Raw genomic sequence first — 144,179 nt, 5'->3', positions numbered from 1 at the left:
ACCGCGTTCCCGTTTCGTTGAGGATTTTTAAAGTCTTTCATTCTTACCCTCCATTCTCGCTTCCTCCCCATACCCCCACCCCCTCTTCAGTATTATTCCTGCTAATTAAGTAGTTTCAGTTACGAGTGCTTTGCCACCGTGAGGACCGAAACGCGAACAATTTAAGGCGGTTCCTCGCTGCTGCAAAACTTTATATTTTCGCCCGTGAAAACCCGCTCTTTTGGTCACCGGAGAAATTCGCCTCTCGCGAGACGTTCGAGCTGCAAAATTCAATGCAATTTTCACCGTTGGGTTCGCCCTCCCTCACAATGCGAAACAAGATTACGAAATTTAAATATTTTTCATATTTTATAAAGTGCTGAGCACTGGATACATGGTTTGTTAAGTTTTCTATTAAATTTACGAGGTCCGGGAAATTGAGGCTTCAGTTGAATTTCATTATGAATGAAATCTAAACGAACGGATAAATGAATGAGTAGCTGTGCAGTAGTTCGCAGAATGAGCTGTAATCGTAAGCTAAATTATAGCATAACAGGATTACATATCAGGTATTATGAATTTATGAATCATAGTTATACCTCATCATATCTATCACTGGAAGTAATTCCACCGTGTCAGGAACCGTTTACGCGATTTTGCTCGTATTCCCTTTCAATTAGCACCCCACTTAATTCGCAATTCTAATTCAATTATGCTGTGCTTTGTGATTGTACATCGGCTACAATTACGAATTGCATGGTCGTTTAATTAATTGAGAGATGTGATTCACGGATTACAATGTAACTGAATCTAACGTAATCGAATTATTCCGCTATCGTAGTTGCTGGAGTAATTCAATTGTAACTCTACGCGACCGTGGTCCCTACTCGTTGTGCTTCATATTATACGCGTTTAAGTCACGGCGCTTAGAATAAACGAATAGCATTGAAAGGGAGAGTGAAAGAACAGGAGAAATTTCGACAGATACACCCAGGCATCTTTCACTCCCCTAATTTATGCGAGAAAGCTTCGTTTCACTACCAGCGGGGTACAATGCTTCGAACGGGTAACGGAAGTGTAAAGGAAAATTCTGCGTGTTACACGGAGGCAGTTCACATTCTCGATCATGCATTCCCTCGGTTCGGTCGGTGTTTACGATGAAAGCAAATATATTCCAACGACGAACCGACGCGACGCATCCACGTTTCGACGCTCCGAAAGGACACGCGGGATTGGCTGTACTCTGTCGTCGTCGGAGAGAACGGGAGTTTCCGATGAGGCTGTTCATCCTCGCGGGGCGATCAGGTCCGGAAAATATTCCGATCGGCCCCGAGTTTATCAAACTTTGCTCGGAATTACTTGGGCAAGACCGTCCGGCGCGGAGGAAGCAACACGAGATTCCGGTGTTCCCCGGGAAACACAATTTACATGGGAATCGTTCGCGAAAAGTTTTGCCCGCTGCATGCCTCCGCTGCTTCTGCTGATTCTCTGGCCGGGGCGATTGTCGGCGGCGTCGAATTCGTCCGGAGACCGGGCCGCCATCAAAATGCACGGCAACGCAGCCCGGACGTTTCGCCGTCGCGTTTTTATTTCGCCTCCCGCGAGGATCCGCAAAATGTACCGTCAGAATTCAGTTTATTAAACTCGTGGCCGGCGAGGCGACGCAACCGACACACGTACAGAGCGGGCCCACGCCCCGCCGAAAGTTAGAATTAATTAAAACCGATTCCCGACCGCGGCGAAAGTTTAAATAATTACGCGTAGCCGAACGCGCACGTGGCACCGGATGGAATTTTTTATCCTCGCTCGGACGGAAAGAACCGGTAATTAACCGGCAACGGGATTACTGCGAGACAGCTTTAGACGTACGAGACGCCTGATTGATGAATTTTTTTCTCGCGATTATTGTAATTGGTGCAATCGGCCGAGAAAGACGCTGTGCACCTGTCGATCTGTATAGATGTATGTACAGAAATTATATATAATACGGTTCCAGGAACTGTTGTATGCGTATCTCGCTACATTGTATCTCGCGGTATCTTTAGGTATCGAATCAAAGACAGAGCCGCGCTTCTTTTGGTCCGCCGACGTGTCCCATTCAGATGTTTATTGTTCTCAAAACGTATCGACGAGCTGCCGAAGTCAGTCAGTCTAAGCCTAGCCTTAGTAGAGGAAACATCGATCAAATATCGTACAAAATCATATTTGTGTTTTATTCTTTCTAAATAAATACCTTGCTTCCCAAAACCAATAATCTGTAAGAATTGGGAATATTTTCCACTCTTCATGGAGCTATTTTATTTGTCTGACCAATGATTTACTTAGTTTACTCGTTGGACTAATGGTAGACCAATTCTACTTGACTGGGAATAATTGAACAAATTTACTTGGTCGAGAATGTTCAATCATGTCCACTTGTTCGATTAGAAAGAGACATAATGTACATTTTTACCAATGGTACGATTCGAATGGCTAACTATGGTTAACATAATTTACTTGAATTATACTTGTCGCTTTAATTTACCTGTTTGTTTATTGGTTGATTCAATCTATTTTTGTCTGGCAAAGCCACCAATTTACTTAGTCGTCAGTGGTACAGTTTCGATGTCTGACCAAAGTCTGATACTATCTACTTGCTCGACTAACTGATACAACCTACATGTCTTACAATGGTAAACACAATCTATTTGGATGATACATGTCGATCTCATATCTTTGTTTCATTAATACTTTATTCAATTAATTTGTTTAGCAATTGTCCACCTAATATATTTATAATAATTTAGTTGATATACCTAATCCTTTGCACTTCAGTGACAACTTTGAGGCGCCAGTCAAAATTGCTACACCATTATTCAAAATATTCGTTACACTATTAAATTTGTATGTATAAATTGCTAAAGATTTAAATAATGTATGTACAAATTCAGTTGCATATGAATAAAGTTAAAATGATTGTACAAAAATGAAATATTCTAGATCGGAAGAAAAATTTTAGAATTGACATGTCTCACAGGGCAAAGGGTAAATACAGGGTGCCCCGCAGTGAACAACCGATTGGAAAATAATTCGACACGTAAAAGTGGGTCGAAAAGAAAGAATCAAATTTTTTTTCTCGATTCTTAAATTTTCAAAGTCGATTTACTCGGAAACGAAGCGTCAAATGAAAACATTTTATTCTTTCATTTCAACTCACTTTTGCGTGTAGAATTACTTCCCAAATGATTGTTCACGGTATGCGGGATACATCTTCTGTTTGGTAAGTAGTTCAAGTCGATTTCTAGTCATACATTACATCTTACCTCGAGTTAACAACACCGAAACAATAAAAAATACTTACAGAATCTTCTTAAATTCTTGCTAATGATCAACGAGCGATTGGGTGAAGCGTAAAACGAAAAATAAAACCGGACAGTTTTCGAGAAGATTGGTCTTCCAAATGGAAATTTTAGTGTCCATTTACATACTCAATGGATAAGGTTGAAACACATTTGTAAAATGAAAGTTTAATGCAATTATGACTTACACATTAAAAATTCCACGATCGGCCAGTTCTCTACAGTGCACCAAGCATTCCATTAGGAAATGAGTAGGCGCTAAAGAGAATATATTAATGAGCAGAGTGGTGGTTTTTTATGCGCAGCAGAACTTTTATCGCTAATCTGTGGTATTAATCCACGCGCAGTGCACCCTGAGTCATCTTGTGTCAGCAGCTACATACGCAATATTTCTACATTTGTCGTCGAATTGGAGCAAAACGTGATACGCTCGATGCTATTGTCGGATGGTAAATATTACTGGTGTGTGTATGGCAAACAAGTAAACGCTTCACGATCAACATTGGTCTTCGTGTTTACGGAGAGAAAAAGAAGTTTCTTGCCAATCAGTGTTCCGCCTAACAGCTTGTTTAAATGTTGCCAAATAATCGTTCCATAACTGAAAAATTGGCGCTCTTGCGGTATGTATTAATTATTTTTAACTATTCCACTTAAGTTAATGTCAAAATACAAAGTTGACAGCTTTTTTCAATAGCATAGTCAATTTTGACCCTCTTTAATTCGTCTGTTAGGAAATCAACAATACAAATTCATTTGTCAATCTGTGTTAAAAATTAATAGAATGTAATCTACTGAAGAAAAAATTTCTATTTCGCACAAGGACCAACAAAATATTTTTGTGAAGAAATGACACGATGTTAAATTAATTATAGCAACGATCCAAGAACTTTGGCCATTTTCTAGGGAAATTCAATTGGAAGAAAGTAGAACGTGCATACTGCACACGGTCTTCCCGAAACAAAGATGCACTGTGGAGGCACCCGGTTGGTCTAATGTCCGCGTCTTTCGCCGAGAAAATTAAGGTTCGCGCAGGAGCCACTGGTTTCCAACTCGCAACACCTCCCTCGGGGTATTCGAGAACTTTGTGGGCGGCTAGATTATTATGAGGTTGATGAGGGAACGAGAGAGGGGGAGAGAGAGAGAAGCTTTGATGCGCGGGTAGCAAGTATCGACTATAATAACACCGCTAGTCAAAATAGCTCGGCCAAGTAGAATTGTTCACGGAATAAAAGGCGGCTTTTACAAATCCAGCATTAGCTTCCTCCCGTTGGATCACGGGTAAGGCAGATAAACGGGGAATAATTTCGAAATGATAGATCCGAGTGGAGTAGCTCGGGGAAAGGCGGTCTTAACTGTTTCCTCGGTTCGGTTTCCCTTAAAGAAATTTTATACGCGAGCAGGGTGAGCATTGCTGTCTGTAATGCAGCCGAATCAGGTGCATCAAGTATGCACTGCTCTGAGCTTCGCTGGAAACGAATATCGTCTTACGTTTCGAGCTCGCCTTTATTTGTACGTGGGATTAGGTTTAACGGGGAGGTTGCCATTTTTTCTTGTGTTCATCTATGCGTCTATCATATGGTGTTTATACGGTAAACCCTCCTATAACGCGGTTTCCATATATCGTGGAGCAAAAATTGCGACTTGATTTGTATGAAATTTGCTTTTCATTTTCGTTTAATTGTGATTTGGAATTTGATCAAGAAATTAAAGTGGATCAAGATTGACTTTCAACTAATTGTTAAGTGCTTTCCAGTTGGTCCCTTTGGAATCAAGTAGAATAGCAAATGATTCACGAGACTCCTCGGAACTTGTTACTAACTGAATGATGTCCTAAGAGACAGAAACTTTCAACCTGTAGAATCGACTATAGAACGACAAAACAATGTGACAGATCGGATCTCACTTTCAATTCTATTGCGTCCTACAATCACTATACTCATCTTTTCGTTTTATTAATTTCTACAAGAAAAAAAAATTACGCTTAACATAAAATCCTTTTCAGGACTTGGATTGGAGACATATAAAGCACACACGAAATATAGATGTAACAAGCAGAGAATGCGCGTTCGTAGACCAGCAACAGCGTAAGTTACAATCAGCCAGGGACGAGGATATTGGTCCAGCACGATCGTATTCGGGCGAGCTTTGGTTGTCGGGCCGTGCCCGGGCCGGCTCCTCACGAGAAACGACTAACCGGCAGCAATTGAAGCGGCAAGAAGAAGTTAGGGTCGAGACGTTGGCCTCGCAGCACCCATAACAGTAACTGTACCGTGGAAATGTACGTCACTGCGAGCCGGAGCAGCGTATACTGTGGCCAGCTACCCGGCCCGTTCGCTATCCGTTTCGTTCGGCGACGTTCAATTTTCCTCGATCGCGTGCCCAACGAAGATCGACGGCTGCTGCCGACCGGAAACGGTCGCCGGCTTTCCGAACGAGCCTTATGAAACGTATCTACCGATAACGATCGACTGTCTCGCTTCTCGATTCACTTCCATTGCCTCGAGTAAACGATTTCGATCGTATCTCCCGAATCCTGTACGAAGTTGACAATAATGGACTGAAAAATTCAAATTCTTTTAACCTTTATACTACTTTGAATTGTGTCTATTTTTGTCTTAAATGCATAAAATCTGCAATCTACTGATCAGGAACTGTCATAATTTATTCGCCTGATCAGGGGTCGTCATAGTTGTCTAGCCAAGTACTGTCTTAATCTACTTCCCCGATCGCCAGCTGACTCAATCTACTTGTTTGATCAGGGACGATTGAATATATTTGTCTGATTAGGGACTGCCTAAATCTATTTGCCTAACAGAGACGTCTGAGTATATTTGTCTGGTTCGGAACAGTCTCAATCTACTAGTTTGGCCACTATTCGATTCTGAAAACTCGCCAGGTTTAGACGTGCATCAGTATTTACAAGAAATGGTATAGACAGGTTATCGAACTGGAACTTTCGAACTCCATTTTGCCGAAAACAAAGTCCCGTATAAAAAAATATAATCCTATATTTTTGACACTTTTTTATGTGGATTTATTACGTTTTGGATTGTGCCACCGTATCGGACACCCCGTACGATATCCATTGTGTTCTATTATCTTGTATCAATCTGTCTGACCAGACCACCCCTATTCTACTTGGTGGACCAAAGACTGTTTTAATATTGAATGTATTTTTTCAAGACGCCGATTTTATTATTTTAACATTGCCAATACCTTGTACGACACTAATAGAACGATATTGATTGTTCATTACGTTGGTTAGAGTCATAAATATTTCCCACAAGAAATAATAGTATCAAATATGTAATTGATTCAAGTGTCTATAACGTTGGTGTATATGTTATCGAGAAGTGGACTAAATATATTACAATAAAACTTATTTACGGCACGGCCTAACATAAATAACACAAACACACATTGAAACCGACCATATCCCAACAAGGAGACCCTGTCAAACAGAAAACCCATAAAACATAAAAATCTCCCAAGCCTCTCAATGGATGAATAAAACCAGGCTGAAATGGGGTTCGATTTCCCCAATTTTTCATCCGAAGTGGCAAAATTGGAGCAGAAACAGGTCCACGTGAAGGGTGAGGGCCACATAAAATAAGAAGATAAAGAAACACCGAACGGAAACGATCACGCCCGTATGCCATAAATTCGCGAGCCATGTTCTCTCCAAGAAGAATGAAGGGCAATCGACGCAGTTACGATCGGGATTTAATTCCGGCAAATGTCCTCGGAGGACAGGTTCGTCTGACCCGACGTTCCCGCGCTTATAAATTCGCATACTCTCTCGCGGAACGAAAGCTTCGTCCATCCCTAGGGCACGGGACGTTCGCCCGCGGCCCCATATCGAAACAGTTCGCCCTTTTACGGGTAATCCCATGAGCTCTTGACGACTGTTTTTCATTTGAAATCCCGCGACAGATAAAATACGTATTTATAGCCGATATCGAAAGATTGCGCGCCCGACTGGTATTTATGGGCCGACCAGCATACGTATCCGGAGCGCGGCGCTCGTAAATCGATAACGCTTAGCCTCGTATCGGTCAAGTTATATGTAAAACGAGCGGGAAAAAAAGGAAAGAAAACCGAATCATCCGCGATGATGAAACGTTTCTTTTTTCTTCTTTTTTTCTTTCTACCGAGCACTCTGGTTGACACAAAGGCGGAGAGAGAACAGCGAGGCTTAAAACGAGTTGGCTATACGTTAACTCTCTGTCTCTCTCTCTCTCTCTCTCTCTCTCTTTCTCTGTCTTTCTCTCTCTCCCTGTATATGTATCTGTGTCTCTAGGAGTGCGAGTGTGTCTTCCATTATTGATTAAGACCGCGCTCGCGTGATGAATGCCCACGATTTTTTCATTTGGCGGGAGCTTTCGATATCGGTGTTTAATTCCTGGATTTTTCGAGATCCGCCGTGCCAATGCTTCCCTGGACGATCGATGTACAATTTTCCGATGGCAAATGTAGAAAAATTTATTATTGGAAACCGACGCTGATTGAAGATGCGCTGAAAGTAGTTCGTGAAAAACTTCCTAGGATCCACCGGCTACCGGCAAGATATCTACTAATAATATATACACCTTCACAACTTCTTTTAATCCTCTCACCGCACCAAATGTCGATTACATATTTTGATCATTTAATCGCTAACTAATTCACGAAATTGTGCCTTCACAAACCTGGACAAATAAGCAGACTTCCACAATCCCGGAGAGTTATCGGATCAAACGGTAGCACAAAACGCATTAGGCATTGTTCCCCGTACAACAGACGCAATCTACGCCAATTCTCTTGGATTCCAGAATCGCGCAAAGCAATGATTGATCTTAATTCAACTCTGGCGAATGCGTGTTCGCGTGGATCGCGAATCACTCCTCACTCCTCTAAAGATGAATTGTATGATCCTCTAAAATCGAAGAGAATTTCAGAACGAACCTGAGAGCATTCCAAGCGCACAATGTTTCGCGCCGCTTCGGCGTGCCACTGATAGGCAGCTGAAAGGATCCGTGGAATTAATGCACGTTCACGGCAAGGCGAGGCTTGGTAGTGGAGGATCGATTGAAACTGCGCTCGCAGGGCTCGGAGGGCCGATGTAAAATTAAGTGCCGGCTTTGTTGATCCGCGACGCGACTACGATTACGTCTGACAAGACGCTTGGAGCCTGAGCAGCGCTGTTGTTTCCGAGCGTTCGCACACGTGGTTGTTTAATGCAAAGCGGTTAAGCGTGTTGCTCGGACTGGCAGCAGCGAGGCAACCGTTGTAAAAACAATACTGTTTTAGAATGTTGCTCGGAACCGTTGAACGGTGGAGAACGGAGCGAACGCCAGCTTCCATTAACAACAAGTGAAACAAGAGGTACGAATACAGGTGAACTCTCCCGGGAGCAGGCAATAGTTGCTGAGCAAACAGCCGGCGCGCATCCGCGGAACTTCTTCACAAATCGCGAACTTTGGATTTTGCGAGCGACCCGCGAGCGCGGACGTGCGAGCATTGTTTGCGCCCGCTTCTGCAACGCTTCCACACGCTTCTCCACGCTTCTCCACGCTTCTGCACGCTTCGGCCCAGCCCTGAGACCAAATTACGCGGTTGCGCGAACTTCGATCCATCCCCCGGGGAAGGAAGATTATCGGCACCCAGCGGAATGTTTCAACAATCTAGCGGCAAAAAGTCCCCGGACGGTCAGAAATCGACAGATGCAAATATTTATTTGTTTGAGAAAACGCCACCGACGTTGGTTTACTACATTGCAAATAAAGATGGGGTATACCCAAATATGGAATCTTTGATTCACAACATTAGCATTATACAAAGATTGTAGGAATCTCGGGAAGTGGGGAGATTAATCTCTTCGAAACACGTTGCTGAATACTAATATATTTAGAAGAAATAAGGATATATAACGCTGACACAATTAACGCTCTCTCTCGCAAGGCAGTCGCAACTCTACTCTCTCCGCTCTTCCCGAACATCCACGCTTTATACTCTTTCACCCCCTTGCATTCATCTCGCTTGCACTCTGTTTCTTGCATCCATCGCTTTCATTCTTAGAAACACACAAACTCTCCTATCACTTAGTCCTAAACACTTTTCATTCACGCCTCCTCAGTCACTCGAGTTTTCCAAACATACCGGCCCCGGACCGTCGCAACATGATCCGGTCGCCCGCACGCACGCACGCGCAATGAACCATTCATCCCACAAGATTAAATAGCTATGTTCGTGTTATTTTCATGAAGTAATAAAGGGTGAGTCCGAAGAAACATAACACCTAAATATCTCCGTTACTCTTCGTTGTACAAAAAAACTCCTTAGGACAAAGTTACACTGTTTGAAGTGCCACATGTAACGGTGTAAGGGAAAAAATTTTCAAGGTCATTTTTTCATGAGATTTCAAGGTCATCGATGTTTTTTTAAATGGAATGATATGTCTTCGTTAACGTAATGTTGTAGCTGACAAAATAACGAATTCATCTATGTAACACAATATGACCTACCAATGACCTTCAACCCAGAAAAATGGTATAAATAAAATTTAACGTGTAAGATTCATTTGCTTTATTTCTGTTCCGCAAAATGTTAAAAAATATTCCTTGGAGCTGCTATACATTCATTTAGCCGTGAAGTCATCACCTTCGTACATTTTGCGTTTTCAACACTACCAGTTTCACGGAATTTATTTATCAAATTGGAGTGAACGGAAACTGATGGACAATTACGATTAGGAAATCGGTCCTTGTACAACCGCACTGCTTCTCTTAAACACTGTCGACTTTCTCCATAAATGAAAATCATATCAATCTTGTCTTCCTTCGAGTAACGCATTGTGATCGTTTATCGATAAACTGATAGATTAGAAATCTTAGAAAGAGTGGAAATCTGATAGCAAGAAGGTCTTCAGAGTAATTAGTAGTTCATAAACACGATTCTGTACGAACGTATAGGTGAAGGTATATCATAAATGTCGGTGTTGACACACCGAATCTGTTATTATGTTGTGTATTGCGATACATTTGAATGTATAGCAGCTCAAGAGAATATTTTTTAACATTTTGCGTAACAGAAATAAAGCAAATGAATCTTACACGTTAAATTTTATTTATTCCATTTTTCTGGGTTGAAGGTCATTTGTAGGTCATATTGTGTTACATGGATGAATTCGTTATTTTGTCAGCTATAACATTATCTTAACGAAGATATATCATTCCATTTAAAAAAACATCGATGACCTTGAAATCTCATTAAAAAATGACCTTGAAAATTTTTCCCTCACACCGTTACATGTGGCCCTTCAAACAGTGTAACTTTGTCCTAAGAAGTTTTTTTGTACAACGAAAAGTAACGGAGATATTTAGGTGTTCTGTTTCTTCGGACTCACCCTGTATACAGGGTGTCCCACGCAACACTTTTCACGATTTTTGATGTACTTGCGATAATCTGACAAACAAATATTTTAAACAAAAATTGATCAGACTTCGATTGGCAATAAAAAAAAGTTCGAAAAATTCTTTTTCTTTAGTATTGTCAAGGTCACCTTCATTTTTTTAAATGGCACTTTGTATTTTTGAGTTAACAGTGTTATAGCCAATATCAAGACGAATTCAACGACCTAGCATACCATGACCTTCGGATGACCTTGAAGGCAGAGAAATGAAAATTTGTGCATTTTTAGAACTTTTTTATTGCAATGGATAGCTAATCGAAAACTGATCATCTTTTGTTTAAAATATTTGTTTGTCAGATTATCACAAGTACACGAAAAATCGTGAAAAGTGTTACGTGGGACACCCTGTATAATAGTAATTTTTAATGCTCCGTAAACCTAGAGTCAAGTAACTCGGTGGTTTAGGAAGAAAATCGCTGTTCCAAATGAACGTTCATTACGTTGCACTCGATTCTTAAGATTCGGCTTTTGAAAGATCGATAAGGTATCGCCGTTAGGTGAATGGGCAGATAATTGGCTTTTTAAACATTGTATCTACTAGTCATAACAATATTCTTTGATGGTTTGTGATCAAACAATTGGAATAAGAACAGTGTGAAAGCACATAGGTAGATCGGTTAGACAAATAGATAGGGTAGATTATTGTAAGGGAAGTAGATTGAATCAACCATTCATCAAATGAGTAAATTATATCGACAAGTGTCGCATAAGAGAATCGTATCGACAGATGTCATTCGAGTAAATTGGATTAGCAAGTTTCATGCGAGGAGATTGTGTCGGTTTCTAGTCAAGCAAGTAGATTAGGTCGATCATTATTCATCAAGTAGATGAAGTCGACGATTGGTCCAATTGAACCAAATCTACAAGCGTCATATAAGTAAACTGTGTTTACCACTGTCTGACATGTACATTGCGCCAACTATTTTTAGGGAAGTAGACTACATTACTTTTTCGATATACAAGTGAATTAGATCGACCATTATAAGTTAACTGACTTAGAATGATCATTAGCAAGCAGATTAGGCCAACCCTCGCTGCAGCAGTAGAATGTATCAACCATTAATCAAACAAGTAAATCAGATTAACAAACATTATACAAGTAGAATGTGCTCAGCATCATCAGGCAAGTAGAATAGACCCTTGCCAGGTCAGTAGAATGTATCAATCATTAATCAAACAAGTGACATAGATCAACATGCATCGTACAAGCAGAACTAGCTCACTGTGGTCGAACATATTGAATGTGTCTATCCTTGCCAGACTAGTAGTATATATCAACCATTAATTGAACTAGTAAATTTGATCTAGTAGAATGAGCTTATACAAGTAGAATGTTCTCATCATCATCAAACATATATATTGTTTCTAACCATTGCCATGCAAGTAGAATGTATCAACCATTGATTAAACAAGTGAATTGGATCGACAAGTAACACAGAAGTAGAACGTATTCATCACTATGAAACATGTTAGTCATATTGACCATTGTCAAGAAAGTAGATAGTTTCGGACCATTGTCAGGCGAAGGGATTAAATTGATCATTAGCAGCTAAGAAGATCGTGCCAACCTTTAATAGACAACTGCATTGTTTCCACAATTGCAAGTAGTGTGGATCGAACAATAATTCTTAACAACCAACAACATTAAGTCGCAGTTAACAACGATAGTTGATTTGATCAAATAAGTTATCGGCAACTTAGTTAAGCTAGGACTCCGTTAAGAATATTGAAAACTAAGTGAAACCTCAATAAACAACCATATTGTGTTGTCAGTTGCCCATACGAGTAGTACTAGCCTGCATCGGTCGGACAACTAAAACCAATGCACAAATTTTCGAAAATAATTCCAATCGTTGTAATTCGACACACACAGATACACTTTTTTGACTGATTGTGCCAACATTTGCAATCTAATTAAAAATCGGAAACTTCTCAATCGAAGTAAGCTGCCCGTTCGTTTCCGATCAGCTCACGGAAAGCGTTGGACAGTTTCCGGCGCAAACAATTTTGCCGCCGTCACAGGGACTTGACCGGCTTTGAATCGAAAGCTGGTGTTCTCCTTTTGACTGGTTCGAAACGGCCTGATCAGTCGGCGAGCATCGAGCCGCGGGTCCACGGAAGAGATGCGTTTAATCCTCTTAGAGCGGGGACGCCGAGCGTAGCTGCGACGCGTTTTAATTGGAAAATTTTTATCGGTCCGCGCAAATACTATCCCCGGCGATCCTATTAGAGGTAATGCGAGCGGGAACGGGTGAGATCAGCATGCTTTTCTATTTGATCGTAATCTTACAAGTATTTGTATTCAGCCCCGGGAACAGCAGAACCAAGGAGCGAACGACGCTCGCAATTTTGCGCAACGCCAGAACCACAATTAATTTATAATCGGCGGAATCGGAATTTGAACCGCAATGCGGCATTACTCGCCGTTGCCTTCCTAGCTACGCGCACACCACGCTGGAATAACCTGCTACACCCTGCGAATCAACATTTACGCTCGTAAACTTCGAATCCCATTTATATTTTCCGCTGCTCCTGATTCTATTCCCGCGCCGCGTTTTTTCCCCGGTTCGTTATGAAAATATGGTGGCCGGGCTCCGTTCAAATGCAAATATGCTAACACGCGGGCAAAATTCGCCACTCCAAAAGGCAAAATTTCGTTAATTTGCACCATTCTTCTCCCTGGAATATTTTTTCGAAGACGTTACAGTCAAGTTTCATTCAAATGTGCTACCGAAATCAGCAAAATGCTTTAATATATTCCCGAGCGAGTTGTTCTACTACATTGAATTAAATATTAAAATTTGAAGTACTGTATTAATACTGTAGAATCTTGTTTGTCTTGTTTATTGTTATTTTCATTGTGATTTTATCTTATTACGGTTTTAAGGGACTAGAATTATAACGAAAAATGTATCAGCAAGTCACTGCAAAAGTATTTTATTCTAATATTAAAGTTTACTGCTACCAATGCCCCAGCATTACTATTTTATAATTATTGTAATTATGCAGATACTTCCACGGGAAATTATTGAATCAATTTCTTCATAAAACTGTATATTATAACTAAAATTACACAAGATCGAAATGAACTCCATTGTGCTGGCTACGGAACCGCAAATATTGGGCCTGTTCTTACTCTAATAAGTAGCTCGAATGTGTTCCTAGTCAGCCGTGTAGATGGAGCTTGTCTCCAGTCAGCTCACTATACAAATTTGAACAGGCCCTGGGAGATAAGTAGAACAAACTGCAGATTTTATGCATTTATAGTAAAAACGGGTAGGAGGAACACGAAATTATTATATTATTATATTAATTTTATTATTGTTATATTATTTTCAACTTTTTGAACATATTGACACAGGAAATCAATTTTTATTTTGACTCAGTTCCTTGCAATCGAGGTGCAGAACTTTTATTTGGCATACAGATCCACAATTTACTGATGAAACAAGTAGAATAAGTCCGTCTTTAATCGGAAAAAGAGGTGCAGCCTATTTCCAGTTGTATTATCCCCGAATCAAAATAAGAAACCAATCAAGCTTCCATCAAAATCATCCACATTTAATCTCGCGTTTTATAGTTCCCATAATACACTGGATATTGGACAAGGGCCGGCTCTTGAAATGTCATTTAAAACCGGTGAAATTGACCTTTCCCGAGTTCGCTGTCAGCCCAATCATTTCTGGCAGCTCGTACTTCCGCAATAGAGATTTCCCATTAAAATTCAACGATCCCGTAAACTGCAGGAATTAGGGAACCGGGCGTACGGTTTTCAATCATTCCCGCGTACCTCGGCGAAAACGTTGGGGAAAGAATTATCCGCTGGTAACTCGGGTTTAGGTTCGGCGTAGCGTCACGTCGGTTTTCGGAGATGGATTAAAGATTCTCGATTCGGGCCCGGCGACGGCGACGCGAACGAGTTTAATGAAAAGACGTTTCAATCTCGCTAAAAGCTTTTCATCGATTGTCAGGAGGCGAAACGGCGACTTGACGGGACGCGACGCGACGGTGCGTTTAACGTCGGCGATCGGTTAAACAGAATGACGTGGGCATAATTTATGCGCGGCATATTGTGTGCAGCAGAGGGTAATGGATACAGCTTCTATTGCTGGATTTGATTTTATCAGAATCATTGGATCGCGGCCGATTATGGAGCGAGATTCCAGAGGAAAATCCGGGATTCGCGCGTTTCCGGTGTTGACATAAACTGCGACAACCGATCGAATTTATATTTGTATTAGATTATCGCGGGTAACATTGTTCGGATTCAGTTACTTCGTCAATATCGTCTGCCTGTGCGTGACGCGAGACAGAGTTTCTAGCGAATCATCGAGCATGGAAATTTATTTTCAATCATTTAACAGTTTGTCAACCGAAGCGCACACAGTTTGATGTTTGGCGGAGTACTTTGGAGTTAATCGCTGAATGTTAATGCTGTTTCTTTGTAGAGGATACTCGTTTCAATTTTCGGTTTATTGAACATTGATCGTCAGAAATACATTTTGCACGCGGGGTGCAACGTACATCATTACTTTCTAATTCACAGAATAAGTTCGCCGGCGCATCAATGGCGAATCAGCCGACGCTTCGTGTCCCATTTTTCTCGGCATTATGATGCAGATTCGATCCGAAAAAAGATTGATTCCCGGAACCCGGCCCCAATCACCGGCCCGGTAAATCGGCGTGGGTCGGCGTTTTCCGGCATAAAACTCCCATTGAAAATCGAAGCCCCATCTGTAACAATCTGCTGGGCTGTTTACGCAGCGGCTGGCCTCTATAAAAACGCGATATCGCCGACAATGCGCAGCTGGAAAGATCGTAGCGGATTTACGGTGCTCCCGGAAGTGCCTTGATTTTTGATTTGCCGGTTCCCCACGCTCGATTCGCAGCTTCCTTCCCCGTCTAGGAAAGTCCGAGGATGCGAACGGGGTCCACGCACATATGCCGCAGCGTTTTCCTCCCTCTTATTTACGAGCTGCGAACGGTACGATTTTATTGCCGAACAGTTTCCTTCAGGTATCCGCAGATATTCCTCGCTTTTACTCGCAAACCGCTCCCTCCTGAGACGCGGCCAGACGCATTTTTATTCCCGGCTCGTATCGCCGCCGCTGTATTTATGATGTCGACGCGAAGACCGTAACTTCCGGTCAGGCTGGCCCCCATATCGCCTCGAATATACTGCGCTGCAAAGTGCCGGTGCCCCTCTGTATTACCCGACAACCAGTGCATCGTGAAATCTCGAAATGAAGCTCGCGACGATACCGCGTCGAATCGATCCGTTTTTGGTCAACTCCTCGTAAACTTGTCTTCCGATTCGTAACTTCTTCCATGAAAGTAGAACGATGCACGAAACTTCGTGTATGAGCCCCGAAAACTGCTCCGAGTAAAAGGAAAATGGAATATTGGGGAGTTTTCTTGACATGCGGTTTTCTTGTATTTTGCGAATGCAAGTTGGACGGATGAGGCAAATGAGTGAACATCTGGATGCCTGTTTTAGTAGAGACAAGCCTCATTTAATTGTCTGGTCAGCTGTGAGCGGAGTAGCTGACTAGATCCTGATTGCATCTGTTTGTCTGACCAAAAGCGGACTCACTCTACTTGGGTGGGTACAATTTGTTCTACGTATCTGCCAAGGGTCTGCTATAATCTATGTACAGTGACTCTTATTAATATTCGGACACTCTTAAAAAGACGATAATTTATACATATGTATAACTGATACAAATATACAGAGTGTATTTTTCACCTTTTTAATACTAGCCCATATTAGCCCTTAACGGTCCGGAAGTATTTCGCATTTACTTCCCACCAGGTCCAAGCTATTTTTCATACGAAGAGAAACTGTGTACTCAACATTTTTATATCAAATATAGAAAGGAAAATATTTATATTTTAGTGAAAATTTATTAATATATATATTCAGAGTAATAGGAAAACAAGATGATTTAAATTTGATTTTTGCCGCCATATACACGGCGCTGGACCCAGTAAGTAAAAGTGCCATGCCGCTTATATGGCGGCACTGGTCCGTTAAGGGTTAGAAAGTTGTAACATACAACTTTTAGATTTTCTCTGTAATTCCGACCAATTTTCAAAATTTTTCACGTCATATAGTAAACTGATTGTTCTAAACGAAAACCAAGTAACATGATCCAATATTTAAAAAGATATCGTAGTTTTAAGAGTGTCCGAATACTAATAAGACTCACTGCATGTGACCGAAAACGAGCAAAGTGTAGTTGTCTGACTATAAACAGACACATTCTCCTTATCTGACTAGGGAAAGATTCGATCTACTTGTTCAGTTTCGGACACGTGTGAATATAGCGATCTAAAAATAATAACTCCACAGAAATGCCTTTCTATAAATTCTTCTAAATCAGGGCTGCTTAACTGGTGGCTCATGAGCCACTCGTTGCTCTTTCCCCTAACTTCCTCTTTCGACAAGAAACCCCCACTGTGTACGATGTCTTCCTCCAAGCTACGCAGTCACAGGGGAAAGGAGAGTCGTAGTTATGTCTCATTCTGCCGCGCTCCGTTTCGCTGACGTTCCTCTCTACGCGATGGACGTTGGTGGAGGAGATTGGACGCAACGAAGAATGCGAACAAACAAAACGCGACAAAATGAGACAACAAGATTTCTCAGCATTTGTTTATAATTTTGTTTTCCATCGATTTTGCTTTCATTCCGAAGAGACTGTAGAGGGGGAATGTATGGAGTGGGTATTGGCGAATGGTGGGTGTGTCGTATGGCTCGCGGCGGAAACGAAGTTAAGCAGTCCAGTCTGACCATGATCTTCTTAAGTGGATCTACGTCTGCCAAACGAACTAGAAGTCTCCAGTGTTCCCAGGGGATTCCGGAGGAGAAACTGGGAAACGTGGAAGATTAGGTGTAGACACAAGGCGTGATGGTGGACCGAGGGGACACCGTGGAAGATGTCGAAAATTCGGGGTGGCGTTGGAGCAAGGCGAAAAGCAATTTGATTCGCACAATACCCAGCCGGCGCACTCGCCGGTGGTCCGCGCAATCGTGTCCGGATAGCGGGTACATCGTTTTGGCGTGTTGGCCGGAGCTCGCGAAATATATTGCACTTTCGGGACGAGGTCAGCTGCGACTGTAATTTTGGTACAACATTTATCTCGCGGTACCACCGCGGCTGAGATCTTTATTGAGTCTGGTCCAAATATATCGAGTTTAAACGATCCCGAGCACAAAAGCAGCCCGCATACAAACCCGTGCGTGTTCGATCTTCCGTCGAACCGTCGAATAATTGGGATCGTTCCGACACAATGCTCGATTGATCCGGGAAACCGGCGGGAAAAACAAACACCGACACCGAGAACAGAGAAGGAAAAAATAACATCCATGAAAAACGAACGAACGCGTCAGCCTGATACGAATTTAGGACCGAACGACTGATAACAGCTTATTAATGTGACACCAGGGTTTACGCTCCTTTTAAATTTCACGCCCGGGAAATTGATACGTCCCGCGCCGGGCATTCTGAGTACCGAGCCCGCGATCCAATCGACAGTTGTTGATCGAATTTTGCGGTCCCAGCGTTAGCTTGGTTTCCACCGTTGCATCTTTATGCGTTTAGATAGAAGCATCAAATACGATTACACTCGGTCTCGGGAATTTAATGTGGCGTTGATTTATTCTGAATTTAGCCGACCTTAGTAAGTTGAAATTGATTTGCTGATACGTCAATTGTCCAAGAAATAGGTCACTATGCTGGATTTTAGACCTTGTTTTGAAATTTTTTAGAAAAAAGCTTTAGGAAAAAATTGCAAGTGTTCAAATTTGTCTCTATCTTCAAAAAAGAATTTTCCATAAAAGGAAGAAAAGAACACTGTTTTCCAAAGAACTAAAACCTCCCTCTTTGAAAAATCGTGTACAATCCAAAATTGTCCACAATAAAGTTGGGGAATAATTTCATGTGTGCTTCTTTTTGCGGTATAAATATTTTTGCGAAACTGGGGACGGTCCGGTGGTAAAGAAGTGCGAAAAAAGGGCGCAGCCAGGGGATCGATTCGCCAGATTTTCAGAGCAAGGTAACAATGAAGAACGCGATCCCGCGGAAGTAGGACACTTTTAATCGGTACATAGGAATCTAGGAAACCGCTTCTTCGTATTACGTCTGTTAAGCTCCATTGTCTATGAAAGACATTTTCGCTTGTCCCTGGGATACATCTCCGAACCCCAGGCAAGATTACTTCCTCTTAAGCCTCCTTAACGCGCTATCGTTCATTGTTCGGATGTTGCTTGCCGTTCTCTTGAGAAAACTCGCGCCGTCACGACCCAGGCTTTATTATCTTGCGCTGATTTCCATCGAGCCCGGTTTTTCTCGCTGGAGAAATCGAATTGGCACAATTACCACAATTGCTACACATTACCGTGTTCAGTATGTATTATTGGAAACTGTTTTCGAGGTCACAGTAATATTTTTATCGATCTGTCGATGACGTTCTTGATCCAATTTTCACTTTTATTTTGCCCGGACGAGGGGCAGATATACTTTTCTGGCTATTTTTATTTTTATTTTACCCGCATGAGGCACAGATATATTTTTCCGGCTATTTTTATTTTTATTTCATCCAGATGCAGCTCAGATAAATCTGTTGCAATTTTTTATCTTATTTATCCAGATGAAACTCGGATATTTTTGTTACTATTTTTATTTTATCCAGATGAAGCTCAGATATTTTTGTTGGAATTTTTATCTTTATTTTACATAGATGAAATTCGGTTATTTTTGTTGCAATTTTTATTTCTATTTTACCCTGATGAAACTTGGATATTCATGTTGCAATTTTTATTTTTATTTTACTCAGACTTAAAGCAGGCATTTTTGTTACAATTTGTATTCCCTTTTTACCCTGACGTTTTTGTTGAAACTTTTATTTATATTTTATCCAGACCTTACAACATTTTTGTTGTAATTTTTATTTGTACTTTACCTTGATTTTTCAAGAGAATTTGTTCCAGTACTAGTGATTAATAATAAAATGGTATTGAACGAATGGTTCAGAACGAGAATTTACTAGTTCTAGCAATTAACGGTGACAAATAATCGAAATGGAAGTGTCATAAAACTAACTCGACGTTAATGGGGCGAATAAAATCTGAAAAAAATAGTTACGTTGATCTTCTGGCGTTCGTGTCACGAATCGCGATAATAAATAACAGTCGAAGCAAAAAATAGGCTTTGTTTTAGCGGCACGAAAAATACGCAACCGCGATTGTCACGGATATATGATGCTGATTGCGAAAACGTGAACTCTCGGTTGGAGTGTAATTTTTTTCAATAAATCATTTGACGAAATCATTAAAGCAGCACGATCGCTCATGTTTGTCAACAGAAACCTCTGAGATTTATTTAATCGCTCAAAATTAGTCCAGTGAATCTTAGCACTCGCTTATTTAATAATTTGATTACGTCTCTAAAAAATTGAACATAAACGACCCACTATGCAGAACGGGACAGATGGTTACATACGAATAAATTTAAAAAGATAAAAAATATTTCGAACAATGATACAGCAACTTTTAGTTGCCACTCGAGTGCGACGGATGAATAATCGATTAAAAAAAGAATGAATCCACTTAACCGGCGTCGCAAAGCAGGCTAAAGAACGCGAGACAGAAGCCAAAGAAACGCGGCCACTGTTCTTTTTGTAATCTCCTTAACGGCCCCGGAGCGGGCATGAGATAGCACGATACGCGGGCAGCCATAAATGAGCGAAACAAAAATCATTGAATAATGCGGCGAACCCGCGAGCATTGTTCCGGCGCAATTCTCCCGGCGATAAGCATTCTGATTTATCCTTTCTAGCGTTTCACGAGCGAAGAACAGGATGCATCAGCTCGGCTGTATATAGCTCGCCGCAATTACTCGAACACGCGCTCGTTGCCAACGCGATTTAATGCAAAGCGTTTCGCGGAGGCAGCGTTAGCATCACGTGTCTGATACAGGTGAGCAACGATGGGTTACGGGCCGCGTTTCACGGGCAAATGGATTCCGGTATATTGCGACTAGCAGGGCAAACATCGTCCACCTCCCCTCCCTTTTCGTCCCCCTTCCCCACTGGAACCCCTCCCTTACGGTCGCGAATTCCAACGATTCGACGTTGCTGAAGATACTCGGCTGAATATCCATCTCTATTTCGACCCCGGTAATCCTGACTTCAACGTTCCCGTCAAAATACGGTAATGGTGCTCGGTGTTCACGGCTCGACTGACAGAGATTTAATACTTTCACTGGAACATGTTGCCAAGACGCTTGCATTAGCAATCTTCTGAGTAAAATATTCTGAAAGGGGATGTTGTGTTTTTAGAAATATTTCCTTTATAATATGCGATTGTATGCTGAGGTCTTAATTCGCGTGGAAGTCTTGAAGATTTTATTTTCATTTTGAAGAGGATATTTGCAAGAGTAGACTATAGATAAGACAGTCAGTGTTCGTACTAGACAGAATGTAAATAAAGTCTGTAACGCTAACCGTGCCGAGTACAAAATGTGAATGTACACTTTGTTTTATAAAAATTACAAGACTGAATTTATTTAAATTTTTCGTAGTTCGTACAACTACGTATGCTTGAACTCCTGTATTATGCTACTAATTGGTTACAAGTTACCTGTTTGTTTTTATTGAGATGCGGGAATATTTTCAAATATAACAAATAATGCTGATATTTTGCAGAGTCAAATGTAACGAAGTGAAACTCCCCTTAAAATTTCCAAACATATACATGGAACATTTATTAATCCAGAGAACACATCAATGTTTGCCAAAATGGTACTCAAAATGATTACATTTGATACAACAATGCTCGTATTGAAACTTCAGTGAAGACAATGAGCACGGGGATTATGCATTCAATATTTTATGCATTTATGACAAAAAATGAGTTGGTGAAATACAAATCTACGAGGCCATTAGTAAAATTTCTAAATGTAATTGAAAAATACATTTTTTATTCAATTGCTGCGTCTGACAATTCACTTACGAAATTTTATTTTGCATAAAGATCCGCAGTCTAGGTGTTAGGAAAATGGGAGAGTATAGTAATGTGTAACTAATGATAGTAATGAGTAAGACGCATAACGGGGACAACAATCAGATAAAAAGAAGTAAAATAAAAGTAATAAAAGAATAGTAATAGTACATAATAAAGAGAATAGTTTGTAAATTCTAACTCTTAACGACTATATAAGTAAATGGAAAATTGATACAACAAGCACCATAAACGTTAGTTAAAATACAAGTTCACTCTTATGATTTCAAAATTTTGTACATAAGCGCATTAACATCCACCGTTTGGTAATAAATTATCAATTTTCCGTGGTTTCCAATTTCCGAGGAACACAAAAGATCAAAACGAACGAAATATTTGTCCAACGGGGTGGATCGAAAGATCCTCACGCTAGATGAACTTTCCCTAACTAAGGTCACACGTGGTCGTCAAAATTCCGAAATTCGTCGACAGGTCTCGTTCACCGGAAACGATTCTTTTCTTCCACGGTATCTAAGAACTGCGCCTAACCGCGCGTGAAATGTCCACCTTTATCGTCAGAACGCGTCATTTCCGCGGAACGTTAGTCTCACCTTTTCTAGTTAGTAGTCACAGATAAGAGGCCGTTCGACGGTTCTTTCCCGAGTCCGTTCTGCAGCGGAGAGACGCGTTTTCTCTAGGAATTCACGGTGGGAAACGGCACACCATAAGCGTTACCGTTCTGACGTTACCCTACGCTGATGTTGTTAAAAGACAGAGTGGAACACTTGTCCGCACCGTTACGGATTTTCCAACTTGTTTCTAGACCATGCTTGTCTGCAAATTAGTTACATCCTACTATGTGGTGAGACTTTGAACAGCACTATGTCCGTCTGAAGACAATTTCAGATTGCATTGTTACAAGCAGACTGCGAATCTTGATGGAAAATAAAAGTTTTCTTAGTCAACTGTAAGGAACAGAAATTAACCCTTAGGCACCACTAAAAATTGCTCTATCATTATTCGAAATATTTTTTACATTATTAAATTTGTTTGTATTTAATAAGTTACTAAACATTTCAGTATTGTACAAGTGAATTGCATCATTCTCGTATGTATAACATGAAAAAAAATATATAGAAAGGAAATATTCTAGGTCGGAAGAAATGTTTTGTTTTTGAGTTAAAATAGCTTCGAGTGCAAAGGGTTAAATGAAATTGTATCTTTTCTTTTAACAAGTCGGGAATAATGTCAAATTCTTCCAGTGTCCCCCAAAGTTTCGAATTTTATCTATTCATCTTTGTCATGAATGCATGGAAAATGCTAGAAAATTTCGATTAGACAGCGGATTTTGCATTTATGCATTCACGCATTTATAACAGAAACGATTAAATGTAATTCAAAACATATGAAAAAAGAAAATAAATTTCTATTTCACTGCAGTTTGATGCAAGTTCGGGTAGAAAATTTTTCTTTTGAAGAAAGAATGTATTTTAAAACAGTGAAAACGAGAAAAATTTAAAAACACTGTTACATTATTGTAAACCTAGTAAGACTGCCAGAAAAGAAAATAAACGTCTATTTCACTCCAGCTTGTTGCAATTCGGGTAGAAAATTTGTATTTTGCATAAAAAGTGATAACAGGGTTCATAGACATGCATTTTTCCTTCCCATTTGCGGTGGCTAAAAGCAGGATTGAATAATGTAGATCGACTGAGAACAAAGTTGTAAACGAGGTGGTAACATTGAATGTGTTACTATAATCCTGATTTTAATTATTCGAGGAACTTTCGAAGCTGGGAGAGCAGAAAATTCCGTTCGATGCCGAGCCAATATCTATTCAACGGAATTAACATTGAGTTTGACTAATTTTATCGGAAAAAATTATTTCAAGCCTCGGTTCCCGATAGTTTGATAACGCTAATATTAACAATGTCTTTGAGATAGGATCTGACCTAAATGAAAATTCCACGGCTGTCCACACGTGACAGAAAAAATATTCCTCTGGTGCGTGAGCGAATGAGGAGAAGAAAAGGTTTTTCTGTATGGAGCGCGATAGATCACCGGATCCCGTTGTTATTCGTTACAGCTTGAAAAAGCTTGTGGATTTCTTTCAGCTATATATTTCTCCTGGGATGAGATCCCATGGAGGAAAAAGTCGTCTGTCGAGCCTATCGCTCGGAGTTATGGTCGCATACAATTTCTCGAAATTTATGACGGCTTCGAAGATGCTGTAGAAAATCGCCGCCGACGGGAACATAACCGGTAGATTTTCCTTTTTCGTTTCGGTAACCAAGCTTAATCGGTGGAGGGCCATGAAGGTCTTGGCGAACGATATGTCCTCGTAGTCACGGCAATTGGCTCCCAAGATGTACGGAGACAGTCATTACGGGAACGACGCCATAAACAGCGATTTAATGGCGGCGCTGTGCTGCCTGTGTTTCCTCTGCCGATGGCCTGATGAAGTCTCGAGTCGGGCGTTTAGCTCCCAAACTGCGTATAACGCTGAGATCCCTTTGTTTTTACGTCCCGGAGAGATTAGAAAGATTGTTTTATGTGTAACCGCCGGGAAAAGCGCGACCCGACCGCGTAAAATGAAACTGGAGGCCAATAGAGTCTGCTCCGTTGGGCTGCTCGAGGAATTTGGGTCAGCAAAATGAATTCTGGGTTTTATAAAGTATCATTGGCTTCTTTATTCTACTATAACATAAACTATTCTTGTCCCTTTTAGTTTAATAGAGTTACAAGATTTACATTTTTGTATTGAGTTCGATACGTTAGAAAATTAAAAAGGGTTCTAAGATTCTCAGATCATACATTTTGTTATTAACTAATTTCTATTACATGTATGTTTATTAGACTCGTTTTCGGAGTTTTACGTGGTTAGAATAATTTTTTAAAAATACCGACGTTTATAAATGAACAGACTTTAGAAACGATCTAATTTCAGAAAATTTTCTTTTCACGTAAATAAATCCTTCCGACAATCAATTATTATTTTTCCAAATTTTTTCTGAAAACATACTCTATATTTTCATACCAGGTCCCATTTTCATAAAAAACATAGTGCTCGTCGAGAACACGACGTGTTAAGAAGAATTTGGTTTCGCGTCTGACCATTGCTCGACTTGTACCACTTACGTCAAAGGACAATTTCCTCAAATCTTGATGTTTAAGGACATCAACAACATTCTGCAAACAATCTGCGCAACACTATTACTGTTTTGAATAAACAATTTAGTAATTTACACTTGAACAATTAATAATGTAAAATCTCAGCTCGAAAGATGCAGCTCGTCTAGCAATTGCACCCGTTCGTTTCAAAAGCGACAAGGACAAAAAACGTGATCTCAAAAAATGAACAAATAAAAAGAGAAAACTGAATCACCATCGCAGAATAGTATTCACAGGCGTCCCAATATATCAGGCACTGCGAAATCAATTTTTATCAACACAGTATATTGCGCAATAGTTTCGCATGTCCTCTGTCCGACAACAGTGTGGTGCAATATCAAATTTCGCGCGGTAGTATTGACCATCTAGTGCCAGACCACATTTAACAATTTCTTTTCCATTCAATATAAGCGGAAGTTACTAATAGAATTATTAGATTCAGAAAAGGTTTAGGCAGAAAAGTACATTGAAAAGTACAATCACGTTTAAAGAGTGATCACAACGTACCACTGAAATAAATCAGTCATGATTTCATAAAAAGAAATAGTACAATGATGAACCTAGTCTCGTTTTAAAGTTAGAAATCTCTACTTTCACATTGTTCATTTTTTCCCAAAATTTTTGTGGATAATAGAATATGTGAAAAAATTGAAGACAGTTTCTCAAACAAATCATTCTAGAAGGAGCTCCAAATTGCATCTATAATAACATTGACAAATTTTTCTGGTTAATGAATCTACCACGTACTTAAAGATTGAAGCTTTCCCTTTACAATGATCCTTTAAAATTTGCTATACGATTTTTTTCAGAAGCTTTATTGTACTTTGAGTAGGTGTATCGTCAAGTTTATAGACGAATGTAGTAACTTGCGGAGCTTTATGCAAAATAAAAATAGTCTGCATCAATTTTAAATTTCTTTCTCTCCCTAATAATCCTAACAAGTTGAATATAGTACGTCAGCATTTTTAAATTGCACTAGCTTGTTTTTTCCTGTTAAAACACGCGGTCTAGTAATACTAACGAATCAATTCCCCTACTTTCACACTAAAGGACCAAAATCTTTTTCCCGGCTGGTTCCACGATTTCCTGGACGTCCTACGTATCCTGCGGCGTTATCCTGCCAGCAGACGTCCCCTAATCATAAATCCACCTCCATCGAGGCTGGCAAGCAACTCTGTCATTAGAACGTCGTTCTGGCGTGAGTTATCGACGAGCGAGGTTTCCGAGTTCTATCTTCCACGGAAGTTCCTCGGACTTTCCGATAGCGGTGGCTCGGCAGTTGCCGAAACTCAGCTGCAATTAGGGTGGAAGCGAGAATCGCCTAAGCCCGATGAAAATGTTTATTAGGCAAGCCGCACGTGGACGGAATCGAGCATCATTAGGACACCGGGCCTCGTCTCGTTGTTATTTCCATGAACGAAGAATAATGGGAAATTCCCGGAAAAAGCTGAGCAAGCAGCCGGGCCAATGAACCACTGGCTTTGCAGAAACCATGAAGACGAATGGACACATGGTCCAGAATCATGTGTCACCGATGCGGTGGTCGCTCGAAGAAATTTCAGGATTTTCCGCGAACGTCTACCACCGACAAATGGACCTTGACGCCGGCTAAGGGAGAACCATTGGTCCCGTACGGGGCACAGACGTTCCACGATGACCACCGACGGCCAGGGTTGCCAACAGCAGAGTCTGCTCCATTGACAGAATGTATAGCTGATGTCCGAGCCATTTGATACCGTGAAATGCTATTTGTATTGAGCCGCCATCGATCCTCGATTTTCCATTGAACGCGGACTAATCGCTGACACTTTGGACTTTGACGGTCCCAGACCTTCGGGGTGTTGCGAAATTGATTCTCGCGGTGGTTGGAAATCGGTATAGCATTGTCAGAAATAAGAGGATTTTTAGCTGATTTTTTTATCCCATTTTTATAGAGCTTGCAATCTGAGGTTTCTGCCATCGCTTTCGCAGTGAATTTATAGTGTGTACCTATCCGTAGCTTCACCAATGTATAGCAATCAATAAATTTAACAAAACTGAATATTTCAATAACAGCTCGATGCCTGAAATTAATAAAATATCAACGAATAATTCTGAATTGTCAAAAAATTCCACGACATGGAACAATAATGAAAGAAGTCGATAAATATGTAAATGCAATACATACATAAATATTTGAAGGGTAGCAATCAGTAAATCTGGCAAAACTAAATATTACGATACCACCTCAACGCTCCAAATTAATGGAATATTCATCAATAATTCTTGACAACCCAAAAATTCCCCGCCGTCGAAAAAATAGGGCAAAGTAGAAAAATATGTAAATACTGTAAATGCATAAGTATTCACAGTCTAGAAATCAGTAAATCTGACAAAATTGGAAATTTCAATCTCCTCTCAACGTCCCAAATTCAAATATCAATGAACAATTCTTGACAATCGAAAAATTCCTTGACCCGAATGAACAAGGGAGAAAGTGGAATAGGTTGATAAGATTGTGGCAAGGAAATTTCAATAATTTTCAACATTTTCGCCAGGCAAACGAGCCGGTCGTCGGTTGTCCAAAGAACAATACGGTCCAACGGGCGAGAAGCCGAGAAGCGAGTTTTACGTTTAATTAAAACACGAAATCTTTCATTTGGTGTCGGACACGACAATTACAGTGATTCCGCCTAGCGATTCGGAACGAATTCGCATTGAATAATTGCGAGCGGCGGGAAAAAATTATTTCGCAAATTGGACACCGGCCGATCGAGCTCCCGATCTATGAAGGCTGTTAATCACAAAGGGTCGGCCCGGGCACCCGTGCTCGATGATTGTTCCTCTTTCGACTTCATTTCTCTATGATCGCGCGTTCCGCTGCGAAAATTCCGGCACGACAAGTGACACGATTCCCGTGACCGACTTTTTTTCGGTGTTAATACAGCCGCACGGAAAAATGGGGAACGCTAGATCAGAAAAAAGAAAAATATTCTTCCTTTTATCTCGCGCTATGGGCTCGTGTATAGTGGAATCTCGCGGAATATCGTGTACAATACTTCCATCCCGTGAATGGACCGTGGAGGAAAAAACATTTGCGGACGCCAACATGAGGCCGAACAAAGTAAATAAATGCATGGTAAATTACCTCATCTCTCTATTTTTGCGCAAGAACATTCGCTGGGATAACTTCATATTTTTTTAATTAATACAGCAGTAAAAAGTTATTGGACTGTAAATGTTTGTACGTTTAGGACAATAATGATTACACTGCAGACTTTATGCAGTTGCGACAAAAATGAGTAAGTGAAATATGAAACAGTTGAAGGATAGAAGAAATTCACAAGTATCAGTAAATTTTCATCAACTTATTAGAATTATTAATGGAGGGAAGAAATTTTTATTTCATCACAGTCCCTTGTAATTGATGCAGAAAAATTTTATTTTGCATAAAGATCCGCAGTCTAATAATGATACTGTTTTATACTACACTACACGATCCCATCATCCCAAACCCCAACCACTCACGTCAACCACAAGCACACGGCACCCACAAACACACAAAGACCACCCCTTCGAACAACTAGTCCAATAAATCTGCCAGACAGTTTCTCAAAACGCAATGTAAAAAGGAGGATCCCATCACGGATCCCCGCGTTCCAAAGGACCGCGAAAAAGATACCTCCTCGAGCCTCCCCGGCAAGCTTACAACACCCACGCAAACCAACGCACATAGGCGCCAGCCCGTGCAAACATCGGCGTTGTCGTCGATTCTCGCGGAGTGCACGCCCTTTCCAGCCGACGAATGGATTTCATTGTCGATTTCAAAGCGAATTCACGCCCGCGCTGAAATCAATAGACCGAGGCCGTGGAGCGCATCGGATCAAGCCGGCGCGGCGCGCGCGTTGCTCTTTGAACTGTCAACAAACGCGGCGACACAACCGTGACACGCGTCGTTGAAAACGCGGCTCGAAGAGGGTGTGTGCACGAGGCTGCTGCTGCTGCTGTTGCTGCTGTTGCTGCTGTACGATTCCGTTCGACTCCGGCGTCGTTTCCAACACACCCACGGCCCACGTAGAATGAATTTCTCTCGGAGAAACTCTTTAATTAACGGGGTGGCGCGAGCGAGAGACGCCTTGGGGCGCGACATTCAGTCTCGGTTTACATAATTAGCGGCACAATAGGCCGAGTTTCTCGCGGGAATTATAAATTCGCCAGGCTTTCGAAGATAGCGCCCCCCTCCGTCCCCACCCCTTTTTCAAGACATCGCCTGGCCCCTCGGACTCGTTTGTTTCGGACTAAACAGTGGACAATAGAATTTTAATTAAGCCGAATGGAGGTGTAGGAAATGGCCAAGAGTCCTCGCCGATTCTTAGAGCGTATTGATAAAAGAACAGTAAGGGAGAAGGGCAAAATGAAAGATGAGGTATAGATTTGTTGGAAGTGCAAGCTTGAAATATTTGGTTTTGTGATTTTTAGTAGGATTGATGAATTTAAGGTGATGATTATTTAAGATTGATGTATTTGATGATGGATGTGAGTGGCAAATGAGAAACTTCTGAATCGATCTACTCGATCGTCTGTTGAATAGTGCCTTTATTTAATTTTGATTTTGGTAGATGAGTCGATAAGTCGATGAGTAGATGAGTGTAAAAAGGAAGGAATCGTTGAGTGGACGAATAGATGAGTAGATCAGTGAATAAATAGATGTGTCGATAAGTCTATGAGCAGATTAGTGTATAATTAAATGAGTGGTTGAGTGGATGAGGAGATGAGTGAATAATTCAAAGAGTGGGCGAGTGGGTGAGTGGATGAGTAGATCAGTGGGTGAGAAGATCAGTGGATGAATAAATTAGTTCATGAGTCGATGAGCCTATGAGTAGATGAGTAAATGAGTGTATAATTAAATGAGTGGTTGACTGGACGAGTAGATGAGTGGATCAGCAGATGAGTGTATAATTCAATAAGTAGGTGAGTGGGTGAGTGGATGAGTATATGAGTGAACGAGTGGATTGGTAGATGAGTGGATAATTAAATGAGTGGCCGAGTGGATCAGTGAATAAGGGGATATTCAAATGAGTAACTGAATGACTAAATCACTGACTAACTTTGTAAACACACGACATACCAATATCCAGAACGTGAAAAAGCAGAGATTTACGACCAAGTATCTTCTAAAGAAATACAAAAGTGCATCCAGGAGAGCGTATAAACAGAGACAGAAAGTCCCCTCGTAAGATCCCGAGAAAAAAGGTACACAACAAGAGACAGAAGAGAGTACATAAACAGAAAGAACGTCGTCGAGAGTCGTCGTCAAGAAATGCCACTCCGTATTCAAACAAACCGTGTCCCGATCCAGTATTCAAGACTCAACGATCAGCGCGAAGCCGAGTAAACACGAAATTGGTCTTTTCCCTTGAAAATACAAGGAACAATCGCAGAACTTACACTTCGTGCTGCGATGCAACAGCAGAGTGGATAAGAGGAGGGATAGAAAAAAGGAAATGTTTCGCCGACGGTCGCCCTGGTAAAACACTGTTAATTTTCTCGGGTAGTACGCGCAACTATTCCGAGTATCGTCGCGTTTGTTTTCTCTCTGCGGATCCGTCGGGTTCCTCGGCTCCGTTCGGATGACTCGGCTCCCGGAAGAGGAATCCAAAAAACGTAGAATGTAACCGTGTATGTGCGTGTGTGTGCATGTGTGTATATGTGTGGCGAGCCGAGCATCGAACTGCTACGATCCTTGGACCGTGTCCAAGGCTGGGCTGTTCGCATAACTTGCACGGTTTCGCAACAAGCGAACCCATCCCGACGCCGACCACACAGATCCCAGAACCGATTCATTGTTCGCCGCCGTCGGCTTAATCGCGCGGTCGACCATCAAAAATATGGGCCACCGAATGATACGCGATATTTTCCTCGATGCTGAACATTCCTTCGATCCTCCTTCTTCGTCAATGCTGGCTGGAGTAGTAAAAGAAATAATCGTGTCAAGGTATCTTGCAGATCATGAGAGCCAAAGTTTTATGCAATTCATTTTCAAATCTGACGTTGTTAACCTATGCCGATCTGACTGGAAAAAATATCAGTCGATTCTTTGAAGCTTCCTCTACAAAATGAGGGGTCTAAAAAGTTGGGGCGAATTTCAGAAAATTATAAAAAAACATTGTAATTTTGAGACATTTTGCAAACCATAGGAGCGAAAGTTTTGTGCAACTCAATTTTTTAAGGCGCAAGAGATAATTTTACATTTGACTTGGTTACGCCTCACCAATCCGATTGAAAGAATAACAGTCGATTTTTCCAAGTTCTACAAAATAACCATAAATTTTATCGTTGTATCTGACACTTTCCCGTCAGATTCTTTTTCGTATTTTCATTCAAGCAGAAGTTTTCCTCAGAACATGATTAATTTCGAACTCAAGGTGCGCCGTCACGGTGAGGAAACGAAACGTTGGAACGATACAAATAGGTTCGCCAGATTTGTTCAAGTATTCCGCCACTTAGGGGATTAAAAGGGACAACTACCCTACGATTGTTTCGCGTCAATCTCGTCGAAGCATTTTCTGGCCTTCGCGGGAACGCAATTATAATTACAAGCAGCAGCCCCGTCGCTATGCGAACGGTAGAGGGAGAGAAAGAGAAAAAAAGGACCAGCAAGTAGATAAAACCCGTTTCTGGTCGGACGCTCCCGATGTCTCGATCAAAGGAAAAAGACGTTGCGCTCTTTCATCAAACACCGGGCAACTTTCCAATTACGCCTCTGTGTTCTCGAGTCGATGGCGAGAGAACGACGGTAGCTTTCGATCTGCAGATATAGGAGGACAGAAAGACGACCAAGCTCTCGCGGTGCAACGTTATGAACGCTCGTCAAAGTGAAAACCCAGTATCAAAGTGACGTTCAATCTCTAATGAAACGTTACCGTCCACGGCTCCACGGAGAAAGTGTCGCGAAGTGAGGATTCCTTCGACTACCCACCCGTGTCATAACGATCCCTTTGGTCATCAAACATGTATTCCTATGGTGTATCTGTTACTTCAATCGTAGACCACCCAGATTTCTAAAGAGGGTTAGTATATTTGCAGTGAAGCGTCAGGATTTGTCAGGAGTACACGAAAATGTACATAAATGTTTAATCTTATGTTTGACTAGCTTGATGTTCTCCAGGCTGATTGAAAAAATATCAGACGATTCTCTGAACCTTCCTCTCCAAACTAAGCGATTTAAGAATTTGGAGCGATTTCAGAAACGTCGGGAAAAAGTTGTTACCTCGAGGCATCTTGCAAACCATACGAGGCCAAGTTTTATACAACTCAATTTTTCAAGATATACGTATTACGTAATTTTGAATGTGGTTACACTGCACCGATCTGATTCCAAAAAATATCAAGCGATTCTTCGAACCTTCCTCTCCTTAATGAGCGGTCTAAAAAGTTGGAGCGATTTCAGAAACGTCGGGAAAAAATGATTACGTCGAGGCATCTAGTACACTACATAAGCCAAAGATTTGTTCTTATATCCTGCTGTATCGTGCTTGTATCGTGTTTGGACTCATTTAAATTAGAAGAAATATCAGAAATGTGTTGGTTGAAGTTCCACAAAATATTTGTGAGGACTATGACTTTCAGTTATATCGAGTGATCGTGTGCTGAAACGTTGATAAACGTTGCATCGAATAACAAGCGATCGAGAGGGAATGAAAAGAATTGAAGAAAAATCGACAGGCGTCGATTTTGGGATTACGTGGAAAACTAAATGGCGATCGTCGGGAGGGCGGTCCATCGACTCGATGGCAGAGGCAGGTGGTCCGATGGGCTCCGCATTCGATTGCATAATAAGCATCATGTGCAGGAAGCAGCGTCCAGTTTCGCGGGTTCCACGAATGCCAGGCGCAAGCACCGTATCGGAAACCTGGAGGAAGCGCGGCCACTCACGGCCGTTGGGATTCATTTCGCATGGAAATGGGATACCGGGTGTCCAGACCGTACCATTGACAGTCAGCTTACGGTGGTCCCTGCCGCCCACACCGACCGCCACCTGCTAACAACGAGGAGGAACCGACTGACCGTATGCGGAGTGTACATAGTGGACGTTCAAATACTGTTACTGACAGCTTCCGGCCCGTCATATCCATAATTAGATATTAATTCCGGCGTTGAATAATCTTTGTAGGGACGGACGTGTTTCGATAGCAGTGGTCACCGACAGCCTGTATCCCACGGTTTACATGGGAATGCGTCCTGTTTACGGAACCCCCGATGTTCATTAAATACTGCTTCAAGGTGAGGGCTTAACATTCGATATTAATTCGAACGGCCCGATACGCTTGCACACACGAGCGGATATTAGATAGCGATTTCCGGCCGCGTCGATCCACGTCAAATCGCACGGAATTTATCGCATTCCCATCGATCCTCTCCTCTGCACACTCATAGAATCTTCCGTAATGACAAATTAAATTTTGCAAAAGCTTTAACGAAGCACCTCAGGAACATCGGTCATGAAACATTTTAACCAAATCGGTATAGTGTGGTCACATCAAATTTAAACTTACCGGATAGACATCTTGAAAAATTGAGTTGTACAGAACTTGGGTTTGTATGGTTTGTAAGATGTCTCGACATAATAATTTTTTTCTACGTTTCTGCAATTCGACCAAACTCTTTTCAGACCACTCATTTTGTAAAGGGAGTTTCAAAGAATCGCCTGACACTTTTTCAACCAGATCGGAACAGTGTAACCACGTTAAATTTGCAATGAGAGTGCACATCTTAAAAGAGTTGCACAAAACTTTGGTTCACAGATACTTTGACATAACAATTTTTTTCGGTGTTCCTGAAATCACTCGAACTTTTTAGACCGCTCATTTTGTAGAGGAAGCTTCAAAGAATCGACCGATATTTTTCGCAATCAGATTATCAGCAATAACTAAGTCTAATTCTATGTGTAAGTCTAATTTTAACACGAGTGACGTTGTATAAAATTTCAGTTCGCATGATTTAGAAAAATAATTTTCCGAGATACTCACCGTCGAGCCCAAAGTATCCAAATCGCGTCCCGGATATCCACAGGATCCAATCACATCAAATGTTCTTCCGGCAACGCGTGTGTACGCACATAGAATGCGTAAAAGAGTGATCGTGGCTGACAATTCGGTTAATCGGCCAACAGTCGTTAACGAAGCCGCTGGGTACGGAAGCAATTTGCTTATTAGCGTGTTCGTTCTCGTTTGCTAAATTTCGTTCGTTGAATTCTAATTACCTCTCTCACTCCCTCTCTCTCTCTCTCTCTCTCTCTCTCTCTCTCTCTCTCTCCCTCTCTCTCTCTCTCTCTCTCTCTCTCTCTCTCTCTCTCTCTCTCTCTCTCTTTCATTCGGCGTCGGGACACTGTTTTCCGGGTGTTTCGCGAGGATAAATTCGATATAGAGGACTCATTTCTGTGTGTTTGGAAACTGTTCGCGCGAATTCGAGAATGCGGTTTTCGAGAAACGCCGGAGAGAAGACGAAGACGGCGTATAGTACAGTCGAAGAAACTACTGCGTTTCGCTGCTTTCCCGCGAACCCGAGGACCCCGGCTGCACAATGCGGTGCACTTACATGGTTAAGTGCACCGTAAGACGCCGACTGGCAGACTTGTCGAGCATCCGTTTCGCGTACTTGTTAGTAACGAGCCGCGACATGTGTATTCATAGAGCATGTTTCAGACATTTCTTCGGGAAATCCACTTCTGACGAGAATTTCTAATTCTCTGGAAATCCGCCACTTTTACCCATTTTCCGAAACGGTCCTCAGAGAAAATCTCTTCCGAAGGACCCTCTAGCATTTTTTAATTTTTATCACGAAAAGGGACAAACTAAAATCAAAAGTGAAATTTCCACCGAGACGTAAACGACCCAGGATTCCCACGGAGGATTAAATTGCACAGCTAATAATTGCACACGAAGATGACGTTCGTTCAAACACAGACAAATCCACAATAGAAACAAACAGGCGAACGCGCGAAACGAGTGTCGAGTATTTTGCGATCCCACTGCTCTCTTCCTTTATCTATAAAATAGAGAATCCCCGAGTCTGGGATCAGCAGTTTTGCGAACGAGCCGTTGAAATTTTCCAATGTGGAACCATTTATCACCGGGCACAATGAATCGACGCAACATTGAAATTGTAGCAGTTCTCTCGTTCTCTCCCTCTCGCTCTCTCTCTCTCTCTCTCTCTCTCTCTCTCTCTCTCTCTCTCTCTCTCTCTCTCTCTCTCTCTCTCGCGTGGATATACGGCGAATCATCATCAATCCACGCTCGTCCAATTATTTCGTTTTCATTGCGCGGTTTCATGATTTATGGCCGACACTTTTAACCGGTCGAACGCCTCGTTCCCTCCAGAAAGCAAGAGAACCGATGTACCAGAACAAATTCACTGTAACAATAGAAACTCACCGACTACTCTCGTCGAATCCTCGCTGGCTGAAAAACAGGATCATTTCGTGCTCGGATCGGTGAAACTATTTAAACAATCCCGGGCTCGCGATGCAAGACGACGGCGCAACAATGGAATCGTTTTACGAAGTTTAAACAGATTCGATGCTAACGGATCCCTCCGCCGGATCAATCGGTCGGAAAACCCTCGTTCTGCCATTCTATCGCCCCCTTTCTTTTAGGAGAAGTTTAGCATTCCGTCCACGATTTTGCTTTATATTTGTACGCAAAGTTTATTGATTTAGGTAGAGATTACTGTGGGTGATCGGGTTCGAGCCAATTGCATAAACCGACAATTTTATAGAATTTTTGGAATGTTCAGAACAATTTTTCTGTGATGCAGGGTGTCCCGAAAATTGAAAATCACAACTGGGTGTTGACTCTACTAAATATTACGTCTACACTTATTTATCAACAAAATAAAAAAAAATGTCTTGTTGCCCATTAACGACTATATTAACATTACATTATTCATGATACTGTTCCATAAAGTGGACAATAACACAATCGCAAATATGCGTTTTCAGATTTTTCAAATTTCCGCCCTCAATTAAATGGCTCAAATTATCTTCGGATAAAAATTGTAGTAGTTTCTTCAGAATAACATTTTGCGCAGTTTCGCGAGTGTCAAAAATGAACCAACGCCAATATCAGTCGAAAAAAAAAGAAACAACATTTCCTGGTTTGACGTTTCGTTTTCCAGTAAATCGAGTTTGAAAATTCAACGAATCGACTAGCGGGTCTGATCACGGCCAACCATTTCTACTTCCTGCATATACTGAAGCACGCGAGTCCAATCGACTTTAAACTCAATTTTTCCGAAAACGGGGTGTCAAACGGAAAAATGTCATTGCTTTTTTTCGACTTGTTTTTCCACGTAGAATCACTACGCGGCAGGTCGCAGATTTTCGGTACTCCCTATACTATTCCAATGATAAAATCATCGTGGTTATTGCTCGAAACGAGCTCTCTCTCGTACAAAGTGGAAGATAACACTGTTTCGAACGAAGCAAGATACGAAATAAAGAACGCACAAAGAGTGTAGCTGTACCGCCGCAGACTCTTCAATTACGAGCTCGAGAGCTCATAAAGCATCGGGCACACCGAGGCGAAAGCATCGCGGTTGGCATTTTCGCGGAAGAGCAGAGTCGTTGATAGGATCAAAAGTTGTTCGGCTACCGTTCGGAATATTTAACGAGTGAATTATTTCGATACACTCGCGTGTCTCTGTCGGCGACAGGGTTCCGTCGTCCGTTCGTATCTTTTCCATATAAATATTCGATAATTCCGTTCGAGCGTGAACGCGCGATTCCGCGAGCGAGCTCGCGGGCAAATGGGGCCTCTCTCCTAGTTCGTGGACACCGTATTATCTTCGTTATATTAATGCAAGCCGATTTCAAACTCGAGTGCGCATCAACTCCTGATCCTCCAGTTGCCTCGACACGATTTAGGTCCTGGCAACTTCGCCGTCTCGCCCGGGCCAGATAAGACTAATGTGAGTTGAGTCACGTACCCTCGCAACACATTGAGATATCTCGACGAGCGACGTCGCGCTCTATAATCGTGCTTTAACCGAACTTCAAGGCCCTCCACCTCGCACGTGTCGATCCCGATACCCCCTGTCAGTCGTTTCGCCACTGATACACGAGATCCCCTCCCTCCAGCTCAATGTTCTTGCGAACTTTCCCGCGGCTCAACTTCTCGAACGGTATCGCGCAGGCTATATTCTTTCCCGACGAAGGTCGCGACACCGCCGAGCACATGCTGATTGAACTTTCGCGATAGTGGCACTCAATGTTGGGTAAAAACAGGAGAAACGCCACGCTTTTGAATTGGGTGCCAATAACAATGTTCCTTTCGTAGTATCTGAAACAATTTATTTTTTCTTGTAATAGTACATCCGTATAGTATAAAAAAAAATAGTTTTAATTTTGCTGCATAAAATTTGTCACAGTAAAACGTTAGGCTTTTTACTGTACTCTGTGGAAAACCCCACATCCTAGGGTTATTGGGAAGTACCTGATTCCCCTTTGTTTTATTGAAGGCCGTCCTCCCTTCAGGTATGAAGGCACGTATCGCCGCCCTCGTGTTTCGGCATCAGTTCTAATTGTGCGACCGTCTCTTGTAGACACCTCCGACAACGTCTTCTTATAATCAAATATATTTCTTCCACCGTTTTCATATACAGTTGCTCATGAAAGTATTCGAACGCGTACGTTTACAAATTTTAATGAATAAAATAAGATGTACTAAATTAATCTGTATGGAACAATTTGGTATCTATAGTAAGAGGGAAGTCTCAAGATTATGTCAGTAAAATTTGAAAAGGATTCAACAACGTAGGCAGAAGTTATGATATATTTATTAGAAACACGCATAATAAGTGACTCACAAAAGTATTCGAACGCTTACATATATTATTACATTATTTAATGTTAATATTTTGTTGGACCACCTTTAGCAGTATAACGATGTGTCTCAATCGACGTTCCATACTATAAACCAATGATTTTGTAAAAGTACACTCAATGGAATTCCATACTTCTATGATTTTTTGTTTCAATACCTCCTGTGAAGTTATTTGATATTTATTTAATCTTTTTACGATTTCAGCCCATAAATTTTCCATTGGATTTATATCTGGACTTTGCGGTGGAGTAGTTAACATATGTGGTGTGTTATATATGATCCATTCTTTCACAATTCCTGCACTATGCTTGGGATTGTTATCTTGTTGGAAGTGGAAGTCTTCCAATAATCCTAATTTGCGGGCACTTTCTTGAAGGTTGTTCCTTAAAATATTTAAATACTTATACTTATCGAGTATTCCATCAATGAATACCAAATTTTCGGTGCCACTTGCTGCCATGCACCCCCACACCATAACCGATCCACCTCCGTGTTTCACTGTTCGGTATAAATTTTTAATTTCCAATGCCGTATTTGGTTTTCTCCAAACATAATTTTGACCATCTGAGGCAAAGATGTTAAATTTAGACTCATCCGAAAAAATGACTTTATCCCAGAAAAAATGATCTTTATTGAGATATGCTTTTGCAAAAGCCAGTCTTTTTTTCGATTTACCGCATTGATATATGGCTTCTTTCATGGTACACTGCCATGAAAATCATTATTTCGTAAGATTCGTCGAAATAATTCGGGATGAACTTCTTTATGAAACATATCAGCTACCATATTTGTGAGTTTAGGAGCGGATATAGTAGGATCTTTTTTTATTTCGCGAACGATAATTTTCTGTTCTCTTTCAGTTAATTTTTTTCGTCGACCTGATCGAGCGTTGTTCGCAATTGTTCCTTCATTTTTTGATTTTTTAATAATGTAATGTATTGTAGACTTACTTCTGTTTACAATTCCCGCAATCTCGTTATATGATTTTCCATCCTTATGCAATCGAAGTATCATTTCTCTTTCACACTTTTGTGTTTCTGACTTTTTAGTCTTCATTTTAACTACTACTGTGCACAGTTCTACGTTGCTGTTACGGAAACGATGCCTTAACATCAACTGAACGTACTAATGTTTTCATTTGGTAGTAATGTGTACATTCCTTTCTAAGAAAGATGAAAGAATGTCAACAGCGTTACAGCGTTCGAATACTTTCGTGAGCCACTGTATAATTATTTTCACATAAGCCCTCAACAAAATTCAATGAAAATATTGAAAAAGGTAAATTGGCGAACAACCATAAAATATTTTTAGAATTGTGTATTGTAAGAACTTAAAGTGCCATAGCCATCTTATAGGAGTAGCACTTAGGGAACGAAAATAATGATTTGCGAACACCGAGCTCAACAGACATTCATTGCGCAGGTCACCCTAATTGAATATAATCAAAACAGAGGAGATAAATTCGACAAAGTGATTTCGCAATAGAATAAACATTCTGATTCCGCACTTTAAGCCGATTTAAAACTGTGCTCAGCGAACTGAATTGTTAGGGGTTAAAGGTTCGATGCACGGAGTCTACATCGAAAATAGTCGATCGCGGGATGCTCAGTCCGCGTTATTTATTTCTGGGTGAACGTTAATGCTCCGCTCTTTAATCCCCAACGAGGTAAACGCTCACTCGAGTATACGGTCCGATGAAATTTACCTTCGGGCCGGTGAAAGCGAACCTGGACGCCGCCGGCACTATTAGCATATCTGTGTTCGACGGTCGACAGGAAGATGAAGGTACGATCGGAGGAAAAACATCAATTTCCTGGATAGAAGAATTTATGCGGCCAGTACCACCGACCACCGTCGCTTATTCTTGCGAGGACGGCGCGCCGCGGACCCTCTGATAATGTCTGTGCTGGGTAAACGAACGATCTCGTTGGAAATCGACTATAAAAATAAATTTGCCGCTCTTCCATTAAATTAAACTACCGTTCGACCCTCTGCGCGAATCGATCATGTCGCATAGCATTTATAAAAATCAAATTCTGCCAACTCGTTGACTGAAATAGCTCGATATTAAATTATTTTTTGTTACACTGAATGAACTAAGGGTCAGATGTATATTGGACAATATGCCTTTCTTTATCACACTTTTCTTTGCATCGAAACAACTGCAAATATTTATAAATTAATCGTATATACAGGGTGGGTCGCCACATTTTGCCATCTTTCAGATGAAGTTGAATGGTTTTGAGAGGGGCACATTCTGATGGTACATTTTTTTTTGTAGGTGGACGTGTAATGGACATATGAAGGTCGTTAATGTTTTTTTTAAATGGAATCATATATTTTTTATTGCATCAGCTGATGCTCCTTCATATTCTTTACAAAAAAGTATTAATCTATTTGTGTAAAAAAATCATTAGTTTAGGAGATATTTTAATTGTAATGTCTTTTTACAGAAAAGGTTCAATGTGGCGACCATTTGCATCAGAACACTTTCTGAATCGAGAAGTTAATGACTCACTAACATTGCGTAGTGTATCCGATGTTATTTTGTTACGCTCATTGATGATACGATCCCTCATATTGGCCATTGTAGTCGGAGACTCAGCGTGCACTTTATTTTTTAAGTAGCCCCACAAGAAAAAGTCGAGCGGCGTTAGATCTGGTGATCTTGTCGGAAAATGAATGGGACCACCTCGCCCTATCCAACGAATTGGGAACATTCGATTTAATGTATCCCTTGCTATTCTTGAATAATGAGCAGGGAAACCATCCTGTTGAATCCACATTATTTGTCGTGTATGCAATGGTAAATCATCTAAAAATGTCCATAGAGTATTTGATAAAAAATGTGCATATTTTAGTCCGGTTAGTGATCCTTCGATAAAGTATGGACCAATAAGTCTAAATTTCACAATAAGTAGGAGACCAAGAATTATCAACACAGAAAATGTAAATATTTACATTGATAATTCTTGCTCTCCTACTACATTATCACATTGAATTCATAATATTGACCAGAAAGTCGAGATTTCCTAACAAATTAGAATTAAACTATCTCCTAAACTAATGATTTTTTTACACAAATAGATTAATACTTTTTTGTAAAGAATATGAAGGAGCGTCAGCTGGTGCAATAAAAAATATATGATTCCATTTAAAAAAACATTAATGACCTTCACATATCCTTTACACGTCCACCTACAAAAAAAAATGTACCATCAGAATATGCAATTCTCAAAACCATTCAATTTCATCTGAAACATTGTTTGCTATGCGTAATAATAATGACGTAAATCTAGATGGCAAAATGTGGCGACCCACCCTGTAGATTCCGGATTTTCTGCATTTATGACAAAAATGAGAAATTTTACACGGTGGGATGATTAAAGGAATTTAAAAATAATGTTGCATTGCTTATTACTAGTTAAAACTGATAAAGAGAAAAATAAATTCCTATTTGGTTCCCGTGGAAAAATTCGCAGTCTAATCTGATAGGAACCCAGAAATTATTGAAATTAACTCTGCATTTATTATGCAATAAAGCAAATTATTTTGTTCATATCCGATGAATTAAAGAGACAATTCATGGTCTGTACCTTTCCTTAAATTAAACATGAGAAAATATTGTTACAAAACATCTGCCATAAAATAACACTGATCGAGTAACCACAAAGTAAAGTATTAAAGCAGAGATCAAACAAGAACACGAGAGTGAAATCCACAAAGATTGACTAACCAGGGGGATTCACAGATTTGAAGCAAGTCCAGAGAATTGATTTGGAGCCCGCGAAAGTAGCAAGGTGGCAATCGAGAGCAATATGTCGGCTGATTCAGTGGAATTCCATCGTCGTCGAAGTCACGATAGACAAACCGAATTAAATTGAACGAGGGTAGATTCTCGCAACTCGCTCGATCCGGAAATGAAAGCCAAGTTTTCTGCGAGGCATTAACACGAGGAGAAGCGAAGAGCGGCTGCAGGAGGGGAACGAGAACCGAGTTCTCGTTTTGTTAATTCCCGATAACGCGAAAAGGTAAGCGACTTTCGTCATCGTGTGGATGGGGGAGGCTCTTCTCTTTGGCCGCGTCCACAGCCCCTTCGGAGACGGTCAATATTTGCGCTCGACTGTTCGCCGAGCAAGAATTCCTCGCCGAATTATTATCGAGAGGCCGCCGGGAGGAAATGAGAATCCCCTCACGCGACAACCGTGATACCTCTCGTTCACTTGGACGACGAGCCGCGAAAACGCCTACTTTTCCGATCCCATTCGAAGACGTAATGGAGTTTCGGGCCCCTCGATAACTATTGCGCGTCGGCTCTCACTCGAATTAATTCTCGAGGCCGACGGAATCAACCGAGGACGACGATCTTGCGGAAACTGGGACGCGTCGTTCTAATTACTTATTGACAGACTTCAGATTTTATGCATTCGCAGTATGATCGATCTTCTCCTGTATTAAGCATTTCGTACTGGAACGCCCATTCGTACCTGGTCAACTTACTGGGTTCGGGTTCTTTATTCTGGAATTAATTAATGGAACAATACAAACGCCTTTACAGAAGATTATATCATAGAAGAATTAGAGTAGAATCTAAATAAATTTAATCATGTGATTTTTAGGGGCTAACATATGCACAGTGTATCCCACGAACTCTGTTCACTTGAATATCTTGGTTATTTCAAACAATACGAGAAAATGTTACTTTCAAAAGTTGTAGATATTTGAGATATTTGACTGTTTTCATTCTATTACTTTCATTATAGAACGTATTCAAAGATGTAATCACTACGTCAAATGTAAAATTGGTACGCTATTCATGAAGAACATTCTTCATGAAAACAGTCAAATATTTCAGCAACAGTAAGTTTTAGGACAAATACACTTTAGTACTTCTATACTCAGAATACGCTAACCTATCGAAACCGACCATAAAAAATTGGACATTCCATTTAAAAAAACAAGGGAGACCTCTGTATCTTCTCTACGCCTCCACTTGCAAGAATATCCTTTATACCATATTATGAAGTTTCTTAAACCCTACAACTTCTGTAAGTAACATTTTCTCGTATTGTTTGAAATAATCAAGATATTCAAGTGAACAGAGTTCGTGGGACACACTGTATAAGTACCATCTATTTGTACTCGTAAGGTTTGCGTTCAGATCCCCTGGCGCTATATCAAGCAAAATTTTTGTAAATAAAAATTACCGATGGACTGTGAAAGTAGAAGCTTCGAGCTTCTAAATGAGCTTCTTATTGTCGTGTGATTTTTTATACAAAATGATTATATTTTAAATATTGGCTATTTTTCAAGGATCAAAAATTCACTGTTCAAACATTTTGCGGAACCCCTGCGACTACAATTGAAATGAAACCATTTCCAATGAAAAATTATACAATCAACACAATGTAGTACTTAATTAACAAATAGAATAATATATTCAATAAACACAACTATATCCATGTCACGATCCAATATTTGCGACGATGCTTAACGAGCATATTAATTTACTGTGTCACATTTAAGAGAAATCACAACACGGAAAAAAATTAATTGCTTTACAGTACGTAGAAAAGGTTAATGAATATCTGAGGGTCGTGTGAGGGTTAAAATGCAATAAAATCACAAGGAAAATTCGTAAATTCAATTTTGAGAGATTCCTCGTTGTAAAGGGTGGGCTTGACAGAAATTGATAGTGACTGTACTAGGACTGTAGGGTTGTAGGACCAGGTTCGAACCGCGAAAATACGGGTACCATCATCGGCTGGGTTACTTCGGCGATTAGAATATGCGACGTTGGGTTCGCTCGCGTGAAACGAGCTTGCAAACACACCCATTCTCCTCGCTCTCGAATGGAGGTCTTTTCTCTTCATTTGCCGGGAACCGAAACATCGCGGAATCACTCTCGCGGCGTACAAAACATTCCCCAGGATTATTTACGCGCGAGCCCACCGGGCATTTTTAATTTCTCACCGTCTGCCATTAGATTTCGCGACTCCCTCCGACATCCAGGCGACCTAACCCCTCGCAACAACCACCCCCTCTGCAGTTTTCAACCCTTTTCTCATTCGAACCAACCCTGTGTACGCTCTTTAGTCTACTTCTTTCCAATTCCGACCGGATCCTCCGCGTCTCCTCTACGACCCCTATTTTCGTCCTTGGAATAATTAACTGATAGTTACAGACGGATAGACTACCGATTTTTACACGGCATTTGCATTTGCCAATCTCGTGAATTCATAAAATTTTAGTGAGAGAAATTATTTGTAAGTGTTAAACTGACTAACGATTTTTATATATTAATATGTACATATTTATATATATTGTATACATGATATACAATAAGAGTTCCATGTGTGACTGTGTCTCACAAATTAAAAAACGTGGCACTTTCTGTTTCGCAATTATCACAGTTAACTAGAAACTTCGTCCATGCCAGACAGAATACTTCAGCACATGTACTGCAGTCCAAATCGGATGAAATACGAAGCATCGATACCTCACGAACGTGAACAGAAGACAGAAAGCTTCTTACACCGTCTCCGGGCGATCACAATGGGAATCGCTGATAACAATTTGGCGCAAAGTTAACAAGCTAGCATCGCGAGTGCATTTTTGCCGTTGCGCACGCAAAATGCATTGTTCAGGAAGCATTACTTCGTAACGGGCAAGGAGAATGAAGCTCCGCCGTAAACGGGGAACGTCGTTTCGAGACTTAACTTCGGATTTACTGTCACGAGAGGAGACGAGACTCGCACGCGTAATTAGTTTATCAAGTATCGTTATCTCGGCGGAGTTCACGAAAGCCGTATGAGAATATATTACTTCGGCGGAATAGTGTAATCGACGAGAGGAGTGGATGCATGCGACATAAACGCCGCGAGATATGTATTTCGACGCACTCGTCGAATCTCGGAGGTCTTTCAAAGGGATCCGATCAGCCCTTGGTGCTTACCGTGGCTTTAGCCTGGTTCCCGATTATTCCCGGTTTAATGGCGAAATTACGATTCGCCGGATGTAACAGGACCGAAGCGAAATTCATACTCAAAGCATACTTGGAATATCACCGGTTCGAATATTCGCCCGGTATTCTTCCCCTTTTGCTTGAGTCTCGTGTTTCTGGTGCACAGTCTGGCTGCCGAGTTTGCTCTCGCGAGCTTCTTCTTTCGAATATCGAGGTACAAAGCGGATGTTGCGATGATAAGAATAACGGGAATGCGGACTGGTTATTTGAAAAGTGTATCCGGAAGGAAACGCTGGTTTCGTGGTTCGTATCGTTCTCGATTCGACGAAACAAAACGTCATGATTCTTATGTGATTGTTACTAAGGCTGGATTACTGTATTTTCTCGTATCTGGTTTCTTCATCGTTGCTAAACGCCACAGAAAAGTTTTCTGAGGTCAGTGACCTCCTGTTACCACGCAGACAATATTAATATTGGTCATTGACCAATGTTACGATCTCACAAACATGTACTTAACTTTATTAATTTTTGTGTTTGATTTGGTAAGTCAAATAGTGGGTAGAGATGAACTTTAGGACCAAACAGGCAGGCCGATTCATCAAATATAATCATAATATCAAAGGCTTCGCCTTGATGAGGATTGTAATTTCATAAATACATTGAGAGTGGGTCACTGACCAACCTATGACTTCACAGGCAAGTCAAAGAACGGTCACTGACCATCTCTATGGTTCCGCAGCCAACTCCTGTGTATGATAATGATGACCCACACGATTTTCATTCGATTTCATTCGATCTCATATTTAATATTTAAGATTCATATACTATTAGTCACTGACCACTCCTGTGGCTCTCAATATTCCAATATTGGTCACTGACTGCGTAGATCTTACCAAAAATTCGTTCCTCGGTCGTCGACGACACCAAAGTAATAAAAGGCAAGTTTTGCGTTTAGGATAGAGCAAGTTACGATTGCTTTCGAAGTAATTTGAGGCAGAGGCGGTGTTTGCCTAGGGAAGCCGTACGGAACGGTGGTCACGGTTCCGTCGAAGGTAGTTTATCCGTCATAAGGTTGTTCGCGGTTATCCTTCTTCGCGGAAACAAGGTAATATTTCGCTTCTCAGCGGTGGCCGGGCTAGCTGCAGCGCAACCAGACCAAAACGCTGCGGGAAAGCCGGTGGCTCAGGTCACGCTCGGGATTTATCGCCGCGTACTTCTTACCAACGAGCCGCACATTTCGAGCGCGTGTGCGCTATCATTTCCCGTGTTCTTATAAAGCCGGCAGAAACTTCTTGGTCGGTATTTATAAGGGCTCGAGATACGTTGTTGGAAGAGACCTGGGAGGGAGAGAGAGAGAGTGGGAGAGAGAATGAGAGGGATCGAGACGGTTGTATGGGTCCACCCGGTGAACTTTATGGGATCCCGAGACGTTATTCAAGCTTATTCAACCTTTTGAGCGCGTTTTGCCCAGTAAACGGTATCCGGCGCGTCCGATCCGATAGCGGAGATAAAATCTCAATGAGCGGTGCATCAATGGCGTGCACGATATCGACCGAAAGTATGGGTCCGGCTCAATTGATTGCACGCTCTGTCCGACGAATATTAATTAGCCCGATGAAATCGAATTCCGCGTTATGCTGAGTCACCTCTAACGATCCGGTATATTTTGCATGGAGGGCTTCGATATGACGTTGCCAGATTAGTTAAGAGAATGTAAAATGGAAAAAAGGAAATCATTGATACTATTAGTTGTGCGAATTAATTCGAAACCCTATCCTCGCGAGTTCATTGATCATTTACAAACAATTAATCACAGACACAACAGATATTCGTTTTACCAAAATAATTTCTATCATTCTCCATGCATTTACTCCATCTTGCAAGTAACAAATGAATCTCCAATACTGTGTTTGAATGATTTGCATGCAAAGTAAAGTTATTTTCATTTGTTTCAATTTAAAAATAATCCTTCTTCTGTTGCAGTATTCTGCACATACGACGTATTGGAAAGTGGTAAAAAATTTTCGACTTCATTTGAAGCTGACAGGGCATCGATTTTATTTAAACGCTGACTTGCATACCCTCTTAAATTGTCGGAACGGGCAACAATGTCCCGACGAATCGACTGCACTTAAAACAGAGACCGTTTTAATTCCAGTGCCAACGAGAGAGCCCGCTTGGTAAATTCAATCTGTTGCCGGTGCTCGTGAGCTGAACGATAGTTAAAACTTTCATAATCATTCCCCACGATGGGAACCTGTTATCATATTACGTGTATCATGTTGGTGTAACTATGTATTACAAAGCAGTTCCCAGCGTACGTATCGCTGCGCTCTCTATTACACCCTCACTCTTACAATCTGCAACTCGATCGTCTCTGTTCACAAGTTCATCGAATGTTATCAGATGATAGTAAAACTTTGTGCCCGATTTGAAAATAATCAATTTTCTCATGCCTTATTCTTCGTGAAAACTGCGTTGTTTTTCTACAAAACAATCATACAATATTATATACAGGGTGTAAATTATAAAGCGTTACAGACGCATATCTCCAAACACTCCAAGGTGAGATGAAGGTTAACTTTCCTTTTATAAGTGGAATGATATGTTTTTTGTCCACCATCAAATAGTGCGTTTTAAGATGAGTTCAATGACCAATGACTCAATGTCATTCAAGGTCAAACTTGCAAGGAAATGCAGAAATGGTATGATCGTTATATTTGTACTTTACTTCGTGCCTTTGAACTTTTACACCAAAACAATAAGATGTGTTCAATATCAGCATTACTCAGGACAAAATCAAACTCATTATCAATGAAGTGAAAACTAAATGTATTTATGTAATTACGGTGCTCTTCGGCAATATAGTAAGTTAACTTTCATTTCTATTCTTGCTAAGGACGATAGTACTGAAATAAGTGCTAAAAATGGAAATGTATCAAAATTGTTTTGATATGCTTATGGCACTCGGAGAATGCAGGAAAAATTACAGAATTATGGATAGGTCGAGGCGATCCTGTAGCCTGATCGCCCCGTTTGCCGAATTTAACATCACTCGACTACTTTCTATGGGGTCACATTAGAAATTGTGTAACGGCCATTAAACCTACGACGCGTGAAAACATGGAAGTCAGAATACGCGAAGCTTGTGCTAAGATAAATGTTGAAATGTTGTGCAAAGTTACATAGAGAACCATTTAAACAAAGAATTGTTAAGTGCATTGAAGTAAGAGGTAATCATTTTGAACACATACGAAACTAAAGTATAAATAAAACGATCATACCTTTTCTGCATTTCCCCGCAAGTTTGACTTTAAATGACCTTGAGTCATAGGTCAACTTGAACTCACCTTAAAACGCACCATTTGATGGTGGATAAAAAAGCATATCATTCATTTTTTTTCATTTAAAAAAAAAGAAAGTTGACCTTCACCGCACCTTGGAGTATCCACCGGGAAAAATAAAAGTCCCACAACATGATGTCCCCCTCGGTACTGAACAACTTTCATCTGAAACATTTTTGCGTATAATCAATATTTTTGGGGATATTCGTCTGTAATGTTTTATAATTTCCACCATGTATAGTTACGGTTTGTACAGTTTCATAAAAATTAGAGTTCTAGCGAGTTGAACCCACAGGTTCAAGTTCTCCGGCGGTGAGCAACAATCGCAACGATCGCATTCAAGAAGTGCATTAAAATGATGCATCGTAATTGCTGTACGAGCTTTCATAAATTCTCTTAAGATGGTTTCCTTCCCGTTCGCATTAATTACACGGTCCCCGGTCGCGGACTCTCGCGGAATAGCATAGTTCATGTCGGATTACAGGACTTCCGTCCTTTAACTTTAAAAAATGAACGCGCATAGTACGGCCCCAGTTTAGAAGTTCGTAAATATTGTAGCGGCGGCTTCAGGGGTCCGCGGTCGCCACGAACTTCCACCAAATTTCCTATGGAATACTAAAGCGCGTTGATGCAAGTTTACCGGCCGTGTGATGCAGAACTAATCGCAGCTTCGTCGCAGACGATCGTTACAGGGTGATTACGTTATTCATGGATCGTCTGGAATTTTTCGACTCTAATGGACCGCTTGGCTTTCAAATACAGCGAACTCAGTCCTTTGCAACGTGATGGGGTTGACCGATACCTAATTTGACCGTCCGGTGGCGCTGCCCGAGTCTATCTTGACCTGGAGTAGACAGAAAATTAATTCTATTCTATTTGGATACATTCGTGTTCAGACTGGAAGATGGAGCGGGTTAATTCATTCAATGTGACCGATTTATAAAATTCATGGCCGGAGTCCGATTTTGCAAGGGGTGCGTCGACCTCCAACGAATGTGCCAGTTATTTCGAACTTTTATCAGAGACTTTATACGTGTTACGTGCCAGAGTCTCACAGACTGGATCAGCGTACGCTTCGTCAGGAATTCCGCAGCTTCGTGACAAATACCAGCGACGACCCGGATTTGAAGGAGGAACCCCGACCCGTTTCGTGCGCCGCATGTAACTCCTGTAACCTGGCGACGATCCGTTACAACGGTGACGCACCGTTCTAGCCAATTTTTTTCGGATATGGTCCAGACACTGCCACGGACAACTCTATTTTCTTTTCAACACAAACTCTCCATCGAATCGTCCCGTGACGTCTAAATTAAACCCGAAACAAGCTACACAGAACAAACTAAACTTTACATTTTTGCGAATACGGTTTGTTTGTGATTACTAAAAGCTGCAACTCGGGTCATTGGTCACTTGTTATAACATAGGCAATTTTAATTGCGGTCGCTGATCACCTGTGCCTACATAAGTAATTTTAATATTGGTCACTGATCGCCCGTAACCACATAGGCAATTTTAACCGTTTGAGTCTAAGGGATCATTGAAAAAACATGGTCGACAAACGCCGAACAGCACGATAGCGCTTGTCTTTATCGATTGCGAAGAGGCCTATGCGTCGCGATAACAATGAAATACAAAATATTTAATTGTATTATTTACATTTAAAAAAGCAGCTATGTGATGTAAGTGTGTCAGTAAAGTTGAGCGCGCTACTTCGACAGTCAGTGACTGCACTGTCAGCGTTCCATTGTCCATAGCGTTCGAAATGTACTGGGACTTTTCGACACAAAATCTCAGCAGCGCGATCGCGCTGCTTGGGACTCAAACGGTTTAAATCGTTCACTGATCACCTGACTACATAGGCAGTTTGAATAGCGGTCACTGATCACCCGTGACCACATGATCAATTTTAGTATTGATCCTTGATCATCTGAGAGCAGAAGAACCGGGATCATCACAACAGTCATCACATATTTTTCAAAACATGCTCAATAAAACATATATAACTCAAGAAATTTTTATTACTCTTACTTAAAAAAGATGACGTATTTACTCAGAGTCCCCGTCATTAGGTGTACCAAATCCTAATGTAGAACGTTTAGTAGATCTTCTGAAGAAGATTCCTAAAAATTGGTGAAACGACTTCGAAGAATACTTCCTCAAAATAAACGATTCACTCCTCAATAATTCTCGACGAGCGCATCTCGTCGGTTCCTATTCGCAGCAAGAAACTGACGGCGAGTCTGGTTTCAGTAGAACAGGCTAAGCGTGAAGACATAAGCTAAACAATATTCGCGATGCCGCGCCACGGGTAAGAAGTCTACGGTAGATTATGAGCTCCAAGCAGACCGTGTCGGACTTGACGGGTGTGTGTCGGACTCTCGGCAATTAAAATCTCGCCTCGGTGTTCCACGGTGTGGAAGAGATCTGAAAAGTCGGCAGCCCAATTTTTTCCTACACGATCGTCGGGTGTGTTCCGTCTTGCCGATGTAATTGAAGTAGCACGCGAGCAACGGACAGCGGTTCTCTCTCTGCTGTGGTTCTTTGAAGGGAATCGAGTCGCGAAAGCTGCCGGTGGACTGGTTGAATTCACGGGAACCGGTCCGCGAACAGTTTCCTGAAGTCTGCCGGAGTCTCTCCCGGAGTCTGTCGGAGTCCCGGGCAAAGAGGCTGATAGTGCCTTAAAGCTCCGTTCCGCGGTCTGATAATAATTCGCTTCACGTAGTTAGTTTTCGTGGCTGCAAACGGCAGTCCGGATTACTTCTCCCGGGTCCGGGCTCTGCGGGGGCCACATGCTTCCCCGGGACACACTCGCACATGTGGCGAAGCTTAAGTTTCCGCCGCCTACTTAGACCTTCATTTTACAGTTCCCGTCGTCACACCGCCTTTCCTTCTCCTTCTCGGCCACTGCACCCTCGAGTACTGCCACGCCAACGACGAAAACCCGGACCCGGGGAGAAACTTTGCTCCTTAACAGGGCCAAGACTTTTCTTACGAGCGGCCTCCTTTTCCGCTACACAACCGTCCACCAATCCCCGCACTCGCCTAAGGAATTGAGGTAATTTCGGCGGAACGCGTTTTAGCTTCTTTATTAGGTTTAGAAAGAATTTAATGGGAGGTCTGTCCAAACAGTAATTAGATATCGGTTCTCGGAAGTGCACTGTAGCATCGATGCACCGATGCTGTCAGATACTTTATCTCTTCACTGTTCTGTCTGAATTAGACCCAATTTGTTGTAGCTATTGCAGAGGATTTTATAGACAGGTATATCGAACCGTGATATAGTGACGCATCAATGTCTAAGCTTCTAAAAGGTGGGACAATCGTATTAGACACCAATATATCATTATACTACCATTAATCTAACCTGATTTGCAAGACTTAAGTTAAGATCAGTTATCATCCTTGTGGTCACGCAAATACCTCTTAAGGTATTTTTGTTGGTCACTGGTCATCTCTATGATCACAGAGTGCTTAAAACGATCACTGAGCACCCATACGATCACAAGATGTTTATAGCGGTCACTGACCATACGTATGATCACGCAGATTTCTTTTAAAATACTTACGGTGGTCACTGACAATAACTGCCCAGTCAACCATTATTTGCGTTGCCTGTAGGATCACAGGATTAGTCAGCGTGCGGTATTCAACATATCTATGAAATTAGATAGCCTATCAGTGACAAGCACGTGATTGCTCCATTGGATTAGATTCAACTAGTCTGTAGAAGCCTATCGCTGGCATTTACAGAAAATTTAATAACAAAGAACAGAAAAAAGATCATATTAATGTTCGTATCGCTAAAAAATGATTTTGTCCCGCGAACCACTTAGTATTTGACCCGCAAAGCGTTCGAAAGCGGATAGCGTGCGATCGTTAGGTGAATTCTACACGGGTGGGTCACCCTCATTATGAAATTCCGTGGCGAACAGTTTACAAACCGGACGTCGCGGCGCTAAATAATCCAAAGTATGCGCACAGGTCGGATTAAAATCGCCTATTGATTCCAGAGCTTGTGTGTTGCGAAACCGTTAATGGAACAATAATAGGCGGAGCGATCGCGTGGCGTTGTTACTCGCGGGTGTACGATAAAATTTCAGTGGTCGGCTAATTAATGTTCGATAATAGCTGAGGACACAGTTGGTAAAATTATATTCTCGCGAGTTTTACCGCGGTGAAAGAGAGAAAGAGAGATTCAGAGCCTCACCACGCCACAATGCATAATCTATCGGGGCGCGGAGTCATGCATAATTCACGGCGCAACAAATTATTGCCAGGTAATACGAATGCCCGGCATCGTGATCGTTTGTTTCCCTTTAGTCCCCCCTGTTTCCAGGCGATTCACGCCTTTCTACTAAATACAGAGATGTAATGGAGCAGGAACGTGAGACGTGACACCCACGATCCACGATTGTTTTCCGGATATGCGAATCCTGGCGCCAGGATGATTTCGTGAGATCCGACAAATTGGTGTACTTCGTGAAACTTAAGAAGATTACAGATTTTTAGGAGTTTTGTTTTCTGCGAGCACTGTCGGGTCGAATTTGTTGCGAAAATTGGTAGAGCTTATTGGCCTTTAACACTAGAACGGCCGAGCAATAAATGCGACTGACGAATATTGTTTTGTAACAGTGACAAGACTATGCCCATTCAGATTTCATACAACTTTTATTGTAATATGTGCTTCGATGAAGAGGTTCATTAAAAAATTTTCGATGAAAACATTTTTACAATTTCAGTAATTGTAAAAGAAAAAATTAGGAACCAGTCCTTTTGACTGCTCCGGTCGTTCTAGTGTTAAGAACTTTTAGGATACTTACAAATATTCTGACATGTCGAGATGATAACTTTTTTAAAGAGAAATTTGTGTAGGAAGCTAATAGTCTGGTTGTAAAAAAATTTTTGACTATTCTTCTTATGTAGATATAAAATTATAATCTTAAACAACCTAGAGTTAATTATCACAATTAGCACCATTTTATCTGCTTATGCACAATTTAAAATATTGATTGCGGTACGATATAATACATAGCAGCATGGTTAAATTTCGGTCAGGAACAATAAAAAATAAAGCAAAATTATTAAATGCAGGCAAAAATCTCGTTTCGAATTTGATGTCGAGAAAATTAGCAGAAAAATTACGTACGCATTGCAGAAAGTGAAAAAACTTACTCACGACGCTTTTCTCAAAATATTTTTGTGTGACGATGAAGTGTATTAAATGATCGATTTTGTAAAACTGTTTACTCCTGAAGATTTTACTCGGCTGTTTGCTTTCAATGCATAAAGATCCGCAATCTTCTCGTGAAACTCAGGATTTTGCTTGCGAATGTTGTTCACCGTGGTCGTATTGATCAAGTCTACCACGTGAGCGCGATTTCCTCTCCTTCTCCTTCTTTTTCTTCTGCTACTTCTTCTTGAAGGTTTCAGAATTTTTGTAGAATTTTCTGGTTATATTAACGAATACTTTATTCCTTTGACTGATCGAGTAAAAGAAGAGAAGAGAATTTTACGCATTTACGACAAAAATAGATTGGTTAAATACAAAATTGTACAGACACTAGAAAAATGCTGGTACATTATCTTTAACTAATTAAAATTATTAGTAGAGAAAATACATTTTCTCCTAACTGCTGGTACTTAAAATTAACATGGACAATTTTTATTTTTCATAAACACCCCACAGTCTAGACATGACACCTTCATAATTTAGCAAAATTAATTGAGAATACTGCAAGTGGATTGCAAATTAGCAGAAATGTAGAAAGTAATAGAACTGAAATAGCAGAGTAGAAATTTTTAAATAACAAAAATATTTGGTTTATCCCAGGGACTCTGTCCCATGAAGAGGCATCTTAAGAACCGAATTTGCCATTTCAAACCTATACCTAAATTCATCCAACGAAGTGCCAAGTCCGGGAACACGAAGAATAATGGGACCAGAAATATTCGGTCATCGTAATCTAATAATTTGGTCCTGAATTAAGTCGGAGCTGCAAGTTTCGCAGTTGCAGGCAGCCCGGGTACGTGCCGCCATCACATCCGAAATACTTGACGAGAAACTCGACAACTATCCGTCTCAACATTGGCAGAAAAGCTTTTCGCAAGTTTCCGCGAAGGACCCCGCCCGTTCCGCTCGCGGAACGCAGGCGATTACGCTTGGGCGCGGGCGTGGGGCTCGAATACGTCGCGAAGGATCAATTTAGAGTGGCCACCCACACCACGGTACTCTGGACCGCATTATTCTCGACAAAGGGCCGTCAGAAACTTGCTCGAGTTTGGTTACCCTTAATTACAGGCGGCGGCGGCGGCTCCCGAGACGGGAAAGTTGAAAAATCACGGCCGAAAAAAATCTATAGAAAATGGGAACGATCGGCGGGCGTGGGTGGAGAAAGAAGAAGGTTTCGAAGGGGTCTGGGGACTCGATCGAATCGCGAGACATTATCGGCGTGTCAAGAGTTTCCAATGGTTAACGAGCTTCTGATCTGATTATCGGCGAAACTTACCGGAGAATCGATAGTCTGCGCGTCTTGATTCAACGCGTAGAACGATCGGCCCACTAATTTCGCTGCTTCCGTCGAATTTGATGGATCCTTGACACGAGAAATGACTGCAACTAGTCAGACTCGATCGTCACGGATTTTTCGATCTGCAATTATTGCAGCCGTGACTAGGCTTTATGCAGTTAGAACGAAGACAAATGGATGATGCTTAAAACAGTGGAAAAATTTGAAAATTCGAAGTATTTAACAATACCAATATATTATTTTCGGTTTAGCTCAATTATTACCGAAAGACTCCTCTCATTTCTTGTAATTAACGCTAAACCTACCGAGCAGAAAAAGTGACCATATTGCTTCATAAAAATGACATGATTAGGTTTATCTAGAGATTTTGCTATTTTTATTACGTGCTCAATTTAGGAAATTTATTCAATCATTTCCTGCAAAAGAGTCTTTCTAATTTCAACGATGCTAAAATAAATAATCTGGGACCGGTCAATTTAGTTAATGTAGAATATTCTAATATTGCATAAAAGTACACGCAGTAATTATTACAAGGGTTTTATAAGAAATTACTCGATAAAATACTGGAAAGATTTTTGCAACTGTTACATAGATGCAGAACTTTTATTTTTATATAGTAATGTATTATAATCGCATTTAGTATTTTTTACTGTTTTTTGGAACCAGGTTTCCACGTTTAAAATATGAAAAATTAATTTTTGTACGATTCCATTTGTTTCCAGCAAGAAAATTATTGTCCCGTACTCTGTATCAATGTAACAAAATGATAAATGTAATTTTAGACTACACAAGTTCTTTATTTCTTTACGACTGCATTACAATTTGTGTAAAATACGAGATGATGAATAAAAAACCTTTTATCGCAATAAAGTGTAAAGATAAAATGAATGGAAATTCCGGGAGAGTATTTCTTCGTTGTAAAATTTTCCATCGGACCTAATAATTGAGAATTGCTGTCAGCAATAATTTTAAGCCATTATTGCACACGTACATTCACTAAGGAAGATTTAATGGACAATTTTTGAATACATAGAGAATGTTTTATCATACGTTTTACGAACTAATGTTCATAAATTTGTCCGCAGCATACTAACAATTTTAGTATTGAACTTCATTGTGTGAATAGCTGCGTACAATAACGTGAACGAAAACATTCCAGTGTTTGAAAGGGACGACAACTTATTGTCTTTATTAAAGTGTTTCATTTTTGCATGGAACATTTTTCAAAATGTTATATTCGACCTGCAGGCTGTCGACGCATGTACGTTCCCAGCACAGTTCAAACAGTTGTAACTTTTCATATGTACTGAATTTTGAAAAACGTTTTACCTAAAAATGACTCCGTTGAGTAAGAATTGTGGGCACATGAAATATTTCGTTCACGTTCTATTTAAAAAATGGAAGCTGGCGTTCGTTTTCCAAAATGAACATTTTTACCAACTCTTATGAAAGCCTCAGGTTATTTAACATTTCATTACGGATACGTAATTTCAGTTGCGTATACATCAGAACAGTGCAATTCACATTTTGATGAGAGTTATTGGGTTAAAAAATAATAAAAATTGTCGATATTTAAGTAGCGATAATTTCGTTATAGAAAGAAATGCAACAATAACTCTCGGCTAATGTTAGAGCATAAAACCGCTACTTTGCAGTCCATCGTTCATTGTTGCCTGAAATATTTTTGCATGAAGTAGCAGGTGTTAAATTGAATTCACGTGTTGTGTCAAACATGGTATACATTGAAACGTCTGCAAAAAGATTAAAAAATAGTTGTTTTTAATAAACCCACAAATGATTTGAAAACGGAAGCTTCTCCTTCTAAACGATACCTTGAAACTTGACTTACGATTTTTTTTAAATGTGTTATGGAAGAAAAAGGAGGACCAAGTTTGGTCGTGGGAAGCCCTCACGGTATACCATAGATTATTGTGAACTTGGCAATATACCTACCATTCAGAGTTCAATAAATTCACTTAAAAAAATCGTGCACCAAATTATGAGGAATTGGTGTAAAGAGGAAGCTTCAGTCTTCAAATTCATGGTGGATTCAATCATGGAAAAAATTGTTCAACGCTTTCAGTGCGTTACAAAATTAACAAGCAAAGCAAGCTAACGCAAAAAAAAAAATTAAATTTTAGAAGCTTAAATTTACACACTTGAAGTCTCGCCAAAATTGCGAAAAGGAACAATTATCCCAGATCCTGGCAAGTGCCATAAAATCGGTAATCTTTTCAGCTCGTGTTTACGGCGGCTAGTATACGTTCGAGGGCAATCGAATCGCTATAGCTGGAAGCAAAGTCCATAAATACCTTTGATATCGCAACAAATATCCCGGGTGCCTGGGGCTCACGTACAGCATTGTCTGCGGTATTTAGGGCTGCCTCTAAGTTTGCAGATTTTTGGCCGGATCCGAACACACGTCACGTGCCGAACAAATATTTTCCAGGAACGTTTTTCTCGGCAGCGCAACGCTGCTCGCGTGGACGTTATATACTATATACACATGCACGTATCTATATACACAAGGTAGGAGTTTTTACGAGGTAAGCAACTATGGCAAACGTATCGCGCAGCCCTAGATTCCGGGGATCCATTATTGTTTCGATATTTGTGGCGTGCACGAGAAACGTCGATTCGACGCCGTTCGATCATCAAAACGATCGCGCTATGAGCTCGTTCCCTTCTCGATAGGGATTCCCTCGCTCTACAAAGCTTGCTTTCTAGAAAAATAAATAATTCGCAAGGGGGCAGAACAAGGGGGCGGGCTTGAATCCGAGAAAAAGAGTCTCGAAGGAAATACAGTCTAGCCCCGTGAACTCGAGTGCCATCGAGCAGTATCGTTCGAACTGAGAGATGGAACAAATACACTTGTCCCCTATACTGGCCTTGCTCCTCTTCGATAACTATAGCCGGCTGATTAGTTGCTTGAAAAATTACCGATAACTCGGAGCTGTGTCTGCTTACTGCTGGACAGTCGTCGATGCTATTACTGTGTCCAGAAAGTAAGGTGAATTTGCAATTTAAACTTCGCGGCTTAATCCAAATTGATAAATATTTTTTCTGTAGGTTGGCAGCTCTATAGCTGTCATCTGTGTCACATTTCATGTCATTATCCTAAGTAGTTTTTGAAATACGCTTGTTCATCCACATTAATAAACGTGCATTCGGCGATTTGCATAATAAATATTTTTATTGAGCAAAGAGGTTGTATTAAATTTTGTTTGCGGAATCAAAATTCTGCCGTGGGAACGTTGGAAATGTTGCGGAAACCCTTCGGCGACCAGGCTATGTCGAAAAAAATGTAAAAAAATGTTGTGGCGAAACAACTCTTGATTTTTGCACCAGGATAATGCGTTGTCTCACACTGCATTTGTTATTCGTGATCATTTGGTCAACAATTCGACTTATATCGTTCCAGAGCCCGATTTAGCACCGTGCGACTTCTGGCTACTCAGTAAACTCAAATTACCGCTCCGGGGACACCGTTTTAAGAGTATTGAAGAGATTAAACGTGAATTACTGCGCGCTTTGGAGGTCGTTCCGGAAAAGGACTTTTTCGGCTATTTTGAGGAATGGAAAAACGTTGGCATAAATGCATTATGTCGAATGGGGATTACTTTGAAGGGGGTAAAATTGATTTGAAAGAATAAATAAAGATTTTTCATTTTATAAGAAAATTCACCTTATTTTTTGGACACAGTAGTACTTGCATTACGATATACTAGAAAATATCGCCGATTTACCAAAAAATTCCCTTCCCCATGCTCTTACACTCAAAAATATTTTTATTAAAAATTCTACAATTATAGTTCAATCAATTTTGTTTAATGCTTCAACACGTTTGCTGCCGTTTCACCCATATATGGGTGATGGAATTATTTGTCGGATCTGCAAAATGCTAGAAGGTTGAGGGTGTACTTGGTATCAGTAGAATATTCAATCTTTATAATGTACGAATGTCGAGTAATATTTAACATTATTAAATATTATCACCAGGATATAAAGTGCGTCCCAAAAATGTTGCACTTCCCCGAAAGTGGCGACTCCTGAGGGCATTTGAAACAACTTTTTCTTTTGCGAAAATGTTTTCTGCTGCTTTGTTGAGGAGTTACGTACGAAAAACACGGACCAATCAAAGCGTGGCTATAGCGAACGGATTTCGGCTCGGCGATAGGTCACGCTGACCGTGACGTTGCCGTTGGCCGAGGAGAAACCCGTCTGCTGTAGCTGCGCTCTGATTAGGCCATGTTTTTCATCCATAATTCCTCAACAAAGCAGCGAAGTACATTTTTGCAAAGGAAAAAGTTGCTTCCAATGCCCTCAGGAATCACCCTTGTCAAGGAAGTATATTTTTGGGGCACCCTGTATACATAGATTTTGTCCAATTAGATTTATTAGATTTGAAAGAAACTAGTGGATTGTCTGCAGACGAGTCTGATAGATTATTACCCATCATTTTTCCATTGTTCCGAGCAGTTTTCTGGATGGGAAAGTCTGAGAAAATTGGATTGCCGTTTCTAGTATTTTTCTCGGACAGGTTAGCGAAAATTTACAAAGAGCATTATGTCGGGGCGCGCCTAATTCCGCGCCCAGGCTCGCACGCGCAGAAATTAAGCTGTATCGCGAGGAAATACGGGCAGAAAGTTCCGTTGATCCTCGTTATTGCGGGAAAGTTCGGTTCCGTTCCGTCGAAAGGTTTCGCGGAGGTTTTTCCTCGGTCTTGTTACCGGGGAAAGCAATGCTTTCCGAAAGTTTCCCGGGCGACTTTCGCTTGACTAATTAGATTCGAACCAAGACGCCGGAAAAGGGAGGCGCCGACGCGTGCGAATTAACGGCAAAGCTGCGCGTCTTAATTGTGAGAAACACACGGTCAAAGCTCTTTTCGATTTCAAACTCGGTTTGCGGCGGTACATGCGATTTTCTCAGTCGGTCGCGAATCAGGATTACGCGAGCGAACGCGTTAATTAGAAGGAAATTCGCGAGTACCGCGGAATTGACCGAGATTCGCGGAAACAGAAAAATCATACCCACGTGAAGCTTACCGTGGACCGTGCTTCACGATCCGTGCTTTGATAGCACTCTTTTCTGCGGCAATGTTATTCTTATGCATGTTTACTTCGGCTGTGCCTGTATGTTTGCTCTCTTGGTCATGATACTTTGCGTACTTCCACTGTAATTGTTCCCAACGTTCTTGCTCATAAATGGAAACCGTAAACAGGTGAAGGTCTCGTAAATTCTACTGTATCCGCATGCATTTCTTATGGCGCAAGTAGAACGAGCAATAACTTCAATTGTTGCAGCACAATTTCTGCGCTCGCGTGTTCTAGAAATATTCAGAGTTCTTTCTGTGTTACCATTTTATTTTTCTTTATAGCGTGTTCAAGCATACGAAACTGTAGAATGGCACGATAATTGCAACTGCTGCTCTCTAAATTGTTCTAAAAGTTACGTTGTTGATGGGCTGTGAATCTTTGTGCCAAGTGTTTGATTTCGTTCTGTTCGTATTGGAAAATATCAAAACGTGACATCAAAAGCAACATACAGTGAATTCTCATTACGAGTCAGTGCCAACCTTACAATTTGGAGTCAGTGGAACTAACCACACCACCGCGGTGAGAGGCCGAAGCTCGAGAGCCGTCTCTCGAGCCACGTGCAATATTGTATCGGAGAAAGACATTTTCTCAGTCTTCTTGTCACTATCGCTTAGTAGTCATAGGTTTTTATGACTTATGGACGGATATGACTCTTAGGTTTCCATTTTTCCCTGTGCATTTCAAATGCGACGCTCGGCGACAACCTCAGATTTCGTCTAAGAGTCAGTCACCAGAAAGGCGCAACTGACTCGTAACGAGAATTCACTGTAGTCTGTTCATTTAACACTTTCACTGCCAAACAAACAGTCTGGTCACTTCCACGAAATCAAAGTAGTTTCAAAATATTTTCTCCGACTGAAAATCAAACGAAAAATTATTGTAGTTTTTGTACGACGAGGCATACTTCGTAATATGTACTTCTCTGTGGCTTTATAAATCAGACATAATTTGTAGTAGGGCAGCTGTTTTGTATGAAGTAAAGTATTTGCATACTAAAAACTGTTGAACTATTTTCCCAGCAGTATTTATAAATGTCTAAGGAATGTGTGAGAATTAAGAATTTTGGAGTAAATGTGGATCTGCAACGAAAGCGCCCCTTTTCCTAATTGTTTGATCTGATGAAGGGTTTGCTCTTTCCTAAACGCCCTCTTGTGTACCACACGTTTAGGGCATAGTCGTCAGATCAAGACTTGTTCCCCCACTCTAATTTTCCCTTCCACTGCGCTATTCCTCCACCCTTCCGCCACGGCCTGGTCACGTGACGCGTTCCGTCTCTGTCGTGCATGTGTCACAATGTCACGTGACTAACCCGGTACTGGCAGAGATAGGATGACTTTGCCCCCTCGATTCGTGCTACCTTCCTCATCTAGCGACTATGGTTTGGGGCACTCTCAATCCTTCGTTCATTCTTTGTCGCGCGTCTGTCCTAGTACCATGTGCTCGTATCAAATACATTAATATTCTTTATACACTGACTTAAATATGTCGTAGATTTAAGCGTTTATTAGGTTAAGCATTTGCCGTTAGAAGTTGCCGGAGTCGGTTGCCGAGTGCTCGCGCGTGTATTTACATTGTAGCGCGGCCGAGACGTTTGATCGGCCGCGACAGTTGGGATCGGTTTCCATTACGCGCGGCCGAAACGTTTGAGCGGCCGCGACAAACAAAATCGGCTTCCTTGTAATGCCTACACGTGGACGGAGTCACTCTGCGGAGTGGGGAAAAATGGGAGGCAAAGCCCTCGATGGCCCGAGATGGGGCGGCATATTTTGTTTAGCTCTCGAGGAATCAAGAGTGTCTCCGCAGAGTGAACCTGTCAGAGTAGCTCGACAACTCGAACTCGACAAAATGAAGCGCGCGAACGCGAGGACGCGTCACAATGCTCATGAAACGACAAATATATTATGTCTATCAACGATCAGTAATCGTAGCAGTGTATTCCAATCAATGGGCCCAGTTAACGCGAGTAGATAACATAACCTAAAAATTTGCCACGTGCATAAAAGTACCACGCGTCCATATGAGAAATTAGCGTGGATAGATAGTTGGAGAAGAAGTAATCACGAAGGCTAATGATGCAGTTGATCCGTCGGTCAGTGTAACCAGCAATTACAAGATCGATTAACAGACAATTGCCGCGATCCATCTTTATGTATGGAAATTTAACACTTGGTGCGCGCGATCCATGATTTACCGGTTCGAATATCGAGATCCGATGCATTAGATCGGAATATACCAGCTACAGAGACACCTTGTTTGAGCATAGTGTGTACGGTGCGTTAATCAGCATTCGCCGGAACGTGTCTTTGTCTGTATGAGATACTCGCATCACCGGATGCCACGGTAAACTCATAACACAACGATGGGAACGTTGTTGCAGGGAATACCTGGAACTGAGAAACTCGATCCAATCGGAATGCAACGCACGTGTGTGTATGTAACTGTCTGTGAGCGGGTGTGTGCCTGTTCTACAAGAGCATGAAAATCGAAATTGAGATACGTATCGCGAAACTAGATTGGAAAATACGCGTGGATCTGGCAGGCTAATCGCTCTCCGGCATTGGGAAAATTTCGAAAATACGAGCATCGAGCTTTGTTAATCGACGAAAACGAAATATTCCGAACGGTTCTTCTGTTTCGTCATACTTTACACGGTTCGAATAAACGGGAAAAATATACGGAACGATTTTAATGGCATTGTATTTTCAGCACTCGAGTTCTCATATCATGAATTAAATGAATACATATCTGACTGGTAGTCTCTTTGCTGATATTTTTGTTGGTTCTTATATTTTCGAAAAAACTGATCCTATCTTCATCGTTAATGTTCAGGGGTTATTTTTGATCACGGCGATTCAAAAAAGTTAGAATCAGGCTACAGTTGACAAACGTGACTAATAACTGTACTGCGGATTTTTATGCAAAATAAGAATTGTAACTATTCATTGCAAGATACAGGAGCCACATTTATTTCTTTTCGTAAATTCTTCAAATGTTTTCATTGTTTTGCATCTGATCTATTCATTTTTATCATAAATGCATAAAATTCGCAGGCTACTAATAACACAATTCTGTGTTCTAATCAATTGAAAGAAGCATAAGTGATATTTGAGCCGTTTATTTTGAAAGTGGCCTAAATCCATTTATACTTAAATTGCGATATTTAAGGGTTTGTGTTTCAATGAAATTAAAAATATACGTATAGGATACCAATGTGTCATATTGCTTAAATGTATCTAAAAGAGTTAAATTTACAATTCCTATTAAAATAATAGCAATTATTAAGTGAACAATATGTGTTATCTTACCAAAAGTGGAGATAAGCCACTTTCGAAGTTAACAACCTGATTCGTTATAAAATTTGAAAGAGCCCATGTCCATTGCACATAGTTTAAAATGCTTCAAATTGAAAAAACAATACTCAATTTACTTTATATATCTTTACAACACTTCAAAAACACAATTTATGCAATTCGGGACATTTTCTAACTACCTAAATTACATAACAATTTACTGCTCATCTATATTTTGTGTATGTCCTTGTATTTCGCTGTTGTAATTCGTCTTATATTTTTATAAAGTGGTGTCAATACAATATTTTCGAACTTTCTTGGTCTACCTTGACGTGGTAATAAATTCAGGATTTTAAACTTTGCATTCTCATCCATTGATATCTTATAGAAAATTTTATATGGTTCATCTCTCAAAAAACGCATCCAGCATATTTTTAACCAATTTATTGTTTCTCCGTTTCTTCATTTAAAAATTGCGTCCTCCAAAAATTTTGTTGATATGAAATCCTCTTGTTACATTTCATTTAGAACAAAGTTATTACCTTCCGGCACTCTTTAATAATGTCCTTCGGACATTATCAATAATGGATTGGACTTAGGCCACTTTCAAAGCGATGGTTTTAATTATGGAACTAACGGCGAAAACCTATGTGTCCAAAATTATCGTATATACTCTAAATATACTTAACCACAAATGTTGTTTATGACAGCTAACTTGAAGTTGTACACATAATTACGGGCAATAAAAAATAAGTCTATGAAATTTCAAAAGAATATTAAAATATAAAACAGAAATATTAAAAGATGCTGCAAAATTAAATGCACATCGATATTCACACAAGAGTTCTCTCGATTCCATATTTCCTCATTTCGAAGATCAAACGCAGAATCTCCCTCAATGCATGCGATATTCCCTAATCACCTTACAGGATCTCCCAGCAGTCTCAGCACCGCTGTAATATCCTGTTCATGATTCGGTTAATCCGTGATTTAATTAAACTTATATTAAAGACAGCTGATTACTCCCTTTTTTCGCGAGCGATGTAATATTTTTCCTGAGTATTCTATATTTTCTAATTAAACCGTAATCTCATTTTGATTAAATCCGATTAAAGGAGCGCCGCAGTATTGGATAGCTAAAATCGTTGGTTCCTTCAGATCGCTTTGATATCATTTAATGAATGTACCAACATTTTTCGCGGTTAGTTGCGCGTGAAAAAATTAATAGGAGCAAAGGATCCAAACTAACAAGGTCTATCCCAACGAGTCCCACAAAATAAAGAAAATAAGAAAAGATAGTTGTAAATAATGGTTGCAAAAACAAGGTTCAAACGCAACGTTGGAAATTCTGGTTCAAAATGTACCAAATCCCAATGTCTGGGGGTTGAAATGCCGTGAAAGTAGGATGTCGACGTCGAGGAAGGTGGCCAGGCATGCCGCGATCTCATTGATTCGCGTTACATCCCTTAAAACGGACCGCAAACCGTCAACAGGGTGTTTGCGAGCGACGCCAGCGACCACACGGCTCTCTCTGCGGTCGTACACGATAACTCGGCGACCAGCTGCGTGTGCTCCCGCAACACCCACGCCACGATCATGCTGACATTCGAATCGGGAAAAGCATTTACTTCTGTCCAAGTGTTTTTTCGCGGAGACCCTCGCGAGAAGGGTCCACAGAGAGGCTTTTAGCGCGACTCGTTTCGTCGGTGACTTGTGCGCAAACGGGAAACCCACTCGCTTTTTGACATTATATTTTCAATTAATCACTAATTGACACTGAACCTACCTTATGAAAGAGATACGAGTGCACATTTAGGGAAAATAAATAAAGAATAAATTTCCTTGTTCAAGCATCTATCGTGACAGAAATCACAAAAAATTCAAATAAATTGTCAAATGAAAAAATCAAGATCAGATACAAGTTCGTAAGGTTTTCAGAACATTTAGTGTAACGTGCACTCAATTCGGCGGGTTTGGATTTGTATGCACGGTTTAAAATAGAGTGGGCTATTTGCAATTCGGAATAATATTTTCCCCCAGCGGTTAGTAAAACAAAGAATCTCCTTGACTGGAAGAAAACCCGGCTCGCAGTGGTAAATGAACGGACCCTACGCTCGAATTCAATGAAAGAGACCGTTAGCTCCGATAATTCTTAAACCTCGTTTTTCTGTTTTTCTTTCACTTTATTCTCCCTTCTTGCTGATATTTATCTCTTCAAAGGGCCCGAGTACCGGGTAAATAAATGGTTTCATCTGGGTAATGTCAATGTTATATAGCAAAGTGGGAGAATTACTTTTCATTGGGTAAGAAGGTCTTGAATCTGAATCTTCAAGATTCTCTTCATTTTTTAAAATGATGCAATTCTACTGACGCACCAATCAACGGACTTATTAACTCGGAAATGGGGAGTTGCATGCAACGGGAGATGCGCGTTCGTTATTTGCATTAATTTTACTGTGTGCACAGAGTGCATTATAACAAATAAGTCGTAACGAAATAAAGGTGTTTGTGGGATCCAGGCAATACAATTCTGAACAATAATACAAATTCAGGTTTTTGGTGCATTGAGAATTTAAATCAATAGCTTGGGAAATGGCGATCATCTGTTGGCAGAAGTATTTGTGAAACAACTGGGAATGATGGCTTAGCGTATGGGAAAAATATTTGCACTGGAACTGGAAACGGCGATCGCATTTGGCAAAATTCATTGCAAACATGTTTGAGCTATAGTTTATGAAGGATAGCACGATTTGTTGTAGCTCTCAATGAAATTTACAATCTTCACAGATTCATTTACAAAGCACTTTACTCAAGAGATTCAGAAATACAACAAATAACCAGTGCAAAAATTTGCATGATTTACTCCCTCCTTTCTCTTTCCATCTTCTTTTCTGGAGGATTCTCTCTCGATATTCTTTAGTTCCTTCTCTATTCTTCTTTGTTAAAAACAACCACAAGTAATAGTTTCATTTTATTGACTTTAAAAATAAAGATAACACTAATAGACATATTTTTGAAAACTGAACATTAGGTGTACGCAGAATTTTCAGTCTCTATTTCAATTTTCTTTTATTTAAGCACAACGTACATGTTACCAGTCGATAATGAAGTTGATTCTTTAGATACATCGATAGCAAACAAACAATTGTATCATGAGGTGGAAGAACAAATCGTAATTACAAATCGTTCCTGAACAATATGCACGAAGGAAACTAAAAAAAATTTGCATACGACTAACACAAAACCAATTTGTCTATACAATACTCTATAGCTTCTAAAAATTGAGGAAAAATATGCAGAACAATAATGCCTGACATTATGCTGTTCAAGAATACGAAAGTTACTTGACCATACTTATAGAACGATCTAATAATTCATTGTTGCAGTATAATCCCCCAAGAAAAAATAAGCAAAAATCGTTCCTCGAGCTGCAACCCCTAATTTCGTACAAGAACCAGTCTCGCGGAGATTGAAAGAGGTATTATTTGAAAAATATTCGAATGGGAGACGGCGAAGGAGAACGAGCGGTTTGTCGGCAACAAGAACAGTGCCACGCGTCGTTATCGTTTACGGTGTCGTGTCTGTAGGTAAGGATTTCAATTTTCCGCGGGCAGGTGTATCGCTCGATATCGATCCAAGTCTTGCGAAGCGCTAGTTGACCCGGATTGAAAAGCCTCTGGACCGTTCTTAAAACACAATGAAATGGATGGGCGACGACTGTGTCGCCGATTTGTGGATCTGACTTTCCATTAGGGAAATAGCGTTCCTCTCGCTTGGCTTCGGCTACACTGCAACCGAGATTTTCGCTCCCCTTCGTCCCCTCGCTCGTTCCTAGATAACATGAATTAACCCTTGTCCTGTGATCCAACACGTTCATTGGCCCGGAAAGAAGTTCGGCTCGATCGTAGGATAAAATCAGAATTTTCTTAAGAAATAAAATTCGAAGTTATTCGAATCCGAAAATCTGTGTCCCAACTTTTTCGATGGATTTCTAAAGCCTCCGAGCCGTCTTGCTCTATTAAAAAACTTTGGAACATATTTGAATGTTAGAAATGTTATGAAAAAATAAAGAGTCTATAGAATAATTCTACACAAGAATCGTTCGTATAATTGTCTTGATCAGGTCGGGTAAAATTCTCAAAATAAAATTGGCGTTGAAGAGCGTCGTTAATGTGACGTTTTAATGTCGTAGAACAGCAGGAGAATCCTTCTATTCGAACCACTATATTTATTATAACGGTGAACAATTTTGTGCTGAAAGAAATGAACAGGTTTAAGAAACGTATGCTGTAGGCGAAATTAGGATTGCAGACGTGATTTTAGGGCAGGTGGTTAAATACCGTGGTAACACAAGGAACGGAAGGAAAACTTCCGAGCAGAAGATACAGAAGATACCGGTGGAATAATGACACGCTATTCCGCTCAATAACCGATAATGGAATTCGCTGTTTTATAAGAGCCGCTATTACGGGACAAAGGAGCATCAGTATTGCGCCGCATTAGGGGATGCATATGCCGGCGCGGTGCAATTGCAACACTCAGGCCCCATTACGGGCTATTTGTAAGCTATCCCGAATGGCGACTATTTTGCCGCAAAGAGGCAACGATGCAACTAGACAATATCACGGCTTTCGCCGACACGAACAGTCGATTTGCTTGCCTTTGTAGTAACGACAACAACAACAACGATGGCCCTCGATGGTTATCCTGTCGAGAGTAATGGACACTCCATTTGACATTCGACCCGACGTAACCTAATTTCTTTTTTCGGGTCTAAATAAACAGGGTGTAATGCGAGAGAGGCCTCACAGATGCCCGGAGTGATTTTAGTTGAACAAACTGCACTCGGCGATAAATAAGCTCGATTTTTTGGAATCGAAACGAAGTGTATACATCGTGGAAAGTGTTTGACATTATTTAAATTAATAAAGAAACACAATGCACAAACTTGACTTTCTCCATGTGTAAACAAAAAGAGAGAAAGAGAGAGAATAACGTTAAAAAAGTCTGAAATGTATAAAAACATGGTTCGAGTTCAAAAGACTGGAACTCGCAGCAAACAAACCCAATTTTACTGGAGGCTAAACAATAAGTATAGATATAACGTAAAAAGAGTTTGTGAGTTTGCGGAAGTCGAAACGAAACGTATTGGTGCAACGTGAAAAGAGTTTGGATACTGTGTAACAAGAATCGTATCGAAAAAAATCTGTAAATTAAAATATACAAGTCCCTTGATCGTGAACAGATGACACAACAATAGAATTTTATATAAATATTAAAAAACTAAATCATCATTCCTCCTTCCTTAAACTCGCAATAAGTTTGCAATATTGATCATTTCGAACTTGTTTATTCTCTTTGATGGGCACACACATAGGTGTTAACTGCAAGCGGGAAATATTAATGCGAAATGGACACATGGTCTGCGTGCACATCAAATCTCAAATATTTCGAAACGATATCCGATTTTACACGGTTTATAAATATCGATTAACTTGTTAGTAAAATTGGGCAAATTCTGAACAATCAACGATGATTTTTATATAGTAAAACATCAATAAAACAAAAACACTGCAGCCAAGAGGATCGTACCAAAATTCACAAAACTTGTTTTTGTTGTTGTTGTGGTAAAATAAATTTTATTCATTTTAATGTATAAGTAGCAGTTGTTCGTAGATTATCCTACGTTTTCAGTTTACTCCCATTTTCGAATATGCAACTATCTTAATTATTTAAAGAACGAATACATTAGTATCTATGAATGATCCAGGGTGTCGGTACTGCTGTTCAAAGTATTCATAATTTGATGTATACAAAGAATGAATACAATTCACATTTCCCTAATTCCCGAAAGGAATCAATTAGACTCGGTCAGAAACCCCAATCAAGAATTTTGCAACTTCTAAAAACTCACTCAAACATTGACAGAACTCAATAATGATAAATGTGTCAATCCTCGTGAATGAAACACCTAACAGCCTCCATCGATATAAAATTCAAACCCACCTCCTGCAATTAATTTCCCTCCCACCCATAATTAATGCCATTCTGAATACCTAAATCATCGAAAGCCACACAATCCCATAATCGCAACACAATCGAACGTGACTCACCGAAATCGTCTCAACTCCGCTTCACCCTGCCGCTCATCCTAAAACCAAAATGCTCCTCGAAACCCGACCCGGAAGTCGCGTCGCAGCAGCAGGAAGGCTCCGCTGTTGTCGAACAATAGGGAACACGAAAAGAATGGGTCCACGCACCAGTAACACTCGAATACGCACTCACAACTCGGAGTCCGCGTTCGGCAGAGGCCCAGTGTCAGCCTAATTTATCCATCTCCCACATAATCACCACGATCGACCCACCTCGAGAATCCTCACCCGAATCAATCCTCGCGTTTATCAATTCACCCTGAATTCGAACCACACGGAGTCACCGTCGACAACTTTCACTCGAGACAATTCAAAACTTCTAACAACTCGAGACAACTTGAGACGATTCAAGACACCTCGAGGCGACTTTTGGAGAAACGTTCCCGTTCGAGAATCGTCCAGAGCGAACTATAACGTTCCGACGATGAGCACAATGGTGTAATCAACTGATGTAATCAATGTGTGCAGGTGGTTCAAGGAAGGTGGTCGCAGCACTTTTAACGAAGTTCGCGCGACGTCCAAGTTTGGTTGCAAGATCACTGTATCGTCTTCTGGGCCCAGTTTCGCTGGTCCCTGGGTTCGGAAAAATTCTCCACTCGATGGTAATAGTTCTGGGGCAGTTGGCAACGCGGATCACTGTCGAACGACCCCGTCAATCGGCGATTTCGCCCCCCCGTCGAGGAGGACGAGAAAGAACACCCGCTCGAAAACCGTGCGCGCCGAGGATCGGGCGGTGACTGAAACCACTGTGCCGTCTCGCTCGGCGTGGCCCCCTCTCTCTTTCTCTCTCTCCCTTCCCCTCTCCCTCTTTCTCTTATCCTGAACCCACCCCGCCTGGTTTCGCGAACCCTCTGTCCTTCTCCCGTCAACTCGCGGCGAAATCTTCTTTTTCCAACGGGAGAGCGGCTCTCGTCGCTCTCATCCACCCCGTTCTCTCTCTCTCGCTCTCTCGCTCCCTTCTTGAACCCTCTCTCTCTCTCTCTCTCTCTTTTTCTTTCTCTCTCTCTCTGCCGGGGATTTCGCCGATATATATCTCCGTTTCTCTCTCTTCCGGTGTCCCTTATCAGCAGCCGCTCGCTCCACGGCGTCTGTCTTGCTCCATTCTGACACGCATCCCCTAGTTTTCTCTCTGTTTCTCTCTTCCGAGAGAGAACAAAGTTGTGGAGTTGTCGAGCTCTTTCTCCCTCTCTTTCTCTAAGGATCTCTCTTTCTAGGGATTTTTCTCTCTCTCTACCCCCCTCGTTATCTAGGGATCTCTCTTTTCTAGGGATTTCTCTCTCCCTCTACCCCTCCCATTCTTTTGGTATCTGTCTCTCTCTCTTTCTGGGGATCTCTTTCTCTTTCTAGGAAACTCTCTCTCCCTCTCTCTTTCTGGGGTGGCTGTCCCTTTCGCTCGTGATACGTAACCGTGCACACCACGTTCTTTTTCATCGTCGGCATCTCTGTCCTTGTTTACGACACACGCTGCACTCACCCTTGCAGCCGAGAGTCACCCCCGAGCCAACGCACGCGTATGTGCAATAGTATGCACTCGCTGTCTTCGTTCATCCCTGTGCACGCGCAACCAACGGCCAGTGCCACGCCTACCCCCTCTGTATGTGTGCCAACAACGAGAGAGACTGACTAACCTGCGGCTTCCTGGAGACGATGCCACTTGACGATTTTTTGCGCGATTATGTTTTGGATACTAGTTACGGGAAGCTGTGAAACAGGAGCTTGGTGCGTGTGCTTTGGTTTACGTGTGCGTGTTTTTGGTTGATTTAGGCGGTAGTTTTACTGACTGATAAGATACTTTGAACATATGCAAATTGAAGCCTCCCAAAAGTGAACAAATTTCAAAAGAAACAGTAATTGTAAAATGTTTGGACATTTGACGGAAATATTGTTTGTATATTAAAGTAGAGACAAGTATAGGTATTTTAAAATTTTTGCAGATTTTTTGAGAACCTAAAACAAGAAATCAGGCCAGGGAACAGGTACTAGATCTTTTGTTGTAGGTGTGACTTGCTCATATGAACGTACTCTCGTATTGAACAATTTTACACATACCATGAATGCATAAAGATCTGTAGTTTACTCGTTACTGGTCAATAGAATGCGGATTTTATGCTTTTATAGCATTCTTGGTCACCGGGAACTCGGCATCGTAGGATCTTTAAAACAGTTTAATAAGATTTTGTATTCCTTGAAGCCTAAGGGAATTCTTCCTTGTTTCTAGATTCTTAGAATTCAATGATAAAATTAGTGAGCGGTCGAAGAGACTTGTTTTTAGTATGATTAGAATCGAACTAAAGTTTCAAAGCTTACTTAAATCGTAAGAGACTCTATTTTTCTATTTTCGGTTGAAGCACTTCCTAGGTTGACCATTTTTCATTTCATTACATTGCGTCTCTTGTATTACTGTATCGATTTGTTATCTAAGAATAGTTTAATTTGATGAAATGAGAGTACAAATTGGACGCAGTTTTTGTTGAATTGTTCATTTCAAAGAACGAATCTATTTCAGCATTTCTTGGAACAGCATTTTAGGATTTTGGTGGCGGTAAAGTTAGAAATCTGAAGTGGGTCACATCGATTTGTCTCGCAGTTGCAGTGACAAGATATAGCAGAAAGGTAAGATTTCTTAACACATTACAGTAACGGACAGACATTTTCTTTGCAATCTACAGAATTTATTAAATTTAGTGGATATTCTATAATTCTCCTCCTGAAGAAAATATGTAAAACAGCGTATGATATCACTATGTATTTATTTTCTCGAGTATTCTATTTTTATTTTATTATGTATATAATCCTTTATTTTCGGTAACAAACGGTACGTCTATAACTCCATCACATTTATAAGAGAGATTGCATGGAAGTGCGACGTGTAGTTAAAAGTATACGTATGTATATAACATTGAGACCAACTGAAACTTGTACACAGTTGAAAATTCTACCATAGATCGATATTGCCTTGAAAAATATATTGCAAAATGAGTAAAATGTATGAAACATGTATTGAAACTGGACTCTGTGGAATCCTGTACAGGAATAATATTTTATGGATAGAATGCATATAAACGGAATGAGAAATATTAATGTTCTTCAAATGTGTTATTCATACTTCATAGCATTATCTCATATTTTGTTACACAATGTTAAAAAAATATGACAAAAGTTTCAGTACAATACGCAATTCATCCCCAGTCTTATAAAACCAAAATACAACTATCAAGTCACAGATCAGAATTTCTAATTAAAACGTATTTAAATGCCCTCCTGAACCAATTAACAAAATTTGTTCCATCACTACTAATATTTCGTGTAGTATTTCAAACCTATTGCACAGATTTCGAAAACAAATTCTTCAACTGTAGTTTTAACGTTCTACATATAAAAAAAAAAACACAAAAAAAGAAGAAAAAATAAATAAAAATGTTAGTTCTGGTCGTGGCGTTTTACGATACTCCCGACCAGTTTGTATTTTATTTTTTTCTCTGTTATCGTGTGTGAAGTATAAGCTGAAAAACAGAAAATTCCAGGAAGTGTGCATCGCATCAGATGGCATTCCTTCTGCAAGGCAGTATAGTTTAGTACCGGGTGTATGAAACCCCGCAGTAAAAAGGTTAGTCAAACTTTATTACTTATTCCGTAGAATTTGATCATGGTTTACCGTATTTCACTGTGGAAATGCGAACAAAAATCCAGACCAACGATCGTAGCAACACTTCTTAAACTTTTTAAATAATTTTCACGAATTCATTCGTCAACTATTATACTATTCAAATCAAACAAAACAAAATTTCAATTTTCAATTTTACACAATTTTGAAGAATTCGTTTGTCAACTGCAGTACTATACAAATAAAAATTAATAGCAGCAAAGAGGTACTCAATTGTTAATCCTTTTAGTGCCAGGCATTTTACGGAGTACATGCGAAGAATACCACGGGCCGATTTGATAAACAAACGAGGCCCTTCAAACGAGGCACGTAAGCCCGCACAACGCATCGGCCCGTGGCAGTTTTCGCATAAGGACCGCGGCCCGATAGATCGGCCCGCTGGCACTAAGAGGGTCAATATCCTATCTCAGAAAATCCAAATCGATGATTCTAGCAACACTTTCTGAACTTCGACAAAGTTTTCGAAAATTCCAGCTGTCGTACCATACAAATCAAAATTAATACGGCGCCTCAAAGAGGTATTCAAACAAATCTCCATTCGAGCAGAGAAGCTTTCGGAGCGGAGAATACTCGCTGAAAATTCCGGATCTGAAATGTATATTTTAGCCTGATTTCCATAGCGCGTTACATGTTTCCCGTCCCGCGAGCCCACCGGCGCCATTAATACGGTTTCGAGCCACGTCCGAGGGTGCCATTTAAATTCAATCGAGTAACGGATTGAATAAGTCAATTCCGCGGCACTCGTTACAAATCTACAATCCATTTTCCCGCTTCGAATCGCTAGACGACCGTCTCTTATCTTTGATAAAAGAAACATTACCACCCTTGGCTCGATAAGACACACCCAGAGTCGAGTTATATCAACCTTAATGCTGATACGATCTTCTGCAATAGTCACGTATCCGTTTTTGCTTTGCAATTTGACCCATTGAGTGCCAAGAAATTAAATTAGACAATTTTTATACAGTGGTATTTTATAGAGTGGCAACAAAAATTACTTTAACATGAAATGTATTTTTTAAAAATTCTGGGTATTTGAACTGCTGTAATTTCATGAAGAAAAACTGCACGACCATGAACGTGGACTCATTTTAAAGCTTGAAGCCTCTACTTTTTAAGTTACATAAGTATAGTTAATAATTTTTATCATTTTTAGACTGAAAATCTGAAATGACTCACGTTGACCAATCTGGTAATTCCTTTAATAAATTCTCTGTGACATTTGCAAATTTTTTGATGCGAAACTGACTCTCGCAGCGCCACAAAAAATTTTTGCCCATATTTATCAGTCCTTAAAGAATATGGCAAAATTGTTTTATGCCAAAATAGTGACTTCGCCCAAAGTTATAACAATTCAAAAAGAGAATTCTAAAAGCATTTGAATAAACCCATCATATTTAAACTGTAAAAACTTCGAACTACCGCGAAATAAAAATATGATCGCCCGAGTAAGCCCTCATTTCCATGCTTATAAAAAACACCTAGTTTCATTTCGCATTAGAAAGCTAATTACAGAACAAAAGAGGAGTATGAAAAAATCGTTGACCGTGTGTGCGGGCCATTATTTCCATATTTATAAGAAACATCCGCCTTTGTATCAGTATCCTGTTCGTAAAAGGCTAGCTGTTAGGAAGTTATTAATTGTTAGGAATTGTAATCTCATGAAAATTTGTCTCTTCGATAACTGCGAGAAGTACAAAACGATGTATACTCTTAAATTCTCTTAGTAACTGTTTTCTTCCATAATGCACTTCTTTATTTTGACCACAAATGCATAATATCCGCATTATAACCGTTAGGTATTAAAAAGAAAAGAACTATCTCTTGAGTAAAAAACTGGTTGTTAGGTAGATATTATTACCATTAGGTAGATATTAGAATAGAAAGACGAGATCCGTAAGGCTGTTTATCTTCCACCGACGCATGCAGATAATGAACTCGCCTCTGGCAGTCAGCTAACAAGAATGTCCATGGAAGTTCCCCTGGGCTCTCAAAGAAGTTATAATATTCGTTTTAGCCTGGTAAATGCGATATATTAGCAGACAGTCGATCGCCGAACGAAGGAGACCGAGCACCTCATTTCTGGTAGTAGTATAAGCCAGCCAAGGATCAGACACTCGGAACACGGGGCTATTAAATTAACGCGCATGAAGCGAAGATAATCCGTCTGCGGGTAATAATACGTATTCGGAGATTATTTCGCGGCTATATTAATTCGCCCCCGGTAATTCCTTATTTCGTCGGAGGTCTTCCCGGTTATATGCGAAATTAAGGAGGGGACGGGGGACGAAAGGGAGCCCGTTAGCTCCTCGAGAATCCTCTCGTCCCCACGGGAAATATTCCTCCTTCTCTTCTTTACTTTTCCTTTCTCTCCATAAACTGGCGAGCGGGCGAGCTCCTGAACAGTGGACCACTAAAAAGAAATACTTCGAACGTTCCTCCTGCTGGTCGTTCTCTACCCGCGAAGAAATTTAATTTCGCGTTACGCGCAACCGGGAGCGGAGAACAGTTTTACGCGAGCAATATTCATAGAAATTTCGGTGCAGCACCCGGAATTAGTCTTCTGACAGGGCCGCCTCGCAGCTGTCGTGCCGTGCGAGGCTTAGTATCACACGGGACATGCCACATTTCTGTTCCCCGTGTTTCGCGCGCCCGACCCCGCATTATGTTGCACGAGACAGCCCCCTGATTCGTTGTTAGGAGATCCCCGAACGCGCAGACCCCGTAAAATTATGATATCGTTACGCAAAAGTTTAAATTTCACCGTCTCCTGACACTTCGGTCAGTAAAAACCCCTTGGAGGTCGAGTAAATCTTTGAAAATAGTATCGTTGAAAATTAACTTTGCGTTTCGATAATCAGCAAACAATTTTTGTCGGTTTCATTACGCTGAACATGGATCTGAAAATCATCGCTGCCTTGCAACGTCGATTTGTTAAATTATTGTAATTTTGAGGAAAAAGGCCTCAATTTTCAATTTAAGAATTTTTTCTGTTTTTATAAAAGATACAGGAACGATTCTTACATAGAATGATTCTGCAGACTCTCCCGAATACAGTGGTATATATTTTCACGATGTTGTAGGTGCAGGAAACAACTTCCCCTCGTTGACAGTATAGCCAGACCAAGACTTTATTCCCATTCTACATTACCCCTTCTTCGAGGCCATTGCCCATTCCCCGGCGACGAGCATCCCCACGCATCCGCCACCGGTCACGTGACATGATGCGCGCACTCAACTTGCGTAGCGTCTTCGTCTGCGTCGTTCTAAATCCGGTAATTGCAGAGAGAGGGTAACTATATTCCCCTCCATTTCTCCTGTCTGGAGACACTGTGATAGATGTTACGTCATTGCGCAGACGCAGACGTAGAGTTAATTGTGTGTGGTGGGAGTAGCTCAGCGGAAGGGGAATAGAGACCGTGTTCGTAGGGTTACCAGATGGGGGAATCGAGAGATAGTGGAGGAAATGCTATAGTCAGAACCCAACACACGTCACGAAGCTATACTGTAGTCTATTCAAGACAGTGACATCGCGATTCGTGCTGAGAGTAGGGATCCTATTATACAATACGGATCGTGACGTCACTGGCTCCCCCCTCCACCCCCTATTTGGAAAGTTGGCGGGATAGTTCTCAGAATATGACGTCATTTATCCCCACGAGGGAATTTTTGCGGGCCCTGTAGTAGACATTTAAACGTCATTAGGTAACATCAAAAGGGTCTCCTGCTTTCAATATGATAAGAACCGTCGGCTCCACAGGAGGGCCCCCTTAAGAATTCATCAGAGAGTCCGTCGGCGTTTTGTCTTCTCGTTCTCTTCTTTAACCCCTAAAGCCCTCTACTTTCTATTGTTATTTGTCTTGTCGCGCTGTCTCTGGGGACAGCTCGCACAGTCTGCCATCCGCAGACGCCAACAAGAAGCCTCTGTCTGTCCTCTTTAGCGAAAATTGCATGGCTCTACTATTTCAAGAATAAGAGCACCGAAAGTATTCGCTGTCATCTGCGATCGTCGAATACTTTCATCGATTCCGTTCACGCTCCGAGACTCGGAAGAAATTGGCCTAACAATTTTCTCGAAACGGTCCCGCGGCTTTGAAGTCTCGACGATCGTTACCTAGCCTAGCACTTTTTCGTGCGTACCCGCCTTTATGAGCACCTTTAAGAAAGTAGTTAACGATTTTCTACGCGGCGGGCTTATTAATGCGCTTATTGGAGGCTGTCGACGGAACCTGGTTTTCCTTTGAACGGAAATCGGCACGAAAAGATCGCGTTTTCTTTCTTGAATAGCCTTGGCAGTTTTCTGCATTATAATCTGATCGTTTTCTTCTTAACATTTTATTCAGATACTTTCAACGTAAAGGACCATGTGTAGCTAGCAATAAAAAGGAAAGTGATCTAGAGGAATTTTCCCTTGAAAAATTAATGCATTCTTTTTAAAATGAACTATCTTATTCAAAGTACATAAATTGTGTAGCTTGCAGAAATTTTGTTATTGTGAAATCTTAAAGACAGATTCTCCCACCATATTTCTTACGCATCTCACGGTATAAATCATTATAACTAGACTGCGGATCTTTATGGAAAATTAAAATTTGTGGGTATCAATTGCAAGAAACTGTGGCCATGTAAAACATTTTTCCCTCAAAATTCTTTTAACATTTCTACTATTTTAAATCGCATCAATTCTCATTGTCAGTCTAATCCGCAGTGTAATTATAACCGCGGAGAAAATCGCTATTACCGCATACAAAAAGTCCTGCTCGTTCTCTTAAGATTGACAAACCATACTGAAAATCGATGCGTTTATTAGTTCAATTTAAATAAATTAGCGAATGCAAAAGCGAATTTACCAGAATATTTAACTCCGGAATTTGCGGATGGACGAAAAAGCACATTCCTGTCGTTTCACCTAAAAATTAGCAAGATGATAAGCGTGCTATCAAAAGAATTTATTCGATAAACACATTTTAATCTTTCGCGGACCGAGACACAGATGCGATAAAAATGTTTCCCTCGTTTCTCTCAATTATCTTTTTATTGGAAAAACCGCGGCGGCGAAGGGCGGCAGTGGTAAATTGGTACGTTGGAGCGAATTGTTTTTCATTAACCGATAAAACTAATAATACCAGGCAGCGAGTGAGATCCCGAAAACTCGTCGAACCTCGCCTCAAAACAAATAATCCGGCAAAATCGCCGTCGAAGCGTATCGGCGCGTCGAAACGCTCGCACTCCTCTCGCACAGCAAGTATGCAAAGCATTTCCAATTTCCACGTGTGCATACGTGTGGCTATCGACGCCGGACTTCCCCTTATTCTCCGTCTTCCACTTTGCTGGGCTATAGAAGTTTTCCGGGCCAGTAGATTGTCCTCGACCGCTTTATTACGCGACGGACATCGCAGAAAGCGAGTCCGACTCCTCGATATCTCGCGGAAACGCTGCTTCTGCAAACAGGTAAGCTCGCGGATCCAGAAAAATTGCTAGAGGATACCGCGTGCATGCTCCACTGATTCGGAACGCAGAAAGCGTTGACAATAATACCGTAATTCTGGGAAAATCGCTTGGTCGCCCCAGACTCTTTGCAATTCGACGAGATTCAAATCGGTGATAAAATACTTGTTACCGAATTTGATTTATGGGCTTAATTTTTGTCGGTGATTTCTGGTGGATATGATCATCGACGTAGTATTATAAAATTAACGAAATATACAGAAGTACATTAGGGTGCATACGACAAATGCATATACAACAACATATTTTACAACTGACGTTAGCTGGATTATCAATTAATTATAGTCATTATTTTTGGGAGGATTACCAGGAAATGCTATTAGCGGTATGTCAAGTCGGAAACGGTCGGATTCGTGTCTGTTTGTCAAATAATCCAGCAATAATAAGCTGGGTAGGTAAACCGGTCTCCGTGTATTCGTAGTAAATACTACTGAAACTGAAACATAAGTTTTAATAGAGTTGAACGTAAATCTCATACTTTTCGGTAAATGAAAATATTTCTGTATATATTGCGTCGATGTAATTCTTATCATAAATACAATCTTGCAATCGTGACTTTACGAGGCGATTTGAAATGATTTATTACGGTAAACCATTTAAGTAATTCTGATACTAATATAAACTAATTACTAATACTAATTATTAACTCACTAATAATAATAACTCCAATAATTTCCATAGATTGGGAATAATGTATTGATAATTTTAAATTCATTTTTGCTATTCAAGTTTGTCATAAATGCATAAAATCCACATTCTAATTAGGACACGTAGCAACATATTCGGAGAATTTCTAATTTCTCTATGAGAATATTTTCTTCATATTTCAGAGTCTACTTTGCATTTGGTGGAATGTTGTAACCGTGGAGACTGTTGTTGAAATGAACGTTGGTAGCGAGCGTGTTAAAGAATCGATATCACTCTAATTTCTTTATAGAGTCACCCGGCCAGTAATTCGTTCATGGTTTTTTTTCGAGCAGGTGGCACGCGTATATTAATCAACGGCCGGGCGACAGGAGCCGGTGTAAGACATTCTGGAACGGCGGGAAAACAATGGACAATTAATGCACGCCATTCGTCGGGCGCATTCCGCGAGCTCTGAACTGCCGCGGCAGCCCATTTGCTCCGAGAAGTTGCACAAAGGATCGACGGATGCCGTAGCCCGCCACGGGGGTGCGCGCGTGTCAACGATTCGTTTTTGGGAAATGAACCCCCCTTTGAGCTCCGTCCCACGTCTGTCATCCGTCTGGAATGGGAGACGCGACATAGAGGAATCCCGGCAGAAGACAAATTAAAGAGGACAAGCCCACGCACGCCTACGAGCTCGCACGCTCATAGTCGCCGGGGGAATTAAGACATTCTCCGACCGGGCTGTGGAATTCTTAACGTGATTTTATCGTTTCCCTCTAGGGAACCGGCGATAGCGCCAATTAAACTTCGCTCGAATTCGCGGAGACTTATTCCGGGGGGTACCTTATTGGTCGATCCGAGAAAGTAAGTGCTCGCGAATTCGATTGCTTGAATGCTCCGGGCGAATTCTTTGAAAGAACATGATCCTAGAACTGTGATCTTATATCCTGAGAGTCTGAGAGTATGTGTTTTACGTCGATTCAATCTTCCAGTCGTTACGGCTTGGTGTAGTTATTTATGTAGCTATATATTTGCGAAAAATTGTGAAAATTTATGGAAAAAAATTCGTGAAATTTATGGCATTTCTTTACGAAAAACGAGCTCAAGCACGACACAGTTTGAAACATATTTGCTTGTTTTGGTCCACGATTTCTTAGTACCTCGATTATCCGAACCGACGTTACCGAATAAACAATGAATTCTTCTGGGTTCGAATACGTGTTTTGCTTCTAAGTAATACAATCCTGGCGTTTCATCGCGCATATTACTAAACATTCAATCTAAAATTATAGTTAGATGTTTCACTGATGAGTTCGGATAATGGAGGGTCTACTTCTAGCGTGGATTAGACAAGCAAATAATGATGCGAATCGTATCGTGTTTGGACTCGTTTTAATCAGAAAAACGTGATGAATACGTCGAGAGGAGTTTTAAACGGATTTTGTCGTGGGATAAAGCAACAACACTAAAAATACATGCAGTCTCCCAATACTGTATTGACTTGCGTATAATTCAACCCACAGTGGACACACTACACGAAGACCAGACGAAGAAGATTGAGAAAATTGGGATTGATTATTAACTTGAAGGTATCACCGCATTTTTGATAATTTTACTGAAAAATAAAAAATTCTAAAACTTTAAGCTAATTAAATGTTCAGCATCTGCAAGTCCGTCACATTTAAAAGAAGAAGATGACGACCTAGAAGGAGGAGAAGAAATAGAGGAGAAATAGGATTAGCATAGGAGAGAAACGCTTCCGCGTACCATCGGCGTCGCTTTGTATCTGAGATTTAATAATACTTTTTAATAGGAGGGCCTGCACAAAGCCGTGTCATTTCTTTGGTCCGTCATCCTTCATTATTTAATATCCACCTGGTTCTTTCGCTTTACGGGCCGCGTGGCATTCCGGGACAGTGACGAAGCAACGAATGGTAATTAATTCGCAGTGTTTGCTCGAAGCTTTCTCGCGAAAAGCGCCTGAAAGAAACCCGGGGCGACCATGCACCGAAATTGTCGGTTTTCGAATGACCCACCGCGAAAACCGACCGCTCGTCAAAATTATGTTCTCCTTGACACGGAAACACAGCAAGCGAAATTTGCACGATTATCTTCTCGCGAAAAATTGCAAACGGAGTTTTAGAAACGAGCCAATCCGCGAAAGAGAAAGAGAGAGAGAGAGAGAGAGACTCGCGAACTCGATCAACTTTTAAAGGCGCAATTTATGTGATTAAATCGCTTAAATAGCAGATGGAAATCGTTCTGGGGAAAACGCCGCCCTTCCATATTTTAATTCAATGTCCCGTTTCGTCGCCCGCGGACTTCGCCGAGCTTTCTTTTCGCCCGGCTGAATGGAGTCTCTGATTGATGACGATTGAACCGGAACATAATCGTAGAACGAAAGCCGTTCTACGGAAAGATAATTTGAACCTTCCGCTCCCTTCGCTCGATCCTTTATTTAATCCGACGCGACGTGGCGATTAGCAGTGCTTCTTCCTTGAATTTTATCTTTGGCGACATCGTTCCATTGTTTCGCACGGAAAACGTGTTATCGGTGCGTTCTCGTCTTAGCTGAGTCAAAATGAGGTTTGTAGAGTGAGTTTCTATCGTTCAGTTACACATTATTGCTTCTCAGTTTGTAGAAGAAGTGTTGTTTTCAATATCAATGTGAAACTGTGACACTAGAGGATGCAATTGAAAACACTGCAGCTTCATTTTTTTCAGTAAATTGAAAGGAATGGCTCATAAACTTATTGCTTTGACTTGAACATTAATATAGGAAATTTGGATAACGAAAAAAAAAAAAACAGAAATGGATTAAAATTGCTGAAGTAAAAAAAAAAGATGCTCGCAATCATCTTTTAGCGATTCCTCAATTTTGTAGAGTGGAGTACATTTTGCGAGATTCTGAGCCAACTATGGAGAGATCGCTCATTCGGGAGGGGGTAAGGGGCGCATCTGCTTGAATAAATGCTCACGTCGCGATGCAGCACGCACAGACACCCTTCCACGTGTCGGTCGAAAATCATGTTTTTTGGATAGCTCGCTATCGAGCTGCGCTGTGTGTTTCCCCAGGACCCACAGGTAACCTGGTCTGGTCCGGGCCAAAAACCTCCTCGGGAGTTCTGCTCTGTACGTACGTGTCCAATTCCGTGTTCCCAGGCCCGCGGAGCGTGTTTCCGCAAGCTCAAACTTTGACCGAGGTGGCATCAAAAATTTACATAATCGCGTAAAACCTATGCATCCCGTATTTTCTGGTCGTGCGTCCGGCTCCGACGACGCTCTCTTTCTGTACAGACAACCGCCCCGTGCATGCACCAGATAATGCGAATCAAAGGGGGCGACGTTATGGGGGTCGCAACGCGTCGGCAATTGATTTATTATTAACAGGCTATTCTCGATCGTGCGTCGTGTAGCTTCGGTATAACACATTTACAATGTCATCGTTATACTGTGGATCTTTTTGCTAAACAGATAGAAATATTTACAGATAGGAATATTTTAAAGGAACTCCTACGCCTTAGGTGTGACGTATCGGGTGGATTTCGCTAAAGTCCTTTATTCTCTTTCGACAACTCGATACTCAATGACAACTCGATGCTCAATACTTCGTCAACGCACTCGCTCGCGACTCTCGCTCTTCTGACACAGCATCCCTCGCATTCGTCCCTTTTATCTAAGGCCCACTTTCATTCTTCCTCGCTCGCACTCTCATTCTCTGTCTATCAGTCTCAAATCCATTCGGAAAACCCAATCAGTCAATTTCACGCCGGACCCAAACACGTTGGCGTCACGACGCGACGCACAGTGGTGCCAAATGGCCAAAAAGCGGCAAAAAATCTGTAAAAACGAAACTATCCAACGAATTTGTTTGAAAATTTGTAGAGACATTGCCACAGGTACAGCGCTTATTTGGCTAAAAATTTTTTTTTAAGTTGTTAAACATTAAGTAATATGGGCTAATCGGAAATCTCTGCTTTCTGCCCATTTTTTATTTATGGAAGCATACAACAAATCCTTTAATAGATTTTGATCTGGCACTGATCGTTTTGGCAAGGTATAATATTGAACTATCTTTGTGTAAAAAATCTTGAGACCCTTCCTGACCCTTTCGCCGCAATTGAAGTTTAAATATCAATTTTCAGAATTTCCAAGAATGAATCGTGTGGAATTTACGATGTATTTGATATTTTAGGTGAATTTTTTAGGAATATTTCCAAATAATAAAGGAAAATGTGAAATGCATATAATTTATTAATTCTTTATGTATAAAAAAATATTTATTAAAAATTTTTTTTGTTATATAAATTATTTTTATAACGCTCATTAAACCACTGTCAGGAAAATGCCTGTTGCATTTTTGCGACAGTGGTCCAGTGAACGAAATCTTTGTTTATTTAACAAAAAAAAAAATTGTTATTAAATATTTTTTTATACGTATGAATGTCACATTTTTTTTGTTATCTATTAAATATCCCTTAAAAATTTCACTAATGAACGAAAGACTTGTTTATTTAACATAAAGAAATTACTATTAAATTGTTTTATTTAAACAATTGATTATATCTAACTATTTCACATGTTTCTTCATTATAAATGACCTATCCCTAAAAAATTTCACCTGAAACATCAAATAATCGTGACATCTGCGCGATTCATTCTTGGAAATTCCGAAAGTTGATATTTAAACTTAAATTGCGGCGAAAGCATCTCGAAGTATCTCATGAAATTTTGCACAAAGCTAGATCAATATTATAACTTTCCAAAACGATTAGTTCCAGATCGAAACTTTTCAAAGGATTTTCTGTATTCCTCCATAAATAAAAAATGAGCGTAACGCAAAGAGTCTTCAGGTTAGTCCATATTACTTAATGTTTATTAAGTAATTATTACTTAATAATGAAGCCATTTGCAATAACCCATATGATTTGTGGACCCCTAAGTATTCAATTATAGGCGGAGTAATTACATAACTATCGCACTGAAAACTGATGAATTCCCAGGAGCGAAGAAATGGTTATTTACCATGCGTATATCCCCGTAAAAAAATTTTTTTTAATCGAACATTGGCACATTATGCATGCACTATTAAGCTATACAAAAATAATTTCTTTTTATAAAAATCGAAAATTTATAAAATGGTTTGAACAAATATATTTGTTCTGTGTCGACTGTGAGGCGCAACTGGTAAGCAGAAACCTTATGCTCATCCCCTTAATGGTTTCGATAACTTATTAGCAGACAGCAGATCTCTATACAAAATAAAAAATGTCTGCATCAGTTGCAAGAGATAGGCCAGATAAACATTGAATAGTTACTTTAAGAATTTTAACAAACTGAAAACAATAGATTGGAGTTTTTAAATAATTGTAATCTTTTCGCTGCTTTAAATGGTGCCTACTCATGTTTGTCATAAATGTATAAATTCCGCAGTCTAGTAATCACGATGTGCTCATACAAAATATAATTCTTCTTGCACACAGTAGAATCAGCCAGCCCCGACTCTGACATCAGGTAAACACCGTCAAATTCTGCAGCCGGTACAACTCAGGATTAAAAATTTCATATCCTTCATGAAAATTGACAATTCTGTAATTCTTGATTACAATAACTGTGTTCAGCATCTATAAGGATTAAATTCCACTCGACTTTGTAAATTAAACATGACAAACAATTTCCATAAAAAGGTCACCGTAACGTTGCAAATGAACGGATTAAAAGTAATCTCCTCAAAATTTCGATTGAACGAGGAGAGAAACAAATTTATTCTGTCCACTTTGTCAACGTTCTCGGAACAGTTTCCACATTTTAAAATTATCGAAATGTAACACGTTTAGACACGATTCGTGCGAAATTCGAAATAATTACCTGGGCCGAGCAACGTTTGCACAAGCGTTCTGGAAAAACGATTTTCGTGCAAATCATTCGCGATCGACGGCATTTCGCGAGGATTACCGGGTAATTTGCTGGACGTTCTCGCTTTTTGGCGGCGTCCGTTACACGCTGTGCGAAATAAAACGCGCGCGGAGCGTATACATTTAAACGGTAATTACGAAAGTCCGTGGTCCGGCTTCGGAACTCCCCGATGGTTAATCCGGTTTATTAAGTTTTATCAAGTTTTCGCGGCCGCGGGGGCGAGAGAACTTTTGTAAGTAATTATTATAATTATCGCGGCGTGGCGAGCTTAAGCGACCCTCCTTGTTTCAATAAACCGCTTTGCCATGTTTAATGCGGCGTGTACGGCTACGGCTGAGTTACGTTAATTAGCTGGCCAACCCGCTAAATAATTTACAGCCGAAAAGTAATCGACCTTTGGCTCTGATGCAAATGAAACGTGCCTGGGCTGCGTTGAAACTGTTGTCGTGCTCATTGAATCACATGGACATGCTATTATGCGGCCGACATCGCAACGATTTCATCGTGCTGCTCGAAAAATCGACCGCAGCATTCGTTTCTATCGCGGAGCTAATTGAAAAGCTGCTCGACCGCGAAGTGACATTTGTTTATTTAACATTCGGCGAAAATGGCGAGCTGCGAGACGAACGTGATCGTTTATATGGGAAATGAAAATTTTCTCCATCGATTACAAGATACAGGAAGCGAATAAAAATTGATTTTTAATACTACCTATCAGGTGATGGAAAACAAACAATGGATTTTGAAAGTGAAAATTTTCTCGTTTTTTTTTTTTACAACACTTTGGACATGGGAAATTTTTGAAAAAGAATTTAGTGATCCTTTAGTTTTGCACGCCAGCGTGTCCGAGGGTTAAATATTAATGCTGTAAAAACAAATTTCGGTGGCACGGTTAAGTGACTCACCGAGTACTTGTAAACAAATTCCTACGTCGTCCAGCTCGCATCGTCGCGTCACGCGAGTGGCAAATAATATCGCGTCCTGCGAAGACAGTCTGTCAAACATGGATGGCAGCAGACGTCGAACGAATTATCGCATCGGACACGGTCCAATTTCAGCTGGGAACAAAGCAAGACTAGAAAAACTGCGAGAAGTGGTGCCGACGAATTCGGGTCATGCGTGAAAGATGTGCGCACCGGTTATGATGCTGGATGCAAGTTAACGGTGACCGTGTAAACGCGCGTGTATTTAAAGCGCATCATAAACTAAAACGCTGTCGTGACGTCTATACGGATGCGGAACGGGGGTTGAATGTACACTGCCAGTTATTAAACTTCGTGCCGGGCTACGGTTCATTAATCTGAAACAGAGGCAGCGTGACGTCGATTGTACGCGTTGATTTGTTGCCCGTGCTGGCTGCGACCGAGATTTTGCTTAATTTCGCGAACCGAACCGATAGCGGACGGATCGTTTTCAGTATGGCATCGCGTCGTGTCGATCGCCGGCTGCGTGTTCGAGTTTTACGGTATCGATAAGAACAAAATCGGCCTGTATCATTTACGAAGATGGTCTCCTATTACGCCGGAATTAACGCGCCGAAGACACCCCGTTCCGGGCCCGGAATCATGAATATTCAACGCGGCGAGCGCGTAATCTTGAAGAGGGTTCCCTAAATTCGCCTCGCGAGAATCGAACACCGGCAAACGTACCAGTAACGAACGATTCGTCCTGCAAGACGATTCGCATGATTTCTGGATCGCACTGATCGCTCCCCGATACCGTTCTCGCGACGAACGATTAGCTTGCTTCTAGAAGTGGCAATATTCCTTGCGCTAGAAAAGAATCTACTGCAGGTGTCAACCTGAAATTTGTTGAGCATCTAACGGCATGCTAGATGTGCATTTTTGCCGAAGGGAATCTTGAAGTACCGAGTACGAAGGATTATATGACCTAATCAATGTGTAGACTTTTTGCACTCTCAAGACGATGCTGCCCACCCTTGTAGGTGGAATTTCGAAAAAGTTTTTGGCTGCGAATACATGTTACTCTTAGCAGTGACAACTTGATCGTAATTTTAAGGATTTCTTTGTATCTTTATGGGTCTTGTTGTATTCGTGCATGTTAATAAAAATTAAGTTTTTACTAGAAACAATCTTTTAGTTGAGAAGAATATTCTTTCTTGTTCGGATTAAATAATTTATTATGATTCAACGTCTACTGGACATATGTCTTCTAAAAATGTGAATTTTTTTCGTTCCAATTTTGATTATGTGCATGGATGAATAGATTTGTAAAATTGCTTTTGCTCGGCGTAAGTGTAATCGTCATTTTGTCCGGAATAAATTCGCAATAGTGGAAAATAATAGGACGAGAAAATGACGTTTTATTCCTTATTACAAATTGATTGTCGCGGAACGGCGCTTATTAATAGAACGCCAACAGAGAACAGATACATTGCCGACGAGTTACATAGGAGCTTTTTCTCTTAATTGGATGCCAATTATGATCCAATTTAATTCACAAAGTATTAATTTGGCAATTTCCTGTTCAGAGCGCGTATTAATTCGATGGGCGATTCAACCATTCTATTTAATAAGTAGGTAAATTATAACAATACCATTTGTTGTAATGAATAACTGACTACGGTTTCAATGCGATTCCAATATTGTTTCGATGTAGAACACTTCGCTTCATTTCGATAAAATGGTCCCGTAAGCGAACGAAGCAAACAACGTGTTAACGACAAATTAGCGAATCTCTTATTTCGATACTGTAGGAAATCAATGGTAATAAGATTGTTTGGAATGACTGCGGGCGCGTTGGCATTCAGTATGTATGTGTGTATATATGTGCTCGCGCGTCGCCAGCGCGAGATTGTAACAGCTCGGTGACAAAAGTACACCGAGAAGACTCGTGTGTTTTGTCGTTGCCAGGTGAATTGTTTTAGTTGTGTTTTGTCGTTGCCAGGTGAATTTTTTCAGTTGTGTAAAGAAGCGAATCGTGGTAGTTAGTTACCAGCGAACCGGCGACCCATAAACACGGTATTCGCACACGCGCCTGAATTTTATATTTAAAAAACGAATAAATATAGTTAGTAGGAGTTGGAGATAATCCTGACTATTGAATCCCCTCCTTCCCCTATAATACAGTGAATGATTGTTTACAATTCCCGCACGTTCTTCTTCTGAATGTTTCTCGATTTAATGGTTATAAACGTTGCGTCGTTGTTGGCAATAATTTCTTCGTAAACGCCGCGTTCTCGACGGGAATAATAATACCTCGCAGGATTACAAAAAGACAGGGAAGTAACAAATTAAGTCAGACAAGAGGAAACACTGTGCAAACATGCATTGAATATATTAAAACACGTTAGGAGCGTCGCGCAAAGAGCGAGCTAGCCGGAGCACGGAGTTTTTATAAAAACCCGGCTCTACAAGTGTAAAATAATGTAACATAACGTGGAAGGAGGGGAAAAAATCTCGGAGTATGTAACACGAAGCGAAAATACGGGAACGAAAATGTTTTACGTGGGGACGCGGGAACGGGGCAACGAGAAACGGGTTGAAAAATGAAAGAAAAGAAGCTAAAACAACGGGGACTAGTTAGACGCAAAAAGAACTGCAAATCGTGTGGACTTTGACGGCGCGCTTGTATATTTCATAATTACACTATTTCTTAATCGTACACCGTTTGAGAGAACGGTGAAATATCTATTTTACGTGGAGCGAGAGTTTCCACGAGGAAAAGTTTCCGCGATCGTTGTCAAGAGGACTGCAAGATAAAAGGCATGGAAGAGAAATTTTACTCGCGACCTATATACGCAATCGCGATTCTTCGCGCGTTCGCTAAAATATCATCGCGGAGCCTTCGAAAACAAATTTTTCTGTTCAATTAGAACTTTCGAGGAAGTTTTCCGGAGACAATTAAATATTCCCGGAGCTCGACTACACTAATCACACTCTCCCACAATTTCCTAGACGATGCTTATCAATTTTTTTCTCCAGCGTGTTCCTTCATTGAGAAATTTCATTCCAAAGGAAATTGTCACTTTATCAGCTTTAGGAATTTTTCCTGATTTTGCGGTCTCTTGGGAATACAATGGTATATTTTTATATGGTGTTATAAATGTTTAAACATGTTTGAATAATGTTTAAAGTGAGCGACGCGCCAACGAAATTTAAAATGCACATACTTTGATTGTTAGTGGGTTTTATGTTGATGCGAGTTTGATTAAGCGCTGGTAGAAGATCAATAGTGAAGTCGAGGATTGGGACCGTCGTTAATAAAAATCCGAAGTCAGGCAAGTTTCAGAATTCGAAGCAATTGCAGAAAAGTTCGCTCGCAACTTTGGTCGTTCCGGCGGATAATTTATTCGTCGGGGAGTAATTTTTAAAAGAATGTTAAGTTCGATTTGATCAAATTTGTCTTCGAATTTCCATGCGCAGATGGTGCCCAAGGAACTCCGATCGAATTTCTCCGGATAAAAGGCGATCATCCCCCCCCCCTCCCCCCGAGTAGATTAGTATATTTCTATACAGCCTCCGTTTATCCGTAACATTTCCAGCCGGTCGAGTTCCTTTCGATAGACTGTTTCGTTCTCCGGACCACTCGTAGAAGTCTCGGAACGTCGGATCAGCCTACAATTTATTGTCGACTTTTCCCATGGAACAAGTCGTTTAATCATACTTCGATTTCCGTCGAAGGCCGACGACGTCGCATCCGGTCACGTGCGCGGACGCGATAAATGCAAAGTACGTACTAACGGTAACAGAAGGTTCGAGGGAATGTTCTGCGGCTCTTTTCGCCGCTGCGAAACGGAAGTGAACGAAAGGGACTCCTTGATAAACCGGACACGCGCGTTCTATTTCCGCGAGGCAGGAATTCCGCGTGCGAATTCGGCCGGGCGCGCGAAAACACTCGTCGCGAGCCTTAAATCCCCAAAACCTAAATTTTGAGAAATCCGAAGAAAATGATAAACACTGTCTTCGACTATATCTTTGGATTTTTATAAAACTGGTATCTCTAAAATTTCTGTGACAAATATACATTTTTTCGGATTTTTGCAGATTTTCAAGTTTTTAAAAATTGATTCTACAGACAAAAATTTGGGAAAAAATGCACAGTCGTGTGTGCTACTAGTTTTTGTTAAGCAAAACAGAAGAAACAGATCATATTTCATTAAATCGTTATCGCCCTGCAGCTAGCCTCGTGGCAGGGGTGCCGACTTGAAATTCGTCATAAAGTGTTTTCCTCGGGAGCCCTGCCGAATGGTATGAATAATTAATCAATTTCCTACTTCTCCTATAGCAAAAACGAGTAAATTCTCACAGAAATTGGCCCGTTTCCGAAGCGCTAATTTGTCATTCCAGACTGATCGAAGACTAATATTGAAGTTTGATTCTGAAATTCCGAGAACGAAGTCGCGTGGAAGGGAAGTTATATGACCACGTTGATTCGAGTTGGAAAATATCGGAATTTGTTTACAAATATAATTTGTAAAGTTTCGTTGCGCGAACAGTCCCGTAACTACTCTGTGACCACGCCCAGACGTGGGCGCAAAATTTCGCGGATGCTTTTGAAAGCCGGGGACGCGACACAGTTTTCTCGTCCGTGGAATTTCGAGAAATGTGTCGGCCAGCGGACGGCCAGCTCGAAGCTACGAGCGTTGCGTTAATATTTCGCGGCGTGCATGTAATTACTATGGCAGATACGTGCCGTGCCGGAGATAGAGACCGTGGAACATTTACACGTGTCCTTAACCCGGACACACGGGAAACGGGATTTTTACGGGCCACATTCTGCCGTTTAGATTTCGAAAGTTATTGGGAGGTCGCGGAAAAATCTCAAAAAATATGCAGAATTTACTCGCAGAAAGGCGATGCTGTTCTGCGCCTGGTAGAATTGATCTTTATGCGACCGGCATGCATGAAATTTTACAATTTGTGAAGAATATAATTAAGGAGGGAATCCGGTTAACTAAGTTCATAATGTCACCTTTTTTTTTAATTTAATCAATAGTAGAATGCATAGAGGTTATGTGCTCAAAGTTTTTATCAGATGTTCAAAGTTGTTACGTTGATACAAATTATGAAGCTACAGGAAACTTTAAACACGTTTTCAAGAAAGGACTCCGTCGCAAGTAGCTAACAAGATTAAAAAAATGTTAGATCGACCAACTTGAAATCTTTCTGTATGTTAAGTAGCACTTACTACCAAGTCACAAGTAACAAGCTTAAACATCATTTTGTATGCACTACAGTAATGATACATAAAATCATGAAAAACCCAAAAATATCTTGGTATTGCGGAGTTTAAGTCGTACTATCAATTTGAAAAATTTGCTATAAATTTCCAGCTAGAACAATGAACGCATTGCGAATTGAGCACACAAGCAATAATTTATGAATCCTTGTGGCTGCGATGAAAGCAAGAATACAGGCGGTAGCATCTTGGAAACCGATGCTAGTAAGAATCAGGGTGGCGTTCGTGGAATATAATAATGAAAATAGTTTATATTCTTGTTCGGAGAAGAAAGGCGATAGCGAGAGAGGTTAGAATCGGGCAAGGAGCAACGTCCACAGATGGTAGTCTTCTGTATCTAGAAATAGTATAAGTGAGAGAGAGAGAGAGAGAGAGAGAGAGAGAGAGAGAGAGAAGAAGAAGAAGAAGAAGAAGAAGATCCGCGGCCGTGCAAAGTTTACTGAGCACGGATGGAAGGAAAAACGCGATGCTCGTAAGTGCATAACAATAAAAAGTCCGCCGCGGAAGAAGCGACGGGCCAGTGAATTACACGAGGCGCGAGTCATTCTGTATGCATATTGCAGGGCCGAGTCGGCTGTATGCAAAGTGCATTTTACAGTAACGCAGCCCGACATCCGTGCGCTTTCAATTTTAATTATACCGTGGCCTCACCCATTACGTCAACTCCAGCCAGCTACGCGAGCATTTATCATCCGATGTTCACCGTCAAATAAAACCTTGACTGCCGGTGTCCCCGGGACTACTCGAAAAATTAAGCTGCGGCGGCCTTCAGCTGCAAATATTGTACAGAGAGGTGGCTCTGATTACTCATTGCCTGTTTCAAAAACTGAAAATTTAACCTGGACATTCGAAGCGGCGGAAGTTTTCTGTATTGTCAGTTTCCACCGATGACTGGTCATTAGTGGTCAGTGATTATAAATAGTGCACTGGTCCACTCAAAGTGGTCAATTGATCAGAATTGGTCATTGACCGATTCATACTGGTCACTGATCGCTACACATTACTAATCGGCCTACAATGCCCACTAACTAATTATTAGTTGATCAGCATTGGTCATTGACCGATTATAGTTGGTCATTGATCAGCGTAAATCAGAGATCTCTCTATATTGACTACTAGTCAATAAGTATTGATCAGTGTTAAGTCCACATTAGTTACTAGTTGATCAGAATAGGTCACTGACCGATCCATATGGGTCACTGATCATCAGTTCACACTGATTGCAATCGATCTGCAAGGATCTAATTGATCAGTATTAGTCACTAATAGATTTATATTGGTCATTGGCTGATTTATATTAGTTACTGACCATCGTAGGTCACTGATCTGTCAATAATGGATACCAATGAGTACATGTTGACCACTGAGTGGTCCACATTGGACACTGAGCGATTCATATTGGTCACTTATAAGTATTGGTCACTGACTGTAAAACCATGGACCAAAATTTGCACGATAATCCTCAATCTATTTACTACTACTATTGATCTAAACAATCATCCTGCTTCACAATAAAATCTGCTCTAGAAAATCCCGTTGCAACAAGCTAATAAAAATTAACCAAACCATTTCATCCGAGCGTAATCTTACCGCCTGCATCAACCAGCCCTGTTTCGCCGAAGAGCGTCATCAAAACAGAATCAGAACTCCGTCGGTGCAATAATCCCAGTAAACACTGTTCCATCGACGTTCTCACATAAAGTAGGTACACCGTGCTGCCGAGTTTCTCTCGGAGCCAGGGATCGTGATCGCGGGTGTGCGGGTGGTGGCGCGCGCGGTGCAACGGCATTCGAATGGTGAAACGGGGTCTATAAACGGCGCGATAAAAGGCGAAAATCTCGGTCGGAAGTGCGGGGGCTGGTCTTAATTAAAATCTTAAACGCGTATCGCGATCCCGGGACGGCTGCTGGGTTCCGGGGCCGAAGTTTCCCCGGGCTGAATTATTTAATGGAGGATTTCCAAATTGTAATGCCAGCTGCTGCTAGACTGGTTGCTCGCTCGCTCGCTCGCAGATTTCATACGCGGAAACTTAAATACGTCACACGCTAATGCTCCCGCGCTTGTCGTACACACATTCACCACTCGGCAACCCGCCTCTCCCCCGCACCTGCTCCTCCCATTCAATGAACTGCCGGATACCCGGCGAGCTTCTGACGGAAGTTTGTAATGGCGGCCGGCAAGTTTCCGTGAAATTCTTCCCCTGGTCTTCTCTCTCTCTCTCTCTCTCTCTCTCTCTCTCTCTCTCTCTCTCTCTCTCTCTCTCTCCCTCTCTCCTTCTCTCATTCCCTTCCAACCCCTTGGTTCCCCACCCCCAAGACTAATCTTTCGGCAAGAATGTCCCGAGTTAACGGACGGCTAAAGGGGCCACCCTGTTTTTCCCTCGCGCGAGATAACCTCGTAAAGTCATCACGGAAATTGTAGCCACGCTGCGTTTCGCGTCGGATCGAACAAAGTGCTCCGCAAAGTTCCGCAGACTACACAGTTGAAGATTGCAGCCAGTGTCTGTCAGCTGATAAACCCTACGGTGTTCTGGACTTCAACTTATGATCGTAGACTGGTGCTTGTTTAAGAAATGAACGCGAGAAAATGGGAATATGATCGTTTTCAGATCGGCCTTAGCCGTTGCGTCGGGTAATGGAGTTGGTATTTGCTTATGACACTTCTGGGTAGCTTTGATTGCATCCTGGTTACATTTTCTGCGTTGAAAGAAATTTACTTACGCTCCTGTAGAATAAATTTACTTGCACCATCGTACTTCTTACAGAAACAATTTACTTGCAGAACATTCTTACAGAACGTACACTAAACACGGTAATACAGTGTCATCTTCAAGTATCATCTTCCAGAGTGTCTCAACGTGTCCCTAAAACGGCGGTGAAATTCGAAAACCGAAAGTGGCCGCGTGACATCGATATTTCGCGCTAAAAGGATCCGCAATGCATCTTCGTCGACACTGAAGGGTGCAAACAGCGTAACATCTTAAGCAGCATCCTTGGGGTGGCAGAGAGTGGCGCATGAATGCGGTTATTCGAAAACGGTGCCGCATCGCGGCTATAACGAATCGTTCGGCGAGTTGAAAGTTCATAAAATTCCGCCGCATGGTGGAACGCCTGCAAATTGTTTCGGTCACTCGATAAACCGCCCCGAGTGTATAGCAACTTCGTAGGGGTGGGAATATCCCGGTTAGGAATCAAGCTGCATCTTGGACTGGTTTATTTATGCCGTTGAACACGGGAACCTGGGATCGTGGAGTTAAGAGGAAAAAGGAACGTTAATATACAGTGGCTCACCAAAGTATTCGAACGCTTACGATTACAAATTTTATGAATAAAAGAAGATGTACTAAACTAATCTGTATAGAACAATTTGGTACCTATAGTTAGGAGGAAGTCTGAAGATTATGTCAGTAAAATTTGAAAAGGATTCAACAACGTAGGCAGAAGTTATGATATATTTATTAGAAACACGCATGATAAGTGACTCACAAAGGTATTCGAACGCTACATATATTATTACATTATTTAATGTTAATATTTTGTTGGACCACCTTTAGCAGTAACGATGTGTCTCAATCGACGTTCCATACTATAAACCAATGATTTTGTAAAAGTACACTCAATGGAATTCCATACTTCTATGATTTTTTGTTTCAATACCTCCTGTGAAGTTATTTGATATTTATTTAATCTTTTTACGATTTCAGCCCATAAATTTTCCATTGGATTTATATCTGGACTTTGCGGTGGAGTAGTTAACATATGTGGTGTGTTATATATGATCCATTCTTTCACAATTCCTGCACTATGCTTGGGATTGTTATCTTGTTGGAAGTGGAAGTCTTCCAATAATCCTAATTTGCGGGCACTTTCTTGAAGGTTGTTCCTTAAAATATTTAAATACTTATACTTATCGAGTATTCCATCAATGAATACCAAATTTTGGGTGCCACTTGCTGCCATGCACCCCCACACCATAACCGATCCACCTCCGTGTTTCACTGTTTGCTGTAAATTTTTAATTTCCAATTCCGTATTTGGTTTTCTCCAAACATAATTTTGACCATCTGAGGCAAAGATGTTAAATTTAGCCTCATCCGAAAAGATGACTTTATCCCAGAAAAAATGATCTTTATTGAGATATGCTTTTGCAAAAGCCAGTCTTTTTCGATTTACCGCATTAATATATGGGTTCTTTCGTGGAACACTGCCATGAAAATCATTATTTCGTAAGATTCGTCGACATAATTCGGGACGAACTTCTTTATGAAACATATCAGCTACCGTATTTGTGAGTTTAGAAGCGGATATAGTAGGATCTTTTTTTATTTCGCGAATGATAATTTTCTGTTCTCTTTCAGTTAAATTCTTTCGTAGACCTGATCGAGCGTTGTTCGCAATTGTTCCTTCATTTTTTGATTTTTTAATAATATACTGTATTGTAGACTTACTTCTGTTTATAATTTCTGCAATCTCGTTATATGATTTTCCATCCTTATGCAATCGAAGTATCATTTCTCTTTCACACTTTTGTGTTTCTGACTTTTTAGTCTTCATTTTTACTACTACTACGCACAGTTCTACGTTGCTGTTACGGAAACGATGCCTTAACATCAACTGAACGTACCAATGTTTTCATTTAATAGTAATGTGTACATTCCTTTCTAAGAAAGATGAAAACATATCAACAGCGTTACAGCGTTCGAATACTTTTGTGAGTCACTTATTACGCGTGTTTCTAATAAATATATCATAACTTCTGCCTACGCTGTTGAATCCTTTTTAAATTTTACTGACATAATCTTGAGATTTCCCCCTTACTACAGATACCAAATTGTGTTCTACACAGTACATCTCCATTGTTCAGTACATCTTATTTTATTCATTAAAATTTGTAGACGTAAGCGTTCGAATACTTTCGTGAGCCACTGTACGTTGACCGATACGTTTTCGGAACCACTGGATATATTTCTGGGTTTTGTTGAATTAGCCATTTCAGAACGAAATTTGACTCAAACTTAATCAAATATATTTCACAAAATCTGCACACGTTTTATACATATAAAATATGAGACTGAAGAGCAAACTTTGACGAATAGAATGCACGAGACCGCATTTTAAAATTCTGCTTGACTTGCTCAGAAAAAATCCTGATCCAAACCAAAACGACTAGTCTCGTAGTTTCGTTTTGCGAATTTGGTGAAGCAATTTAGCAAATTATATGAACGGTCACCGGAGTCGTCTCGCAAGGAAAACGCGGGGGTTGGGGGGAGCGAAGAAGAAAGCCGGAAACGCATTCGAAATATATGATCGTATCGTTGAACGCGTGGCGAAGCGTCGCGACGTCAAAAGTAACGGAGGCAGCTGCGACAAATCGAGTTTCGCGGTGACGGGGACGGCGACATGCAAATCGACGGTATTCGCATCCGTCTCTTTTTCTGGGGCGTTCTAGCGCCGTGCCGGTTAAAACGTAAACTGAATCGTTCGGGGCCATCTCCAAGCGGAATTTAATCGGGCCCGATCGATGCTGGCGCAATCGGCCACGGTCATAATTGCTGCATTAGAATAGATAAATCCCGCTTCGCTACAGATGTAATTCCATACGATTCAAATTGGCACGATACGAACGCTAATTATTTAAGCGGCGTTCCGGTGCTATCGGAGTACTTCAATTTTTAAAAATCGTGCATTCCAACTACCGCTAACGCTGCGTGCACTCTCTTGTATTCTTCGCCTCTCCAATAGTCGTCAGTAGACGGGGAACTTTATGCATTTATGACAAAAACTAGTAGATATAATTTGAGGCAGTGAAATGATTAGAAGAATTTAGAAATTATATTATTTCATCATTCAATAGAAATTCGTATTTCACTCCGATTTGTTGCAATTCAGGTAGAAAATTTTTATTTTGCATAAAATTCTGCTGTCTGGTTATACTTTTAATTCCTAAGTGGTCCCTGAATTTTGCAACAGACATAGACAATCTTTTATTTCGACATAAACATCCGCAGTCTAATAATCAGAATCGGCTCGAAGGGATGGAATATATTCGCCCTGCAGTGGAAAACATTGCAAAAAGTAGGATCGTTCGTTGCGGCGGGTGAACATATTACAATATGCAGGACGACGTTGCTGCCAAGCAATAAAGCACACGATAAGATTTCGCTGGTGGTAGCGGAGCATCGGCAGTAGCCGACGAAATTTGTGGTTAAAACTTCCCGGAGGTGTTCGTGCATTCCCAATAAGTAGCTGCAAACTCGGAAATCTCCAAACTCTGCCTGAAGGTATACCCTTATTCTCGAAGAGCCGATACTTCGCCGCTTCTTGCTGACCCCTCGAGATTATTTCGCCGCATAACGAACCGAAACTTGTTTGTTCAGATTCAAATTAATCCTTAATTGACGCGTCCAGGTCGCCCCGGACTCTATTAGCAATTTAAAAAAGTCGCGACGAATACTTTCCGGGTAATCCGTTCCCTCTTTTGTTTTTATGGAAATATTCAAGCGGATCAAATACGGGTATCTCCGTGTGTGTATGTGTGTGCGTGTCGGTTTCATGTCCTCAGATAGCGAAAAGCCTCAGGTACGTATTAAGGACGTTAAACTGGAACAACGCTAGTTGTATGTTCCCCATTAACTCCGTTATAACTGTGCATACTTGTATAACATAAGCTCGACATCGTTACACTGTGTAATCTGCATGCTTCAGAGCCCTTCGACTATTCTATTAACCTGACCTGTTCGCCAAACCTTTTCACTGACCGAGGTCACATTTTCCTGTTACTTCCGTGACACGTAACACGGGACATAGTGAAATATCACCAGTAACGTTACCCTGATTCATGGTGTTGCAAATCGATCGCAACAGTGTTCCAATACGCGATATAGAAGAAACACAACTTCTCATAATATATACGATTTTTTTAAACAATTTTTGAACGAAGAAGAAAATTAAATTAATATTATAATTCTAACGCATAACGTGGTATTCGGAGGATTTTTAACTTTCCCGTGAAAATATCTTTTTTCATATTTTGCAAGAGGATACCGAGTATTTAACAGAATATTGTAAGATCATTGAGTTCCATTTGGGATTGGGATTGCACTAAGGAATGGCATAAAAAAAACTAAATACATTCCAAGAGCCGCCATCCCCAAATGGGGATATTTTCCAATAGATTGTAACAATAATTGATTTTTCTTTAAAATCAATATCTTTAATTTTGATGAATATTCTTCAAAAAGAAATTTAAAAATAAAAATTTGGTACTTGATGGGTTAATCAATTTCTATGGGAGTCCGATGTATTGTCAAACAGTAAAAACAAAAGAACACCCATCCCTAATTCCGTTAAGTTTAACATATGTAAACATTTGTATAAAAATATGCAGTTAGTGGAAAAAACCTGCAAAAAGAACGTCGAGTGAAATCTTATGCACGCCGAGAGCGGACGTCAAAATTTATGTCTCAGCACTGGAAACCGGTGTAAATAATTTAGGGACCGTCCGCAGGTTGGTTGAAAATAAGCGTCGATCATTTTGCAGAAAATATACTTGTCGGCTCTGACGAGAACGGGCAGAAGAAATTTAAATTCGCGAAGATTGACGTACCATAGCAAGCGCTAGAACAACTTGTTGCGTACACGAGTATCACTTGAATGTAAATTATGAATTATCGAACACCCTAAATAAATTTAATGTTAGAAGATGGATGGACTTTATGCACACACGATGACTCACTTTAAAAAAGCTGTCACATTGACGAATTTATTAAGTACTCTGACAACTCAGTGCAATCTGACTTGCGTTTGTTATAACGTTCAAGTCGGTAAAACCACTAAATATCATCCAACCTGTTGCCATACTCTAAATTTGACAAAATCATTGCAAATAGATGAAATTTTGGCGCAAAGAGAAGTATTCCATACAGAAGGAATTTATTCTAAAAAACATTGCTGTAATGTAATGTGTGATAGGAAAAATAATAATGAGGTGATAATTCGGCGATAAGGTGATGAGGTGATTAGGTGATAATTCACAGTCTAATCATTCGACCATCTTCCTAGGTCACCCAGTGCTTCATATCGAAGATCTCAGCTCTAAAACTTCGCCGTGGCAGGCTCGTCGTCTGCAAGTTCTTCAGGCTGGTCCGACAGCGTCGCGATTAACCGTATGAAAGTTAGACAAATAGGGGCAATAAGTCGCTGAAGCTGTGGTGTTCACCGTGGCTAAACACAAAATGGCTTTCCTTTGTACAATATTAAACTGCATTACACGTATAACGGTTTCCCTGACGTCTCGGTGATATTGTTTGCTTAGGGAACGTCGCGTCCTCGTCGTTGAAGAAAGACCAGCCCCGAGCTTATTAAGAAATTTTCAGATCCCGCGACTCGATACGGTTGATGGCGAATGCATGAACAGCGCCGGAAACTTTCCAACCCTCTCCCCTTTCTGTCCTTCTTTACCTTCTTCACCTTCTTCACCATCTCTTCTTCTTCCACCACCTCTTCCTCCTCTTCCTGCTCAACTTCGCAACCACGGGAAATTTCATCCGTTCGAAGCGATAACGTTTTCATACAGAAACCTCGTTCCGCTTTTACTGCGCGGCAACGTTCGCGCGGAGAGTGTTTCTAAGCGTGGCCCGTGTAGCATAATCGAGAATTACGCGTGCACACCGAACGTTTTTATCATCTATAAAATGCACGCCGGACGGGTTCGATCGGAACTTTGTTGAAAGTCCCAGGGCGCTCCTGCTTTTGGATATATGAGACGCGCTGCTGACGGTCTGTGCTTGGGGATTTTTTATTTGAGAGCTGTGGTGTACCGAACTTTTGTTCTAAACTAAGTTCTTTCTGTCAAAAAGTCTTCAGATTCGTCTTTTATTTCTACAACAATTTTTGTTCAGCATTGAGGAATTTAAGTTTGAATTTCGAAAGGGTATATAATTTGTCTTAAGGGTTCAATACCCTCAATTTAACCTTTGGTTTTGATAACAATTTTTCTTAGGAGTTGGGGAATTGTAATTTAGATTTTGGTATGCATAGTTTTTGTTGAGGGCTGAGGAACCCCAATTTTAATTTTCAGATGTTTAGTCTTGTTAAGGGTTGAAGAACCTCGGCTTAACCTTCAGTCTCTGCAATCATTTTTGTATAGAATTGTACACCCCTAATCTCAATTTTGATGTGTATAATCATTCTTGTTCAGGGTTGCTAGTCCCTCGTTCGAATTTTAACCAGTTGAATCGGTTTTATTAAAATTTGAGGATTTTCAATTTTAGGGGTTAGAGGATTTCATCTCGATTAAGTATTCGTCATTTCTACGAAAGCTTGGGTATCTAGGATCAATAAATCGAAATAAAAATTGACTTTCAACCTTATCAAAAAATGGTGTCACTCACACAACAGTCAAATTCATTAACTTTCTCGTCTGCAATCGCAGCCCCAGCAGGGCGGAGATAAAAATTCGCGTGGTCGCGATTCTTATTTCCGCCACGATCTGGAATATCACAGGAATCATAATTCTGCGGTTCCCAGAGCATTTTCCGCGTGAGATCTCGTGAGGGAGATGAGGGTACCGGGGGGGGGGGATGGGTGCCAGCCCTTTATTAAGAATGCAGGAACGTTCGCGGAAAGTTTTGGCCGCAAATTTCACGGTGTCTACGCCAGTGTCGGGTCCCGTGGGCGAAATCTTATCGTGATTTTAACCGGCGCGACACCCGTGATCGCCGGACGCGCATATATCTGTGCCCCACCCATGCTGCTACCACCTAGCACCCTCCCCCGATAAATAAGGGTGACCCATTTAACAGGCGACACCGGCGAAGGGTCAAAGTGCATTCCGTATTCCAACGCAGTGGCGGCGCAGTTTATAGAACCGGGTCGTGGTAGCGACATACCAATTAGTCGGTTTGCATGGCGGAGTCGACTGCCGCTGTTGCTCTCCTAGCAGCGTGTATGTGTGCCACCGTTCGCGAAAAACAACTGGTAAAAAGTCCCCACGCGGCACACCTCCGCTACCTGCCCACCCGACCGCGATAGATCCCATGATTCATAATGCGGAATTACGCGAGACCGTACGCGATCATCGTGCACCGAAATGTGCAGAGAAAAGAAGAGGCGATTTTACTGTGATATAGTTTCATTCACTGTGGATCACGTTTATTTGTTGCAGTTTTCTTTCGGGTCAGTTCGTTAACCCTTAACAAAAGTATTATGCAGACCAAAATCCATATTAAACTTTTTCAACCCCTAGGAAAAATTCTTGTAGAGAGCCGAAGAGATTAAACCGAAGATCGTTTACCCTCAATCAAATTATTAAACAAGCTAAAATTGAAACTAGTTCTCGAACTCCTAACAAAAATTGTTATAGGCTAGAAAGCAGACCAAAAGTTAAATTGAAGTCCCTTAACAGGAATGAATTCGATCCTTAACCCATTAACGCCCAAGAATTTTTTTTAAATAAAATTAATAAAACACACATAACTGTACTTAGATATTTATTAGAAGTAAATCCATATATGACAGTAATAGAAAAAAAATAACAGGAAGCGATATATATATGCTCAATCGAGAACAATGGGCTTATGAATGGTGTTGCATGAAACAGTCTCTTTCAGTACACAATGTAATCTTACACTTAATGCATGTCCATCTCACCCTCATATGACTATCGTTTCTACACTGTACTGAACGGATATCAACAGAGCGTGCAGGGACTCGCAGTATACCGGACTGCAGAATCAAAATATGTGCGAATATCTCATTTATGGTCGGCAAAAAAGAGATAACCATAAGTAATACAGCTTTCTACATGTTTAGTGAGTACTTACAAACGATGGACAAAACATCTAGTCAATCTTAGATGGCGCTAGAAGCAAACAAATATAATCTTGTTATCCTGTACTCAAGCGAGTACAATGGGCGCTAATGGGTTAAGAAGAATGAGTAAATAGGTCAAAATTTAAACCACCTTAGCCTTTGAAAAATTATTATGCAGACCCCTAGGATCGAAGTTCTCCAACCCCTAGGAAAAATTGTGCTTGGTACTGCTGTGACAGTCTTAAGGAATTCCTTTATACCCTGTAGTTTATAAAGTATTGCGATGTGCAGTTTAATGGAAAAAGGAGCCTGAATGTTCAATTTGTAGCAAAGTTTACGCCGGTACCAGCGTAACAGCGTCTCTACTGTTAATGGGGCATGTTTCCAGAGATAATTTCACTAAGGATCTCCAAGGTCATGCAGCTTTATCCCACCTGCCCGTAAAACCCCTCGAATCGAATTCGAAGTCTCCTGATAAAAGTGTTTTCCATTCGCGTCGGATCGAATCCCATTCTACAAACTCCAATTTCATTTTCATGTTACGGCGATTCCAATAATTGGACGGATCGCTTACTTTTTACGGTGCGTCCGCCCACGCTACGCGGCACAAAAATCCGTGACATCTTCGGTGAAACAGTATTTTCCAACTCGTCGCGTTGAACCGGACGGAAGCTACCGTTTCAAAGACGTATCTACGTAGATTCATTACTCTCACAATTGTTTCTCATTGGAGGAGTACGTAGTATAGTTTTGCAAATTGTTTCTCATTGAAAGAGTGCGCAGTTTCGTTATGATATTGTTTCTCATTGAACGAGTACCCGGTTTTGTTACTTTCGCAATTGTTTCTCGTTAAACCTTTGCGCTGCGATTTATTTTGCTGGTGCAGTGATTACAACTTCTTCGTTAGTTCATAATTTCCTAGAAGGAGAAGAAAATTAATATCTATTGCATGCCTATATGTTCTCCAATGGCTGTTTATTAACAACCAAATAAAAGTTTATTTCGGTTTAAAGAAATTTAATAACACATATTTATGAGACTCTGTTCAGAATTTTCATCGCGAGTCTGACTCGAGGTTATAGCGCAAGGGGTTGAAGTAGTGTACGCAGTTTCCTTATTTTCGTAATTGTTTTCTCGTTTGGGACCGTGTAGATGATTTTAACATGAATTCTTTCCGGTAAGAAGATTGTGGACGCCGAGGTCTTTGAACTCAAGCGACACTGGAGTTTGCTGATCGAATTCCTAGTAGCTCAAGTCATTAGAAGCTCGAATTCGAAGGTTGCCCATAGCCGATCCAAAATTCAAGGCGCCTGGCGAACTTCCCGTAAATTATTTACGAAGGCGGAGCTGAGTCCCGCGACTGCTATTCGCGGACGGCTCTCTCAGCATCGAGACTCCCCTCCAGTAATTATGCAGGACGAAAGTCTGTGTTGTCCCCGCAGACCCTGCCACTAGGGCTCTCGTTCCATGCTGTGCACGTCCTTTTTGGTTAGTCGTACCTTGACCGTCGTAATTTTTACGAAAGCGCCAACTCTTACAAGATAGAAGAATCAGTCTGAATTGATCATTTTTGCAAGCACTTGCAGCATCCGAAACCAGATACGATGTAGTATGCATGAAATTCGGGGTGATTTAATCCATCATTTTACTGTTTCAACGGTTTCAACATTTTTTGAACGATGTAAATCTAGAAGAAAAATATCGGATTTAGTTTGGGATATTTCCAATCGTAATAAAATAGAAGAATCGTTTTATGTTAAATTGATCATGTTTGCAATTGATGTCAGGGTTCATAATAAAATATGTTGTAGTGTATAAGAAATTAAGGAGTGTCTAAGTCATCATTTGGCTGATTCCAAATTTTTTTGAACAATATAAATATAGAAGAAAAATATCTCATTTTATTTGGGACACCTCCAATCACAATAAAGTAGAGGAACCATTTTATGTTAAATTGATTATCTTTGCAATTGTTGTCAGGGTTCAAAATCAAATATGACGTAGTACAAGTGAAATTGGGGTGGGTTTAAGTCATAACGTTGCTGGTTTCTAATTTGTTTAAGCAATACCGACCTACAAGGAAAATATTCCATCTTATCTGGAATATCTTCAATCACAATAAAAAGACAATCACGTCAGAGACATTTCGCATGAAATCAATAATTTCTGCAGTCGATATTAGGATTCATAATGAAACGTGACACATTATAAGTGGAAATGGGGTTAGATTTATCTTACGGGTTTCTTATTTATTTAAAAAATACCGAGCAGGAAGCAAACTACCTTCCGATTTCAAGACATTTTCGCACCGCTTGAAACAACATAAGACCAAGACGGTAAACTGTTGAAATTAATAACAGACGGATATAGCGATACGGATGATAAACGCAACGACATCGACGCCCATAAATAATTCATGCGGCGGGGAAATGTTTGCTTAAATACAAGCCCGATACGAGGCAAATATTTTCTCACCGGACGGAATGGTCCAACACGTGCATCCCCTTAGCTCCCACCTACGCCTCCCCCTACCCTTCTCTCTCTCTCTCCGCCATGGATTCGCGCATTCCTGCATGCTGTTATTGCAAGAATGTAGATCAACCAGAGTGACAACCCCCCGCCGAATGTTCTTACGCCCCGTGTCTTGAACTTCCGGTCCGGGAATATTCGACGAAATATTTCGAGTCAGCTCCTCCCGGGTTTCACACACTATCGCTCGCAGAAGTCGACGCGAGAGAGAATCACTAATTTTCCAAAAGAACGCGGAAAAAAATAACAGAACGGCGAGGCGAGGCGAGGCGAGGCGGCGCGCTTGTGAAGCTGCACCTGCAGCTGCAGTTGACCGGTTTGAATAAAATTAACAAACTGTGACGTTATAAAACACGCTGCTGACTGCCAGCAAACGCGTAGCGCCGCTTAATTTTTAGAGCACACGTGTTTCGATCTACACGGCCCGGCCGCTGCATTTTGTAGATCGCATCGAGCACGGTGTAATAAATACAGTCAAAACACGGTAGCATATGTGAGCATAAAAACCCAGTTCGAAAATCGCCGAAAACAAAGTAGCAGCATTGAAAATGCGAGTTTGGTAATCAAGGAATGATCGAGCGGCGCCAAATTTTGATGTGGACGTGCTGAGTGGAACGAGGAATTGGTAAAATGAACGAAAAAATAAACGAATTCGACCATAGCAGTGTATCAGTCATAAATTTATAAAATCCGCAGTCTAACGTGTAAATCATAATAGTATTTCTTCATCAAAACGCTTCATAACATTTGCACTCTACAATACGCAACAGCTTAATAATATTAATTTTAAAACGTTGCGACTACATTGGAAATTTATTCTGTATACAAAGAAATCACTGTGAAAATGCAAAGTAAAAATACAGAAAGAAGTACATATAACTGTGGGAAGTAAAAATTAAAATGTTGTATTGTCAAACAAGAGGACAAAAAATTTAGTATAAACTCTTGATTCACCGTCAATTCAATTTAATAAAAAATGCATTCTCCATTTAAAAGATTTCAGTGAAGATAAATATGAAGGTAAACAATGATGTGGGTATAAAACGAAGGAAAAGTTCTTAAAAATTCCTGGTTAATTTAATGTCGCAAATTCCCACGGTTCATCGCGAGATTTCCCGGGTCAGGCGACATTTTGGGAGGAAGTGTACCCGCCATACTCGCGAAAATTGGCGCACGTTCCTCGGATTGGCAAGTTGATACCGTGTCCTCCCAAGGTGGCCACACAACGTGCTTATCCGGTTTCTTTCCCAAGACAATTTTCACTCTTCCGGCAATGTGATTTAGTGGAGCATCGGGCTATGGGAAACAGTAATTTCCATACATATTTCGCTCCGGAAACAAACCGGTGAATGTATTTACTGCGATCCAACGACGACGGTAAGTCAAAGCTGTGAACGTGAGGGAAATATGGCGGGTGTCGTCGTCGTTCCACCATTGCGCCGGTACCAACGTTATGTGCAGTGCACGTTGTGTGTTGCAACGCGTTGCAAAGCGTGAGACACGTACCGCGCATTGTCGGCAACAGTCCTGTCATAATGTTGAAAACGAATCCCGTTGAATTATGGATAGGTATATACGCGGCGGTTTTGACGGCCGGCGAAATTGATCGCAGATCCATCGTGCTCGCTCGCGCTCTAGCCGATTAATGTAACGGAATTATTTCCCTATAAAATATAAGATTAATGAAAATTTCCATTCAAAGCAACGGACAAAGGTTACAGGCACTGCTCGCAACCGGAACCAAGCCGAATATTATTCGCGCGCTAATTATTTATTCCCGTTTTCCAGCACGTAGAACGCCCCTCGGTTTATTGTTACAATAAAGCATCGGAAAATCGTGCGCGAAATTCATCATTTTTGCGAATTCTTGCCGCGTCCGCGAATTTTCGACTGATCGTACCGCGTCACGGTAACGTGTAATTTTATTATTAATTTGTTTTTTAAAGCCTCGCTGGCCACATTTTCTTGGAGAAACGAAGGGACGGATTGTTCCATGTTTAACAAATATATTTCATTATGATGAAAAATGATTAGCGACCTCGGTGGCCCCGCTAATCGAACCATTTTTTGCCGGGAATTCGAGGAAACGTAACCGCGCGCATGGTAAACCAAAAATTCGATTTGTTATGCTGCCGGGAACCGAGCAACGTTTTTCTCCGCGCAAAGCACGGAGTGTGTCATTTCGTTGCACCGCGGCATTCGATATTTTCAGTATTAGGTTTACGTGATTTTCGCGACAAAAACGGCTGTCCCACTTTTCCGATCGGAACCATCAACAGCGGGTGATAAAAAGGAGGCTTGTGTAATTTCAACGAGTGTCTCGTTCCACCGTCGGGTAATATTCCGGAAAATTACGCACCGCCCGGCCGTCTGCACGTAACGCAATAAAATCAATGCCTGCCGCCCATTAAACTGTTTCGTAACGCCAATAAATAGAAGGAACCCCGGCGCAAATTACCAGCTTGTTTCACTTTGTCCCACGAAACAAAGCGCTGATTTAAAGGCGCGCGAAGTTTCACCGCCGCTGGCTGCCCTAATTTTTCCCTGGACGCGTGCTTGTCCCGTACGTCGCGTTATAAACGAGTGCATAAATCCACCGAACTTTCGACGGTTCCGCTGCATACGCGTTGACGTTCTGCGAATCAATATTAGCAAGCTGGGTTTTACACCTTTGGCGAAAGCTAGGTTTACGGGACCCCTCCAAATGACGATTATTTTTAATTTACGATAATTCAGAGTGAAAAACATCTATGAGGAATTATATTATTACATCCAAAAAGAGGTTTCGACTTTCAATTTTATTAGAACTCGCAGAGACCATGACATTTTTCGCTATTAATAACTAGTGGATGTTTATGCAAAATGACCACATAGACCTCTGTCTTTCCCTTTTTAACACTAACCCCACCACCGCCGGTTAAAATGACCGATGATTTTTTATTTTACAATTACTGAAATTATAAAGCTACTTTCGTGGAAAATGATTAAATAAGTATACAGTGATTTCTCTATACATGTCGCCAAGGCCTGGATGATAAACTTCGCGGAATTATCCTCACTACCGCGGGGTATATCCTGTGAGAGGCCATGAAGCACGAGAGATCGCGGACGCCGAAAGTGTAAACACAACAATGCTCGGGTATGTCTCCTGGACGATACACGACGCTGGCAAGACCAGAGTTGTTGACATACAGTGTGTCCCACGAACTCTGTCCACTTGAATATCTTGGTTACTTCAAACAATACGAAAAAATGTTACTTACAGAAGTTGTAGGGTTTAAGAAACTACATAATATGGTATAAGTGTTATTCTTGCAAATGGAGGCGTAGAGAAGATATAGAGGTCACCTTTGTTTTCTTAAATGCAATTGTTCAATTTTTTATACTCGATTTCGATAGATTGGCGTATTCTGAGTATAAAAGTACTAAAGTGTGTTTGTCCGAAAACTTACCGTTGCTGAGATATTTGACTGTTTTCATTCTATTACTTTCATTATGGAACGTATTCAAGGATATGCTCACTACGTCAAATGTAAACATTGGTAGGCTTTCGACGTCTCTCAGTGACAGTCAGTTTCTCAGTTAGTGAACATAAGATAGTCAATGTGAAATTTTCATTCGAAGAACAATTAGAGATGCTTTTAATTTATATATATAATTTAATTATTTAATGTTGCTTCAACATCAAAGGTCATTAGCAACACGGTACATTTTCTTACAATATATTATACATATTTGTATCCTTGATATACTTGGCAAGACCGGCGATATACTCCTTAGAACTTAACAGAATGGGTAAGGATCTAGGCAACTTAGCATTTTTCCTTTCATTCTCATATTTTTTGCATTCTATGGAGAAAGTAAGAGGGACGCAATTGTGGCTTGAAATTTGTACGATGAAAGATATCCAAACCGCATATACCCTTCACACAAGATTTTTGAAATATTGTGTAAAAAAATTAAAAGAAACTGGAAGTCTCGCTGTTCGTGAGATGAACCGTGAAAAGCCTGTATGTAGTGATGAAGACAATGAAATTAATGTTGTTGCAATGGAACATCACAATCCTCACATCAGTGTATGTTAGAATCAGCGCGAATCTGAAGTCTGCAAAAGTAATGCATTATGAATTCTCACTCGTCACAAATATCATCCGTACCACATTAACCTTCACCAGAAATTACATGACATGGATTATGTAAATCGTGTTAGATTTTGTGGACGTGCTCAAGAACAACTACAAATCAATCCACTTTTTTTCTCTTAAATACTATTTACCGACGTGGCTACTTTTACCAGCACTGGGCGTGTTAATTTACATAACATGCATTATTGGTCAGTACAAAATCCTCACTGGCTACGAGAAATTGATCATCAAAGTCGCTGGTCCATTAATGTGTGGTGTGGAATCGTAGGGCAACACATAATTGGGCCTTAATTCATTAACGGCACTTTTACTGGTCAAAAATATGATACGTTCTTAAGAAATACATTGCTAAATTTATTAGAAAAGGTGCCATTAAGCGTCCGTCAGACAATGTGGTATCAGCACGATGGATACACTACGAAGAGTGAGAAGTACAGTTGATAAAATATTCCCAAATCGATGGATAGGACGCAGTGGCATTATTTGCTGGCCAGCACTAAGTCCACATTTAACACCCCTAGATTTTTTCTTGTGGGGAACATTGAAAAATATTCTGTATCGAGATGCACCAACAACTCCGGAAGATATGAAGCAACGAATTACCGCAGCGTGTGCTACAATAGACGCTCCAACAATAAGACGTGTAAGACACGCAACAATTCAAAGACTGCAACGTTGCATCGCTGCAGATGGCCGACATTTCGAACATTCTTCATGAAAACACGTCAAATATCTCAGCAACGGTAAGTTTTAGGACAAATACACTTTAGTACTTTTATACTCAGAATACGCCAATCTATCGAAATCGAGCATAAAAAATTGGACATTCGATTTAAAAAAACAAAGGTGACCTCTATATCTTCTCTACGTCTCCACTTGCAAGAATATAATTTATACCATATTATGTAGTTTCTTAAACCCTACAACTTCTGTAAGTAACATTTTCTCGTATTGTTTGACACAATCAAGATGTTCAAGTGGGCAGAGTTCGTGGGACACTGTATATCGAGAATTCACAGTATTTAGTAGAGCATATTATAATACGAACCGCACAAAATGCAAATAGATTCAATCTCGTCATTTTTATAAGACAACATGTATCAGTTACTTTTAAGGCTCGGTAGGTTTAGTGTTAACAATCTCAATAAACTGAAGACGTCATATTGATATTCTTAAATTCTTTTAATGTTTGCGTCATTTTAAATGGCTTCAATTCGTTACAGTTGCAAATGCATAAAATCCGCAATCTATTAATGGAAAATGCAGAACAATCGCTGCGTTTACGATATCAACATAATTTTAAAGCCGAAGTGTTAAACAACACGATCACCAAACTTCATCGATGTATCTTCAGCCCACAAAAAGTTCCGCGAACTTCCTCCCTCGTATTTTATTCCTCGAATTTTTCGGCAACAATGATTTTCCCTGCAATCCTTCTCCGTCAGTCCGATTGCATTCTAAAGAAGAAAGGTCTTTCGATTCTACTTCGAACAATTTTCTTGTCATTGGTGGTAGGGTGCACGGTAGATCTGAATCACCGGTGGCCGTCGTAATTTCGTTTTCGCCTGGGGTAACAAATGAAATCCCCCGGCGCACGCCGAATAAAAACCCGCGAACCACCAGCGTTCCCCCGAACATAATTCCCATCCTTTTGTTGTCCGTGGAACTCGGAAGCGTTCGTACGTTCCGTAACAGCTTCCGGTTGGTCCGGGGAACGGCCAGGAAATCGCGCAAGGAAGCACGCAGCGTGTTTCGGGCGAGGAGGGTACGGGGTGGGGGGAAAGGCGCGGGTCCCGGGTTTTTGGGGGAGTTTCGGAAAATTGCTGGTCACCGGGAGCCGCCGACAGGAAAATACTGGCAAGGATATACTCCCGGCGTCCTTCCTCCGTTATAACTCGGCGGCCATTTTTGTAACAAATGACCCGTCGCGGCGGGTACTGCGCCGGACGGCCGTCGACAAATACCTGGACCGTCGCGAACTTTTCGCCAGCGCTGCGCTGCCGCCGCGTTTTACCCGCTCGACGGTCGCGCCGACAGGAAAAGAAAACAAAAAAGACAAGGACACCGAAAGACCGAAGCTCTCGACGAAAAAACCCGAGCAAGGTAAACGGCACTTCTCATAAATATTTAACAAGGCTGCTTTCATGATTTTACTCCGCGCGGACCTTGAACGCGGCCTCCGGACCGGGTAAGAAGAAAATTAAGGCTTTCGCCGGACTTTATTATACAGGAATAAATAGTGCAACGTGTTAGAGTCAGGGACTACCTTGAAATGCATTTGGAATATGCGAACTGGACCTCGGGCTTTAGGCTTAATGTTCATTGTGATCCAATATGGGAAAGTTAAGGATATCTAAAAATTTACTTGTTCCTCTTACACTACGTCTGCAACATGGAAAATTTCCAATATTTTAATATTTTTTCTCGTTTAAACATTTGTCGTGACGATTATATCAAAATTAGGATATCCATACGTATTCCAGAATCATTTTCAGATCTTTTTGAAGAACAGTAAAAAATTGGTAAAGTGTCTAGTATGCAGACGGCGCACAGTGGGAAAAAAGGCCGATTCAGTAGCCAAAAGTCGATTTTTCGGTGTTTCCAGAAAAGAAAAACAAAAATGATTTGCCTAATTGAAAGATCAATGTCTTCCGCAAACTAACACAAAAGATTTTTTATCTAGGACCTTTTATTTTCAAGTTATATAACATTGAACCAATCTACACGGTAAAAGCAACTTAAATTAATAATAAATTAATAAATTTTAAGTCTTTTGCGATAAAATAAATCGAGTATATACAAAAAAATGTGTTTGTTGCTAAGAGAATCGGCTATTGTTATTGTATAGTATGAAATAAAAAACCACGATTTTTCACAGTTTCACTGTTAACATAATCTTATTGTACCATTTGTCCCTGACCCGTGTACAAAAAATTATATCCATATTGAACCACATCTATAAAATATATTAATTTTACCGTTTTAGTATCTCGCGGCGCACAGTGGTGCCATTTGACCAACATGCGGAAAAAAGTCCGTCAGAACCAAACTACCTAAGAAATTTGTTTGAAAATTTGTGGACAGCATGCAACAGGTACAACGTTTATTTGCAAAAAAAAGTTTTTTAAAAGTTGTTAAACGTTAACTAAAATTGGCTAATTGAAAACCCCTGCATTATGCTCATTAATTGTTTATGAAAGCATACAACAAATTCTTTAACAGATTTTGATTTTTGAACAGGTATTGATCGTTTTGGCAATATGTAATATTGAACTGAGTTCAAAAAATTTCGGCCACTCTTCGCTGCAATTGCAGTTTAAACTTTCAACTTTCAGGACTTCCTGAAATAAATGGAGCCGAGGTTACGGTGCATTTGATGTTTTAGGTGAATTTTTTTAGGAATATATCTAAATAATTAAAAAACACGTGAAATGCATATGATTTATTAATCCTTGAAATATAAAAAAATATTTAATAACAATTCTTCTTGTTACAGAAATTGTTTTTATAGCGCTGATTGAACCACTGTCAGAAAAATGTCAGTTGCATTTTTGCAACAGTGGTCCAGTGAACAAAAACTTTGTTTAACATGTTTCATTATTATTAAAATTGTATTCCCAAAAAGTTTCACCTAAAACATCAATCTTCACCGTCGCTGAAAGTAGGTGGCCCCTTAAAGTAATAGATGGGAATATCCAGTCATTTCTTTGTTACAGTTTATTATGGGGAAATCCTTTTCTACGGTTACCAGATTCGCGGAGCTGTAGCCTCATTTGGTAGAAAATTAGGTTCAAATCGGACACATTTTTCGAAGGCCCTTAACAGTCTTGGTGGGAACAGTGGTCAGTGCAGTTGACATTTCTTCAGTTTGTTTTACCACGATCGCCACGCAATCGAAAACAAGGTGCGGTTCTACTGTGGTGAATTATTTAAAAGTAAGTTTAATTAAGTTTAGTGCGACATTTGTTCAATAGTTATAAAAATGGAGTTTACCAAACGTTTGCCCGTTTTTATCCAACGTGTTTATAGAAAATGCCAGCAGTAATGAGAAAGATTTTGTTTGTAAGATAGCGGAAAATAGTGGAGTTGAATATGAAGATGCACGATTTCAATGAAACTTTTTGCATGTATATAACTTACCTAGATTTACAAAAGGGACCTTTTTAATTTTCATTACAGACACAGATAAAAAACTTAAAAATCGTGACCTGTACTTTTTTCTTCGCAATCACGACCAATAGCAATTTAAAAAAATTACTTATGCATTACGTAGTAAATTAATCTTCCTTACATTTCCAACAAATTCAAGCAGTTTGGTCCAATTTTAAAAAAGTTATTTGTTTTTAAAAGGTGTACGAATTCTTTCTACACCGACTGTATGTAACCCCATCGTATCAGTTAATGTAATTCGGTATTATTTAATATGAATAACGTACCTAATGTCACATAATTATTGAAGAACACTTCAACTTTGTCATAGAAAAAAGAATTGTTAATTCATCTTCATCCGTTCAAAAGTTATAGATTTTTGGCCACTAAATTGGCCTTTTTCTCCCACTGCGCGGCGTCGATAAAAATAGGATAGGAGACGAAGGGTTAATAGGTTTGATAAGTTGATACACTTTAAGATTAACGCTAGGTTTACGGAGCACTAAAAGTGACTATTTTACATTGTTTTATAATAATAACAAAAATATGTCTATCCAAATTTTCAGCGATATTTTTACAATGTACACCCAAAGAAATACATTTGTTAAATACTTTCTCAGGGATACATCTTTACAACTTCAATAATTGGAAATTAGAAATATTAGAACCCGTCAATTTGATGGGTCCCGGATTCTAGTATTAAAGGAATTTGACTATTGTACTTTTCAATCGGTCAAATGGTAGTTTCTCTATGACACTATTTTTTTCTACAACATTTACCCAACACCTCACCATAAGAATCAAATAAAGGAAGAAATGTGTCCAATAAAACCATGTTTGATTTTCTTGAAAATAACAACACGATGGCGTTTATGTTCATAAACGTTTAATACACCTACCGTTATGCAAATACAACTAAGTCACAGTTTGCGCACAAACTGCCTTGCGAACGATCAACCGCTCGATTAGAACAGATTATCTAAACAATGGCCGGGAGCGTCTAAATGGCGGGATTATCTGCTCGATAAGATTATGAAAACTTTCCAAGAGTAGGGTAGTGGCAGTCCAGGAAAAATAATAGCGGAACATCTTAATAGGGAATCTGTGCGCGACGTCACCATTATCAAGGTGTGCCCCGCCAACTTATTTTTTTTTGGCTAGGGGCGGTCGGAGGGTCGCAGGCCTAACTTAAGGAGTTAATATATTCCTCCTGCCACTTTGCTCACGGCCGACTAAATTACGTAGTACTCTAACGGCAATTACCAAGTCAGCAACCCATTAAGGGAAGTGTGCTTCGATGAGGGCTGCTAGCCATCGCTGAAATCTTTCTTTCGCGAATGCAGAATTAAGCGGACGGACGCGGCGATATCCCGTTCTCTTGCGAAACCACCCCCTTTGGCTCTCAATTAGGTCAATTTTCCCATTGATCGTGTGGCCAACGTAGCCAGAAAAAAATGAGGAGATGGACAGAGTGTACGTTTGAAGTTCAAGCACGCTTTGATGGCCGTTTTACATCAATGAACCTGTTCCATATTGCATAAATTGAATATTGGAAATAGTATAGTCTTTTAAAAATAGTATTCAAAATAGTATCTTATTTAGAGGATAATAAAAAATATTTTTAGCTACCTGAAATAAAATATTTTATTTCTGAGAAAGTTTTGTAAAAATAGTTCGTAAAATAGTATTCTGTCTAAAGGATAATGAAAATATTCCGAAAGGCAAAGTTTAAATGAAGTAGACCATTTACTGTTTACTATTTTACTATTTTGCTGTTTTAAATCACCCTGTAGATTTAGAAATTCTGCATCGAGCGTAAGAAAACAGAACAAATAGGAGAAGAAAGTGGAAAGTTTCGATTTCCCAGGCACCCGATAAAGTGAGTTCCGCGAGTAAGGTGTCCATTATTTCCGCGGGCAACTTATTATTAGCATCGGCGTGTCATTAAGTATGGTCACGAGCGGTTGCGCCGCTCTCGCGCACTTATTAGCAGCCTGATAACAAGTGCAGCCCCCTCGCCAGTCATTTTTCCCCTCGTTACTACGGTCCTTTCGTTGAAATCCGTTTTTTTTTACGTCCCTTTGATCTACGTCACGGCGCGCACATAAGCGTTTGCACCAGGTAACTCGCGCGAAATACAAATGCGTCAGTTTTCGCCTTCGCAGAGGAACAGATGAGGAAAGAAGAAAAAACAATCCGAAAGAGGGACCTCTCTTACTATTCCAGAGTAGAGAGGGACGTATTAATCCGCGCAAAACGGTCTCGCCTGTGTTTTGCATGCATTAACATTTCCATCGGGGCGCGTGCACGCGGGAGATTTGAAATTTAAATCACCCGCGAAATCGTAAACGCGTGTCGCAAGGGAAACGCCCTTACCGTGTCGCGATCTTTATTGAAAATTGTATTTCTCGAAACGCGACCCGCCTTGTTTCGGACCATCGACTGACCAGTTTCAAAGCAACCATTTTCTTATAGTGGACTTTTTTCCCTTCACACTCGTTTTTAATTATGGTGTAGGCGTACACCGCGTGGACTTTTTATGACCGGACTTGTTCTGCAGTTTTGGTTCATAGTCTAGTAACAAACAATCGTCCGTCGAGATTTCTGGGGTCATTGTAAAGGGGATGATCTAATCTTCAAGTCCATGTTGGACGCAGTCCTGGAAAAAAACATTTCAGTTGAAGCCTCTTCGGGGGTGAACCTTTTGAGCAACTGTCTCTTCAGCATTTACATCATGAAAAACCCTCTCCAAGCTTTGAGATGAATCGAAGTTTATCGTTTTGCGATTTTTGTTTGCGAAATTATAACAATTTTAATATTCTAAAGATCTGAGGTCGTAAGATAGCATCACATTTTTCAAAAAATCGTACCAAATTTCCACGAATTCCCAAATTTCTTAACCGTTGCGATATTGATAACATCTCCATAAATGATTCTAGAGGAAAATAGTGAAATATTGTCGGAGGTCTCATCACAGTGCAAAAAAGAAAGAAATTTATGACACCGTGGGAAATCGAACTTTTTACGGGGGGGGGGGTCTCGATGTTTGCATGTACGTTTCCGTGTTCGTTGGGAGGGGAAGAGGAAGCGTTTGTGCACGATGTCCAAAAGATTTATAGATCATACTGATTTATGATTATTCGCGTGTGCACACACGCATTTAGTTTTATTCGTGTTACTTTAACAGAGCATTTCCGCGGCATCAATCTCCCGGCGTTTTCAACGAGGCGTCGTAACCTGTATTTTTTGGCTTGTGTACCTGCAACGCGAAACGATATATCGCTGTTCGACACTCAAAAGGGTTATTTCACCCGCGCGGTTTCGAGCCTCGTAACCGTTCCCAGAAATTTATTTTACGGCCGCCTCGTCGCGTCATCCCACTGGTAACCGTCTAACGCGATGCAACCGAAAAACTTCGGAATGGAAACAGTTGGGACCGCGATTGGTCCGTGCGAAATTAGTCTGGGAACGATGGAGAAGTTCGCCTAAAACCAGACGCATAAGCGTCTCTTACAATGTATAAAATTATACTACGTTCCTTCTTGGTACTTTCTTTGTATTAACCTTCTGCAGTCGAATTGCGACTCTGAAGAGACACCAAAAATCACTATATACACTATCACTACAATTCTGAACAATTTTTACGTCGCTGAATGCATTTGGTTGCTAAATTGCACACAAATTGTTAAAAACTTAAGAGTTGCACGAGTAATTGTTCATTCTCGTACTGACCAAAAATAAAAAAGGATATAAATATAAATATGTAAATATGTAAATATTTTAGGTCGGGAGATATTTCGACAGATAAAATAGTTTCGAGTACAAAGACTCGGTGCACATTTTGACAGAAAAATTGCTTGTTTTAATGGAAGTGGTTCCAATGTTTTGATCACCCCCCACCAAAGTTATGGCTCCCTTTAACTGATGTGCCCATTTATCACCGTATGTCACTTATGCTTATATAACAAAAACGATACCCGCTGTGATCAAAGAGTCCCGACAGTTCCTGATTTCGCACAACTAATCCGTAGGTCGCAGTACCGTTTGTTTAGCAATAACAAGTAATCATAATTGCCGTCGTAATGAACTGATAATACCTGGTTAAGAGGCAGCCGACAAGATGGGCACTATTAATCGTCGACGCTGTTAGTGTCGCTCGAGAAACGCGGCACAGTTATGCTCGACATCGTTCCAACGACTGCTTATTTGGAAAGGAAACAAGCCCGCGGCGGGGCTGCATTTCCACCAGCTATGCAAAGTCATTTCGACGGAAGCTGCACGCGTATTTCGTGTTTTGTCGCGGCGTGTGTAAGCACTGTAAGCTACGGTCACGTGTCCTCGACCTGTTTATACGAGCTAATCCAGAGCCGGACCCGGAAACACAATGCGAGTAACTGTGTTACGTCCTATCTTCAGCAGAGGAATCGCGACTTTGGTGAAGGAGAATCGGTGGAGATGCGCTGGCTCGATACGCGGGGTCTCGGGAGGCTGATGATGGGTCCTTTTGGACCCTTGGGGAAGTTTCATATTCATGAGTCATCGTGAATATATTAGGAACGTGGATGGAAATGCAACATAAAACCAATCACATCGTGATTCGATCTTAAGGAGTTCATTCGAAGCAGTTTTAAAATATGTTCCCGTAGGAATTTCTTCACTGTGCAGGAGTCAAATTAAAGCAGGAGGATCGCAGTTTATGCCAGATTCGTTTCCAGGAAAATTCAGTATCATTAAAAAATTGTGATTATCTTGTCAGGTTCAAAGATAGCTAAAATTATTTCTAATTCCGCATAGTAGCCTGACCTTCCTTAAGTATTTCTTCGTATGAAAAAATCTTATGGGACAATATTCTTCCAAAAATTAGGAAGAGGAAGTCTAATACCCGCGAAACTATTGTCGCAGGCTGCCGGCAGTATAGAAACTACGTTTTCTAACGCATTTAACGCGGTACATTCTAAACGACTTTGAGAGTTGTCGGACAAGTCAGCTTCGACCGGATGCGGAAGAAGGATGGCCGGATGGTGGCAGATCATTCTTCGTTTGAAAGGGGGCAACTAGTCCTTAGTCGTCCTGTTGGATCGTGGTTCGGGACTCTCGAGAACGGCTGCGGTCCAACCTTTTTCTTCATCGAGTCGCGAATGGAAGATGGAGGGCCGGGACGCCGTTGAAAACGCCGAACGGGGACGAGCGTGATTTGTGGGCCGCTTATACCGCGCGATCGCCACATTTATTTCCGCGAGGCGCATTGCACGGTTGCTGTATCGACCGAGGCATCTGCTAGCAAACTTAAAAGCTCCAGGGATCATGAAACAGCTATTATCCGTATCCGTTGATTGCCGTGGAAAATGGTCGGTTCCTCCGCGGATGCGAAACGGCAGATGAAAGTGGCCGAAAAATCGCGATCGATGCGGATAGGAGCGCGAGTTGCGAGTGACTAACGCGCCGGAAAACGCTTTTATGCGCGACAGACCGGCAGTTTTCCGTTTCATTTCGTTCCCAGAGAGTTCCCTCGGGAGTAGCTAGTCTCCTACCGCGAAAAGAATCGAGAGAATCCGAGGTACACGGAGGAATTTCCGCGAAACACCACGGAGGATGCGAATGCGAGGTTTCCTCGGCGTATCGTGGAGGAACAGAAACAAGATACAAACGCGTTCGCGGCCGGATCGATCACTATTACTGGTAGCAACTATTGTCGTTGATATCGGTCGCTCGGTTCGTCCCTGTCGCCTATTATTCAACGATCAGGAGGAACGATTTAGTCGAGTGAACGGCGGCGCGGCGATGCTGCACGCAAATTCACAAAAGCTCGGATCCGCTTTGCGGGGAATTCCGCGGCGATAACACACCACCAATGATTTAATTCCTATTACCGTAATAGCGAATCATTTTCTAGCCCGGCACTAATTATTAATCACCGGAGATAAATCCTTAACGACAATTTACTGGCCGCGATCCATTCGAGTAATTGCTGTATCTTTTGGTGAAACTGAACCTATTGTTGCTGGGGACTGAGCCAGCGATTTGGGGAAATAATGAGTCTACCAGTCAGCATGAGTAGGTTTGAATTATAATTAATACCGGAGCGGCTGAATTCGTGAAATGAAGGGTTCCATGTTTTTGTTCCAAGAAATCTAGGAAAGGGGTCCAGAAAAGGATCTAGGAAATGAAGAAAGGAGTATACATATATTTAGTCTTAGTTGGCATAATTGGTCACTCGGCTGTCGATCGATAGCGCTGACTCTTATGACCGTTTTAAATTGTTCTACAGGTGAAATGAGAGTTTGGGCTATGAACAAAATAAAATTATTAACACTAACACATTTCTGGCATGATTTCTTCCTGTGGCCGCCGTTCGTGTGAAGAGGGAGCCTGCCATCAGTCCCCAATTTGAAGGTCGATAGGGCAGTACTATTGGATCAGAAGAGATCTTTAGATGTTAAATAATTTCTGATATTTACTTTAGGTCAGTGAGATGTTAAGTTTATTAATTTGTCTCATTTATGTTATTACCGTTTCAGACTGATAAGATCTTGGTGCTTGCAAGATCTGAAATACCGACATCGCCGAACGTTACTGGTTTCCTTGCGCCCTCTACCCAAATAGAACGGAACACTTACTAAAACGAATGGTAAGGGAGAAGGGGATTTAGCGAAGGGAATGAAAGGGTTAGGTAGAGATCTGCGGCAGGAAAGGGAGGAAGGGATCCAGGAAAAGTTGTCCAGGGTTAACGAGACGGGGATCATCAGCGATCTACGTAGGTACTCATGGGGCCACCAGGGTCCTCCAAGGTCCACCAAGGTCAACCAGCGACCTTCACGTACAATTGTAGCATTTTGTTATAGAGGCACTTGGTCTCAGAAAAAAAATCATTCGAGATGAAAAATCGAAAAAGCGCGACTTCCAACTTCGACAAAATTCGTACGATTTTAGGAGGACTCTCAAATGATCTTAGAATGTATGCCTATAGATGTTTTTGAACGTTTGAGGAATCCTGTTAAAAGTAATGGATGGTAGTTTGTTATAGGATTAGTTGGGTTTGAAAAGAAACGCCAGAGCATATGAAAAAATCTTTGATCTTTATTCCCAGAGCCCGTCCGCTTCTGCCGGAATGGACTGACTGACTGAATACGCTCGCCGAGCTCAGGTGCGTAACTTATACGTACAAAATATACTTGAATCTCACTAATATGCCCAACTCCATGAGTTATGTTGCGCGACATAAAAGTACATTGGTCGATTAGGTTATCTTGTTCACCGACGATGCTACAGCATCCGAACGCGGCTCAAAAAATTATTCGGAAATAATATAAGACGGAATAAACCGTCGAATGAAGATGAAGATGAAACTTTATTCAAAGCTACAGATGAATCGCTCGACGAATGAAAAATGATATTTATTCGTTGAATAAAATTTCATTGAATAAAATGTTATTCATCGTCTGCCGAATAGAGATAACCATAATTATTTTTACTTGACGCGTGACAAATAATCTTTTTATCCTTTATTCGATAAAGGATTAATTATTAATAATATTATTAATAGTTTATGAAACATTTTTCAATTACAAATTGAGGTATCGTATATGAAATCTGAAGGAGGATTTATTGATTTTCCTAAAATTACTTTCTTACGTACAACATTTCTAGGAATTTTTTGTCCTTGATATTAGTTTTGCTTTTAATTTTTTAAACCTTAAAAACGAACAAAAAAAATTCGTCGGGGAATGTAATGATTGATGATATGATTACGTGATGATTCGCCTTCTCAACGACGAGAATTTACTCAGTGGCCTTCTACACCGACGAGATACCGTCGTTGGCCTTCTGTTTCTTACTCCAGCCACAATATATCCTAGACGGCGCTAGAAAATATCGAATTATTCGAGTGACGCGATGTCCCGTAAGGCTGGCATTCCATGGATCTCGTCGGTGTCGGTAGCTTCACGAAACCAGTTTTCCTCCGTTGGTTGGGTAGAATTCCGTGGTACGAACAACTTCTGCATAACCTACAGTCACTGAAACAGCGAAACCTGAAAAATCGAAACGTTTCCGATGAGTCTGAGAAGGTGGCAGCACAACGTATATTCTATCTTCATCCCCTAAAACCAACCCTTATACTAGATCCTTCCTGTACAAGTTAAAATGGTCACAAAGTCTCACACATAACACGCACAACATTTAGAATAATAAACCAGCAATAGTAAAACGCATCGTAAGCATATTCCCCTCGAGATTCCATTAAAAATATGAACATTTGTATAATCAGAGAAACGAAATACTTCTTAGACAATTTTCCACAAGACTTTTCATTTCTGCAACAGTTCTTGGGAAACGGGACGGCTATTTCTTCACGACAACCGTCTTCGAGATCACTGTTGGCAGTCTTATTTGTTCATGAGAGGTGAATAGGGATGATTCGTCGCTCGGCAAAAGTTTTATAAGCCGTTTCGCGCACGTGTCGCAGCGTGTAGCGAGCAAAGGGGGTGGAAAAAACTGCGATATTAGAGAAGCGGACGTGCCATCCTCTCTATTCGCTCGGGAAAATCCGCTAATATTTGAGATTTCGGTCTCGTATATGAGACCGAACCCATGGTGACATCTGGCAAGGATCTTAAGGCGCTTTATTGCCGGCAAGAGGCGTTCGCAATATTGTCACGTAATAAAAGACCACCGAGGAAGAAGCACCTGCGGGAATCCAGTAATCGAATTTCTATTCGATGGACTATCCATGTATTTCCTATAATAATTTCCAACGAAGAAGGAACAGTAGGGACTGTTGCAATGAAAAACGTTCCTGTTTTGATCGACCCATTACGTAGTACTCAATTGTTTCACACGTTATCCGACAATATTTCATTCATTATTAGACAATATTTTGTTCAGTGGCAGACAATATTTCGTTCACTATTAGACAATATTTCGTGTATTATTAGTCAATGTATCACTCTTTACATGCTAGCTTCCATTTTTATAATCCAAATTCTTCATAAATGCATAAAAATCCGCAGTCTAATAATAATCATTCTAAAAAGTCGAAATTTATATGTAGAAACATTACTAATTATCAGTTTGCTAGTCTGTTGAAAATGTTAACGTCTCTATTTTACTTGTCTTTCATTACATCTTCGTAACGATTCATGATTGAAAATTCACATAATTGCAACATTAAAAATCGAGCTTTCTGCCTAGTAGCTTAGATCCTCATTCTTCTGCGTCACATTTAACGTTACATCGTCACGATTATGTGGTTCTTCTAAACATTTACAAGAGTTATGTCGGATCTGAGAAGCTAAATCTTGATTTGGGAGTATCGTGTGTTGTGACAGAGGAGATCGAATGTGTAGGGAACGAGAACGGAATAAACAATAGCGAGGAATAAAAAAGCAGGTGGCGAGAGGGAAGAGAGAAAGGTGAGGTCCTCGGCGGCCGATCCGTCTCCGGTGTGTCTGATTGTTCCCTTAACGATCGGCTGACAGCGAAGACGTATGTCGGTGCCATCAGATAATGCATCCGGCCGGCGTCGATGTGTACGCGTAAGCGTTTTGTAAACGCTTTGCACGTCCCCGTCCGTGGCGGCGTTCGATCGGCGACATCTTCATAATCTCGTGCACAAAGAGATTGTCATGTCGCGTCATGCTTCGCGGGCCACGATCGAACGCGGCCTGGTAATCATCCTCCAACGACGGAGGATCGATAATCTTATTACCTGATCTCTCTCATCGAATCGCCATTGTAAAATCTCTACGCGAAATACGAATTTTCTGTATCGGTTGCGGGAGACGAGATAGAACTGTATACACGCTCATTCCTTTTGACGAAACAAAACTTTTTTAATAATTTTGTTAGAAATAACTAATCTGTTGAATAATGCTAATTGCGACATCTATTGACACTGATTTGAAGATTCCCGTGGTGTTCAGTTGTGTTTATTATACTGCGATAATTCTGTTCTTTTTTTGAGCTACAAAGTGTGATCTTCAAATTAAAACTCCAACTAAGCAATGACGGTTTCAAGCATAATTTTTGTACGTTTCTGCTATAACTTGAGGTTAATAGCAGCTAAATCAAGAATCGCTTTCTTCCTTTCCACATTTGACATTTACATATGTTTACCGTTCAAAGAGAAATAATAATATTTGGAAGACAGAGGGTTGATGATTCATTCGCATTCGGTGCTAGAATGATTTATAGCGCGAAGAGGGTCGTTGAGCTTAACTCGATTGTTAAACGCGATTTTACATCGCCCTAATTGCATTATTGGCTAAAGTTCTTTGCGGAAACGAGGCCGATCAGGTTCAACCAGGGTAAGATGCATCGATAGGGTTTCCCGCAAATGACTGTCAATGATTCACCACGGGTACTTTTACCTCGAAGTCATTCTTCGAGCAAGTCTCCTGCGAAACGTTCGACGAACATGCTGTGATCTCTTCGAACCGCAGATTTTACGATTTTCTAAGGGACCTGTCTTTCTTAAATATTAATAGATCCTGTTTATACAGATGTAACTAGAATCAAAGTTGATTTCTTCTCACAGGGATTCCGGTCAGCTACAAATAAATAATAGTATCCTTGGAGCAATTTAAGGAAGCTGTAGTTAAAATCAATGTTGCTTTTACCTCTTAAAAATTGTAATAAATAGCAGAAGCGAATAGAGCAAAATATGAATATTTTTGCAGCAATTTACAGAAGCAGTAGTTAGCAAATCAGAAATGAAATAAGTGTCCTATATTTAACTGATCCATTTTCTATTTCACCTTTCACCCCTTAGCATTGTTCACAAATTCCTAAAATCATCCTGAAAATGACAGTAATTTCTCCAGACCTAAAATAAAAAAATTCCGGAGTCGAACTAGAGTAAAATAAAAATTGATTTCTTAATATGTGACAGTAGTTCTAAATTCTGTTACTGTTTCCTGATTCTCTTATTCGTTTGTGTCATACATGCATAAAATCCGCAGTCTATAGATCAGCATAAACTCTCAGAAGGGGTTCCCGCTGCTTGGCGAAACTTTTCGAGCTTCTCCCGCGAATTTCCGGGTTGCGACGGTTTCTCGAGCCATCAACCGCCAACGCCATCCAACGGATCGCGACTTTCCACTTTCCCCGTCCACGTTAGGCGTCGTTACGTCTCCCGAACACCCTTAAAAACCCCGGAGATCGCATCAAGCAGCACCGGTTCGCAGCGCCGGTCGTTTACGTCTCTGCTCGGCCATCGAATTAGCCTGGGGATTCGTGGAATGTCCGTCGGTTTGTGCAAACTGGCCCATTAGAGGTAAACCGACGCGCGTCAATCCGATTTAAAAGTGGCGTGTCAAAGTTGCACTGCAGGCTGAACGCGCGTATACTCGTCCCGAGGGACGTGTTCATACGTCAGCGGCTCATTAACGGCGACAGGGACGCGTGAACGTCAATTCGACGGATACCGGAATATCAGATGCGCCCCGAAATACGGAAAGTTCACGGGAAACTCGTTTGCACAATGCTAATCCTCGTTCGCCGCACCGCACCGCGCCGCGCGCGATCGCATGCGAGCCCGCGATCCGAAACTCGCTTATTCCCGCTGTCTGATCTTCCGCTCGCTGTCTGCTAATACTATGTTGGCTTTCAGAGTGAATAATAATGTTCTTTTCAAAGAATATCCCGTGATGGACGCCTCGGCCGACGTTTAATGCGCCGAGCGTGCATTAAATGAGCGAACTGGCTGGGAACGTGCATTTTTAATGGCGAATCGTGCGACGTGCAAACTAGAGAACTGTTGCAAACGCTCTAGCTGAGGCACCAATATTTTGCTCACATTAACACTACCAATAATGCACAATCGATAATATATGAAATTAAATTCTGGATTGTAACGAGGCTGTTTGCTTTTTCGTCGCATTTTCTATCCAATAGACTTCGGATTTTATGCAGTTATGACGACACGAGTAGGTGAAATGCGAAATAGTAGAAATAGCGAACGATTTCAAGAATTCTTTTGTACTAGTAATTTATTCAGATTGTTAAGTCAGTACCAATCGAGGAACAGTCCTCTGAAACACATTACAAACAAAGCCCTTCAAACTACTATAAGTACTCATTGTGTTCTAAAATCGAAAAGAAACGTTTGTAGTGCAAAGGGTTAATGATACAGTCCCAGTCAAGTTTAAATGCCAAATGAAACAAGAAAGAAAATGATTTTTCATTATAACTATTATTCACCTCAAGTTAGAACAGAAACATACAAAAATGGTAAGGTGCAGTGGGGTAAATCCGTACACGGGGCAAACCCGCACTAGGCCCTTATTTATTCGAATATACGTTGCATTGTACCAACTGTAAGGTAGAAATCTTCCTTTGGTTAGTATTCAATGATCAACATAGATGGCTGCCATGTATTCTGCGAATTTTTATTTTTATGTTATTTTATTACTAATAATAATTCCGCTTTTGCCCCATAATATAAGGAAATAAGATTCAATAATTTTTAAACAGGTAGGTGCAGTTTTGCCCCAGTTCCGGGGAAGTCCGCACTAGCATCACTGATTTGAATTTATTAAGAAAATCATAAGTTTCAGAAGATATTTTTAATCCAAATTAATGCAACTTAAAGAATAAACCACGCGCTAAATAAAAACGCTAAGATTATTAGGTTTTAGTGGAATAGATAGAAAATACATCAGTTTAAAGTAAACTTTACAATTTCTGAGTCGGTTTTACCCCACTCCACCTTATTTAAAATTGACGCTGCCTAGAGGCGCTAAAATCGGATACAGAATTGAATATTCTTGAATATTCATAATTGTCGAAGAGGAATTGTCCCAAATCAGCACCAATCGAGGAACGGTCTTCTGAAACACATTCCAAACAAAGCCCCTAAGTCATTGGGTTCTAAAATCGAAAAAGAATCCGCAGTGCAAAGGGTTAATGAAACGGTCTCAGCATCGAGCTCAAACTGGCAGAATAGACGATAAACATATTTAACAAGTGGAATGGGGGTTGGGGGTGGGGGAGACGGACGAGGTGCGAGTCGAGGAGAAAAGATCCATCGAGCCATGTGGCAGCCGCAAACGGTGTGAGTAATGGCGTCGGCCAATCGCTTCCAGCTCTAAAACACGAACGCGCCTCTTATCCCTCCTCCCTTTTCTCTGAGCCCCTCGTTTCGTCCTCTCCTCTCTCGTTCATCGACGCACCCTCTTCTACCCGCGGCCGCGTATAATAACGAGCGAGCTATCATCAACGGGATCATTATCATCGATCGATCGATGGCCTTCGTCCGCCTCTTCTTTTTCTCTCTGTCCTTGCCGATCCACGATAACTGCTCGCGGAACCAAACGGGCGAGGGGGGATGAAATTATTGCGAGTGCAACAAGGATAGGTTTAATGACGAAATTACATTGAAGAGAGAGAGAGGGGGAGGCGGCGGCGGCGGCGGCGGCTATAACCCCGGTGTCCATGAAGACGTAATATTTTTCTGGTGCCGGGCCCGAAACGATCGTTTACCTACGATGATCGCCGCGTGCGTGATTCCGTCGAAAAACGATGACACACGGCGTGCGTGCCCCGTGATCCTCCTCTCTGACCCCTTCGGGGCACGCTCGTTCCCTCGAATTAAGCAATGAAATTATCCCTGCACTCCCGAACACCGCGCCGTGGTGCGTTGAATATCTTTACCCCCGACGCGACGTCGCGGACGCTCGATAAATATTAATATCGGACGAGATCCGATCCATTCCGTCGGCGAAAAGAAAACACCTCCGAGCCTTCGGCCCCCTCTGTAATTTGCTCAGCTCGCCGTTAGTTAAAACGGCGAGACGATGTATCCCACAAATCCCACCGTAATCATTTGACACTTAAGATTCGCGCCTTCGAACGACTCGAAACTAATTGTAAGAGGAACTTGAGAATATTTACTGCCTCTTGCAGACAATTTTTACTTTGCATAAAGATTCGGAGTCTACCGATTATTGCTCACTGCGGATTTTATACATGTCGACATATTATAATTATTAATGAAGGAAATGAATGTTTACCTAGCTCCTGTATCTTGTAATGGACGCACAGAAATTTTATTTTACACAAAGATTCGTAGTCTAACCACGACACTGCGAAGCAATTAGAGAAACAAGATTCAAGTAGAAATTTATCTCCTGTCTCAATAACTTTGATAACTTAAGAATGAAATAGCGATGAAGCTAATAAATCAACTAAAGTTCCAGTGAAGTTCAACTTCATTTCTGATTCAAATTTTAAGCATCGATTAATAATTTATGCAGAAAAATTATACATCGATCTCCCTGACAACGAGGCGATCGATGTATCCAAGTGCCCGCGACAGATGTCGTTCTTGAACATCGCGATCCTCGTTTGAGAATGATCCTTTTGATCAAGAACCACCGGAAAGCCCTCGCTGACAAGGTGCTTCCCGTCGAGAGCCTCGGCAAACCGCAACCGCAGCGTTCGGAGGATATCCCGTGTGCCATTTCGAAATTTGCCGAACGCGTCTCTCGAAGAAACAGTAAAGCAACGGACGGCGAACTGCCGCAAATGGCGGTGTTCCGACGATCTTAGCGAGCTCATGGCTTATTTCTTCGTGCGATTATCGTCCGAGTTGCCGTTTCCGTGCCGAGCAACATGGCGGCGACCGACGACGGGGAACCGAGGACCTGTTGGTCGACAGGATTATTCCCGGGTTCTTCGACGCTTGGAATTATTTCTAGAGAAATCTTTAGAGAATCGCGAAACCGATCTTCCATGCTCCAAAAACCAGTGCCAATGATGCTTCCTCTATGATGCGATCCTGGTATAGTTGCTCTGGCTTCAGAGGATAACTAAAATTTGAAATTATACACTTCCTTCCATTGGGTTTTGTGTCCTTCATCCTACTTCAAAGAGTCTGTAATTAATAATCTGCGGATTCTATGCATTTCTGACGAGAAATAGTGAAAATATTTATTTATTTTCTGTTTGTTTTTTCGGATACGGTTAGGCTCAGGTATAATAAGTTTACGGGATCTCAGATGTTTTCGGACCCGAACGTTTTGACAGCACGGTAATTCCCAAATGCGGAGCGTAACCGTCGGTCACAATATTTAAGGTTGGTCAATCGTGGAACCGGGATAATTTCCTAAGCGAGTTTTCGGAATGCTACCTGGGAGAAATGCGCGGCTCCTTTCGGCACTCGTTTAAACCGTGCCCCGTAACGAATCGCTGAAGTATCAGTTTCCAGATTTGGCGTTTTTCTGCGTTAAATATCGTGCAGACGTCGACCGAGACCTATGGTTAGAGATACCTGTCTATTTCAGGCCGGTTCAGCAAGATTTTCTTCGAGATTAGGCGAGACGTATCGATCCCCGTGCGCCGATCTGACGGCCTCACCCTTTCCTTGGAACGTGGCAACAAACTATTAGACTATCTCGGAAAATATCGAACAAATTTACCACTTTCCTACCTGATATACCTTCTCTGATTAACAAACAAGTAAAATTGTGGACAGACACTTGAAATTACTTTGATATTTTTGCTTTAAAAGAGTACTGTCCCCGTCATTTTCTGATGTTTTAAAAAATTCGCTCATCCTAATAATCGCTTACTTTCTCCACAAAAATGTTCATTCATTGAAGAAGGAAGAGGAAAGAGAGTCCATTAATTTTGATGATTTTTTGCTATAAAATTGTGTTGTGACGTATTCTTTGATGCTGGCATAAAATTTGAGATTTGGTAATTGGAAGAAACGTGAACGAAGAAATTTGATTTTAAGTAAACATGTGAGTTGCCGTAAGTAGCTGCGTAGGATTTACGAAACAGAATCGTGGATTGATACGTCGGAATCGTGTTACCGGTGCCTGGGAGTATAGTTAACGTTTCAACCTCGTCCTGCAATTACAGTCTGTCCCTCGGAGGCGATTCCTGACTGTCATAATGCCGATAGAGCCTGCAGGAAAAGTTCGACGTTTCCTTCAAGATATTTATGTGTTTCTGTCACTGCAGCATGAACGACGGGTTTATTGATCAGTGAGTTTCCTGCCGTGAATTTAACCGAGGTACACGAATTTTAATTGTATTTTATAACGACTATTCTCAGTGCTATAAAACGTAATAACAATCCACTGTACAGTCTTTTCTCGATATATGTCCCAAATATCTAGCCGGTAAAAGTCCTAGAACTATCCCTACTGCCATGGGGTATACTCCGTGAGGGACCTGAAAGCTCGAGTGGCCTCGGTCGTCTTTTCTACCTTTTGGCAGTGTAAAAAAAAAGTAGTATCTTCTAGCCGAGGTATGTCTCTGGTAGACCCGTGTTGTGGACAAATATCGAGAAAACACTGTACTCATAGTAAAAACAGTTGCAAGATATCGGCCAAGTTCATATTTAATCTCACAATTTCGGTGTGAAATGGACACAAATAAATTCTACAAAATAATAACGTCGACAAATTCACAGATCCCAGTGATCGAGCAAATCAACAGATTCGTCGCTTCTATTGTTACAGGAAAAGCACAATTCCCAAGAGTCCCAACAATCCTCATACAAGATGAAGTGAATATCTTCGTTGTCATCTGGCGGAGCCCGCGAGGTCCGCCCCCGAATTCCTCTCTTCCCACGTTTCCCCGAGCGGAGACATATTATATGTATTTTCAACAGCGGTATTCTTCTCTCTTTTATCACGTTCTCCCTTCCCGGTTTTCCGAGCCTCGTGCCGGAGGACTCTCTTCATCGTCGTCGACCCTCTTCCACCCTATTACCCTTGGAACACCTTCCTCGGCGACGCTTCTTCAATTTCTAAATCTCTGACCACTTCTTCACCTCATTCCTTACTCTCTTCATCTACGAAGCCTACGGTGCAGAGGGATTTTTAAAAAATTTGTTCGAGGCACTTCGATCTACTAATTGTGAAGACAGTCCTGTGAGAAATTACTAGAATACATAGACAAAGCGTTCAGAGCATTAACGGAACGAAAATAAATATTGGACAGAAAGAAATTTAAGAGTAAAATAACGCTCCGGACATAAACGATACAATTTGCCCACGGAGGGTTAAAAACTGTTTTGTTCATTAACATTTGCTCTTCTAGAAGAGGATTTTAAACCACCGGCGCAGTATCCTCGCACCGTTCGCCACCTCTCCTTCGTCCTCCCCTCTTTCTCGCTCCCTCTATTCTCCGCATCGTTCGGCCTCGTTCCACAAACTCTCTCCTTGTCCCTCGATCGTTCCGCGGGGCCTGATCTCTCCACTCTCTTTCTCTCCTCTCTTCCTCTCTCCGATGTTCGCGCCGCCTTTCTGCGTTACGGTACGATCCGGCAGAGCCGCGCCGCTGGCGGCACGGAAAAAAGGCGGCCCTAAAAGAACTTCATATTTTTTATGCTCTGACAGCGACTTGGGTGGTCCAAAATGGCCGACCAATGATGTAATATAGTGCTCTCGCGCCGGCTATCCCACCACGGGAACGTCACGGCAGCCTATATAGAGGTAAAGTCCCGCTCTCTCTTTCCAGCTCGACCCCTGAAGTTCCCCCTTCCAAAACCCCCTCCACCCCCGCCCCCCCTCACAGCACACCTAAACCCTAACCACCTACTTCTAACCGCGCGCGGGTTCCTCACCGTCCCCGGCCTCTCCAGGGGCATGTAATTACTCCACGGACGATGTCTTTCGGCCCTTTTGCTCCTCGACTGTATTACCTTCTTCGGCCGCGTCTCTCGCGTTTTGCCGCCCCTGTGCCCCTCATTCTCAGCCCCCCCCCCCACTGTCCTGGGCTCCCCTTCTTGGATTCCCCCTGGGCCGGGAGACCCGGGGACCCGGGGACCCGCGGTCCCCGATTCGCATGAGCTTTTTGCAACGCTGAATGGCCCACAGTTGCCACCACGGAAGACCACTCTCTTACTGGACCCCTAACACCGTGTTCATTCGCTTCTTCATTTCCTTGTGCTGTATATGGAGTTTTTCCTAACACAAACGCAAAACAATTTCCCCGAAATACGTTTCCGTCGTTGTACGTGACTTACGCCATTCTCAGTCCGCCATTTAATTAACGAAAGAAGGTATTTAGCTAGAATAGCGAAAAAAGGGTTCCCGAAGGTCGAATATCGCGCAGTGCCCCGCGAGCATGAAAGATAGCCTCGATTCATCACGCCTGAACGGCAGAGAATGGAGGTCCGGGGAAGATAAGTAATCGTAGTGGTTAAAAACCGCGGCCGAGATATGGCGGACAGAAAGGATCTAACTCCGGCTTAACTACGTAAGTATATACAGCTTTGGTTCTTGTTGATCGCGAGTACAGCCCGCGGCCAATTGCCTTCTCCACCGTCCTTCATGATCTCCCCAATCCCTCGTCCCTCTTTACCCTCTTTTCACTTACCCGATTATGCCCTCCTCTCAATCGATGCACGTCCATCAGCCAACCGAAAGCCTTCATTGGTCCATTGGCAGCAGAGAGATACCATTCAATCGACTACTATCGCTCCGGGAACAATTGCCCGGCGAATTGCCGACGTCCACGACAACTCGTGACCGTGATCGGCTACTAAGAATTTACGTATTCTTGGTGGGACGAGGTATGTTCAAAACGAAACGGGAACTATTTGTTCTCGCAGAAATTCTTCATTTGTTTACCAATGTTGATATTGTCCCATTAACCCCTTGCAATACGATTTATTTTACAGAATCAGTGATTGAATCTTTTTTGTAATTCGAAATTTCCTACAAAAAGAAGAAAAGTTGTATCTGTACATTAACAGATGTGTTATTAATAGCTGTACATTAACAACACCAAAATAGAATTTTATTTCGGTTTAAAGGAAGCTAATAATATACATATTTATTAGACTCTGTTCAGAATCTTCATCACAAGTTTGACTCGATATTGTAGGGCAAGGTGTTAAAAGTAATCCCCCTCGGATGTAATACACTTCTGCCACCTTTTTTAAAAAGAAGCTGTCCTCTTGTGTCCGTTTCTTTCAGAATCGTCTGTAAAATATTTGCACGAAAAGCAACGCTGTTTCGGCGCTGTATTTTTCAGTATAAGCTATTTTACGACCAAAGTATTAGTGTCGTTGCAATAAGCTACTCCATCGAACTGTTCGATCGCAGCTGCTCGCGAGGTAGAATAACGATCAGAATTCGTCGAATAGTTTTCGCCGGGGTGCAATTAAGGCGCGCCTCGGCGTAATTCGCAGAAGAATAATAACGTCCGATAATTTTGAAGGCGATAATTCAAGGCGGCCACCGATCGGCAAATACAACCGGTAATACAACTCGATGCAAGATTAAACGAGAGCATCGATTAATCAGCATCGACTATTAAATATCTCTCTCTCTCTCTCTCTCTCTCTCTCTCTCTCTCTTTCTCTCGCCCTCTTTCTCTGTCGGGGCGAATTTGTTATTCGCAATAATAAATAACGTGCGCACGGGAAATCGGTGAGCGCGTTACGACCCTCGTTACGCGGGCCGCTTGTATACCGGAAACGCATTAGTTATTAAACGTCCCAGAGACGTTCCTCGCGGTTTCTGCAGTTAATGGTGTGCGCATTAGGCGCTTATTAATCCCGAGACAAACAAAAAGACCCGTGTCCAGTAAAACTCCGCTGCAAGATGAAACTCGCATAGAAAATCGTGAAATCATAGTACGTAGCATAGGCTAAGATAACCAAAATAAAAAGAGAACAAGTATATCATGCGCAATGCTTTCTTTAGCTTCATTACGAATATATACAATGTATAATGCGTCCAGACCACGGTGTAACGAGAAAATAATGTGTTACCGAGCTCGAGGGACCGAAAATAGTGCAAAATGTGTGCCAATTAAACCGTTTTTCGAAAATCATGCGTCTTCGTGCAAATATTCATTAAACGGGAATTCGGAACAAAACGAATCTGCGATTCATGAAACTTGATTTTATCTTGTGCTTCGGCAACGTGCTTCTTGTATTCATGCAACGTGTATTCTTGTGCAACGTCGAAATCAAAGATGGTGGACGGCTGATAGAACCAAGAGCTCTCGGGACTGGCAAATGCTCTTGGCAAATTTATTTGAATTTTTCAAGCGAGTAATTAAAATTCTACGAAATCCTGCTTGACGATTTCCAATAGATACGAACTGAGTCCCCATCCATTAATTCAAACTCAAACTCCACGAATCGTGGCATCAACTTAGAGACCTACTCCATACGCATCAAAATTCCACCAAAAAGACCTAACTCCGCCAAGTCCAAGTAGCTCGCGTACAGAACACCGGAGGACTCAATTCAGCTCGCAGCTCGCACCCGACCGCTTTGGAAGCAATTAAACTACTCGAATATCGATCAGCGTAGTGTCCAGTGTTCCCGAGAAAGAAGAAAACGAAAAAGTCTCGGCTCTTTGAGCAGGTTCACCGACTGTTCCCCGGCGTGTCGAGCTTGTTCATTTCGGCGAGGTCTCTCGAGGGCGTGACGCGAGATGCGAGAGACTCGGGAGAGTGAGGCTCTCTGGGTAGGGGAAAAAAACTGATTGCAGGTACCCACGAGCAGCACTCAATTCAGATAATGGAATGACTTGATCGCAGCAGCGGCTCTTGGTCTTCGCGCTTGCTCGTCCGGCGACCTCGAGGCCCTTTTACCAAGCCGGAATAAATTGGGCTGCGTCACTTCCAACGCCTACCAAACGCTCCTCGAATAAATTTGTATACCGGCTCCTCTCATCGGCTTTATCGGCCGCTTATACGTCGCGATACTAATGTCGGTTCAATTACCCGCCAGCCAAATTTATGGGCTCCGATCGAAAATGTCGCCCGAGAGATTGCGGCCCGGCCCTTGGAAAAATCTTCGACACTTTGTGCCGAAGAAATTGTGCCACGATAGTAATTACCGACTTGTAATCATAAGTTCAAGCCCCTCTTACCTCCACCATGTTTTATTTCGACATTGAACATTTTATATTTCTCCTAACAAAGGTAATTCTATGAAGAAATTGCTTAAAATAAACGTATTTTAGTTATAATAATTTTCAAGAGTACTTGCGAGGATCGGAGACTCGGCGAGACGCTGAAGGGCAGTGGAAGCTTTTCTAACGACGCCCTCATTGGCTGTGTTACTCTGTGGTGAGGGTAGAAACGCAACGCTAAGATCTATCCAAAGACAGGCTCTACACAAGGAAAATGATAGGGTATACAATAAAATCAGAATAGAATTGGTTTGACAGGATCTAAAGTTATTAAAAAATCCAATAATCTTGCAAAAGAAATTATCCGCTGATAAATTCTGCTGCAATATTAACGTGGGTGCTCCAATTTGATCTAATGTAGAATTTGAGATTGCAGGAGACCGAAATTCCTACTTTATAGGAATTTTGCTGACCCCTTTAATTAACGAAATCCTGCTTGATTACCTCCGCCACACATAAGAGTCGTTCACAATCTTTCAGTTTACTTAAAAGTAGCCAAGTTAATTTTGTACACTTCATTATTTGAAGTCATAGTTCTTTAAATTGTTTAAATATTTCATAAATGAGGTACGATGCATTATTAAAATATTTTAACATTTCTATTTTAAATTTTCTGTTCCTTAGCGTCTTTCTAAATTCGAAGTCATTGATCTCTCACACATCAGTTTAGTAACAGCTAACCAGAAAATCAATTCCAACTCGGGGGTACGTTTCCAAGAATTTCCCTTGTTAGAAAACACCGCAAGCAATGATCAACTTAATTTCCAAGAATATTCCCTCGCTCGAAAACACCGTAAGCAATGATCAAGTTAATTTATGGTTCGATGAAACCACCTCGTCTAACAAGTACAGGTGAGAACCTCTACCTCAACTAGCCAATTGAGTTCGCTGGAAACACAGTACTTTGCACGTGCAACTTTCTTCCTTCGTCGCAAACCCCATTAGTATCACGAATCAGGTTCCCGGAATTTTTTCGCTACAAGGTGGCAAAACTATTTGCTCGAAAGCTCGGCCGATCGTAATTACCGATAGCCGGTACTTGCGGGGCGAATTTCATTTGGACGGTCGTTGATTGCCGGGCAATTTTTAGAAATTAACCCTTACAGATTCACCTTTTTGCAGATCAAATTCAACCGTTCATAGATCGTTCATATTCTTTTTGCCAATCAAATTCGTCTTGAACGTGACTCGAAATAACACAATTTCATTTTGTCGTGATTTCATTTGAAGCTCAACGAATCCTATTGACTTTCCACTCAAAGGTTTAGTCAAAACACTTCACGGTTACTTTGAGTATTTTTGTGAATTTATTTAGGAGACTATGACAAAAACTGAATGAATGAACTTTCGTTCCAACCCGGACGAAACTATGTGTACAGTGTAACTGTTAAGTGGTTTGTGAATTTTATCTGCAAGAGGACGAATTTGCACTGAGAACTTGCGAATTTCGTTTGCTAAAAGTTGAATATTATCTGCAAAATGGTGAATGTGGAGTGCAATACCTGTTTCTGGAAACAGAACTGATTACGGTAATTCGCATTCGGCCACGTAGTGGTCACGTCGTCGCTGGATCATTAGCGTGATCGAGCACGGTAAATATGCCATCGAAAACGGTCGAAAATCGGCGATCTCGATCGTTTATTTTGCACAGTATCCGGATCGGGACAAGCCGTGAGGAAAACGAGAGACGAGAGAATGAAAACGAGAAAATAAAACGTTCTCCCGAGAACCTACGGTGAAAGAGAGGGGAGCGGAGAGAAGGGGGGAGGAAGGTAACACGCGAAGAAGTAAAACAGCACGCACGGTGGCTCGAATAAAAAGCGACGAAATAATTACCGGCTTAAAGTGGCGCAGGGGCTTGCATAATTTCGCACGAAACCGACGCCGCTCCGCGCCGCGCTGATACAACGTGCACCGCCATCGAGAAACCATGGTGGCCCGAACGAGTGAACGGGGTTGAGAGGGGGTGGAAGACAAGAAAACAAGAGGCAGAAGGGGCGGGAAAGGTAACCGGGACCTTTAATTGCGCGATATCGTACACCAGGAAATTATTATAACAGGAAATTCGCACTTATCGACTCATCTGGAGAAAATAATTATAAGGGATGATTTTTAACATTCCTCGAGAAACATCTTCTTGTAGGCGTTTATTGCATTTGTGTGTATACACTGTGTGTGAGGTTCTCTACGTGCTGGGGATTTTCAGATTATGTTTGTGACATGTCTGCGGATTTTAAATAAAATAATTTTCATTCGAAATAAAAATGTTCTAAAGTTAGAAATAGAAATCAGATGCGAATTTATTTCTTCTGTCAATAATGTTAACAAGTTCGCAACCAGCGTCACATATGTATGTATGACTATCATGATACTTTATATCACATATTAATCTTGTGTAGATTGGTATTTATTTATAATGTTAACGCATATGACATTCGGAGTATTTATAATTTTTCTGTGATAATATTTTACAAGAGGATACATTTAGCAAAATATTGCAACCACGGAGACTATAATCTGAAATAGGTGCTGGTCGCGAAGGTGTTAATGTTAATGTTAATGTTAATGGTTATAGGAAACTCCCGATGTATTTACAGTTTTGTTTTTGATTCATTAATTTTCGCTATAAATGCATAAAATCCACAGTCTAGCGACGTGCGTGGTGATTGATTTTTGGTGATTCTGTTTAAGAAATGTGAGATTGATATTTAGCGTTCGATGTGTAGGTATAGCGTTGCGAAGCGAACGATTGAGACTCGTTCGATAGGAAACGAAGATTTTCTGCGAGCGACCGCTAATCGGCCGGTTCGCCATGTTCGTGGCGACCGTGCTTATCCAATCGTAACGGTAGGAAGAATCCCCCTCGCTGGCAATTACAGCCAATTACAGGTAGACGGAGGCGCGAGACCGATTAAATGAAAGCCACGATGGCCGATCGAAAATCGACCGGTCCTCTCACGCGATCCTCGCGAACCAGCGGAACGAAACTTCGCCGAGCCAGCTGCTTTCGATAAAGTGATTATGCGAGTGTCGAAGGGCCTCCCTTGACGTCGCAAATACCTCGTCGAACTACGCATTTGTTGCCCCCATTAACTGTCGTGTCGAATTTTGCTTTTATAGTTCACCATCGAAACCATTTCCGTCTTTCCATTCGTCATCCACACGATTTTTGCTTTTATAGTTCAGCATCGAGGTGTTTGGAACACAAAATAGTGTTAGTGGGAGTTAAATTGCTCTGTAAGCCCATAGATGTCAGGACATCTTTCGGCCCCATAAAAATTGAGAGCAACGAACTCACAGTTATTCAAAACATTTTGCATAGAAAAATTGCAATATATTATTTACCAACTTTTCCTCTGAAGTTATTTGCCCCAGGGAGCAATTCGAAGCCATCGCAAAACAAAGAGCCCTTATTGCTCCACTATGCTCACCCCTGATGTAGCTGGATAGCATGGGCAACCATTCTGATTGTCATCGCTAGTACATATGTTTGCATATGTTACCTGAAATACAATTCTGAAAAGTCTCAGATTTGTATCCTCCATTTTAAGAGAGGAGATGAAAGAAAAGGATGAATAAGTTTTTCTAGAGTACTATAAAACATGAATTTTTTTGTACTGTGTAACAGAAAAATGTAGAAAAATAAAAATTGTCTGCATTGTATTTACATCGTGTAGCATTACGTGTAGCCAATCGTGTAGCTGATATATTATATTAGCTACGTAGTCATTACGTAGCGAAATAAAAATGCAGACTGCCCGTAGTATACGGCATACATGTAATAACCGAGGCCAACTTGGAAACGCCGAAGAAACCAATTTTGTAACTTTTCCAGAGACCCATATCGATATTTAATAACTTATTCCCCAGCCTCCCTATTTACTTCTTCTGCGCAGCCACCTTCCCATCCGTAATTCACCCAAAATTTATTTACCGCCATATACGTCACGCAATCAAGCCTCGAAACTTTCGAGCAACATTGTACCCGAGTGCAACGAATCGCCAAATAAGCAGTCGCAACACTGTGGCTGCATGATGTATGGCCGAGAAACCACTGGCCGAGCATGCAAATTACAATCGGGAATCGACTGTATTTCCAATTAAGGTCGCGGACCCTCCAGATTTTCGGGGTGACGGTTTCTCTGTCCCGATCGCGAGAGATCGATATTAAAATAATCATGGATTCCGTGACCGGCGATAATTGCCGATAATCGCGAGAGTGGTTCGCTCAGATTGTAATTTACGTGCAACCATAGCCAGCATCTCTGTCGGTGGACCTACCTGTCCGCTCTTCGAAATCGTCGATCGTCTGTCGATCGACGGATCTCCGCGTCGATCTCGATCGCTCGGAGCTCTCCGGCAATAACGCGCGCTCGGCCCGAATTACGGGATCATTAGACCCAATTTGGGATTAAAATATTGCCTGCTAATAAGAATCGCTCTGACCGCGCTTGTAGGACCGCGCATAATTGCATTATTACGCTCTCTCCTTCAGCGAACGCGATCGGCGATCACTTTACCGCGAAATCGACTACTATGATTCGGATTTCTGCACGAGTCTCGCGAGAAACTGCGGTTACTAACGGACAGCTACCATAATTCGCGAAACTAATCGCAGAATTGCTGTAAAAAATATTCGGCGTTGTTTTGTTGCAAGATCATTGGAGAATATTGCACCCTTTAATGTTACAGTTTTATATCTTGAATCAATGAATTAGCTAAACTTTCTTTCTTTCTTTATCGATTTTAATAAGTTCGAACTGATACATCCATATTTTTAAATTAAATTTCAAATGCACCTACTCATTGTCAGTTTCATAATTTACTCTGTGCATTTTGTTTCGAAGACTTTCCGGGATTTTTTGGGCATTGTTTGTACATTTTGTCTTGTCTTGCTTTAATACAGCTTCATCCTCAGTTCTATTTCAAAGAGTCGACTTGGCCGACTAATTCAAAGAACTGAAATATCAAATGAAATAAGAAAATGCATAGAACCTTGAGGTACTCTGACTACAGTTCATCAGGCAGATCCAATGAGCTCGCGTTGTTCACAGACTTCATAGATGCGTGTTCATTTGGATTACACAAAAAAAAAGAAAAAAAAACGAAATGAACGATCCACGGGACTTCGAGTCACGCGTGCAACGTGGAAACCTGATGCGGCTGATTAAAATAAAGGCGTTGAACCGTGCGCGAATGGTTATGGACGGTTATGCACCGTGAATCACTGTCGTCGCGGCGAAACTGGTTTCTCGATCAACACCGATGTTCAATCTTCTACATTTTATGAACAGCCCGAGCAGAGTGTGTTTGTATAATATTTCCCGTATACGTTTTATTGTAGATCGGACGACTGGAATATAGAAAAATTCTGGTACACCCTCTCTCATGATGTCTACGGTGACTCATACGTTTGATCATGCAGGCTCTAAACATTTAGTATAGAACATTTAGTACCCCAGAGTACAGAACCATTTAGTACCGGCGTTCATTAAAATGCTATTACAAGGCAAATATGATTGGACATTTTTGCTTTCGGGTTTATTACAGTGTAATTTGAGGGGAGGCACTTTCGCTGTGAGTCACGAGTTTTTTCATCGGCGAATTCATATGCGGATTCTGAAGTTCTCATACTCAAAATACGTTTTTGTCTATGTATTTGTATTGACACAAATTAACTCTTTGCGCTCTATTGACACTGCTGGGGAAACAACCTTACTGCACCGTGCATAAATATTGTTATACGCGTTAGAATAAAGCAGAAAACAGGGGGAATCGGAATCAAGAAATTCACAAACATTTTCAGTTTTCTCTGGTTAAATAAAGGGAAATTTAATTGACATTCCTATAAGTCGATCGCGGATGTTTACACAATTTGCAATTGTTGCAGACTAATTTTAACAATGTCGAATGAATTCATCTCATTTTCCGTGGTTGTAGCCTTTTTAGATCCGAAATAAATTATAGTCGTAGTAAGCTAACGTTGACTAGCGTCGACCAGTGTCTGTTGAAACAAAAATGCACTAACAACATTTTCCAATAGACTACCAACAATCCCACCCAGTAAAAATCGTGCGATGAAACAGGGATCTCACCTCGTTGATCCATCGATCGAATAAAACGGCAGATAAGGGCACGTACCCGTTTATGCGGTGGCACACAAACGGGTGTCTGTTCGCGGAGTCACGTATCGGGTACATTGTAAACCTTGCGGAACAGGCGTCGTCATTGAAGAGCAGAATGGCAATGAAATTGGCCCGAGGAAGAAGAAGAAGAAGAAGAAGAAGGAGAAGAAGAAGAAGAAGAAGAAGAAGGAGACGATCGTCTTCGGAACACGGGTCGGTGACACACGGCCTGAGAACGTAGCGTCTTCGTTCCTGGGATTTACATTTACGGCGGAGCGGGTACCCGAGCATTGAATCGTCAGTCAATGTGAAATTTAAACGTGACGGTGTCTCGTGGCGAGAGCCATCCTCCGAGATAGGTATCCCGAATACATTAAGGAAGGAAACTTGGCCCGGTGGAAGCCAAGAGAGGTGAGAGACGCAGAGAAGAGTGAGAGAGAGAGACGGGGGGAGAGAGTACCTTGATCCTCGGATGAACACGAGGACGGAAAGAGGAGAGTGTTCGGGAGACTGGGTTTTAGGTGGCCGACGCGGAGAGCAGTCCCGCCAATTAATTAGAGGCAAAATGGCCACCAACGGGAACCAGTGGACCACCATTTTATCTCGCAGCAGCACCGGTCGAAAGCGTCGAACGCGGTCCCGTCGTAAAGTAGAGATAAGTCGCCGCCTACCAGAAAGGATCGCCGAAACGGCAGCAGCTGCGGCCGCGGATATTATGGCGCCGAAAGGGGGCCGGAGAGGATAAATCCCCGGTAGATTAGATCGTGGCTACGGTCATATCTCTCTCTCTCCCTCTCTCTCTCTTCCTCTCTTGCCACGGTTTCCAGACCCGTGAAACTTTCGGCTTAACGTTTAAACTTGCCACTACCTCCGGCCACCTCCTTTCCCTTCTCCTACTCATCCTCGTCCACTTCTTCTTCTTCTTCTTCTTCTTCGTCTGCAACCTCAGGTTTGTTGTCCCCGTCCTCTAGCCTGACGTCTTCGCGGCGACGCTGATGGCGCCGGCCACCTGGACACCGCAAACCTAACATCGACTATGGCACCACCTCTTGCACCTTGCCGAACTTCGGCAACTGTTATTGCCGGGAGAACTTGGGAATGGATGTGGACGAAATGTTTGTTGGGACAGGCAGGCTTCGGTGTTAGGCTTTGATAGAATGGTAGTTTGCAGGCAGGTGATAGGAGGTTTTTTGTTGGGACTGATTAGGATTCTTTTCTGGTGGAGAGTAACGATTTTTTAATTGTACAGGGTGGTCCATGGGGACGGCTGCTTCAGCTGCGGTGGTGTGTCGTGAAATGAACAACAAAGACGTTCTATTCACTGTAGTTGGAAAATAAATAAATAGACTGCCGATTTGACGCATGCGTGAGAAAAATGGGTTAATGCAATTTAAAGTAGCAGATTAAAAGCATTCATCTTAACCGCGACACCTATCGATCGAGAGATGTAACTATCTATTTGCACCCCATTGCCACTGTCTATTATATCCCACTATAATTCCAACAGAAAGAATGTAGAAATACCAATGAATTAGTTTCAGCTGATTGAAATCGTTAAAGAAAGAATAGACTATTTTTATTTTGCACGAGGTTCCAAAGTCTAATAACAAGGCAAGGGGTTGGAGTATGAAACACGATTTATAGAACAAGGATGTTATCCCGGGATCGTTCGACGGTCCTGCTAACGCTGATCGTTCGCACGGAGGATATAGAAATATCAAGGATCGATTATCGTCGCAGCAGCTCGTGCACGGCGAAGTGTTGCGGTTGTCGACGTGGAAACCTGTCGGGTTTCGTGCAGAAGTCGGGCGCGTGCAGAATCTATGCTAAGCGTCTGCCGGTCGTCAAGGAACCTCGTTAGCGTCATTTTCGTATAGTAGAATCGGATCGTGTGCTGGCATAGCAGCGAGAGATCGCAAGGCTCGAGAAGGGGAAAGAAGAAAAGGCAAGCACAGGAGAACCGAAGGTGATTTGTGGCTTTTCCCCGACGACCACGCGACGTACGGCCCGATGCCCGACAATTTGTATCTCCGATTTCTAAGGGCGAGCGCTCCGGGGCTGCCAGGTGCTGGAAAGGTGGCTGGTTTTCGATGGTTCGCTCGGCTCATTGTGTCGGCAACTTTTGAGACATCTACGAGAACCACAGGCTCGTGCGTGTCGCGCCAAAAAACCGCTAGGCCCGAGAAAATGGCTGGACTAACGAGGCCTCCGTTGCCAAGCACAGAATGCAATCGTTGTCCCACAAAAATACAATATTACACGTGTGCGCCAACTCTCGTGGCTCCTTGCTAGGTTAACACGTCGGTTTCTAATCATCACTAGACAGAATAAAAATTGTCCAGGTAAGAGAGCTCGAGTCACATTAAATTTTCTCTTTTAATCACCGTAAAAAGTCGAAAATGTCTTTTCAGTTTCTACGGTGTAAGTTTGCAGATGCCCGAAGGGTAGGTACGTTGCCGTATAGTCGCTGTACGTGAATAAAAAATATTTATTACCTGTATTCGTGTTTTGGTAAATGGAGAGGCGGTGGACGAGGTGCAATCAGCAGAGATTCGGATTTGGTTCATCTTCCCGCGATTCTAGCGTACAGTCGATGGTTACAGCGGACTGCGAGGGACAGTGCATGGGTAGGATCTTGCCATTATCGTGGAATAAGGCGGTCGACGGTGTCCCGGACAAAGGGTGGAGGGAAATGGTAATAGCCGGTCGGTGTAACGCGGATTCGATCGTAGGTGTCGCGCTCGCGGGCCGATCAGCCGGTTAGAGGGTGCCGGTGCCGGTCTCTGGCAACAATAACCTATACTGCCGGGCGCGTTTGTTCGTTTTTCTCGTGCCTTAAACGGGCCGGCTCTCGGTCGCTTAGGGAGGAAGATCGTAATCTGAATGGGCCTCGGTGTTCTTCTCGGCGCGGCGTGGCGGGTGCCAGCGGCAGATAGGAATCACCTCGAGGAGCGTATCCGTGGTCTCCTGGTTCCGTACGTGCGCGCGCAGTAACCTTGTGTAGAAAACTGTTATAGTTGTGTGTCCGTGTGTACGTATACGAGGAGCCGAGGAGCAATCCACGGCGCAGGATATAGGATAACGTAGGGCCCCACTTAGCTACTAATGCTGTCGCTACTCGCCCTTTCCCAGCGTAAATTATGTCCTCGGGCCGGATCGTCCGTTTCGCCCGCGACCGCCCTCGCCCACGGGGAATATAACACGATCTCGGGGCTAATCGGCTCTCTCGTACGTGCCTACACCGACAACCGCTACCAGAGACGGACAGAGGACATCGAAGACCTGGACGAGTTCGTCTCTCTCTTTCTCTCTCCCTCTCTCCCTCTCTCCCTCTTGCAAGCACGCGCGCGCGCGCGGTTTCTTTCGTTCGGTTCTTCTCTTTTCATTGGGCCGAGCCAGTCGCGCTGATATCAGGAAAGCCGGCCCCGTGTAAGCAGATACCTCGCCGATCGGGTTCCCTTTTCCAGAGGACGGAGAAACTACTGTTCGAAAGCGGTTTTTTGGACCCTGAGAACGATCCCCTCGCAAATAAAGAGAAGAGAGGATTTAATAACCGCGGGGACACTCTGCCTTTCGAGACCCTCTGCTGTCGTCGCCGGCGTGCTTGGGAGGACACAGAACTTTCGATGGAAATAGTCTACTTCTTTTATGTTTACAGTAATTCTCCCGATGCACGAAAACGGGACCGAAACTTCAGGGAAGATCCGAGGCTTTAGAAAGTGGTGTCTAATCTTATTAGTCTAGTATCTTAATTGAAAGAGGCAGGAGCCAGATACACATTGCATTGTGTCATTAATCATTTTAACAAGTTGAAAATAGTACGCCAATATTCTTTAAATATTTTAGCCTTCCTTCTGTTTTAAATGGTACCTACTCGTCTCCGCCATTTGTAACGAGCTTAGACTAGAGATTCAGCATTTATAACAAAAATTACTAGGCACAATTTGATTGAATATTCCATATTTAATGACTATCGGATTAGACTGTGCAGCGAAGAGCTTGAAAAGCCACCCTCGCTGAAGAAGCATCGAGAGTAGCAGCAGAGAAGTAGCAAAGGGCGTCGAGGAATGCGAAATGTAGAATAAAAGGAAGCGACAGGCACCCCGAAGCGTCTGTTGCGCGACACACGTCGACTTTTCAGGGTTCGTCCACAATGTCCGCCATTGTGAGGATCGCAGGGTGGCCTGGCAGGACAAATCCTTTGGCTTTGTCGTTGGCCGGTGGTGGTCATTGTGCGTTGCGGTGACGTCGACAACGACAACGGCTGTGCCAACAACAAACAACGACAATGCGCCGGTACAAACGATCGAGTGGGCGGTAGCCGTGTTTTCGGTTGTTCCTCCAATGGCCGTCCCTTTCGTTGTCTCTCCAAGGGCGCTAGCGGGCCACCGTCTCTCGATTCCTCCTACGAAGACGATGAGAAGAAGCGAGGTCCTGCTG

Source organism: Halictus rubicundus, chromosome 17 (assembly GCF_050948215.1).
Source record: "Halictus rubicundus isolate RS-2024b chromosome 17, iyHalRubi1_principal, whole genome shotgun sequence".
Lineage (NCBI taxonomy): Eukaryota > Metazoa > Arthropoda > Insecta > Hymenoptera > Halictidae > Halictus > Halictus rubicundus.
The sequence above is the reverse complement of the archived record's forward strand: the minus strand, read 5'-3'. Positions refer to the sequence as shown.